The sequence below is a fragment of the Crotalus tigris genome, unplaced genomic scaffold (assembly GCF_016545835.1).
Source record: "Crotalus tigris isolate CLP2741 ecotype Arizona unplaced genomic scaffold, ASM1654583v1 scf7180000017567.3851432, whole genome shotgun sequence".
Classification (NCBI taxonomy): domain Eukaryota; kingdom Metazoa; phylum Chordata; class Lepidosauria; order Squamata; family Viperidae; genus Crotalus; species Crotalus tigris.
The window spans coordinates 1,411,283-1,555,461 of NW_024096477.1; the positions used below are offsets into that span (position 1 = coordinate 1,411,283).

A 144,179-nucleotide genomic window follows, 5' to 3' on the forward strand; every position below is an offset into this window, starting at 1 on the left:
AGATACATAAGACTATTTTCCTATGTTGAAGAAATGTACTGGGCATGAATGCCAGAGCTATAAAATTCAGTTTGATAGAGCAGTCAGTTATGCATCCGATATTAATTACTGTAAGGAGAGCTATCCTGCGAAAGCATTCAGACACACATTCTGGAAAGTGAAGCTTTTTTCCACTTTCCCAGAAATTAAGCATGATTTAAAATATGCAGTTATATGTTATATTGCTGATTTTTAAATATAAGTATTGGCTTATTGATTTTTAATTTTAATTTGTTGCCAATAGCTATTAAATGCTGTAAAATAGCCATATTTGAACAACTGAAATCTTTAGTTGTTCAAGTTCAGTACATTACAGTATATAGAGTACTACATGTGAAGTATGTACTTTGGATTGCCTTACAGATCTTTAAATCAATTGTTAATTGTAATTTAACAATAAGGCTTTATTGTGATTTACTTTTGCATATTTTGTGTCTAGATGGAAGATGAAGTAGATAAGGAAACTCTGAAGTTCTAATAAAGACTGTGTGCATTGGAAATCAAATATTTCACAAAATCTTTAGCTACAAAAATAGATCATGTCATTTTAATGATCCATAGAATAATCAATAGCTTGAATTTTCCCAGGTTATAATTCCTAGCAAGTGTTAATATTGCAACAGAAAATATGTCTGAATAATATGAACAAATACTCCTGATCAGACATTATACAGTGCAAAGTTAAATACAATACAAAGTTTATTAAAAATAGGTTGCAAGTGAAATACAGTAGAAATGGGAAACCACAGCAGTTCTTATGTTGTTTTCTCCATAATGCACCAACAGTTATGAAAAGCATTTTTATTCATATTCACATAGTTGCCCACCCCTGCCCAATAGTGTCCACATCCACTCCACAGTAAGTAATATTTCTTTCCTTAAATTCTAGCAGCAACAGTATTCCGGCCACAGAATATCTAGTGTTCTTAAGATAAATTGGGGGGGGGGACACCTCCTTTTTTCCCTGAATAACAGACATAACAAGCATGCAATCCTTCATTAACACTTTCAACCAATTTAATCTCCTACTTCATATTTAACAGGTGAAAATTAAAAGAACACTTTCAAATAAGAAACCTGAACTATGTAAAAAAAATATTTACACTCCAATTTTATCATTAACTTGCATTTATTTTTTTTATCATACAACTCTTATTAAAAGTGATTTCTAAGGCAGTAAAGTCTACCCTCTGCATTTGGAAATGTGCATAATTCCCTAAATATATATTTATAAGAGAACATATTATACAGAAAAATCATCTAAAACCCAATTAAGGACTTTATCAAATAGAAAATTTGCTTAGAATCACAATATAATATATTGTTTTAAACATCACACAATGCGATAACAAACTAAGATGAGGTCTTTATTCTTAACGTCAGCTATATACATATAGCTGAAACATCAGTGGGTGAAACAGATTTCAGCCATTTAAAAATTAAATAATCCTGCAACATAGTGTGTAAAATAGCTTGAACTGCCAACATCTTCTACAATACAAAGAAAAAGAACAATAGCAAACTAGAGGTACCTTGACCAGCACTTTTCTACACGAACGTCTGATGACATGCCATCAGAATATTGCCAAGTTCCCTCAAAGGAAATTCTTACTGAAAGGCAATTTTTTTTTTCCTTTTGCAGCCACAAGTAACCGTATTTTCCCTGCGAGTAGTGCTTAATTGCCTGCTACTGATAATTGACATCTTTAGTCCATTTGTGAATATTTAACTTTGGTTTTTATCTTGGCTACAAAGGAGTTACCAGATGAAGTTTATTCCATATTGCTAAAGTGTGAAATTTCAAAATAGCTTTAAAACAAGACATACACACGCACACGCGCACACACCACCATACCCAGTGTCCAATATGACTGATTTTTTAAATTCTTATCAATGTTTCAAAACTCAAGTTTTAGAAGTGATTAATACTTCAGTGTAAGAAGAGATAAGACAGTGGAAAAAATAGGATGCGTATCTTGTTACACTGCTGGGCCACCATCAAAACAAGTCAAGTATTTAATATCCAAAATCCAGATGTACATAGATTACTCCATGTGGCTTAGTATGGACATGATAATGGAGCCCTTTTACTTCTAATAATCAAGTGTGTTTATAGCAAAGGTTTATCTATAGAAATTGGACTCCTAATGTTCACTGTTATGCTAGTAATCTGAAAAACTATCTCCCAAGATCTCTTAAAAGTTTACATTACCTTACACTTGCATCAAATCTACAGTGCAACAAGCAGTGGTACTTAGGCAGTTCAAGCTACAGCCACTCTTTCTGCTTAACAGATGTTTACATGTTTTGTAAAGACTAGGAAGCAACAATTCCAGACATTCCAAAAGCAGCTAAAGGACAATGATGTGGAAAAGGACGTGACACTTGATTTATTTAATTAAAATATATTTTACAGTGCCTCAATTGTATAAACCACAAGCACTTGGCAAATAATTGATTTTCTTGCTATTGCAACATACAGTCTAGAAAGAAACAGTCCAGACAGAAAAAAAAACTCATTTGGTATGAGATTCTTCTTCTCCTTGAACTGCCCCAACTCTAGTTCCATAGAGATTTTCCGATTAATGGACAAGTTGACAGTTATCCTACTTTGTATTTAATTCATTTTCCAATTCGGTTAATTTCCTAGAAGCTTTTACTTTGTTAGACACATCTTGACCCTGGGAAAAAAGTCTTTGTCGTTCCCGGAAAGTCAAGTTCTCTGGTGCACCAGGTAAATCTGTATCTTGACTGCAACAAATATAAAAAATATTCAATGTTATAAAAATACATTATATTTTAAGTATAGCTACTCTGCTTTTCTCATTAAGCTTGGTCTACAACATTCACATCCTTTTTAAAAAATCAGCTAGATTAATTACTGAATAAACAGTAGTATCAGACAACCATTTTTCATCACTAAATTGTTTATGCTATTACACATTTGTTAAACACTGGTGTAGCTATTAGGAAATCTAAAATATTTTATATAGGGTGGGTTCACATTTGAGATGACTCCAATGCCGTTTCTGGATTTCTAAATATAAACTACATCATGTCAAGATTACATATACCATGTTCCCTGAAAGTAAGACCAGGTCTTATATATATTTTTGCCTCCAAAAGCGGCACCAGGTCTTATTTGGGGGGAATATCTTACCCGCTTATCTTAGGACTGCCTCAGCCAGACCTCCCACGCCCGGACACCTGCCTCGCCTCACCAGCCTACTTCTGCGGTCGCTCATCACCTTTGCACGAGTCGCCTTTGGCTTGTTTTGCTGGCAGAGGCCTTCAGCAAAGGCCTCTGCAGCTGAGAAATGAGTTCTGGATTGATGTATGCGGCGCCTCCCCCGGCCTCCATTTCGCTGGCAGAAGTGTTTCCGAAGCCTTTTTGTCAAGGTGGTGAAATGGAGGCCGGAGGAGGAGGGCGCAGTGCATGTCAATCTGGACCTTGTTTCTTGGCTGCAAAGGCCTTTCCTGAAGGCCTCTGACAGTGAAACGGAGGCCGGGGACTATGTGTGCAAGCGATGACGGGCGGCCGCAGAAGTGGGCCAGAGAGGCAGGTGTCGGGGCATGGGAGGCCTAGCTGTAACTGTCCTAAGCTAAGTGGGTGCAGGGCACAAGGGGCAGCTCCATCCCCCCATTCCCACCCTAGCTTGATTTTTACCCATGCACCTTGCCCCATCTCATGAACCAGGTGCAGTGGAATGGGCAGGATCTTAAGTAGGGCTTATTTTGGGGGTAGGGCCTATATTGGGCACACATGTAAAAATCAAATTAGGGTTTATTTTCGGGGAAACACAGTACTGACTTTAATATGACATTTAGCTTCTTCTTTGGTGTGCACTTACATGCAAGCACAGTACAAGACCTGTTTTTCCTCTCAAACTTCTCTTTTATGATTTAAGCTGCACTCAGAGAGAATGACTGACCCAAAGTTACCCAGAAAAACTTCTAAAGTTAAAGATGAATTAAAAGTTGGTATCCTGCTCCCAGTCCAACACTTTACCCAGTACACTGACACTTATAAGTGCTATCATTACTATAAAATCTTTCAGTCTTTTCTAAATGTTCTTACTGGATGCATTGCTATGTTTAAAAATATTTTAGATCTTTAAAAACCTTAAATTACCTAAATATCAACCAGGAGTATATGTAATAGCTTACACCAGTAAATCAGCATTTAAAAACAAATTTATTTTCATTTTACCTTTTCAATTTCTTTTCTCTTGGGTCTGAATAAGGTTCCTGTGAACCTGCAAGTGCTCCAGTAGATCCAGTGTAGTTTGAGCCTTTGTAAAAATAAAATAAAAATAACTATTTTTTTTTTCAAAAGGTGCAGTGCTTTAAATGGATCTTACTCTATACTTCAGGTCTAGTCTCCTAACACTACCAGCCTCCTTATGAGAAAGGAAAAAATGTTATTAAAAACTGAATACAATGGGAAATATTTCTATCATATGAAACTTTTCATCATGGACAATATAAATGAAATCAAATATATATGAAATAAATTTCCAAACTTGCCAAATCTTACATATACAGATTGCCAAAATTCTAGTGGTTTAAGTGAAGTTTAAGCAGTTTGCATGAAGAATTGTAAAATAAGTTTTAGCCTTCCTGTTTATAAGAAGACTAAATGAAAACATATCCAGTAACATCAGGAACTATTGCCTATATATCTACCAAAGACTAGATAAGGTATTAAGAATATACAGAATTTGAGAATATAGCCTTATGACAACTTTCCAATATATTCTTTTAACTGCAGATGTCCACAATGAATCAGTAACTTTACAATGCCTATTTAGAAATGATATTTTTTAAAATTTCTATTTTGTATATATATTTTGCAGCACTGCACCTTTACTTTGCTTTCATATGAACAAACACAACAGCAAAAATAGTAAACCCCTACAGATGAATCTTCCCTAAAGGCCACAAGATTAAACACATCATTTGTATTTGAAATATCAACTCATCCCCCACATTTCATAGATTCTCACTTCTGCTATTTGTACTGGTTAAATAAAACCATCTCCACCAAACATTTGAATTTTCAAGTAGTTTTTTTAGTTTTTAAATACTGCATGTGTTTTTCTTGTAAGCCTTGTTCAACACTCCTTCTATTAGTAGTTCTTATTTAGTTATTGAACTTAAATATTTTATACATTTCAGCAGTATAAAGCTGTGTTTAATATTAGACTGGTGCCCAACAATTAGTTAAAGAGAACTCAATGCATGGGAACTTCTATGAAATCCCAACTGATTTTAGTGAGATTATGAATTTAGTGAATTAAGTATGAAACTGATTTTAGTCAGGTAAACTTCTAAGGAAACTACTAATATTATGTTGGTTAGAAATTGATTTTGCTTCATGCCCAATTTTAAGTTTAATTGTCTTTTTTAAGTTGAAAAGTTTATCTAAATATAGAAGCTCATCCACATTAGTATTAGTTATAGTTGCTCAAATTTTATTCCCAGATTGAGAAGTACCAGTCTTCTAAAGTAATCCCAACAATCTAATGGAAGGAGCTGGGAAAGTTTAATTTTGCAGAAGCACAGTTTGCCATTCATTCATTTAAGGACAGCAATATGAGTGTAAATGAGATGAAGAGAGAAGCTGCATAGTGATTTTGCATGATGTGCAAAGAGCTTTTTACTTTAGGCAGATATTCTTCACAGAAGATTGAAAGTTCAAATGGAATATATAACTTGTTTTATACACTTAAAAATATTTAAATAGTTATAGGATGCATAATCCTACCGTATTTTCCAGCGTATAAGACGACCCGGCGTATAAGATGACCCCCGACTTTGGCGCGGATTTCCATTCCTAGAAAGTCGTCTTATCCGCCAGAAACTACCGTAATTTCCGGCGTATAAGACGACTCGGCATATAAGACAACCCCTGACTTCTGCGTCAATTTCCATGCCTAGAAAGTCGTCTTATCCGCCGGAAACTACTGTAATTTCTGGTGTATAAGACGACTCGGAGTATAAGATGACCCCCGACTTCAGTGATGATTTCCGCGCTTTAGAAAGTCATCTTATACGCCGGAAAATACGGTATATTGAAGTAAGATGAAACATCAAATTATATGGCATTTTTGAGTAACAACCCTTAGCTTGTTTATATATATATTAACAAGAATTATTAGATACAGAAGCACAGAATCATAGCTGGAAGGGACTTTGAGGATAATCTAGTAAAGCCCTCTGCCCAGTGCAAGATATGTCAGATAACCATTTAGTTTCTAGTTCAGTGGTTCTCAATCTGTGGGTCGGGACCCCATTTGGGGTCGAATGATCATTTCACGGGGGTCGCCAAACAAGGCTGTCTGCCATTTTTCCCCCTTTTCTTTGGCCATGCCCCTGGCACCCGGTGATGTATAAGTGGTTGGGGGTCACCACAACATGGGGAACTGTATTATGGGGTCACGGCATTAGAAAGGTTGAGAACCACTGTTCTAGTTGAAGACCTTTGGCAAAGGTCTTCAGATAAATAGCCTGTTCCACCAGCTAACAGCTTGTACAAATGTGCCTTGCATTTTTCCTACTGAAATGGGAATTTTTAAATTTCTGTTAAATTCCATCTATTCATTTCATCAAAATGCTCAATCTTTTAAAGACTTTTTTAATGTTCTCACTTATATCTAAAGTATTAGCTACTTCTCATTGCTTTGTGTCATCATCAAATTTTTCTTAAGACTACCCTCAGCAACTTCATCCAAGTCCCTATTGAAAATACTGACCATGATGGGGTCCAGGATAGAGTCTCCCATGCAAATATTTTCAAGCAGAAGTGGAGCAATTAATAAGCACTTCTGGGTGGGTTTATTTAACAGTGATGCTATCATATTACACTGTTTTATAAACGTATCTATTTTATAGCATTTCCAAAATATGAAATAAGGATTGGCAAAATTTATCTATTGCCAGGATTCTCTTGTGGTTGCCTGGGGAAGCATTACATTTAGGAAGTGAATGTTAATTCTGAAGTTTCTCATTTTAACTATAATAACAGCAGCATTATTTGCTTTCTTTTACTACAGAAAGAGCAATAGTCCACTTTAGATTTCCATGATTCCTTTATTATCTTTTTTTGCTTAAGTGTCTGCTTCTATACAGGAAAATATGTAAGCAGCTACAGCTGCAAAATAGCTTGCAAGCTTCCCAAACTCACTAATGCTCCACCTTCTTCCAATAATCTGACTTTTACTTGTGTCTTGTCAAAGCATAAACCAGTTACCACCTAAAGCTTTGTAATTCTTTGAAATTAGAATTCTAGTGAATCTACTTGTGGCCAATATTATTGAGTTACATATTTTGCAATGAAGGGGAAAGAGGAAATTGAGGGATGTAAATAGGATAAAGCAAAACAACATGAATAATGGAAAGTTATTTCAGTACTGAGCAATGTATAGTAGAAACCTCATAAAAATGTGCCTATCTACTTCGTTTGTTTTTTTCTAAAACAAACACCCAGGTAGTGTTTCACTTCAAATGTAATTGTTGGTTTATATACTTTCAAAGCCTTTTGCACACTGTTTACATGGCAAGTAATAAGCAGAAAGCCCACTGCTTCCCACAGTGAATAAAGTATCCTTATCGCAAGAAACATGTACCTCAGAAATGTGAAAGCACCATGGACCAATGAATAATAATAATAATAAAAATAAGTGGTAAATGAAAGAGGTGTAGACCAAAAGCCAAACCCAACAGTACTTTTAGTGGAATTTTGAAAATCATTTGCTTTCATTGTATGAAAGTAAGAATCTTAGAATTTGATAAAGAATGGAAAGGACACCGATTTAAAATTAAATTTATAGCAACAAATCAGATTGAGAGTTGGATCACCATGCCCAAGATTGCAATCAAGTAAGAAAGAATCATGAGAGTGATTTTGTTCAGAAGAGTACTTTAGTGGGAAATTTATAGAGAGTTTCAGAGAGATTGTAAATTAAAATATTCCGTCTACCTTTTGTGTTGCTGGGATTGACGAAACTTGGCTTTTGTGGTGGGGGAGGGGGTTGGCTCATTTTGTTAGCAGTACTGTTGGTATTGACAGCAGAGGGCTGGCATGAGTTGGACAGACAGAGGCCATCTGAGGCTGGGCGTGGCTGGCGGGAGGGCTGCTGTGGCTTAGGGGGAACAGGAGGAAGGTCACTGCAAGACTTTCTTGTACTGGTGTACTTATCCTGACCTGTTGCTAGACAGGAGTCCTCCTCCTCCTCATCATTGTATGCAACAAACTTGGCAGTATAAATCGTGTCAGGAGAGAGGACCTGAGTTTTGAGGTAAGAAGTGTTTCGTTGAGGTGGGGGAGGAGGAGCATTAGATGAAAGGGGTGGGGAGGGGAATTCATATTCCCGTGGAAGCGGAGGTCTGTACAGACCAGGCTCATCGGGTTCCAGCAATCGCCGTTCTGCTTCATCATGCTGGCGGCGCCTCTCTGCTTCCAAGCGATTATAATATCCTTCTTCCTGTCGCCTCTGTTGAGCCAAAGGGAATAAAAGGATATCAACAAATGACAAATACCAAACGCATGCATGGAAATTTTCACTAAAAAAAAATTGGATAACTTTTTCTTTTATCAAGGAAGAAAGTCACATTTCCTGCTCTAAAACACTGGTTTACTTCTGAACTTTCTCCAACTGCCTCTTAAGAGGCAGGAGAATCTATGAGGCAGATTTTGAGAGCAGCAGTGGGACAGAATAGAAGAAATCAAGCAGAATCCTTCCTGCTCTTGATGTCAGCAGAACCATTTTTAGAAGAGAATATTTCTAGCTCAGGTTGAACTGAGGGTTCAGGGTTGAAAGAGAACATCAAGAAAACCACAGAATCACCTTTGGATTCTATTTGGTGATAAGATACATATTTACACTGAGAAAAGTAAACTTGCCATAACTTATTAAAATTTCAAGGAATATCGAGAAAAAAGAGAGTGAAAAGAAAGAACGAAATGTGAAAGTCTACCTTGCAACTGAAATATGCTGCCATTAAAACAAGGGATATTCAATACCAACAACTTCATAAACCTTCTTGTACTGAGTGCCAGGATGCTTTAAACTCTCAATTACAGTTTAATGTCTGAAATTACATAAATGTACATCCATCTCCCTGCTCGGCATTATAAATACAAAGCAAAAAGGGTTGCACTGAGGAAGAATGTAATCAGCCTTAGGTCAGCTTTACATGTAACTTTACAACACATGCAGAGCAGAGATAATGAGGGTCTTTTTGTTGATGATGTTTTGCTTTCCTTAAACAGAATGTAGGAGTTTATGCACAAAGACAGACAGTGCTGAAGGAGCATTCCTGGTTCCTAAATCATAGCTTGATTTATATCCATTTTTTTCCTTAAAAGAGGGCTAGGCATTTTTAAGCCATAAAGCATTTTTGAGATAGTGACCATTCTGAAAAATGGAAGGTATGGTGCCCATGACTAGACATAGGATGTCTATTTACCAGAATGATGAAGTTGCTCTCCATCACTACCTCTAAGGGGGGAAAAAATTCCCAGCCTTGCTTACCTTTGCCTTTCTTCGTAGCCAGTGGTCTACTTCCATACAAAACACTGGGATTCAAGCACCTCCATTTTTATTTTCAAACAATGTCACTTCCTCACTTTTCTTTAAATTAACAGAATACTGGCAGAATATCTGGAGAATAGTGAAGTTCAGTATGTTGCCTAATCATAGTTTCATTCATTAATATTAAGCTTTCATTTTTTTCCAAATATTTATCATTTGGAAAAAATGGATAAGATTTCAATCATTAGAATTGAATCACACAGTATCAAATATGAGTGACATGGAAAATTAACAATGGTGGTGGTGGGAAGATGAAGGAGTACTGGTGACCTGTTTCCTAAACTATAATTAATATTATATGCTAATATTTTTCTTGGGAGTCCTCCATGTTTAAACTTTTTCCTACCAACAAAAATGTCTCATTATCATACCACTGTCTATCCATTCCCTTCTGTTTAACGAATCCCACTTATTTAAACACACTTAGTGCCATTGTCTAATAGTTGATTGTGGTTTCTTCTGAATTAAGTTCTTCACTGTTCTAAATCTGACAGCTTTTCTTTCTACCTTTTTTTAAAAATAGGATTTCACAACTTGTAACTTTATTCTTATTGCTTTAAAAAATAAGTTTATCCCTTCAGACTTACTTTCTGGAATTGATTTCATTTTGATTTTCTTTCATTATACTTAATATCTGAGGTCCTTAACACTTTTTCTTGTACTCTTCCACTTCATATAATCTTTCATTTTATTTGAATTTTATTTACTAGTTTCTATACCGCCTACTTCCCAAAGGCTCTTGAAGAATAATGAATTTTTTTTTTTGCTTTTTCTTAAATTGCAAATTTACAAATAGGGTCAGCTTGGCTTTGTATTTCGAACAGCGTACAGAATTCAACACAGTACATGTTAAGAGCCACAAAAGCTGCTGTTTACAATTCTGTCCCTAGCTTTGTTGAAGACTCAATAATACTGTAATATTACAGCGAACACCAGCGGGCCAAACCAATTGAAGTGAAGTATACAAAGTTACAGAAGACTTAAGTAAAACCTTTTGCTCAGCCTCTCGCTTTGTCCGCTCCTCCTCTTGGCGACGACGCTCTTCTTCTTGCCTGGCCCTGTCTTCCGCTTCCCGTTTGCGCATTTCCTCCAGCTGCTGCTGCCGTCTGCGCTCCTCATCCTGCAACTAAGGAAGATTTATATCTTGTGTTTTACCTCAGATCCTCTTGAAGACAGAAATAATACTTCATGAAGAAAAATCCCCATTGCTGTTGAAAAGGAACTTTTTTTTAAAAAAAATTATTATTATTATTTTCTCTTTGGAATTTTTTTTTTTTTTTTTTTTTTTTTTTTGCATTTTGGGGGGAAAAAATTATAAAGGAAATTCAAAAAGGAAATATATTTTGTCAGGAGTGTCCAACCTGTGGCACGGGCTGCATGTGGATTTGAACAACTAATAATGTGGCCCAACAAGATTGTAAATTTTAACCTTATGTGATTTATATACATTAACTATATTATATATATTATATGCAGCCAAGACAGTTCCTCTTCACTCAATATAGCCCAGGCAAGCCAGAAAGTTGGACACCCATGCTATAGATTTTGTAGGTATTTCTGTTCTGGGACATTGCTTTTATAATTCAAACTATATGTTTTACAATTGTTCTCCTGGGAAAACGTGCAAACTATAGTAGATGCTAAGCTTCTATTCTTTTCCCACTAAATAACATTCCTCTGATCTTGACAGTAAACCCAATATATCAGCTATTTAAGTGACTGTGGGGTTTTTCATATATTAATATTTTTTTACTGCAAAGGAGCATTTGGAATCTCTATAAAGTAGGAAAAGTAATGAAAATCCATGCTTCAAAGTGCAAATATTTAAGCATAGCTGTTCAAATAATCTTAGATTATCAAACATCTTTTGGAAATTAAACAGTTTCAGAAAAATGACTATCATCTCCTTTAAACACCTGTTAGAAGAAGTATTACAAAAGAATAAAGGAGAACTACTGGACTCTGTCCCACACTTTTTTAAACAGCTTAAATTATACTGTAATTCCAAGCATTGCACCAAGTGGTGTTATTTTAAAGGGGAAAAAACCTAAATTGCTATTTTTTATAAAAGGGAAGGAGGTAAAATCTTTAAATATCATTCCATTTGATAGGTTTCTTGTGTCATGATCCAACTGCACTTTTAAATATATTTAATTCAGTAAGGACGAACTAGATACTGAGAACTCTTTACTTCATTGAATTGTAATGTCTATGTTTGCAGTTTAATACTCAAAATTATTAGTTTTAAGGATGGGAAGCTGAATATTGCACTGAGTGATTTAACCAGATCTGATTCCTTTAATACCTTTGTCATAATAGATTAATAAAACTGATCAGTACAATACATCTTATTTTGTTTTCAGTTAATAAAATAATAGATAAAACATGTAATGAAATTATTATAAAACTATTCATATATATTTTGATGCTTTTAATGTAACATACAGTTCTACTGTTCTATCAATATAGTTAACAGCAATGACTGTGAAATATTTTTTTGAAAAAATATTTTAAATCCTCTAAGGTCAAAAGTTTAACCCTAAAGTTGTATTCCAAAACCCAAATCATTAAAACTAAATGCCAAATTATCAAAAGCTTGGACAAGAAGACAAATAATATATTGGAATGCTAAAATACATTAAAATATATGATTTAGGGAAGACTTTTTTTTAAAAAAAAGCATGGGGAAATGAACAATAGAAACTCACCTGTACAAAATGTTTTCAAACTAATGATATATGTTAAATTATTAAAATATGGTTCATTTAACTGTCGTAGTTCACAGCGATATACAATTAAAATATGCAAACAGAATACAACTTTAAAAGAAAAGTAGGAGAAAAAAATTAGGAGCATTCTTAAAGCATTAGGTAGGTGTCTTTTGCTTGCCACTAATTTAATGTAAATATTCCTTGCCCTGAAGCACTCTAAAGCTAAACAAATATGCAATGCATATTGGATTATCATTAATTAAAAAGAAAAAGAAAAAAGTATTAAGGAAAAGCATCGAAGAGAAAGAAATAAGAACATACCAAATCTAGAACAGAGATTGCTGGCAAAGCAGTCTGCTGCAGGTAATAAGAGAAGGAAAAAGAAAGATGCACAGTGAAAATAAGGGTAAATTTAGATTGCACTATGCCAAAAGCATTTTCTTTGATTTGTTACTACAACTGAATAAAAATAAAAGCCAATGTGACAGTGTAATATGTTAGCAAATCTCTCAAAATAAATCAGGAAAAGAATTTTTTTAAAAAAAATATTTTCTGTAAACTCTGTTAATTCATCTATTTGTGCTTAAAGATTTACACAATATCAGGAAAACAGAGTATTGTGGAAAAATGGCCAAGTGGCTATATTATTTTAAATTTACCATTAATAAGAAGCAAATCTAACAGGAGTTCTAAAACTATGCAAAACAAATACAAGATATATTTTGCAACTATTTAGAAAAAGATTTTACCAAAGTATATGGATGCAAGTTTGAAAATAGGTCAAACTGCTCAATAATGAGGAAAATGTTTTAAAAATTATACAGTCTATAGATTTTTATCCATGCAGTTAAAAAGCTAAATGACAACAAGCAGAACTAGCAACAACACCATGGATAGTTGTTACTTTCATTTTATCTACCTAATTTTCAGTATAAAAAAACTTAGTCAAACAAAAAATAAATAAAAACAAAGCTATGCACTTAGCAAGAAAATGCGTTAAAAGCAGCAATGGAAAGTAAAGCTTTTAAAAGCAGAAAAAGAAGCATAATGTAGAAAGCAATTGCTGTAAAAAAAAACCACTTGAAATCAAGTTGCTGCTATAATTTGATCATTCATCAGTGTTATTTATACAGCCCTCTAGCACAAATTCTATATTTTTTTTTTTAAAAAAGTATGGGATTGTTTTTGAAGCTGTATTCTTAGAAGTGAATTTATTCAAGAGCTATTTTTCCTGGTAAAGACAAAATCATTACTCTTTGGAATGAAAATTCCAAATCCTGTTTTGCTATGGACTATTAAAAGATGAAACATAAATTTAAAACAGCTTTCAATGGACAAAATTAAAGAAGCTACACTAATGTTCTGGAATATTACATATGCAGCATACAAATTAAATTTATAAAATATTAAGAATAGGGATTTTGTTTTTTTTAAAAAGGAACTTGAAAGAAGGTTACCTCCCCCTAACAATTTCTAGGTAATAGCTTGCAACACACCACTTAACTTACAAATCATAATAGTCAACTTCATTATATGCAATGAAAGACAGGGACATTATGCGAGTCCAGTCCTCCTTTATCCTGTAGTGATAACTAATTTTTATTTATGGTAGCAGTATGCAGGAATTTTAGCCCATGAAATGTGTTTTTTAAACGGATTCTCTCATTTTTACCCTTGCTCTTCTCTCAGCTTCTAGTCGTTGCATAATCAGCATGGTATCAATGTCGTCATCTTCTTCCTCATCTTCATCCTCATCTTTTTGCTTTGACTCTTGAAGTCGTTTCTGGAACTGCCACTCCAGCATGAGTTTGCGCAGGCGGTCATTTTCTTCACCAGTTCGATCTGGCTTATTTTGAAGGTCTTGAATCTCTTTGCTTAGCATATCCACAATATGCATCTGCTGCTGTTTCTCCAGTTTCTCCTTAGCATCTCTTTTCCAAGGATCAGGTGACAGACTATCACTAGAGGACAGCTCTTCTTTACTTATGGTGATATACTGGAGATCTCTCCGTTCAATGGTTCGGGGCTGTTGTTGGGGCTGCAATTCTCTAATGACAGTCTCATGAGATCTCTGCAGTGTGGAAGGTTTCTCTGGTTTCCCCTGCTGAAGAGGAGGAAGCAACGACTGAGCCGGCATTAGAGGCTGAGCACGTATTTGCCCCAGTTTTCTTTCCTGCTCTCGACGTTTCCTATCTCGTTCTTCCTCCAAGCGTGCTTTTTCCTTTTCATACCATCTCTGGTGTTCTTCTCTCTTTTTGCGCTCTGCAGCAGCAGCAGCAGCAGCAACCTGAGAGGACTGTGACCCCAACTGATTTGCAGGTAGAGGTGGTGGTGGGAGAGGTAAATCCATTTGCAGTCCATCAAAGTCGGCTGCATAGTGCATGGGTGGGGGAGGGGGAGGGGGAGGGAGGTCTGTCCTTGTGGACTGTGAAACTGCCAGCAACATTGATTGAGTAACTATAGGTGTTTTCCAGCGGCCAGGTCCACTTTTGGTTAAAGAAGATCCAGAGGGGATAGATTTAGAGGAATTGTTTAGATGCTCCTGGCTTGATGTGCTAGAATCCACAGAAGAATTCATCCATGGATCGCTATCTGATTTTCTCTCCATATATTCCATATCTTTTTGCATGGCAACTTCTAATTGATTCCTGTCTGCCTGATAAATGTTATCATCCCGTAGTTCCTCTTGAGAACGTGTTACGCGCTTAAAAAAAATAAAGAATATAACATTAGTTTCCACATATTAATATGCCATATAGCAAGAACTAAATGCCAGTTTATTACCTTTGCACAATGATTACTCACTTGTTCTTAAAAATCAGCATTTTAACAAGTGGTATACATTATAAGTTTGAAACCCTACATTCAGCTTTTCATTCCAATCAAGTTAAACAAACACTAAACAACCTGAGACAAGATTTTGAAACTATCTTGGCATATGTTCAACATCAACAGAATCCATGCTTTATACTTTTCCTCAGAATAATACCAAACTATTATCACTTTTATAATTTGTGCTCCCAGAAATATTTAGGTCTAAGGTTACTTATATGAATAAGTAACATCATTCCTCCCACTGCTTTGGCAACTTTTAATATAATTACACACACACATAGACATATATACCAATATTGCAAAGAAAAAGGAACTATTTGTTCATCCCACCTTATTATTCATCTCCTATTATTTTTTTTTACTTCCGCAATACTGAAATTTAAACAAACTATAAATTCCTTATTAAATGCTCAATTGTCAAAAGATACTGTGTTGCTGTAAATAACTGCAGTATTAAATATAAAATACAATTGCTGTACAGAAATGTAATAATAACATACCAAATACCTGAAAATTTCTAATCTGTTTATAAGCTTCACAAGCCTTCTTGTGTACTTCTACAATTTATTTTAAATACAGAACAGACCAGATAGAAGAGCTGGCAGCTATGAACAAAAGCAACATTTCTGTACTTCTCTTTCAAAGACCTTAATTATGACCTAAAAATGCTTTGTTTTCAATGAATGCATTTCTTATGCTCTGTTAGTCCAAAAGCACTGAATACAATACACATGATTAAAATGCATTGACAGATTAGTAATATCTTAAAAGAAAACAAAGATAAACCAGGCATTCTATAGTTTATAAAAATTAACATACTCTTATTCCTATATAGCAGTTCTTTCTCAAAATCTCTAAATATGATTAAAAAAATATTAGCAGACTTCTTCTGCATTTCAACCATCAAATCCAAATATAAATTAATAGCTTTTCAAACACAATACAAGCAAGCAGCAGATTTCAAACACAATATAAATGACTACAAGATTCTAGTTCAGAAGCTGGCAAAATACTGTATTTTAAGAATAGCAAAATATAATAAAATATGAAGGTATTTTTACAACAACTTAATACTAGACCAGTTCTAATCATCATAATTCTTGTTCTACCCACAATCCCCAAACTACTAATTTGATGAAGCAAATTATTTCTAACCTGATTTGCATTATTGATATAGTGATTACTTTCAGCAGGAATTTGGGGCTTTTCTTCATAACTTGCCCATTGATTTTGAACAGGACCCATTCGATCCTGAGACCTGGAGGCTGGAAATGTGAAATACTCTCTGGTATAAGTTTGTGTTGGAATTGGATATGCTTCAGGTCTAGCTGGTAGTATCTGTTCCTGCGTAAATATGGAAAGATCATTTACAGATGTCAAAAATAGTATCAAACATTTTATAAATATTCACAGGTAAAGATTTTTTCACTACTTCTAACCTCTGTGCAAAGATTTCCAGTAGACACTGAAGTTATCTTATTTGTAGTTCCTCCAGTATAAGCCTTTTTGGTCCCAGGACTTGGAGGCTGATCTATTGAAAGCAAGCAGATGTAAATGTTAACAAATGCAAAATAAACATTCAAAGAAGGCCCACGGGATTTATTAGCTTTTTCTTCAGCAATATTTTCCGTTGTGGTGCCAGCCCTTTGCAATAGTCTCCCCCATAAGATGTGACTGGCCCTGACCTTATCAGTCTTCAGAAGGACAGTAAAATTTGACTTTTTTCCTTGGGCTTTGAGTTCCTATGTGATACACTATACAGGGTCAGTGTTTGAGTGGTGCAGCCATATAGTTTATTTAAATAGTTAATAAGATTATTTAAATAATTAGTTAAAAAAATAAATTTCATTTTTACCAATTTAATTTATGTGATAGTTAGTTATATAAATTCCAATCCCTTTAGGCTTATTCCCCTGTGAATTAGGTTAATTCACAGAAACAGTTGTAAAAGCTGGTACTTGCTTACTTGCTACATTGGGACTAGATCGGTGATCAGCTCGATTCTTCAGCAGTCTATCATCTGCTGGTAACTTCTTTGGTTCATTATATTCTGTCCAAGGCAGCTGAGGGCTTTCAGGTGATCCATTCTGAGCAGTATTGTTATATAGCTCAAAACCTTCACTCTTTGGTCGGGGTTTACCTGAGCCACGGCGATCTGAAACTGAACAATGAGTGTATGTGTATGAGAGAGAGAGAGAGAGAAAAAAACATACTAATTCTTCTGGTCTGCAATGAAGGTAGAAGAGACCCCTAAATTCTCCCTATATGTGCAGTTTCAAAAACCAAAATTCATATAAACAGAATCAGGCAGACAACATAAATTAGTTGCAAATTTGCTTGCATTTCCTGGTCCTGTAGAACTCAGATGGAATGCTCTTGACTTTCTCCAGTCTATACTACCTACTTAATGTTCCAGGTTATATTCCTAGTTTCCCTATTAAAATTATAATTGTGTTTTATAGTTGGAAAAAAAGCAATGTTTGAGAGTTTGAAGAACAGCTAAAATTCACACCAACAGTAGCTGACTACACAGATTTGTCTTTAGACGAATTATACACATGCCAAAAAATATTAGAAAAAACAAGCATCTTTAAATAAAATCTCTTAACAAAAAAATGCTTTACAACACAACTCTCTGCTTTTTCATCAATTCATTATAATTCCCTTTTAAGAACCAACAAATTGAGAAAGGAGTGTTGCTAATATTTTGAGGATATAAATGTCACTCAGTTAAGAGGATAATCCTATATGGAATATGCTTAAGACTAATTGAATTCAGTAAGATTTTAAGAGTAACAATCCTTGCAAAGTAATACTTGTAAGTCCTGCCATGGATGCTCAGTAGCTGGTTAATCTTGAAAAAGTTTTCCAGGATTAAAACTTGTTTGTACCAAATGAAGACCAGTGGACAATTCTACAATAGTAGGCTAGTCTGGAACGTTGAAAAAACATTCTAGAAAAAGGAAGTGGCAAGCCAATTCCATGTTACTGCTTAGAGCAGAATTTGACTAGGTCTTTAATTTAGCTTTCTTGAGGGAGAAAGCAATGAGCATGTCAGAATACATACTAGGTACTTGAATATGCCTTATTTTTATACTAATTTTTAAAATTGAATTTCTATATATATTTCATATGTGGACAAATATATTTTAGTGTTTACCTCTTTGCATCATTGGAGATGGTTGATTTAATAGTGTTGCTAAACCATGGTAAATAGCTCCTTGTTTTGCCACTTCTAGCGTGACAACTGTTCCTGTTCTTGTCATCAGTTCTGCAGCTCTGAGTAAGTTTGGAAATATAATGGTGAGTTTGCAAGAATCAGTAGTAACAAACTAGGACAGGGCAAATTTGAAGCATTTAGTCAGTAGAAAAATGTACACAATGAATATAAGTAAGCTATGGGAATCCAATAGAACTGTTTACAAAATAGAAAAGAAACACAAAGAAACACATCAAATCCTTGTCATTCTAGCAAATAATTTCTATCTGGCTAAGTTCAGCAGAAATAAAAATCAGAATGTTCCTGTCGCTTTGGGTTTTGGCCAAAGCAAATTTTCAAGGGTCCTGGAGTAAGTAAGTAACTAAGTACAAAGCATATTTTCTCTCACTTCTGCTGCTTAGAATATTTTACTAGCCTGTACATCTCTTGATCTTCCTTCTCTTTCCTGTCTTCCTCTCTTTCCTGCCTGCCTTCAGCTATAGTTACTGATGCCTTTGACATTTTTCTGTTCTCTTCCCTTCTGCCCAAAAATTCTGCCTGAAACAACTGCAGTTTAGTCTATAATTGAAACAGAAAAGCCCTGTTTTGTTCCATATCTAGATAAAATATTCTAATATTGGATTTGGGTACAAACCACCTGAAATCAAATGTTCATTTTTTTGTCTATTTCCCATAATGATGTGCCCAAGCCTCATTTATAAGCAATGAATATTTGCATATTAGGAACAAAAACTAATTTTTCGGCACTACATTTGAGTTCTATCGTAGCCCTTTGGATTCTATAAGGAATATCATAGTAAAAACAAGTGGATTATGCCACATCTTTTTCATACCAGGAAAGAAGTTATTTATATACTACTAAATGTTTGCATCTGTTTTGTAACCTTGAATTGGGCTAAATGCTATTTCATAGGGAAAAGGGAAGGGAAAGGAAAGGAAGGGAAATTTCTGATGCTCACTGCCAGCTTCCCACAAGGAACATCAATGGGGAAGTCGACAGGAAGTCAGAAGTAACTCCCACTCCTACTGTATTTTTGCCCACCTGTGGTCATTCTGTTTCTCTGTTTAGGTAAGAAAATGAAACAATGATCCAATGAGTCACAAGTTGTCTAATTCTCCTTAAAATTCTAATAATGATACTACAGCCTGTAATACAATGCTCAGGTATATTACTCAATTATCTCCTGATCAACAGATTGACAGATATGAGAAGCAGTTATGCTTATGCTTCATACCTTTTATAACTTCCAGAAATACTGTAAGCTACAACTGTGCTTAAAAGTTTGTGAACCCTTTTTGTTTCAATATTTCTGCATAAATATGACCTATGACCTTGTGTTCTCACACAAGTCCTAGGAGTCACTATCAGGAGAATACTGAACAACAATACTGTGCATGGCAGCATTGCAAGAGTGCCACTATTCTCCAAAAAGAACACCGTTAACTACAGTTTGTGAAAGACCTTGTGGAAAAGCCAAGCTATTGGAAGCACACTCTATGGATGAATGAGACCAAAATAGAACTTTTTGGCTTAAATAAAAAGCATTATGTTTGGCGAAAGATAAAAATTGTATTCCAGCATAAGAATTTTTACTCCATGTGTAAAACATAGTGGCAATATCAAAGCAGTTTAGGCCTCTTTGCTCCCTCTGGACAGGGATGGCTTGCCATCATTGATGGAATATAAATTCTGAATTGTACCAGCAAATTCTACTGGAATTTTGGTATAATGGTTAAGGTACTGGCCTAGAAAACAGGGGATTAAGTAGATCTTGTCCCAACTTACTCATGGAAAACTGGTTGGGTAACTTTGGGCCTTCACTCTCTTTCTCAGCCCAACCTACAACCTAGAATTGTTAGAGGAAAAATAGAAGGAGGAAGGAGTATTAGTATGTTCACTGCCTTGAGTTGTATATGAAATAAAAGACGGGATAAAAATCTTTTTTAAAAAATGTCAGGGAATCTGTCTGTGACCCAAAGCTCAAAAGAAAGTCGGACATCCAGCAAGGCAATGATCCAAAACACAAAAGTCAAACAACCAAAAAATGGTTAAAGCAAAAAAAGTTAATGTTTGGGAATGGCAAAATCCAAGTAAGAAAGTAACCTCATCAGGAAGGACCTGAAGCAAGGAAGCCTACAACATCCCAGAGCTGAAGTGGTTCTGTGAGGAGAAATGGGTTAAAATTCCTCCAAACCAATGCAAAGAACTGATTAAAAGACATTGGAAACAATAAGTTGCTGCCCACATAGGTTTGTCAGGCAGAAATAGTGTAGCTTTGGACCATTTTCCACAATAAATAAATGAACAAGTATAATTTTAAAAAATCAGAAGGGTTTCCAAACTTTTAAGCACTACCATATATGGAATAGGACAATCTGCTGCAGCCATCTCGCCATGGTCAACTCGCTGTGGAACAACTTGCTGCAGCCAAGTCTCCGTGGAACAACTCACTGCAGGCAACTCCACATGGGGTGGAAACAAAGTCAAAGAAACAGCGGTGGATAACATTTATGGCACTGAGTTAGCCCACATGGAATTGTCCATGGTGAGTTGGCTGCAGTGAGATGGCCACAGCAAAATGGCTGCGACAAGTTGTCCTAAATAAGTTGTCCTTATATAGATAAGAACAAAAAATATGGAAAACAAACAAGTCACACCTGTTTTACATTATGCACCAATATCTGTTACTATGTTTACAATTTCAGAGTATAATATACCTTTCTTGAGAAAGTCCAACCAAACTACGCCCATCCACACTAAGCAGCTGATCCCCTGCAGCCAATCGACCATCCTGGTTACATATTTGACAAAACAGAATTATATTATTTAACATGGCATGAAAAGAGATTTCATGCAGTTTAGAAATATTTGAAATTAAAACACTAAGTGAACATTTTATTATAATAATTACAAGTATTACTAACCACATCTGCAGCGCCACCTTTTACCACAGATTTGACATAGATGCCAAGTTTATCTTGACCGGCACCCTAAAAAGATATAAAGCATTTTTTTAAAAAAATGATGTAAGGCTAGGATCATAAAGACATTTTATAAGAGAGTGATCTAACTGATTTAGATTCTTTTATTTCCAAATATCCATACAATGGATCACAATATAAGTTTTTAAAGAGTTTAGCAACCTTAAGAAATATATTTAACTATAAATATATTATAGAATATATACATAAGACAACACATTTTTAGCAACAAAATAAAATAAGTAGCATTGCTTAACAATGAGTGATGGTGGGAATTCAAACTAACAACCTCTGGAGAGATATATTCCTTCCAGCAATATTTTACACACTTCTATGGAATTTTCCATCATCTTATGCATCATCTAAGTATCAGTAATAAAGCCATCTCAACTATGTATAAAGCATTTTACAGACTTTTAAGAATTCTAACAAGGATAACTACTATTGCTGTTTTTGTATTTCAGACTGGAATGGAAAAAATTACATATTTGGAAGTCGGTCTATAAAGTTGGAGGTAAATATTCCTAAAAGTAAAGGTAAAGGTTTTCCCTATCTAGTCATGTCCAATTCTAGGGGGCAGTGCTCATCTCCATTTCTTAGCTGTGGGAGCCAGCATTGTCTGATGTTATTTCCGCAGTCATGTGGCTCTTAATTCAGACTTTTGGCAACTAACTCTATTTTATTTTTTATTCTTTTGGTTACGGACATCAAGTATGAGAAATTTCCTTTACAGAAGCTGGGGTGCAAGGAGTAGCATTTGCAATAGAGTTGCTCCTTGCTGCAGTAGAGGTCAATGCAAACACTTAATTCCTGGATAGTTTATGGAGCTCTCTGACAACCTGTGTACATGTTTCCAACAATGTTCCTAAGCAAAAAGTTCTGAATATATTTAGTCTAAAAATGATATGTGATGTCTGTGATGGTTATTTTTTTCCAAAGTATACAGCTTTGGGAAAGTCACATGTGCGATGGTGAAGAAGAAAGGCAGCAGGTAAATCACCTGAATCAACTCTGATGATGAGTAAGTTGACCAATTTCACAGAGAAATTACTCATAGCCACTAGGTTAATCTATTCGTTAAAGGTTTCCTAACAGCGGTTACCACTGGAATATATCAATTTCCATGATGATTATTAATAATAAAATAATATTCAATAAGACTATGATTCCACTTTCCTTGAACATTTTGGCGTTTCAGGTGAATACAATAAAAAGATGATAGTGCAGAATTACACAAAACTTAGTATTTAATAAACATATAAGGGGACAAGTGTCCCTGCAGCATCCTTTGAAAATCAATGAAGAATATCTCTGAAGTACTTTATTAGAAACAGGTAGCATTTTGGATTGAAGAGTGGTACATCACAACAATCCTGGTAAAAGCTCACAGTACTTTTAAGGAGTTGCTGATAAAGCAAGTACATGAGCATCTCTACATGCTCCAAAATAATTTTTGTTATCAAATCCAAAGTACAATATTGCACAAGCTTAGCATGTATCATCCCTTTCACTGAAAATACTGCAGAGTAAACTTTGATTTAACTCAATTGGAGTGAAGTGGGCAGAGTGGAACAAGGTTAATACTCATAAGTAGAAATCTGATGTGTAATATTGGAGATGAATTCCAAGTAGCTTGTAGGCTAATGGTCAGAAGAATGTTTTAATATTACAATGAAAAAAATATTTTCATGAACACTCAGCAATTCAAGTGACAAAGAAACTAGTTCAAAGGGTTCTTAAAAATTACTCCCTCCAGAATTAAACCAGAAAAAGATATAACTCCACTACTTTTATAAAGCCCTGATGTTTCCAAAAATATAATAAAATATAAAGATTCATAATAGCTTCTTATAAATAGTAAAGCTTCTATTAGAAGCCATGTTATTAATTTCCTATTTCTTCCTAATGATCTGTACAGTAGAAGTAGTTTTTAGATGATGCAAGGAAGTACAGAGGAAGCAATTCCAGTGAAAATGGCCTGCCTGCTTCCCTCCCTCAGGTGAGTGGTTTTGTTACAAATTTTGAGGAAAGCCTTATTTCCATCTAATGAATTTATCGTGTGTGTACAATGGTCACTTATTTCTGAGATTAAAAAAAACAAGTGATCAAATACTATTATTTCCAGCTTCTATATATTTTTCAAGAGAGGCTACTAAACAGAATGTAATTTAACTGAAAATTTTAAGTACGACAACTTGAAAGGAAAAATAAGACAAATTTCAGGATTAAAAAAAATCAAATGTGATCAAGCACTTTAAAAAGAGGAAAGTTTAGAAGTCAAATGCAATTGTATCTTTTTATGAATTGGAATAAAAATAGGGCTTCAGCTATTCAGTTATTGTGAGTGTACATACACATACCTACAAATAAGCATGCCTAACATTATGCTGTTTCCTCGTTATACTGTTCCATACATAAAAATACACATGGAGACAGACATCTGTGTACACACGCACACACGCACACACACACACCATAGATAACGTTAAGCCTTTTTGTTTTAAGCCTTTTAAGATTATTTAATATAACGTATTTTCAAGTTTCCCACTAAATTTTTTTCACTTTTCTTTACAATTTTAATCATTGTAAACTGATTTTTTTCTTTACTTTCTTTATAAAAGCAACTAAAAACAAAAAAAGCAAATGTGATCAGCTAAAATTGTTGTTGTCAATCTATTAAATAACCTGTTAATTTTAAAATATTTTTTGCTTTCTAACATCAGAATAAAATGATACCAACATTTATTTTACTTACATGAAAATTTATGAAATGGGAACATTTATAAAGCCTGTTAATTCTCTTATTTATTAATGTCAAATTATTCATTTTTTATGTCCAGGATTTAAATAGGACATCCATTTTATCAACCAAAACAAAGTGCTTAAATTAGAACCTGATTTTTCAACACTTAATATAACAATTGTTATTTACAAGTTACAGAAAACCTGCCACTGCACTTTTCATTTAATATCAGATAATAGGAACAAGCTTTATGTATAATTCATTTGTTTTTTTTAATGCCATAAATTCAAGTAGATAGGAATGTTATAAAAGCAGTGCTCCAAAAATTCATTTGCCAAACAATTTTAGATTAAATGAAAGATTAGGAAGAATATTAAAATTATAAGTTTATAGGGAAACTTTCGCTGTAGAGACTTACCAAGGATTCTGTTCTTCCAACAACTGAAAACCACATTGTAACTCCAGAAAATATAACTCCTCACTTGTTTCTTAGACTTTAAGCACAACTTTCAGTCTGCTAGATTTTCCAAAACACCCAGCAGGATAATTTGGCCAGGAACTGATGCTGCGTAACATCTATCAACACTAGCTACAATCGATATAATGGTCCAACTCATACACAGCTTTGCTACTCTGATTTTCATTTAAAAGCTTTATTAAAATGAAGATACTGCCTAGAAAAAAATCAATCACTCTATTGTACAAGATATAGAAAATCCAAATTAAACAGGAAGTAAAGTGCTGGCTCTCAGATTTGAAGAAATCAAATGCTGGCTCCTCCCCTCCCTCCCTCCTCCTCCAAGTGATATATTTCTAAAGTAAACTGCATGCACACACTGCTTCCAACTCATCTGGATTTCATAAAATGTAACCATAGTGTGGTTGGAAGTTAAGCAGCATTTAACATCAAAACCTATTTTAGACATAATACTACTAAATTTTGCCCTCGCTCTCAAGAGTATTATTATTCCTGAACCCCAAGTAATCCAATTTTTGCCACCCAAAGTGTACTTCTTGGTACTATTATGGGCAAGCAACTATTTAAATGTCAGCAACTGGAAATCATCACAGCAACAGAAGAAAATCCACTCAAAAGAGACTGGAATTATAACTATTGCCCTTCAGTTCAGAATGGCTATGCTCATATAGAATGCCAATGTTGTAAACAATATTGTCAGAATCCAATTATATTTCATCTTTAATTATCAAACATAGAAACTCCCAATTCTGCCTTCTCTGGATTCTGCCATAAGAGGGAGAAAAGGGGGAGAGCAAAGGGGCTTTATGGCCCTCACTTCCTTCAGCACACTTCAAAGGACTGAATGTGTGTTTATTGTGGCCTCTAAGCTTTAACATATCAAAGAAGAGTAATTGCCTTTCATGTAGTTATCTGAAGTCTCCATCCAGACGGAAGAAGAAAGGGGATGGAATTGTGATACTTGAAACTATCACTGGAAGGGGGGTTGATTGGGTGGGACTACTGGGGAACCCCTTAAAACCTTGAATGGGAGAGCTTGAACCCCAAGTCCTGTCTAGCATGCCTGCAACCATTTTCTCTTAATAAAGGATTCCTGTTGGAAGAGCTATTCCAAGAGTTCTGTCTTCTTAAGATGCAAAGTGGGGTGGGTCCTTACATTAGACAGGACTTGCAAAATTAATCCACCTGGAAGGTAGACCCTTGCCGGGGGATTTTGCAAAAATTTACCATGTCAGACAACGAAGCAAGAGAGGGAGAAAACTCCCTGGAAAGAGAGCCGCTGACCCAGTTGGAACCTTGCCAGATGTTGGGATCCGAGAGGCCAGATTTCTCAGAAGAAGAAGTGGTGGAGACACAGGACCACAAGCCTCGCTGGTCGATGGGCGTTGGAAAGAAAAGCGAGTGGGGAAAGGAATCAAGAAAAGTGACCCTGAGACGGGGAACCAAGCAACCAGAATGGAAGCAGGAGATGGAGAAATCCCTGCACGCAAGTGAAGAGGGAGGAAGCTGTATGCCGTACTCAGACTGGATCCTAGAGAGAGCTATTGACCTGATGAAGAGAACTCTCAGCTCCCTAGGAGAGGAGATTCCTGAGCCCTACGCCCGCCCCAGTTCCTGGAGCCACAAAGGGAGAGACACCGAGGGGGACGTGGAACCTGCAACCCCAGGGACATTTACTGATCCAGGAGCTCCCACCCCCTACCGGACCACAGATGGAAATCTGGACGGAAGACACTACCACCCACAATGGAGGCACCGATCCATTCCAAGACGTCCACCGTTGGAGGTGAAATTCAAAGGGGAGCCAACACGCTTGGGGTTTTTCCTAACCCAAGTCCTCAGCTACATGGAGGAATATGGGCAGGACATCCCCAGCGACAAAGCCCGCATCCGGATCGTGCAATCTGCCCTGGATGGACCAGCTGCAGATTGGGTGGTGAACCTGCATGACTCCAATGCCCCAGAACTCAGTAACTTCAACCGTTTCATGTCCTCGTTGAGAAGACGGTTTGAAGACCCCCTGGCTGATCGCAAAGCCCGTGAAAGAATAACAACGATGAGGCAGGGCAAACGCCCAGTGGCTGAGTATACACAAGAATTCCGAGCCATTGCCAGCAAACTGAATTGGCCAGAAGACATCCTCCTTGGCCGTTTCAAAGACGGACTAAACTATGATCTATATGATGCTTGCCTGCCCCGAGGAGACCCACATCGACTTGAGGAATGGTACGTCTTGGCAGAGGAAGCAGAGATCGACATATTGAAGAGGCATCGCCGAGGAAAACAATGGAGCCGCCCCCCGCCTGAGCTGACACACCAACCGGTGAAATCATCGGATACAGCCAAGAAGCAGATGGGGTGTTTCAAGTGCGGAAGAGAAGGGCATCGAGCTGTAGAATGCCGCTCAAAGGCCCCCCAGCACAACCCAGACAGATCCCCAATCAACAAACCCAGAGGGTATTCAGCTAAGCCAAAAGAAACAGCCATGAAAATGATGGAAATTGCAGAAAACCCCACCTCTGCTCACCAAGGGGAAAGAACTCCAGCCTACACCACAGGGACGGTGGATGCCTCAGATGACAGCTCGGAAGGCGAACCCCTGGTAAGTGGACGCATCACACCCATCTTCAAAACAGTGACTATATTAATCCCCCCCATGCCCGAAGCTGTGAAGGTGAAAGCCTTAATAGACTCTGGCTGCACCCGCTGCCTCATTAGCCCAACACTAGTGGGGAATCTGGGCATCCCATCCAGGAGACTGGAACAACCAATCTCATTTGGCCAGCTAGATGGATCCATAGCAGGGGGGGTGCCAGCTACCCTAGCCACTCTGCCAATACACCTCTCCCTGGGCAACCATGAAGAGGACATAACGTTTGTGGTGACCCCAGGTATGGAATGCCCAATGATTCTAGGGATGGAATGGTTGAAAAAATGGAACCCCTGGGTAAATTGGAGGACGACAGAAATCAAATTCCCGAAGGGGGACCCTATGGACTTAAAACCCCAAGGGAGGCTACCAGAATCAAGAATAGAAAAAGCATCCATAGGAGAGGAAAAAAGATTAACAGAAATACCAGAGGAATATAGGGACCTTGCTGAAGTCTTCAGTGAGGAGAGGGCGAATGAGCTTCCCCCCCACCGACCCACAGACTGTACCATTGAATTCAAGCCTGGGGCAAAACTCCCGAAGCCCAGATTATACTCCATGAGCCCAAAGGAGAAGGAGGAAATGGAAAGATTTATAAAAAAAAACCTGGAGAGAGGTTTCATTGAACCAGCTAAGCCTAAAGTGGCTGCCCCGGTCCTTTTTAGAGAGAAGAAGGATGGCTCTTTACGTTTATGCGTGGATTATAGGGCCCTGAACACAATCAGTGAAAGCAACCTATACCCGCTGCCCCTCATGAAAGACATGCTGTCACACCTATCGAAAGGGAAAATTTTTTCTAAACTAGACTTAAGGGAAGCTTACTATCGCGTGAGAATCAAGGAAGGGGACGAATGGAAGACTGCATTTAACTGCCCCATGGGGTGCTATCAATTCAAAGTCTTGCCATTTGGATTACAAGGGGGCCCTGCAGTCTTTATGCAATTAATCAATGACGTTCTAAGGGAGCACCTGTTTAAGGGGGTCCTTGTTTACTTGGACGACATTCTTATCTTTACCGAAACAAAAGAAGAACACGTCAAACTTGTCAGAGCGGTTTTAAAGAAGCTGCGAGCCGCTCACCTATATGCCAAACTCTCAAAATGCGAATTCCACCAGGAAAGGATAGACTACCTAGGCTATCGCATATCCCCACAGGGCATTGAAATGGACCCAGAGAAGGTCAGAGCAGTATTAGAATGGGCACCACCCCGCACAAGAAAGCAACTACAAAGTTTCCTGGGCTTTGCAAATTTTTACCGCCAATTCATCCCCTCATTTGCACAGATAGCCTTGCCCCTCACCAACTTACTAAAAACGAAGGGAACATCCTCAGTAAAACCTAGCCAGCCACTAACATGGACAATGGAGTGCCAAGCAGCGTTTGAGAGACTAAAGAGACTTTTTTCTGCCGAACCAGTACTAAGGCACCCAGATATGGACAAGCCCTTCATAATACAGGCAGATGCAAGTGATGTGGCAGTGGGGGCTGTGCTATTACAAGAAAATGATGATGCAGTATTGCAACCCTGTGCATATACATCTAAGAAACTCACGGAAACAGAACAGCGCTGGCCCGTATGGGAGAAGGAGGCTTATGGGATACGTTGGGCATTACTCACGTGGCGACAGTTCCTGGAAGGCAACAAAATCCCCTTCCAGGTGTGGACTGATCACAAAAATTTAGAAGCCCTGAAAACTTCCAGGAAACTCAATCCCAAACAAGCCCGCTGGTCCCAGCATTTTCACCAATTCCAATTTAAGCTCAAACATTTACCAGGAAGAAAGAACTTCCTGGCAGATGCACTATCTCGCATGCCCCAATATAACAGCGCACGAACCACAGACTCTAGACCAATAATGGCAGAATCACAACTGGCAGCGCCAGTAACCACAAGAACCCAAGCCAAAATAAAACCACAACTGGACAGCCAAACTGGGATTGAATTCAGAAAAAGTTTGGAAACAGATGATTGGTTCCAGAAAAACAAACATGTGTGCACAATGAGAGACGGATTGCCTTGGGTAGGGGAAAAGTTATATATACCAACAACTCAAAGACTAACTTTCATGCAACTTTGCCATGACACAAAATCAGCAGGGCATTTTGGATTTGTAAAAACTTTACACTTAATTAAACGGCAATTTTGGTGGCCATCAATAAAAAAGGACATAGAAAGTTATGTTGCCAGCTGCCCAACCTGTGCATCAGCAAAGAGGTTGCAAGGGAAATCGCCAGGGCTGTTACAACCAGTGGCAAGTCCCTCAGCCCCCTGGAGGGAAATAGCCATGGATTTTATAGTGGAATTGCCTGAAAGCAATGGGAATACTGTTATCTGGACAGTCACGGACCTATTTTCCAAACAGGTGCACTTTATCCCTTGCCAAAAAATTCCCACTGCAAAGGCCTTAGCAAAACTTTTTATCCAGCACATTTACAGATTGCACGGGGCACCCCAACGCATCATCTCTGATAGGGGAGTGCAATTTACGTCTACATTTTGGAAGGAATTTTTATCCCTCTTAGGGACCACTCAGGGACTGACATCTAGCCATCACCCTCAGACAGATGGACAAGCGGAACGCTGCCAGTCGGTACTTGAGCAATATTTGAGATGTTTTTTAAATTTCCAACAGAGTGATTGGACGGACTTACTTCCTTTTGCAGAAGTTGCCTACAATAATGCAGTCCACTCCAGCACAGGCTACACTCCTTTTCAAATAGCCAACGGCCAAAGTTTCAACCCTATGCCAGAGTTAACCCCAAAAGAACCAACGATCCCTTCACTGAAAGAATGGATGGAAAGCCTACAAAACACCTGGCCAATAGTCAGAAAATCACTAGATGAAGCTAGGCGGGCATACAAAGCACAAGCCGATAAAAAAAGGGTTGAGCCTACACCATTCATTATAGGAGAAATGGTGTACTTATCTACAAAATACCTAAAGTCCCTACAGCCCTGTAAAAAACTTGGACCAAAATATATAGGACCTTTTCCAATTAAAAGGATCATAAATCCAGTAACAGTAGAATTAGAATTACCCAAAAACCTCAGGCAAATACACCCAATTTTTCATTGCAGCTTGCTGAAAAGAGAGCATCAGTCACCTCTACGGCCAAAAATCCCCCCCCCACCACCTCCAATCATGGTGGAGGGGGAACAACACTTCGAAATAAAAGAGATCCTTGACTCTAGGAGATATCGTGGAACAACTCAGTACCTAGTTGCCTGGAAACACCTCCCTGCCTCACAAAATGAGTGGGTCCATAAACGTCACGTCAGAGCCCCGAAGCTATTGAAGAAGTTTCACACAGAGTATCCTAACAAGCCTAACTAAATTTTTTACTTGTGTTTTCTTTCAGGTGGATCTCTCTTATTGTTAAGAGGGGCCGGATGTCAGAATCCAATTATATTTCATCTTTAATTATCAAACATAGAAACTCCCAATTCTGCCTTCTCTGGATTCTGCCATAAGAGGGAGAAAAGGGGGAGAGCAAAGGGGCTTTATGGCCCTCACTTCCTTCAGCACACTTCAAAGGACTGAATGTGTGTTTATTGTGGCCTCTAAGCTTTAACATATCAAAGAAGAGTAATTGCCTTTCATGTAGTTATCTGAAGTCTCCATCCAGACGGAAGAAGAAAGGGGATGGAATTGTGATACTTGAAACTATCACTGGAAGGGGGGTTGATTGGGTGGGACTACTGGGGAACCCCTTAAAACCTTGAATGGGAGAGCTTGAACCCCAAGTCCTGTCTAGCATGCCTGCAACCATTTTCTCTTAATAAAGGATTCCTGTTGGAAGAGCTATTCCAAGAGTTCTGTCTTCTTAAGATGCAAAGTGGGGTGGGTCCTTACAAATATGCTAACAGAAACATATCTGGCTTTTTAGACGTTTGATCCAATACCACATCCCTGCCATTCACTGTTAATAACAGATTTAGTTAATCCCTTATTAACTAAAAAGTGGTTGGGTATTGTAGTTATTATTTCAGGAATATTATGAATTAGAAGTATGGGGATCAGCTGGGCTGGCAGAGGGGCTGGCAGGGGCCGCGCGGCACCAGCCCCCACTGCGGCTCCATCGGATGCGCGGAGGGCGAGGCCAGGCAGCATGGAGTCCCAGGTAGGGCAACTGCTTCCTCGCTCTCCTCCTCTCCTTCCTCCTGCTGCCCCCCAGGCAGCTCAGGTGGGCGCTGCTTCCACTGCGGATCCATTGATGGGCAGAGGATGAGGCCGGGCAGCGCGGAGTCCCAGTAGGGACGGCAGCTGGGCCAGGGGCGGCAGGGACCCCGACAATGCTGCCGTGCTGCTGCCACCAGAGCCGCTGCCTCCTGTCCTGCTCCCCCTCCCTGCCCGTTCAGCTGAGGACGTGGCGGGACGGCGGCTGGGCCAGGCGGCGAGGAACCCTGACGATGCTGCTGTTCTACCACTGCTGCCTCCCGTCCTGCTCCCCCTCTCTGCCCATTCAACTGAGGATGCGGCGGGGCAGCATCCAGGCCGGGGGTGGCGTCGAGGAACCCTGACGATGCTGCCGTGCTACCGACGCCACCTCCCATCCTGCTCCCCCTCCCCACCCATTCAACTGAGGACGTGGCGGGGCAGCAGCAAGGTCTGGGGTGGTGGCAAAGAAGCCTGATGATGCTGCCGTGCTACCGTCACCACTGCTGCCTCCCATCTTGCTCCCCCTCTCCGCCCGTTCGGCTGAGGACGTGCAGAGGCCGGGGGTGGTGGGGACCCGACGATACTGCCGTAAGAGAGAGAAAGAGAGAGAGGAAAGAGAGAGAAACAGAGGAAAAGAAAGAGGAAAGAGAAAGAGAAAGAGAGAGGAAAGAGAGAGAAAGAGAAAAAGGGAGGAAACAAAGAGAGGAAAGAGAAAGAGAGCAAAGAGAGAGGAAACAGAGAAAGAGAAAGAGAGGAAAGAGAAAGAGAGAAAAAGAAAAAGAGAAAGGGGGAGAGGAAAGAGAAAAAAAGTGGAAAGAAGGAAAGAGGAAAGAGGGAGAGAGAGAAGAGAGAGAATGAAAAGAGAGAGGAGAGAGAAAGAGAGAGGAAAGAGAGAAAGAGGAAAGAGAAAGAGAGAGGAAAGAGAGAGAGAGGGAGAGGAATGGCGCTTTTCCAACCAGGCTAGATATATCAAGTTTATACATTATTCCATTGTCTCATTCAACAAGCTAATTTTTCTCTTGCTTCAAAATTGCTAGTGAAATTGTTCACTTGTTAATAAAATTACACTAAGAACTTTTCAAAACCAAACACTCATAGAAGAAATCAGATATGATCTTACAACATGTTCTGTTTGCATCTTAATGCAAAATATTCAGTGAATCAATAGCTTTTGAGACAAAAAAACAGCATATTAATTTAAGTGGTGCACAAAAGCAATATCACTGCCAAAATAACATTTAGAAATTATTTACATACTGTTTAAGAGAAATAAATGTCAAACCAACATCCATGTGAACTCTTCCTTAAAAATCAATAACAAGAAATTTCATTTGTGGAATTTGGTAACTATTTGCTATTTATTTCACTCCTCATATCCCATCTTTTCTCTGGGAGCTAAACACTATATACTTTCTTCTCCAATTCGCTCCCTCCACAAAACAAACCCGTGAGGTAACTGCCAGAGAGAGAGAGAAACTGCTTCCTAAATGTCTACTAAGCTTTAATCACTGAGGGCATATCTGAATCTGGATTTCCCAGGTTCTAGTCCAACATCTTAATAACTGGGCCATACTAATCCATCACTTACCTATAGAAAAGTCACAGAATTATGACCTTTCCTTCAAAGATGTCAGTATTCTTATACAGCCTTCTTAAATAACTGAGAATTAGAGCTGCTTATCTGCAGCAAAAGAATATACATGTAGTCTTCAAGTTAACACTGTAATGGAGCCTGCCCATTGTGGTTATAAGTCCATAACTTCTTAGATGTTAGAAATTTGGATTGCACAGGTGTATTACAGCTAATATGAAGGCACCTACATAGTTTGTAAAATTATCTATGCCCAAATAAACAGAGGTAGAGAGCTTTTTTTAATAACACCAAAGCTGTATTCCTAACATGGTCCCATAAATAAAAATATATTTACAGAATAATCCGAAAAAATGATGTTTCAAACAGTACATCGCATTGGAGATACTTTATTTTTTAGTTACATGAATTTAATATTTTTCAATACTGGAGAACTGCACCATCTGGTGGGTGAAAACTGGTGAGTCAAGAATTTACTTTAGATTATGCGCAGGTTGCTACAAAATCAACAAGCAAGCCTTTCTTGCTTATACAATATAGATGTATAGCTAATGAAATAAATTAAAAGTAAAGGCTCTAGTAAGATGAATACAACTTGATAATTTCATGGACACATCCATGTAGTTTTATTGACAAAAATATGGGGGAGGGAGTTTCTAATCTATAACCATCTATTCATGTTTTAGCTAAATTGATCAGGTTTCAACTTCCAACTCTGACATCAACAAAAACTGTCTCTAATTCAAAAGCAAGGGGCAGTGGAAACAAGAAAGACAAAACAGATATTTGCTTGTAAGAAAGAAGTGTTCATCTTAACCCAATATCCAAAAAAATCCTGTTGTGTTGAGCTTAGACGCATAGAATCTTTAGGAAGAAATATGTGCCCATTCATCTGAGCAGCCATTTTGCATCTTTAACTGATTTTCAGCTTTTGGTGTTGTACCTTTAGTCATCTATGAGGTAAAGAACAAGCTGATCTGCAAGTGTCTCAGGATTAACAAAGGCTATTCTCACGTGGAAAAAAATATATGGCATACAATATATGGCATTTGTTATTATTTCCATATGAGAAATGCCATTTCTCCCATACTAACAGATTTCAGTTACTTCTAACAGAAAAATCTAGTGAGACTGCATTGCCTTTTATCCTTCAGGAGCAAGAAATATTATGATGGGCATCACCATCTGCTCCCATACCAGCCAACCTCCTTATTAAAATAAAGTGAAGATACCCTCTTCTGTCTGTGGTGAAAGTGCAGCTGCCTGAAAAATGAAACAGTTGCTATAACATCATTAGTGAAAACTTTTTAAAGAAAATTCACCAAGTAATTTTTTCAACTTTATCTTACTCTATGACTGCCTCCAATATTTATTCATATTAAGCTTTACACATGATCTATTGTTATCACTTTGAGTAATAAGTTTCATATCAATAAATCATTTAGTACCTTAGCAGCAACAATGCTTAATCCCATTCCATTTTGTTTCTTTAATGTTACAGTGATTATTTCAGGTTCTTTCCTCAATGGCTGAGCCTGATGAAACAAAATAAAGAGAAAATATTGAGAACTGGGTAGAGAATAATTTTTTTTTTACATTGAAATTATCCTGCTGTCTTATTGTTCCAATACTAAAGAATAAGAAAAAAGCAACAATGCCTTATTAAGAGAATGCTTTTTTTCCATTGTAAAACAAAGTTGGGGAGTCCTACATTCTAATTTTTAAATTCTTTACCATGATGCACATTACTACAAATGTCATATTTCATTGCATAGTTTAAAGTATCTATTTTTGTTGTCTCTCCTGCAATATGAATACTTGCCAAATCTGCATTGTCTTGTAACAGATGGCTTTCATAATCTGCACCTTCAAAATATATTGTCCAAGTTCCTGGTGATCGTGGATGAGGTGTTAACCTGCAAAACCCTAAATGAAAATGTTAATGGATAACAGGACTTATATTCTATATGCTAAAATAAGTTAATTAGAACACTACAGAGACCTCCAAAAACTCACTCCACAAAGACTCATTATTAAAAAAAATATTGGGCATCAACTTGATAAATGCATTTACTTACAGTTATTGTAACCTACACCAATCCATAGATTTTGGGTGGCGTACAAAATAGTAATAAGAATATTGGACCAAACAGAAACTAAAATATAAATAAATTACTTTATTGTGGTTATTAATCAGCTAAGAAGCTAAAACTGTATAATAAATAAAGATGTGCCTCAAGAGGTATGACATAAAACAACCACTGCATTAAAATAGGTTGGGTAATGGAATGTGTAGATGACTGATGGGGACAAAATAAAAAGATACTGCCTAGAGCAGGGGTAGGCAACCTTGGCTCTTTTATGACTTGTGGACTTCAACTCCCAGAATTCCTGAGCCAGCTTCAATTCTGGGAGTTGAAGTCCATGAGTCATAAAAGAGCCAAGGTTGCCTACCCCTGACCTAGAGGAAGTAGCCTGCAATTGCCTAATGGTCAAGGAAAGAAACTTAAGAAGGATCTGCCCTAATTGGTCAGACAGTTAAAAGCGGTAGTGGGAACTTTGTACCTTCAGACTTGCAAGATTCTGTTAGTATAGCCTTTAAATAAAGTAGATTTAGCTTATCAGGTTATGTTTCCTGTCTGGTTTACCTGGGAGGGATGACATATAATCTCTACATAAATGTGAACTTTAAAAAAAAGCTAACCTCTTTGGCAGAGTGGATCTAAAAATTCCTGTAATCCATTTGGAATGTTTCGGACAACGTCACATGAGTAACCATCTTCTGGGAGAAGAAAAGGAAGCTGAAGATCAGGGTCCTCTTCTAACTGTACTTCTCTACCATCACTACGAGCTAATTCATCAGCGGTATTTTCTGCAACAGCTACAACATTTTCTATTAATTCCTGGTGGAAAGAGGAAAAATATACATTATACATGGAAATGTAGGCAAGGGAATTCTACATTTTTGCTGTCTGGAGTTAGTCATGATTCAGATGCAGATATTCATTGTTCAGTTAAGAAGACTAATTCATTTGATAAAGAGATATTTCAGGAGTATTAAACGACAGGAAGAAAATATTTAGGCTATTAACACTGTTCTAGTGACTTTTCTAGGAAACAGATACACTAAATACAGATAGGTTTTGCTTAACAATCTTTGGGATCAGAATTTCCATTACTATTGAAGTGTAATGGCACTATATAACTTAATGATGGTAATTTCAGTAGTCCTAGCTGCAGCTGTTAGGCCACGACTGAACTGTTGTCCAGTAAGGACCCTACGTATCTCCTGGCAGTCCCTACATTTTAATCATGTGACCACCGGGGCACGTCAATGGCTGTAACTTTGAGAACTATCATTTGTTCGATGACATTGCAACTTCAAACAATAGCTGAATAAATGGTTAAGTGAGCAATATCAATGTATTATTATAATGTATCAATGACAAAAAATACCCCCCCCCAATTAAAAGATAAGATTAACTTACTGGTGGGATAAATGGCTCATCTGGGGCACAATGATAATTTTGTAGCAATGCATGCAGTTGTAGGGAATTGAGTTTAAAACAGGTGCTATTAATATTAGGAATGTCTTCAGGAGAATACTTATCCATGGTAAGTAATGTAGTTGCCTGGAAAAAAAAGATGATTATAAGTAAATCCACTTTGATATTGACACATATAGCAGTGGACACTATAATATAGATAAAATGCTTCTGATTTAGTACTACTTAGGTTCATCAATAAAATATTGAAACAGTGCATTTTTCATCTTGAATTATGTTTTGTCTCATTTTTTTTCTTCAATCAGTCAGCCTACCATAGCCACTGGACAGACTTAAAATATGGCTTGATTTTATTTGTCATGGATTGGTTTAACGTTAGACATCACAACCTAATCACCAAAAATGCTTGAGTTTTGTTTGTTTCCCACCATTTGGGTTTGTTTAGGAATGAACTGCAAGATGTACAATATAAATTTATTCCAAGCTAAATTAAAATAGTGTATTACCACATTTCTATGGAAGGTTGCCAGACAAATTTATACTGAAACAGTTTTAAGGAAATTCTTAAGTAACTCCTACTTTGCACATAGTTCACATTTATGATTTTTTTGAAAAAATCTCTTTTCATCCAAAGGGTAGTTGAAATGGTTCACAAAATATGAATGTAATAAACAACATACACTATTTAAATAGTCATACAATGACTATTTAAATAAAATAGTTAATAAAACACCCACAAGAGATAGATCTCATAATTTATGAGGTCCATGAGGTCAAGAGACATTTTTAAATCTAGGTATCATGTTTCCCCGAACATAAGACCCAGTCTTTTTTTTTTTTTGCCTCCAAAAGAGGCACCAGGTCTTATTTTGGGGGGATGTCTTTTCCGCTCACCTTGTGGCGGCAGTACCGACAGCCCCGCCCAGCCAGCCCACTTCTTCTGCAGTTGAGAATGGAGCTCTGGCGGGCATTTTGCAGTCAGAGGACTTTCCAGAAAGCCTCGGCAGCCGAGAAACGGGCTATGAATCCATAGCTCAGTTCTTGGCTGCAGAGGCCTTCCGGAAAGGCCTCTGACTGCGAAATGCATGCCAGAGCTCCATTCTCAGTTGCAGAATGAAGCTGCTCCTTCGGCTGCATAAAAAATGTGCCAGCGAGGCAAGTGTTGAATCATGGGAGGCCTGGCTGCAACAGTTATTTTTGGGTAGGGCTTATATTAGGCCCAACCCCAGAAATCAAGCTAAGGCTTATTTTTGGGATAGGTCTTACTTTTGGGGAAACACAGTATATTTGAGGCTGGCACTTGGCCATACAACATCCTGCCTTATCATTTATCCAACATATTTGGAACAAAAATTAATACTTGAGATTGCCATGACATGCCTTTCTGGTTGCCAGAAGATGGACCCAACAGGAAAGAGTTCTCAAAGTGACTGTGCACTAATATTGTATTCACATACATTTACACTGAAAATTGTGCTTCATGATTTCCCTTTGCTAACTCAGGGCTTTTCAACCTTTTCACCCATTGTACCACTTTTAGGATATAGCAACATCCGAGTACCACCAGTCGCCTAGCAAGGTGTCAAAAACTTAATGACCAAAAAAAAAAAAGGAAAAAAGTGATAAAGTACAGGTAGTCCTCGACTTACAACAGTTCACTTAGTGACTGTTTGAACTTACAATGGCACTGAAAAAGTGCCCCTCAAACCACAGCTGAGCAAGACACCTGCCTGCCCACCCGGCAGCGCTCTTCCTCCTGTCCGAGGTTTCCATTGTTGTGAGCATTTCTGTTGAGGATTGGCAGCGGGGGTGGGGTGGGGGTGTTTTGTTTTTATTCCCCCCATCTGCTGGGTGATTGCAGCAGGTTTTGGTCGCTTCACATGACCCTGGGACACTGTGACCATCATAAATATGGATCAGGTGCCAAGCATCTGAATGTAAATCACAAGACCCTGGAGATGCTGCAACATTCCAGCTGATCGGCGCTTCTTCTGGGCTTGGCGGAAGCGCCAGGATCAGCGCCGAGCTCCAGCTGAGCCCGGTGCTGATGCTGGTGCTTCCACTGAGCCCTGAGAGCCCTGCAGCTCCAGCCATCTCTCGCTCAGGCTTGTGCGGTGCTGCCATTGGTTCAGCTCATTCCCCTCCCCACTACCACTTTTCTAGGATGCTCGCATACCACCTGCCAGGTGTCAATGTACCACAGGTGGTACCCGTACCACTGGTTGAAAAGCCCTGTGCTAACTAACTTTTTATTTTCCCTTATCAAAAGTTCCCACGTTCTTCACAGAAATATGAAGTGAGATTGAAAACATTCAGTTTAACAAGGACTAAGAATGTGTCTTTGCCTGAGTTCTGACTGTCAAGAAACAGATGGAGAAAATTTTCCTGCCTAGGTTATAATGGCTTCTACCTCTGGGTCAGTAAGATATCAGATAGCTGCCATCGTATGACGCTGTGATACAAGAAAGGAAACTGTTTTATCTCTGCCCTATGTATGTATAAGAAGCCAGTAGGATTTGGTTATATTGTTCAAAAACACTAGCAATACAGAAACGTTCTGATGCAAATTTATCCAGTAACAGAAAAATATCAAGAAAGCTCCATTTGGAAGGAAAAAGAACAAAAACAATGCCCCCAGAAACTTCCATCCATAACTTAAAAGTGATAGATGCAGAATGAAAGAAGGGGCTTTGTCAGAAATTGTTTCATGCTGTTTGTATACAGAGCCACCAAACTATAAAATAGAAAAATAGAATCATAGAATCACAGAACTGGAAGGGACCTTGGAGGTTTTTCTAGTCCAACTCCCTACTCGAGGCATGAGTCCTTATACAACGTAATATGAAATGATAAACATTACAAAATAATTTGAAATATTACAAAATAATATGTTGATATCACCAAATATGCTATGTAGACTTATCCAACCAATTCCCAAAGGCATACACCAATTTAGAATCTGCCTAGCTTCTGCATAATAAAATGCAAATATAGTATAGAACAGAGTATGAAGTACAATCCCAAGGCCTAACTGTCTGGTCTAGAAGAACAGAAAACTAGTAACATTAGGAAATTTACTAGATTTATCAACTTTTCAGAGCAGCCTATTAAAACTGCACAGATAAACCAGCCATACTTAGACAAACTGTCCCAATATACAAAGGCAAGCATCAGGCACAAATGAAACACTATGGAATCCCATATACTGTACAGACTGAATATTAAATAACTCATTTGAAATCTACACATATGAATTAGATCCACAATTAAATAGTGCTTAAGCATTCCCATCCTATTAAGAACTTTCAACAAAGGCACCACAGATTATGTATGATACAGAAACTGGGTCAATAATATGGCAGAACTGAATAAAAAATATGGGGATTTTCTAATTTCCTAAAGCTGTTTATTAAATTGACTTTAGGTGTCTTATACAACTCAATTTATGTGCCTCAAAAAGACTGAATTTATTTTTTTATTTTTTTCAAATACCTACCTGTACTATCCGACTGAGATGACAATCAGCAGCCAGCTCCAAACCCTGTTTTTCTGCCCAGGCTTCTATGTGACCCAACTGTTGGCGAATAATAGCTCCCCAATAATGTGAACACAGTCCTGAATCTGGATCAGTAACCAATCTGTTAAAAAGCCACATGTTGATAAAATGAAATAGCTGGGAGAACAGCTGTATTGTCAGTGCTGCATTCACTCTACATCGTCGCAACAGGGACATGGCTCCAGTTAATGTATGCAAGACATCATCTACAAGAAAAAAGTTACACATGACATTTTAGTTAGCAATAAATTCTAAATAGAACTATGTATCTATGTTAATATAAAAAACTAAGGTCTGCATGGAAATCTTTATTGCAGAAAGATAATATTGAACATCTTACATTACTTTATACTACATCACTACGGTATATTATATGTATTATACTACATCGTTATATTATAAACTTTTAATATTAATGTGATATATAATTAATACAAATAAATTGATATGGACAAAAATTAAGTTTTTATAATTTTAATCCTTTCCCTTCCTCTCTGACTCTCAGAAACAAAAACAAGCAATTGGCTATTAGTATTATATTATTGGTAACTCGCCAAATCTGTTACCTTAATTGTAACGTAAACAGTATGTAAACATGGGAGCAGTAGACTTTTGCTTATTTGCAGATACAATCTATACTAAATTAAAGTCCACATGTTTCCTATTTGAGTCACAAACAAGATAATTAAGGAATCCACTGGTGAGATATAGTTATTACTTCACAATAAGTTTTATTTTTGGATATTCCAAACCTGTACTCATGGGCATTCCATCCCATCAAACTTTAGCTGACTATCTTCTAAACTTTACACATTTTTTATAGTAATGCTACCATCTAAATCCTATTTTACAGTATTTTAGGATTCCACTATTTACAGTTTCAGCAAAATAATATAAACCATTGAAGTTTATGTAAAGTATCTTTTCTCCACAATGAAGTTACATATGACTTTACTGTAAGACCCTATTAGATCATTATTATATTTATTTATACCTCTATAGTTAAGTGTATGCACTTACATTAATAACTGCATTCTAATATCACACAAACAATAAAGTAATGGACGACCTGGTTTTTAGTAAGCAACCAACTTCTCTAGGTAAATAAAACATTTCTTATTGCTCATGAACATACTAAGCAGGGTTTCCTAACATATCCGTATTATGCTATCACAGTCTTGTTAAGGTAACTTACATTATAATTAATATAAGATAAAATACTCTAACCTATTTTAGGTCTTTGAGAATTATTCTCTTCTGGATCATCAAGGAATGCAGGCATATAGTTATTAAGCTCTGACTGAAGACAGTGGACTAAGTATCTGAAAAAGTAAATTGTGTGAAACTGATGAATAATAGGCAAATAAGTTCAAGCTTGTAGTGCTATGAAAAATAATTTCATTACAAATAGAAAATCTAGTTCTCATAGATGTTCCCTATACATACCAACTCAAAATAAGTCCCGTTGTTCAATGGTGTTTCTTTTCAAACAAGTATACTAGTAGCCTACACACACATACATACACACACATATTGAATGTGTGTATGTATAGATACACACACACACACACACACACACACACACACACACACACAAGTTATGAAGTATCTACGGTACTATATTATTTCCAAGATACAGAAATATTCCAGCACTAAAATTGAGTAAAATATTAAAATTTGGCCATCAGAAACTGATAAAAAATTAACTAGTATCTCAAATTAATTATTTAATGGCACTGATATTAACTATTTTGGTGGGGGGAATCAATGATTGATTTCCCTACTTAACAAGTTAGGAAAGGTGGACAGGAATTTCATATATTTAACATTTTTTTCTGATTTTTCTTTTTGGGGATAGGAAGGTACCTTAAATTTCAGGTTGTCTGGGGGGGAGCTAATTTAATTTTAAAATACAATGGCTAATCCAATATTCCTGAATACTCCTTACAGCTCCAAACTGAATGTTTGTTTTGTAACCATACCATTTATAGCTTTTCAGAATAAATATAGTAACTATGCCAGTATATATAACAATATTATTTTAAAAAATAGAAAGAATACACATCAGAACGTTTACACTTTCAGAAACATACATTATTTTCTTTCCATACAGATTTAGAATTCAATCAGAATAAACAACTCCTCATTAAGAAAAAGTAAAACTGATCCCCAAACATAAATTAGTTTTCCTTACTTAAATGCCATCTGAACTAGGTGTGCCAAAACATCTTGAGCATCTAATGTGATTCGGCTTAAGTCACGATCCTGCTTAATAAAGTTTAGCAACTCAGATGCATTAGCCATCCAAAAAGCAAGTGCCCCAGCAATATTCTTCTGTTTCTGCAAATATTGAAAAAGGGGTGTAAACATCAACATAAATCCATCTGTATTTCAGCTTTCATTCTGTTAAAGGCTCTGTAGATAGACCAGTACCAGCTAATAACCAAACATGTCTCAGATACCAGATACTTGCGAAGCATTTAAATGAAACTGTAAATAATATATAGTGCGTGTTACAACTGCTTTAAATTGCAAGTTGAATGATAAAGTATTAAATTTTCCAAATGCTATTAATGAAATGGACTTAGCATGTTGTCATGAAATGTTAAAAGCTTAAATGTATGCATTATCTGGTAATCTGTATCTGTGTGAGCACATATTCATTAATACACACTGTCACCCAGATACTGCCTAGTCACTGGCTTTGACACCAGCAGTATCAAGTACTGATCTATCTCACACTTTCCCGACCACAAATGCTAGGCCAGGCAACCTCAGATGAAATCCAAAGAACAGAACCACAGACAAAATAAACAAAAAAAAGGAAGGAAAAGAACTTCTGTCATTACATCTCTGTACTGAAGTGCATAAGCAGAAATTATGAAATGCTGATAGGCTGCGCAGTCAAAAAAGGATTTTAGTACTGCATGTTCCAGTTGCTGAATGAGTGTTATGTTCAATCCAGCTGTAGAAATATTGTATTTTACATGGAAGCAGCATGAGAAACTGAGCTAAGCCAACATAGCTAGGATCAGTTCCCAGCAATATATCCTACCTGATCAACCTGGTCTACCTCCTGGAGAAAAACGAAGGAAATCAAACAGAAGAAAGAAACTTGTGAACAATCATGACAATTTTACAAATGAAACACTAAAATATGAAAGCACAAGACTTATGCTCAGTCACATTAAAACATTTCACTGGGGGAACATGATATAACTAAAAAATTAAAAGAGAGATATATACGAGAAACATTTTAGAGGAAGCCCAAGTTTTTCCTCCAGCCAATCTATATATATGCCTTAATACCAATGGTATAATCCTGCATGGAATAATATCTAAATCTGTCCATGGAAGCCAGTAAAGTCTTTTACCTTAGCAATTTTTCACCACACTAGCCATAACAGCTAATAAGAGTATTATTAAGAGAAATGAAAAGAAAACTACTGCAAAACAAAACAATGAATTTGTTCAAAACTTCATACTTTTTTTTTTCACTAGCCTTTGAATCCAGGAGTTCATAAGTCACTCTTGTATTATTTTTCTATCATCTCACTTATTTTTTCTCACTGAAAGTCATTTTCTATGCCTCCAAATAGTACTTCCAAACCACTGAAACAATACTTCACAGCAAGATCAGAGACTTAAGAACCACACAAATATTCAGTGTAAGCCATGGGAAGTGCTCAGGAAGAAAAGGACCAGTGGCTTAGCAGCTCACCTTGACCATAGCTGACAGGCTTCCTGGCCAAGTACGCTCTCTGCTCAACCAAGGCTACACACACATTGTTGCTGTTTGAAAGAATCTCCTATCAAGCAAAACAAATCATTGGGGGAAGAAAAGAATGAAACTGAAATTGTGCATGAAAGGGGAAGAGGTGACTGGGGCGGGAGGGGGGGGCAGGTAGGTCCACCCTACAAGAGTGTCTCCTGGGTAAGAACTTAGACAATAAACATTTGACTCCTACACAAAAGAAGTCTCAACCAGGCAAGGAAAGAGAAGAGAATGGAAAGCAAAAAAGGAACAATATTTTTGTTCAGTAACAAATGAGAGGAAAGGGACAGGATTGTTGTATTCACAGTGGAATGGGTCTCCACAATGCATCATTGTAGATACAATTTTAAAAAACAAAATTACATACCAAGCCAATAACAAAATAAAATATTAGTCTTCTGGTTAATGAAAAATGCTGCCAATTAATTGTCAAAATAAATAGGCTCCATTTGCAGCTTTTTTTTACAAGTAATTCTGCTTCGCAGTAAAGTTCTTTCATTTAATAATTTTTTGTTTAATATTTGTGATATTCATGATTTTCTTCATTTTTTCTTCATTTTCATTATAGGCTTTTTATAAAAGGGTTTTAGTGCAGTAGTCCCTGAGCTAACAAACTAGTTATCCTGTGGTATTCATGTAATCTGGATTTTGAGGAGAAAATAGAGATGTACTTGGTTATCAAAATAATACTTATAGATTATTATTATGCAAAAATGTTACCTATATTTTAAATCTATGTATAAAAGACTAGCAGGAACTAGTTCGGACAATTGCCAGAAGTCGAAAACTGACTCAAAGCCCCTCCACACACACATACACAAAATGCCTTTAAACAAGTGCCTGCCTCAAAGTGTAAGAGGCAGTGCGGCTAAGCCTGCTAAATAAGTTGATAGCCTGCTGTGAGAAGTGTTCTACTGGCTTCTATTGAACAGTTGTGCACATTAGTCCTTGCAGAATCATACTTCAAATTTACAGCATCATTAAAGTAACAGGAGACATGTGAAGACAGAAACAGGACAATTTAAAAGAAAATGAAAATTGAAACACTAATAAATTGGCTGCATAACTAGGAAATATGTTGTTCATATAAATGGAATTATTTGGACACAGAATATAAAAAAATGAGTGGTGCTCAAGTTATGGCACCACTTATTTATATTTAAAAGCTTGCCATATTTAATTATTATCATTGTCAATAATAATTTATTGTCCTTGCATATATGGACAATAGTTTGGATCTAGAGTTTTCATTCCATAAACAGAAGAAATCTTCCTATGACTGACATCTTGCTGAAGAAAAGGACACAGTTCACAAATCACTTCCTCCCCACCGCAGCAACCCACATCTTTTCAGCAACTTTCTACAGCAGTTTTTCTGGAGGGATGACCCACCAGCCCACATTTTTTGGGAATTGCCCACCCACAGCTGTCAGCAGAAACATCTGTGAACAGAGTTTTATTCACAGCAACTTCCATTAAAAAGAGAGTACAAAATATGATAGGATTGTAACATGATTATCATCATATTCCATAATACTGAACCAATATTGATAATTCAAACAAAATTTGAAGATAGTTTGAAATAGATTTTAGAGATTTACCAATAAAACTTATGAATATTAACTATAATAGATCACTGTATCTCCTGTTCACCATTCCATATCAAGAAGTATCATTGTTCTTAAAAACATTTTCAATATTTTTTGTAGATTAATTACAAATGTCTGACTACAGTTTGGTCACAACTAAAGAGTTATTTCATTCACAATTACAAATGGCATTAGGATATCCAAAACAAACTGTGCTTATGATCTCTAATATAAACGCAACTTGGTAAAAACAATCCTGCAAAAGTGAGGTCTTTTTTGTGGATGTAAAAGAATTAGTAGGTTCTTAGACTAAAACTCACTTGTATAACTCCTTCCATCATTTTCACCATCTTGTTGACTATTGCAATGACTTTGTGAGTTCGTTCAGCAGGACTGATGTCAGGTCTGTACTGGCTTGATAATACATACCGACATGTCATGTACAGAACATAAGTAGGCGATAGCTTAAAATGAACTGTTGAGCTATTGGTGTAATTGATGATGGCAGACAAAAAAGCATCCTCAGCTGAAGAACAAAAACAAAAAAGGGATAAGCTAACTCTTAACTGAAATATTGAAGAAACAATAGTAAGACACCACTTCAGGAAAAAAAACCAAATTAAATTATTGGGATCACTTTCATATTTCAAACATTAATACCAAAATATTTTTACAGGAGTAAATTACTGAAAATTAAATAGTAATGGGCAATAACAGGCAAGTAAAGCAAAATGCAAAAAGGAGTTTAATAAATCTGTATTAGAGAACTCTAAATCAGGGCTTTTCAACCAGTGGTACGGGTACCACCTGTGGTACATTGGCACCTTGCAGGTGGTACGTGACCATCCTAGGAAAGTGGTAGCGGGCAAGGGGAATGGGCTGAACCGGTGGCAGCAACGCACAAGCCTGAGTGAGAGATGGCTGGAGCTGTAGGGCTGTCAGGGCTCAGCGGAAGCGCTAGGATCAGTGCCACTTTCCAGCTGATCGGCGCTTCTTCGGGGCTTCGGGGCTGGAGCTTAGCGCTGATCCTGGTGCTTCTGCTGAGCCCTGAAGAAGCACCAATCAGCTGGAAAGCAACACTGATCCTGGTGCTTCTGCTGAGCCCAGAAGAAGCGCCGATCAGCTGGAATGTTGCAGCATCTCCTGGGTCTTGTGATTTACATTCAGATGCTTGGCAACTGATTCATATTTATTGTCCCAGGGTCATGTGAAGTGACCAAAACCTGCAGCAACCGCCCAGCAGATGGGGGAGGAATAAAAACCAAACCCACCCCACCCCCACTGCCAATCCTCAACAGAAATGCTCACAACAATGAAAACCTCAGACAGGAGGAAGAGCGTTGCTGGGTGGGCAGGCAGGTGTCTTGCTCGGCTGTGACTTGGGGGGTACTTTTTTCAGTGCCATTGTAACGTCAAACAGTCACTAAGCAAACTGTTGTAAGTCGAGGACTACCTGTATTTTTATCACTTTTTTCCTTTTTTTGTCATCAAGTTTTTGGCACCTTGCTAGGCGACTGCTGATACTTGGATATTGCCATATCCTAAAAGTGGTACAATGGGTGAAAAGGTTGAAAAGCCCTGCTCTAAATAATGTCCACCACAATAATTTAAATGAATTTTCCTCACTGTTAACCTAAAACATGGCAAGTAATTTAGTAACATGTCTGATTAAATTTATACATGGATTTGGAATTATTCTTGTTTTAATGAGATAGTCAAAACCATGCATTTTGCTTTATGTATTTGATGCCCATGATCACTGCTAGCAAGGTTGACAAAATGACTGCAGATTAATCCATTTCATCTTTCTTGGGCTGCTACTTTCTAAAATACTTAACATAGTAGATCTATCTTAAACTAGAAAGTTCATTCTTGTAAACTAAAGCAGATCTGAATAACCGGGCTCTGACAAAATTCACGACAAAACTAGTACTTTTAAACTAGATTTTATACCCCAGATCATATGAAACCAGAAATTTACTCACAGACATGAATTTCAACACTGATTATTTTTATATCATTACTACTGTATAGATAGTCAACTTTCAGTATATCATATTATCAAAATAAAACAGTTTGCAATAAAAGTCTGTTAGTCTTATTTTTTAAAAAATAAAAATACATACTTACAGTTTTCTCTGAACTCAATGCTTGCAGGTAGTATCAATTCTGGACCATGTGCATCCTGAAGTCTAGAGGCAGAAAGCAGATCTTCAGAAATCCAGTTCAAAGACAACAAATTAATTTCATTTTCAAGAGATACAGATTTTTCCAAAGGTTTTTGTTTTATGTCTGTATACATTTTTTGTATACAATATGAAACACAAAAACACTGGAGCACGGGAAATATATCTTGTTACTTTCCTGCTCTTATTATTAGATTCACTGAGGTTACATTTGCTGAAAAGACAGCAAACCTACTTGAATTGAAAGTCTGCATTATTAATGTATTTGCAGCACACAATGTACCATTCAAGGCAGTCAGTCATCTACTGCAATTAGATCATGTTGCTTAAACTCATAACCAGGGTAAAACAAAAATGAAAGAGCGGTTAATTTATAAACTGTATTATAAAAGTGTTACATAAAGGAGAGTTGTTGATCAGATAGCTCATCCAGTAGTATCATCTGACAGATTTCAGTATGCCACAGTACTCAGAAGTAAAGGTTCAGGTAGTACAGGTAGAAAACAAGATAAAGAATCTCAAAATATGAAGGTTTGGGTGTTAGGTCAGCAGTTTAAAAACAAAGGTATCTGGTGCAAAAGACAGATGCAGTGTAACTCTGAGTAATAAATTTGTAGGAAACCATGATCACATTAGTTAAGATGAGATTCAGACCATGTACATTCTGCAAATTCCTAATAAATAACTTGCTGTACATACGTTTTTAAATTTCTCAGTATTTTGATCACAGTCAGAATCACTTTCAGCTCAGTCTACTGAAGAATATTATTGTGAGGCTAAAATTATGGGAGAAATCCATCTAAGATTCTTTCTATTTCTGGAGAAAAGATAACATAGAGCTAACAAATTTAAAAATAGACATCATAATCATATAATACCAATATTTACTATAAATAAATGGTTTCCTACAAATTTATTACTCTGAGAGTTACACTGCATCTGTCTTTTGCACCAGATAACTTTGCTTTTTAAATATGTTATTGCTTTGACTGATTTCAGAAATATAATCTACAGGTGAATAGATTACAGTACTTACAGAAATATTAAATGCTAAATAGTATTTGCCAGCTTTAATTTATTTCTCACATAATACTAGATTTAGCATGGCTTAAAACAACCCTTGGTCTATGGACCGGCACCGGGCCGTAGCATGCCAGCAACAGGCCACACAAACAAATGAAGCTCCATCTGCGGGATACATGCAGGCAGTATGCACAACCACATCTCTCTGGTCCATGGAAAAACCTTTCTCCATGGCACCAGTCCCTGGTGCCCAAAAAGTTGAGGACCTCTGGCTTAAAAGGAGGCTGCCCCAAAAAAAAGGGTTGCTTCAAACATGTAACAAAACAAATGAACTTGGAATGTTTCAAATTAGTTATCTAATTTTTAGTCATGTAGATCATGGTTGTCCCAAAAGTGCTTTTCAAAAGATAACTAGATTTTATTGGGTTTTTTCCTGAAAACATTTCACTTCTCATCCAAGTTTCTTCAGTTCAGAAAGCCATAGCAACTGAAGAAGCTTCTTGGATGAGAAGTGAAACGTTTTCAAGGAAAAAAAAACAAGAAAGTCCAGTTGCCTTTTGAAAAGCACCTTTGGTATTTCAAATTAGTTGTGATCCAAAGAAGTGTCTATGGAGATTCTCAGTCATCCAGGTCATAGTTATCCCAAAGTTGCTTTTTCACGAGGCAACTGGACTTTCTTGTTTTTCTTTGAAGATGTTTCGCTTCTCATCTAAGAAGCTTCTTCAGCTCTGACTGGATGGTGGGGAATGGAAGGATTTATACTCCTTGCAGACAGCTAGTCATTTGCATTCTTTTGGAGAAGCCACCTGGAGGTTTATCTGTGTCATCAGGATCACCTGAGTAGTGCAAATGGGTGTGGAGCCTTCTTGGAACTGCTGAAAGGATCGTGTTGTAGACTAGAGATAGGTGATGTCATATCCTTCCCCCTCTGTTGAGGGAAGGCTCTTCAGTTTTGACATAGATGGCCTCTTTGACCCCTCTTTCAAACCAGTAGTCCTCTCTGTCTAGAATGTGGATTTTGCTGTCTTCGAAAGAGTGGCTTTTGTCTTTTAAATGCAAATGGACTGCTGAATCTAGAAGAATGCAAATGACCAGCTGTTTGCCATTTCTCATCATCCAGTCAGGGCTGAAGAAGCTTCCTGGATGAGAAGCAAAATGTCTTCAAAGAAAAACAAGAAAGTCCAGTTGTCTCATGAAAAAGCACCTTTCGGATCCAAAGAAGTAAAACCTTGACCACCCCAAGATATTGGTTCCACCACTGAGAACTAAACACAAGCCGTTTACTCCCTTTCACCATATGGCCTTAAATGCAAGAAGAATTAGGAATTGTTCAGAAAGAAAGTGTATAGGCAGGATGCTAGATAAGTATGAACCAATTTTAATAAGTACAAAAAAATGTACTCTACAGAACCTGTGGCACACCATGCCTTGCAATGGCGGTAAGATTTTAAAATAAATACTAGTATGAGCTCTTAATAAAAGATTATACAACCTATTATTTGAAAGACTTTTCAAAGTATTAGTTTTCTCCATAAAAATAAGTACATTCAACTTCCTTCTCAAACTTGCCTGTTTTTTTTAATTGAAAAATAACACTATGTAAATTTTAGTCACAAAATTTAAAAAAGTATTTTTGGTACCTGCCATCCTCTTTGTGATAATCCTGCTGTTCTATTCTGATCATTGGTTTCACCATGCTTCGTTCAGCTGTACTAGAAGTTGATATTCTGTCACAGTCCAATCTATTGATGCTCTGCTCCAAACAAAACATACCAAAAAGTTGTTTTAGTGGACTTAAGTTTACTTTCATATAAAATACGTGAATCCTCACAAGTTTCTTAAAGATTTATCTTATTAAATCTAAATAATGAACATGCTTTCATTAAATAATGAACATACTTTCTGAAAATGTATCACTGTATTTCTAAAACCAAATAAGTAAAAGTTCCCATTGAAGGTGGCCTGTCCATTCCCATATGGTACAGCTACTACAAACCTCCTTCCAATATTTCGCATAAATTCCATGAAAATTTTAAGACAAATCAATGTGAAAATAAATCATCAAATCATTCAAAGCACTAAACAGAAAAGTGAATGGTTATACTGAGATGTTCCTGTGCTCTTAAATATATTTAAAGTATCAAATTTAAGTCTCATAGTACTCATGGTATTCAGACTAATAAACTGTTACCTTGCTTGAAGATAATCCTGTTACACTTTGGATGTCTCCTTCCAAATCAAAAGTAGTTTCTTGTACACCTCTGAGAAGGCAATATACATTCAAGAACTAGATGATTAGGAATATTCAGTAAACGTAAGCATATATAATACAAACAATGCTTACACAATTGTTCAGTATTTATCATTGTTAGCAAATTCACTGTGTATTTGATTCACATAAAATATAAAGTATCTGAAAGTGTTAAGAAAGGGTGTGCACATTTTGATTCAAACTATTTTCAGCAGGTAATTTCACATTTCAAGTTTGTGAAATATCGTGGGCATTTTGAAAGTATCTTTGGATCAAACAGAGCTGACCCTAGCTCAAAACAGATTCACACTTGAAGTGGAAACCTCTACATGCTCAATATGATTCAAAATGAAATGTGTTAAGTCCTATCTACCTACTTTCCTACCTACCTAAATATAGGCAACCTTTTATTTTTTCCCAGCCTGAACATTTTGTTTATCAGTTATTCTGTCAATCTTGGATATAGTGCAGAATGCTATACAAAGTGTTTTAAATAGAGTATCGTGGCATCATTCATTCTGAAATACTGTTAAATACTATTCCTCCGCATTTCAGATTTTTTTTTTCAGATGGATTGAAGAGAAACTGATACATACTTCCAGTGATTATTATTATTTATTTATTTCAAGACAGAAATGCTATGTTATATTTAGAGAACTATCTAAATACTTAATTAGCAATTGTCAATAGGTGATTCTTTTCTTCCATTGATATAAACGGAACTTTAACACTGTATGGCATTACATGTTTTTATAATGTAATAAGATCCTGCAAGAATTCCAGTTAATGTATTTGTATTTATTTCATCATATTATAGGGTACTTTTTGTTTGTTAGTATTTCTTTTAAAAATAAATTAGCAGACCCAATAGGCTTTGGCTTTAGGTACAGGTACAGGACTGAACACTGGAATCTAAACAGAAGAAGTACAATTCTAATTGAATAACTGAACTTTTCAACAAAAAAGTATCCTTCTTAGACAAGGATGAATTGCAGAGATGCTAAACATTGGCAAAGTGCCAGTCTTAAAAGATGATAAATAGTGTAGGTCTTTTGTTTTTGAAAACAGCCTTTTTGGGGAGTATGTTTGTATTGTACAATTCCTTACCTTGTAAGATAGGTGACTTCCTACCACTCAATGACTTTTTTGCCGTCAGTTATTTAAGACCCTCTTTATGATATTAATTCCACTATCAAATAAATTCCATTTTAATTACTACAACTGCCCTCTTCTATAACTCTACTTTGTAACTTTTAATGGCATCACCTTATATTGTTTTTAGTTGTCATTAGGTGTCTGAATAGTCCATAAGGGTAAAATATAAATGTACATATTGATTTCGCTAATGTACAGTATTATCAAAATCCTAACATTTATTCTAATTATGAAGAAGTGTAAACTGTATCAGAGTTCACACAATGGAGAACAATTACTGGAGAGCAGATTATCATTATTAGTTGGCAGATTACATTAAACATTAATAAACCTTCACCATCTTAAATAATTTTCTAAATTTGGGATTACTTCTTAAAAACTGTGGATTTACCCAGATTTGAGACGTGAACTTTTGACCATGTGACCTGCATCTAGACGTCCTTTAGGAATGTGATCTTGAATGGGGTCCACAAATTTAAATACATGGGAGGTCCCAAACTGAACTTTCATACCACTTTGCAGCATAGTGGTTTCAGAGATCCGCTGACCTTCTACGTAAGTTTCAGCATCAATGCTTCTGGGAGTAACTGTAACAACTCCATCCATGTTAGTAAGGTCACAGTGATGTGACTGAATTCCTGGACCAAATAACTGAAGATACAAATAATCAAATCAAAAGCAAACAAATCAGGATTTCTTTTTTTAAAAAACTAATAAATATGCAATCATCTACATAACTCATTCAAAGAGACATCCATTTTCTCTTATTAAAGAAATTGTTGCAAATTGATGGCACATAACCAATCATCAATCAAATATTATGCAAGCAGAACAGTTATTAGAGTGTAATCAGATCAATTAGAATGCTCTTACTGCAGAAAGTTACATTTTATTAATATGTAGCCTATTTCAATATACCATAATTTATACCTTTTAACTACTAAAATGTAGCAATAAAATTCACTTTTTAAAAAAATCAGTTATTTTTAATGTTTTATCGTTGAAGCAAAATGAGAACCACATTTGTTACTAAGAAGTGATAATTGAAAAGTTGAAATGAGATCTGTTCCATAGTATGTTTCCAACCAATTTTTATACTTTTATTTATTTATGTTAAGATGTGTTGAACTGACAATTTTCTCACTCAGTAATTCCTGCCTAAATGTATCCTTCATTATTTCTGTGATTGTGAATTATTTTCAGAATTATAGCAAAATGTTTTAATGAAGACAGAACACATAACTGACAAAATCTATGAACACTGAACAAAAATGATACAAAAGTATTTTAGAAAGTCATTCATGAAACAGAAACAAAATAATATTTTACATTTATTCACATTTAATCTAAGCCATGATAATACAAGACAGTTCTTTAGGCTTTTGAGGACCTTTATCCTCTTAGTATTCATTTGCCACATTAGGAATCCAATATTTCTGAATACAATTTAAAATACATCACAAGTGTCATCAGATCAGAATACAAGCCTGGATCAAGAGACATAAATGCTAATTTGCAAATCCACATTTTTTGCAGACTATTATTTGGTGGGCTTTTTACAAATAGTGATCAAAACTTGTCATACAAGAAAAGTTAAAATATAAAGCCAAGATCCTTATGACTAATTTCAAAATGACAGAACAAACACCTGTATTAGCCTTGAACAGTCTCCAAGATTGTCTCATTTCCCACTAACTGAACACAAGTTGTTTATAACTATTAATATTGGTCTTTTCCTCAGGTACCTATTGTTACTAAAACCATATACTCAAATCAGTATAGTGTATGGCTATGAGAAGGATTTGACGATGGCTTCAAAGAACCATTTTAAAATACTGCTCAAGTTTGTGTTATTAATTTAAGAATTTAGCATGCAATTGCCTTTCTCCAGCATCACTCAAAATACTACATCTTCTTCAAATGTTCCAATAGACCTTTGTGCATTGCAATGTTACAGAAGAGTTCACATTGTAGGCCCTGCCTCACTTAGAAATTTTGCATTACACATGTCACAAAAATATTTTAGTCTCCCAACTATATTTTGCAACCAATTACATTTTTGTCCAAATATGCTAAATGTGGCTTATAGACATAATTTCTTAATACTCTGAAACTTGAACACAACTTTTATGGAATTATTTGTCTCAAAATAGTATTGCTCACCTGAATGGAGTTGTCATCAAATTTTTCTGTACCAACTTCTGTCACACTTAGTTGCAAACGATAGAGCTTTGGTTTATCTCTGGAGTCAGAACCATCTGTAACAACAGATAATTTTATCATGAAACTAAACAAAGCATACTGATTTTTTAAGACATAATCATATACAGTAGCTCTTGACTTAATGACCAGTAGCTTAGTGACAGTTACCATGGACTTTTTCAGGACTACTCATGACCCGGCTTCAAAGCTCTGATGCTGCCCATCCCCCCGAATGACATGACTGCATTTTGGGCACTCAGCAATTACAGTCATTTGCAATGCCCCATGGTTACATGATCACAATTTAAGACATTTGTTGCTGGAAATCTGGTGTCTACTTCTGGTTTCTGCAAAAAATGCCCATGGATTCACCTCAAACAATTGCCTCGAAAAAGGTTATAAAATCATAGACATTGTAAAATCAGGTGCAGTCACATGGTGATCTACTTAATGACCAGCACAACATATGACCTTAATTCTGGGCATAAGTTAAGACTCTCCGTATTATGTCAATGCCCCTTCAAAACTAATTTTAACTATGTTTAAAAATTAATTATTCTCTGTGCTACCAAAAAGGCTGCTCTTGAGAATCATCTCTTTCTTCTGCTAGCTCTCATTTTCTTCCTTTGCAGAAGGAAAAGTGCTTTTAATGTTAATTCTTTCCATTCTACATATTTTCATTTGTGTACTATTAAAAGATTAAATAAAGCACTTCTTAAATTATATAAGAACGTCTCTTTCCCCAAATGTGGGAGAACAAGCTGTGCAGCTTTCTGCCCATTTATTAGGTTTTTATCTCACCTTTATTTTACAAATAACTTAAAGCAGTGAACATAAGTAATGCTCCTTCCAATTTTCTCCACAATAACAACACTGTTAGCCCACTATTGTTGGACTGAGAGAGAATGAGTGGCTCAAGGTCACCAAGTCAGTTTTCATGCTAAGGTACTGATTGTACATATTACAAAATATAATTATCCTAAAAGATCAGAAGCATTATGTGATTTTGGTATGTGATCCCTAATATACAAAATATCTCTTTAAATGCCAAATATTTATTCTGGATGCCCAATCACTGTATTTCAAAAATTATTTTTATTTGAACATTTGCAGTGCATAGATATGGCAATATCCATGTCAATAATTTTGATAAAATAATGTCTAGAAAACAATACTGTAATATATACTCTATTGTTGTAACTTCTATTCAATGTTAAATTATTATCTCAATCTAACAACAAGTCAAAGTAATAACCCTAAGCAAAATTCTCATTTGCATTGAAGTAACCCAACCAACCAACCAGTTAGGTCCAATTTTGTTAAAAGTAAGGAAATACTAAGAAGAAGTGCCTCTAACCAAGTTTATGCCTCTCTATGCCTGTTTGTCTGTAGGTGAATATCATGGATTCCATTGACTTGCAGGAGGAGCTATTAATAAACTGTTCAGGAGGGGTGTTCAAACCACTTTATACAAAAATTGTTTTATGCAGAGAATAATTCATGATCCAACTGAAATGTTGGTCTGAATATAGACTGAAACAGGGCTATTTTGTTCTGGATTATGATTGGAACACAGATGTGGAAAGCAAAAGTGTTGGTGAGGGAGAAAAAGGCAGGAAAAAGCCAAAACCACCAAAGAAGGAGGGAGGAAAGAAGAGAAACCACTGGAAAGATCAGGGAAAATGCAAGTATGGGGTGGAGGGGGAGCTTTATATGTTTTATGTTTCTGGTAATTACTAACATAACAAATACAGTTAAATTGGGCCACAGAAATATATTTAATGTCAGAAAAATCTAAAACCAAGGGATGGATGGATGATAGACATATAGACAGAGACAGAATTGTTATTGAAATCTGTTTTTAAATGGTTACAGGTTTTCTAATATAAATTATCTCCCGAGCAGTGATTTATATTTAAGATTAGCTAAATAATTAGATATATCTAACGTTCATTGATCCAGTAAAGAAACTCCAGAATATTGTATTTTCCCCCAAAACTATGCTGAACGTCCTTCCAGACAATGTTGCTCACTTTCTCCAGCTTGCCTTTTTAATACTGACCTTAAGACAGCAAGAGTTAATGTAGCACCCTACCCAAGAGATGGAATTTATAATTAATAAACCTTTTAAACCTTTATTTGAAATCCCATTTTTAGAATAAACTGAAATGGGGAGTTTAGTGAAGCAGTCTATATTTCTTTTAACCTCCAGGTTCCTCTGGCTATATACGGAATAATGCTGATGTGCAAGTGGATCCTTGTGAAATGCTCCAAATACAAAATAAAATTAAGCATTATTTTATTTAGTTTAACTGTCTCCATCAGGAATTAACAGAATCTCCAATCTGAGATACCCAAAGAATTTATGAGGAAAAAAGATTATTGTACAATGTGTCATGAAATTATGGTTATAAAACTGAAGTTTTCATTTACTTTCTCTCAACATTGTTTGTAACTAAACAATTATTGAATATATTGCATCTATAGTCCTACAAGAGTATTATACAAAACCTATGGCTATACTGTAATCTGCTGCTTTAACTAATTTGTTGAGCTTTTTCCCTACAATGAGAACATCAGGAGAGAATCTTAGAAGATGTTGAGTTTTGTTAAATTGCTTAGTCAACTTCCAGTCCTGCAGAATCCAAAATATTTTTAGGAGGATAGTTCTGATAAATTAAATTTGGGAGTTCTTATCAAATTCAAAATTGCAATAACCTACCCCAACTATCTGTAGCAACAGTAAGGATGAGGCTGGGCTATAAATAAGATACCCACTGATACATTCCCCCAAGCAGAATCATCACAGTGAAAATTTGAAACAACAAGAGAGATGTGCATCTTTTCACCAAGCCTATAGAGGTTATTTTTAATCCTAAAGGAACGGAAACAGATGGTGGAATTAGGAGTAAAACATATCCCTTATTTTTAGACCCTCCATTCACTCCCCATGATCATGTGTCTATCATTACTTTCTACTGTCACCTCCAATAATCTCCAATAGTTGAAAGCAATCCCCTTTGTCAATGAATTAGGGGATACATCCTTGCTTGTCACACTGGTTCTTTCTGAATTGCTTGTTGTATTAAATATTAAACAGAAGTAAAGTCAAATGCCTTAGCAAAGCTAAGATGGCAATTCAAATTGACCCTGTATTTGTTCCTTCTCTAAAGTACCATTAAAGGTAGAGAGTTGAAAGAATTCTGAGAGTCAACAGATCAGATGGTTGCTTTACTAATCCAGTCTCTCCTCTGAATGCTGACAGAAAAAAAAGAACGTGATACAAAAAGGCAGGCCTTCCTCTTTAATAATAAGAAGAGCAAAGGTCTTAGGATAGATAGAAACCGAAATTAAGAAGAAAAAAATATTAGCATAATTTATCTGACAATATTTATTTATACAGGCATTCCCTCAACCTGCAACTCAAGGCTGTCTATGACATTAAAAAAGAAAACAAACTAGCAAAAATAGCTGCAAAAGGATAATACAATAAAATAAAAACACATTGTTTTAAACAATCAAAGATAATCTCTAAGATGGGCTCACAAGACCTGCCCGGGAAAACAGTTCTATTGTCTTTGGAAAAGCAAGCAGGATTGAGACCATCCAAATCCCAGAGAAAATGTTTCAAAGAGCAGGCATGGAAACAAAGAAGGCATGGTTTCTGGATCCCATAAGCAATGGGATATACCCACAGTATATCAATTGAATCAATCTTTCTGGGTTGACAGCGAGAATTAGAGATAAGCAAGGCTGCAAATAATCAGGCCCAAATGCACCAAAGGCTTTAAAGGTGATAATTAAGCACCCTGAATCACTCTCAGAAACTCACTGAGGACCAGTGCAGTCACAACAGTGTTACATGGGCAAACGGATTTTGCACTCTGCTTGTGGCTTCCAAATGATTTTCAAAGTTAGTACCATGTAGAGCAAATTGCAGTAATCCAGATGGGAACTGACCAAAGCATGGGTGACTGAGTACGGCCTCTTGAACTAGGAATAGACATAATTTATGCATAAATTCCTGCAAAAGCCTCCTGGAGCACCAGGGAAGTACCTGAGGATTGGAAAAGGGCTGATGTGGTTCCCATCTTCAAGAAAGGGGGAAAAAGCAGACCCAGGAAACTACAGACCAATCAGTTTAACATCAATAACTGGGAAGATCCTAGAAAAGATAATCAAAAACAGATCTGCGAACAACTAGAAGCAAACAAAATTATAACTAGTAGCCAGCACGGATTTGTTAAAAACAAATCATGCCAAACCAATCTTATTTCATTCTTCGATAAACTGACTAAACTAATAGACCAGAGAAATACTGTGGACATAGTATTCTTAGACTTCAGTAAGGCATTTGATAAAGTAGACCACAACCTATTCCTTGGTAAGCTAGAAAAAGGTGGAAGGGGCGTTGTCTTACCTGAACGCTTTTTCTCAGCATGGAGATGGAGAATCCATGAATGGGTTAGCTCTGTCTTCCTGCCCATTAGGCTAAGTCAGTCAAACTTGCCACGCCTGTCCTAGACCAGGACATACCCAGTCTTGACGAGGGGGAAAGCCACTAACGAGAGTCCCGACGTGTTGGCTCCCAGACCCTAAGATTGGACCTGACAGACCCTAAGGGGTGGGAGTGGATTCTCCATCTCCATGCTGAGAAAAGGCATTCAGGTAAGACAACACCCCTTCTCCAGCATAGGAGATGGAGAATCCACAAATGGGACATACCAAAGCCTCACTGTCTCTATGGGAGGGAAGGAGTCAGGGCTGGTGTCTCGTCCCTAGGCACCGCTTGTTGGAGGACCCTCCGTCCAAAGGAGGCATCCACAGAGGCAAACTTGTCCAGTTTATAGTGCCTCACAAATGGGGAAGGCGAAGACCACGTCGCTGCCCTACAAATGTCCTCGATGGATGCCTGTGTGACCCATGCCGCGGAGGTCGCAGCACTACGAGTTGAATGCGCCATGACATGACTTGGAACTGACAGGGAATGTGACTGGTACGTCCCCGCGATGCAAGCCCTGATCCACCTGCCTATAGTTAAGGCAGACACCCTCTGTTCCATAGAGGAATGGTGAAAGGAAATGAAGAGGGCTTCAGACTTGTAGAAGGCCGCCATTCACTTGATATAGTAGCGTAACGCCTTGCAGACGTCCAGTGTATGCCATTGCCTTTCCAAGTCATGAGACAGATTAGGGCAAAAATCTGGCAGCACAATTTCCTGAGCCCTATGAAAAAAGGTATTGACCTTGGGAATGAAAGTAGGGTCCAAGCGAAGGACCACCCGGTTCTGGTGAAAGGTACATAGGTCATCCCTGACCGACAATGCTGCAAACTCAGAGATTTGCCTGGCTGATGTGATAGCTATCAGAAAAGCGACCTTGAGAGATAAGGACCGCAGAGCACAAGTTATGATAGGCTCAAACGGTGGCTTGGTGAGGGCCTGTAGGACCTGCGGCAACTCCCAAGAGTTGCCTATGAACCACGGGCGGCTTGTTTTGGTGGCACCCTTGAGAAAGGAGTGTATCATGGGATGTTGGGCTAAAGACACTGAGTTGGCACAGATAAGTAGAGTGAATTGAGCTGCAACCTGCCTGCGGATGGTATTAGATGCCAAGCCCTTATTGAGGCCTTCGAGTAAGTAGTCCAAAATTTTTGGGATAGTTAGACGAAATATCCAGTTGCTACCTTTCGCACCAATTGGAGAAATTCTTCCATGTGGAGTTATAAATGTGATTTGTTGCCAGCCGTCGGGAGGCCTGAATCATGGAAATTACGCCTGACGAATAGGATTCCCGAGTCAAGATCTGGCGTTCAATTGCCAGGCGGCTAACTGCAGCCACTAGGGTTCTGGGTGTTGTAAAACTCCCTGGCTGAGAGTTATGCGACCTGGGGGAATCCTCCGTGGGGGAGATCTGGAGAGATTCATGAGGTCGGCGAACCACGGCCTCCGTGGCCAATACGGGGCCATGAATATCACCTCCGCCCGCTCCTGCATTTTGCAGATAGCTGCCGGGATCAGAGGGAGAGGGGGAAATGCGTAAAGCAGGCCCCCTGGCCATGGACCTCGAAGAGCATCTGCTCTCTCCACCCTTGGGGATGGGAATCGGGAGAAGAATCTCGGGAGTTGGGAGTTCGCCCGAGAAGCGAACAAGTCTATGACCAGTTGGCCGAACCTCTCCGATATCTCTCTGAAGAGGTCCGGGTATAGGCGCCATTCGGAATGGTCCACTGTCGACCTGCTCAAGAAGTCTGCCTGTCGGTTTGCTTCCCCCGAAATGTGGTCGGCCCTGATGGGGGAAAGTTTGGCCTCTGCCCAGAAGCCCAACAGCTGGGCCTTGGCCATGAGAGTCCTGGAATGGGTACCCCCCTTGCTGGTTCACATGGGCCTTTGCCGCCACGTTGTCCATAAGAACCAGCACAGGGACAATCATGGTACTCAGGTGCTCCCAACTGGAGAAGATATGATGGAGGCATGGATGCAATCGACTCGGGTCTGGACATATGGTAAGACCTGGTGGCAAAAGCCTGGTCGACTACCTGAGAGATTAAAGCCTGAAGGTGTTCAGTGGAAAGGGCTCCTTGAGGCTCAGCTATCCTGAGCCCGGCAGCTGTGGGAGTGAAAGTGGCCTCTGAGCCTGACTGTGGGACCCGCAGCGCCGATGATGGCTGGTGGATGATTGAATTATGATCCTCCCCAGAAGAAGGGACATGTGTGGGAATCCCCTCTGGGGACAAGACCCCTTCAGCAGAGGTGGAGGGCCCAGCAGGAGGTCAAAGACTGCCTCTGCCTGCTTCGTCTCTGCCCTGGCCTGCCTCTGCGCTTTGGAAAATTCCTTCTCCAGAGCCTGGTGCCTCCTGCTAGCCTGTTTTTCCATCAGTTTGTAAGGTCTCCTTCCCAAAATGGTTTTTGCCCTGGCCTTGATCTTGCCGGCCGCCTCATGTTTGGAAGACTTATGCCTCTTTTGGCTAATGGATGAAGAGGTGATGTCTTGAGTTTGGGACACCGTGGAGTCATCCATCATAAGGTGAGATATCTCATGTTGTGCCGAGAGGGAACTCGGGCTGATGGAGCCAAGTGCAAGATGTGACCATGGATTACCTGGCTGATTAGACTAGTACGGTTGGAGCAGGTGGATGCTTACGTAATTTAGGGCTTGGTCCACCCTGCTCCCCTGGCTACCTGACCGGTAGTTGCCCATTAGTGGTCCGGTTGTGTCTACAGCCACGGCAAAATCACATATGTGATGATAGCCAGCTTGCTCATAGAGCGCTTGGTAGTGACAAGGCCAAAGGTAGTGAGTGTCAGCACATTCACACAGCGGGTTGAATCTACGGAGGCAGCAAAATCACATTCGTGATGACAGCCAGCACCCATGTAGCCCGCTGAATGGTGGCAGTAAGCTAAACTCCAGCCATCTCTCGCTAAGATGAGGCCCCAGTCGAGGCCTGTGTTTTGGAATGTGTAGGCCTAGTTTAAAATGCTTGTGTGTAACACCTAGCGTCCTATCCTGTGGACTGAAATTTTACTTCTGAGTATGACTACCCCACCCCCGTGTTCCCTCAGGGAGCGATTGGCTCCCAGTTAATCAAGTCGTCCAAAATGGCGGCTGCGGTTGCCACAGCCCCCGCTAGGCCGGGACTGGAAAACGGGACGGAAATGACCTAGATGTGATCAGGATGGTTGTCCGTCGATTGCCAGCTAAGAGGGGGCAGTAGTGAGCCCTCAGAGTGAACATGATCAGCAACGGTGGCAGTCCATGCGGTGGCCAAAATGGCGGCCGCGCCGATCGGGCCATGAAAAGGCACAGGCAAAGGAATCCAGGTGAACATCTGCACGATTGGAAAACGCAGGGAAAATGGCGGCCGCAACACTCACTGAAGTTGCAAGCCCTCGGATAAGGCTGATCAGCAGCAGCGGCTCACCCCGCGGCTACCAAGATGGCGGCCACAATGATCCGGCCACAAGGGAACCAATGGAGGCCTCTGTGACAAGGCAGGGGAGTTGGGGGAGTCCTGGGCTGTAGCACTGCTCCAGCACTACGCGTATGGTGAGAGGAGCAAATGGCTCGGGTGTGGAAGAGCGAAAGCCTCCGCTATTGCCAAAAAGTTCTGGGGAAAAAACCTTAGCCTCCAGCAGTCGATCTGGAGCAGCGCTGATCCCAGTGCTGCTGAGATGACCGTGGAGATCAAAGGAGAATCCACTAATGGAATAGTTCTATACAACCTGCTGTTAAGCTGGGAGCCAAGACTGTCACGTCCGTCTGGGCTGCAGACTAAGTCAAGAATGGGTGTGTCCTGGTCCAGGACAGGCGTGGCAAGTTTGACTGACTTAGTCTAATGGGCAGGAAGACAGAGCTAACCCATTCGTGGATTCTCCATCTCCTATGCTGGAGAATAGACAACATCACCACCAGATGGATCTGTACCTGGCTGGCAAACCGTACTCAACAAGTAGTCCTCAATGGCACTACATCCACATGGAGAGAAGTAAGCAGTAGGATAACACAAGGTTCCATCTTAGGCCCAGTAATCGTCAATATCTTCATCAATGACTTAGATGAGGGAACTGAAGGGGAATTCATTAAATTATATTTAGGCAGGAAAAATCAAAGGTATAAGTGCAGATTGGGCAACACCTGACTTTAAAACAGCAGCTATGAGAGGGACCTTGGAGTCCTAGTGGACAAACACTTAACCATGAGCCCGCAGTGTGCAGCAGCCGCCAAAAAAGCTAATACAATCCTGGGTTGTATAAACATAGGCATAGAATCAAGATCACATGAGGTATTAGTACCACTTTATAAAAGCGTAGTAAGACCACACTTGGAATACTGCAGCCAATTTTGGTCACCATATCACAAAAAAGATGTTGAGAGTTTGGAAAAAAAAATCAGAGAAGAGCAACTAAGACCGTGATGGCAAACCTTTTAGAGCAGGGCTTTTCAACCTTTTCACCCATTGTACCACTTTTAGAATATGGCAATATCCGAGTACCACCAGTCGCCTAGCAAGGTGTCAAAAGCGTGATGCCCCCCCAAAATGGAAAAAGTGATGAAGTATGGTAGTCCTCAACTTACAACCGTTCGCTTAGTGACTGTTCGAAGTTACAATGGCACTGAAAAAAGTGCCCCCCAAGCCACAGCCAAGCAAGACACCTGCCTGCCCACCCGGCAACGCTCTGCCTCCTGTCCGAGGTTTTCATTGTTGTGAGCATTTCTGTTGAGGATTGGCAGCGGGGGTGGGGTGTTTGGTTTTTATTCACCCCCCCCCCCAGTCTGCTGGGTGGTTGTAGCAGGTTTTGGTCACTTCACATGACCCTGAGACACTGTGACCGTCATAAATATGAATCAGTTGCCAAGCTTCTGAATGTAAATTACAAGACCCTGGAGATGCTGCAACATTCCAGCTGATCGGCGCTTCTTCTGGGCTCAGCAGAAGCATCAGGATCAGCATCGAGCTCCAGCTGGATCCTGGCGCTGATCCTGGTTCTTGCATTGAGCCCTGACAGCCCTGCAGCTCCAGCCATCTCTCGCTCAGGCTTGTGCAGTACTGCCACTGGTTCAGCTCATTCCCCTCCCCCGCTACCAGTTTTCTAGGATGGTCGCGTACCACCTGCCAGGTGCCAATGTACCACAGGTGGTACCTGTACCACTGGTTGAAAAGCCTTGTTTTAGAGAGCAAGTGCCCAAAATGCAACCCAAAACCCACTTATTTATTGCAGTGTGCCAGGTGGGCGTGGCCTACTGGGTGGGCGTGGCTATGGTGGTCATGACCAACTGGGTGCATGTGGCCAATGTGGGCATGGTCATCTCAATATTGATCGCGGGGAGGGATCCCTGTGGGGGTGGGCAGGGTTGGGGGAGATCCAGAGGGTCACTGACAGGTGGGGCGGTAGGCAGGAGGCTCGTCCTATGGGGTGAGGTGAGGCAGAGTGGGGGTGCCATTGCCATGGGGCAAGGCAAGGGCCAGGGTGGTTGATGCCTGACACCATCGGCCCCCACACACAGAGGTCAGTGAGCGCATGAGGGCTGACAGTGTCTGTCAGCGCCACAGCCTGCCGGCCCCTCGACCGGCACACTCTGGGGCTCCACAGCCCGCCACTAGCAGTTCAAAGAAGCCACTTCTGAGCTGGATGGCCGGCCGACGGCTGAGGAGGTGATGCAGTGGGTTGTGCCCGGGAAAAGGAGAGCATGCAAGACCAGGAAGGATGGGACAGGAGGGAAACCAGCAGTGCCAGGATGCATCAGGCCACATGGGAACTCGGCGAGTTAGCAGGAGGCTGTTTGAAGAGAGACAGCTGCCATCTCCCAGGCATGGCACGTGTGCCCACAGAAAGGCAACCTGGAATTAAGGAAAAATTTCCTGACAATGAGGACAATTAACCAGTGGAATAGCTTGCCTCCAGAAATCGTGGGCACTCCATCACTGGAGATTTTTAAAAAGAGGCTATACAGTCACTTGTCTGAGATGGTAAAGGTTCATCCTGCTTGAGCAGGGGGCTGGACTAGAAGGCCTTCAAGGTCCCTTCCAGCTCTTCTCTTCTCTTCTATTTCCTATTCCTATTCTAAACACTGGCCAGTGATAAGGCCAAACTATCTTCTGTAGATCCAATATAAGCTGGTCCTTCTCAGTTTATCACCATGATAGCAAATTTTCCCAGAAGCTGGTATATAATCCCAAAGCCAAACTTAGTACTTTTATGACTGGTTCTCTCAACAATGTTATGCTATAAAAGTCAAAGGCTAAATCCTACAGTAGTACTAAATATCATTATGTGAGCTCCAAGTAAACAAGCAGATTGACAAAACAATTAGATCCATAGTATAATAAGGGTATTGTATGTCAAGGTAGCATGCAGACAAAGCTTACCTGGGATGCATATTGCAGATCAGTCAAATCCTATGTTAAGAATACTAATGCAAATGAAACAGAGTGCAAGCCTAGGAACACACAAATATTCCAATTTCCTTCCAGGGTATGGTAATCTTACTTCTGGGAAACTGCTATTCTTCAGTTGCCGTGGTGGCACAGTGGTTAGAATGAAGTACTGCAGGCTACTTCTGCTGACTGCCGGCAATTCAATTATCACCGGCTCAGCCTTCCATTCTTCTGAGATCAGTAAAATGAGAACCCAGATTGTTGGGGGCCATATGCTCTGTAAACCGCTTAGAGAGGGCTGTAAAGCACTGTAAAGCGGTATATAAGTCTAAGTGCTATTGCTATTTATGGAATGTTCTATTTTTGAAATGCAAGTTATACACATATAAAGCTAATCAGTTCAGCAGTTTGTTACGAGTCTGAGAACAGACTTACTATTTGGGATTACGAACCCAAAAAATAAAAATCTGTTTTGCACTAGTCAGCTCTCATTACTTAAGACATATTTTTGGTTTGAGTTCAGATAAAAACTGCTCCCACAGTAGCAACTCCTGCTTCAGACCCGATCAGTTCTCATGTTTATTTTAGTTATAGTAATAAAAATAAGAAAATATAAGGGTGTGTGTATCTGCATGCGTGTGTGAATACACATAACAAAGACATACATATACATACACAAACAGAAAACTTTTCCCAAAAATGTGTGCCTTCCCCCCCTATATTTGTAAGGAATTTATTATTGGTGAAATTTATGATACAAAAGACTTGAGATCACTGATTGTGGACACACTGTTTTTTTTTAAAAAGGTAACAACCCAAGTCCCCAATACATTGAAATTATCAATGACAAATAGTAAAACCACATTAATCTTTCAAAAGTCATATTTCCTAACCATGTTTGGGTGTCTATGAGAGGAAGAACAGTTTTATTTTACTATTTAGCAATAAAAGAAAGAAAATGAAAGGTCTGTTATCAAAATGGAGATCTTTTTTTGCTAATAAAATTTTAGTGATTAGTGAGAAACAGCAGTATTAAATAATAGAATTACCTTCATAATTGGGATAGTTGTAGTAGGCAAAGTGATTCCTTCTCCCTGGGATTAGAAAGACATGCACAGGGCCCAGGTGAAGGCAGCATCAGCAGGACAGATACCATGCAGAACATGCGGAGGAGGGCAGCGAAAAGAAAAGATAGGAAAGAGTGAAACTGTAAGCCACCAACACTTATTCAATTTAAAAGGATGCAGTGCTTTTAATACTTTCAACTTTGAAAACTGCACAATATATAGACATTGGTGTTGTGGATGGATTAATATGATTAAGTAGCTGGCACAAGCTGCTAGAAGAAAGCACAGAAAAATCATCAAACAAAGTGAAAAGGTGGTAATTGATTGTATACAGGTAAGAAATAATTTATGTTACAGTTCTGTTTTATTATACTCACTGTTCTGTCTTTCATTTGTTTCTTTTTTACAACTACACTAGGGTAATATAATATACATTTAAGCACAGAGTCCTGTAACAGAGTCCAGATATAGATATAACAAAATATCAGAATGTTGTCATATATGAAGTATATTATATTGAAAGTTGTATCTTATGCAGAGAAAACCTGCATATGTCCTATCACATTTGAAAGAAATATACATTTATTTTGCTTTCAGTAGTATACTGACAAAGATATGAACTGTGGAGCTCACTGAGCAATTCTGGCCTAGTCAATTTCTCATGGCAGCCTAAATCATTTATTTCTGTGAGAATGAAATGAGGAAATATTTGCACCTATCATACTTTAAGCTGCCAGGAAAAAGACAATGTATAAATGCAATAAATAAATAGGACATGGAATATGGCAACTAACTGCTCAGCAAGCATACTAATTGCAACATGAAAGTCATATCCCATTTCCTTTATTCCAGTTCACAAATAATTCCATGCATTACAAATACTGAAGATTTAAAATAGCTTTGCTGACATAATGTCCTTAATTCCCTAGACCTCAATTATACAGAGGGAAAACTCAAACTGAGAACAACTTAATAAAACAGTTTTATTAATTAATTCTATTAAAATAATAAATGAAATCAATAATGCTCGATAGGAGATTAAAAATGCCAAATCTGAACATCGCGCTGACTGTGTAATGAAACATTAAAAATGAATTAGACAAATATTTTAAACAAATAGTTATTTTTAATATTACTTTTTCTATAAAAAGATACATCTGCCTGGATAAAATTCCTTTTCAATAAATTAACTGCCGTACATAACTCTTAAGGGAGAGAAAAATTGCAGTAGAATTAAAACTGGTATCTTTAACACTACATTTTTCTATTCTAAAAATCTTAGAACTAGTATACTGTTTGACCAAATTTCTATTAAAAACTACTATTAATTTAGTCACACAACATAATCTATGTAAAAGAAAACTGACTAAAACATTTTTAATCTATAGTATAATTCAATCCATAATGAAAACTATCAAATTAAATACATAATTGCTCCTACTAAAAGACTGAAAACTATTTTTCTTTCTCTTTTCAATTAAAAAAATCAGAACTTACAAATATAATAGTAATAAAATAAGAAGACAGTGACTGTAATAAATAATGCCAAAGCAAAAATAAAAATAGGGCTAAAGGAAACTTAAAACCTTCATCCAGTGATTAGAACAAATCTTAATGAATATAAGACAACTAACTACATGTGAGGAAAATATTCTAACTTTCAGGATGGTATCATCAAAACAGTTTATGTCTTTGTCACTCTCAAATTCATATTGCAATGACATTGTGAGAGACCTCCAAAAGTGATCTCAGCATACGGAGAGGTTTGATGTTGGGAAAAGAAATCTCTTCAAGTATTTGTTCCCCCATGTAAGTCCCCCTGGACTTAAAGGGACAGACAAACAGTTTGGATAATATTTGGAAACAGACCAGAAACCAATACAGTTGTAAACTCAGATGGGGGAAAAAGAAAGTTCCAATTATGTGGTCTCAGCAACTTAGCAGATACAGTACATACTGTATTCAGTTAACTGCAGTTTTAAGGAAAACTTCAAGCAAACCTAAAAATTCAAATGATTAATTTTCTTTTTGTCATTTTTCTACATTTCCTAATCAGAAACATTAAAAAGTCACATTTCTTTAAACAAAGAAGACACTACACATTTAATACATGAAGGATATTTTAAGTATGTTGTAGGAAAAGAATTCCATTAAAATCCTTAGTAAAATGTGGAGATCAAGAAAATTTGGATGAAGATATACATCATACTGTGTATATAATACATGCACATGTTAATGTATGCATACATATTTCTATGTATATAAAAATGGATATGAAAAGAATCCAGATTCTTTTACTCCTGAACTTTCAACATTTCAAAAACACCTGGATACTTAACATTGTGCAGTGCTGTTTTTTTTTTTTTTTTCCCAATAGGTTTTTCTTCACTTACATACATTTTTGGTCTCAATTCTTCTCCCAAAACCCATAATTTTAATCAGATAAAGCGAAAAATACAGTATGGGTCAGCCTTCTCCCTAGGTACTGTAGACACCTTCCCTGACATACACAGACAAGATATATTTTATTTGATTCTTTAATATTATTTTAATTTAAAAAGCAGTATACTCCAGAAATAAAATACTAAAGCCACATGTATAATCTTTAATTCAAATAAAGTTTTTCATCTAATATACACCCACATTCTTTGGGAGTACAATAAGCCTGGAGAGAGAAAAAAGAAGGTAAAACTAGAGAGTATGATGGAAAAGTAGAAGTAGTGATCAGGAGCAGCAGCATCACATTGTCTTCTGGTAAAAGGGTAGTTTATAACTGACCATGATCATCATTGCCAGCTGTTTAGTGGCAGCTCTATAACACTACTGAGCATTCCAAATGTCACCCAGTGCGAAAAGATTGGGATCTCTTGGCCTAGGCTGAGAATTTGTGGCTGGTCAAATTTGTGGTTAGCCCAAGGTGAGTTTACTGATGAAAAACATCCAAGTCCATTACCATTCATGATGTCACAAAGTTTCTTAAGTAGTACTGATCATTCCTACATGCTATAGTACAAAGTTCCCCAATCTTTCTTGCTCCATGGACTGGCAGCGGCGGCTGGGAGATGGGATGGTTTCATGCACGCAACCTAGCTCCAACGCGAGTGCAAATGAAGCTTCGTGCAATCGCCTGCCACTTGCGCAGCCCGGTACCCAACAGGCTGTGGACCAGTATCAGTCTGTGATCAGGGGTTGGGGACCCCTGCTATAGCGCCAATAATCCTTAAAACCATGCACCATTATATATTTAATGCTTTATAAAAGAACCGTCCTGTACTTTTGTTATTAAAATTTAGGGTTCCAAAGACCACATTGTTCATACAGAATATCTCATGTACTTTCCTTTTTCAATCCCCTGTCCTTATCTCCTTAAAATCTCTTTACTGCTGTAAACATATCAAATATACCTGATGGACACTCAGAGAAGAATCATTCTTCAGAATCATCTTTGAACAAACCAAGTATTTCAACAAATCAAGACACTGTACTTTCTCCATTTTAAGTAGAAGTTATGTTCTTATTGGTGATCATGCAAAAATAAGTGAGTACAATCCATTATCAATTAACACACTATAAAAGCAGGAATTTAGAAGTACAGAAATGGTACGTGGCTCTAACGTTATAAGGAAATAATTTAATATTTCAAGGAGCACCTTATGAAACAATGGCTAAAATATAAAGATGGTTGACTGCATCTGAAAGCAATATTTTATTCTACAATGGCCCATGTTAAACTTCAACATAAAATAATGGGCGGTGTGAAGCTGGTTACTTTTACATAAGAGGAAGTACTTTCACTGCATATATTTCACTACTTATTCCCACCATATGAATTCTTGTACAATCACTTATAGTATCTAAGAAATAGCTATTTTTCTTCTGATGATAATTTTTGAAAATAGCCCAGTATTTAGATTAGGCATAAATATTTGACTAGATAGCCAGAAGGTAAAACTGTAAAATAAATGTGTGCTTTCTGTCCTCCAAATGATTTTTGGCCCATTTTGTAGGCACTAAAGATGCTGCCCAGCAAGGCATGGGCACACTGGATCATGCAAAGCCCTCCAGGAAGAACAGTGGCCTGGCCGCACTGTACTTCATCCAACCCAGTGGATCTCCCAGCAATAGCAAGGTTTGGTTGTCTGGATCAAGTAATTAGCACCTTGAGGCCACTTGCACCCTGCCCTCCAGACCACCCTCCCCCAATCTCACGCTCTGTGGCAGGCATTCCTTCTGAGGAGACAAATCCTTGAGAAAGAAGCAGCAGGAAAATAAGGCTTAGCCAGAGAAGACCTACTGGAAGCAAAGGCTATCTGAGAGAAAGGGAAAGAGGCAGTAGATGAAGAGATCACATTCGCTCTTCCACTTCAATGGTCTCTTTTCCAGGCAAGACATGGAAAAGATGGTGAGCAAATAAGAAAAATCTCTTTGATAGGGGAAGAGACGGAGGGAGGGAGGACTCACTCTGGAAGGCAAGGAGGCAGAAGGCAAAGCAAAGCAATATTTGGGCAGCGCTAATGGAATGGATTTCCTAGATTATACCATCCCAGATATGTTCTTCTCTGCCAGCTATAGTCAAAGTAAAGTAGTTCTCTTTCAAAGCAGTTTTTTTATTTAATACATCTATCTTTAATGGCATATTGTAATGCTCTACATTTTCAACTAATCCAGGACATTTCTATTAATGTATTAAAAGACGTTATGGCCCTTAAGCCAATGGCCTTTTCCTTGTGCAACACTCCTTTGATTATTTTAATCAAGACCCCTGATTTAAGCTAACACAGTTAGACTTTAAGGAAAGTATTTTACTATTGCTACACTTCAGAAACACAAAGATTATAGACTGAATATGTGTAACAGCTCTTCTTCTGGTTCTGTGAAGATGTTGTTTATCTAAAATATTTAACATTATGCAAAAAGGCTCCAATGGCTTTCTATGGCTAACCCAGAAAAACACAAAGAACATCCTCTATCTCTCTTCTTTTCTATCAAGGTGTCCAAATCACGTATATACACCACAGACTGGAACTCTCAGAAATTGTCAAGAGTAATTCTGAAAGTCAATCATTCCAAACACAAATAATATTTTAATAACATAATTGTTACCTGGACTTAGTTCAACTAGATAAGGTAGTTTCTCAGGTGGAAGAGAAGAGCCATAACCAGACCTATCAATTCTTTCCTTTCCTTTTAATAGTTTTACATCAACTTGCTTCTTCAGTTTCTTTGGGACATAATCAGGTGGTCGCCTTTTTAACTGAAAGACTAATATTCCTAAAATACAGAATCACAAACAGATCATTTGAATGTGACGTAAGAAACAGAACCATAAATGGCTAGTGGTTGTCATATTGTCTCATTACAAAGTTACAAAATTAAAATTAATTCTCTATCATATGCAGCTTCATTATAAAATCCAATTGCATTCAGATTACTACCAATTTTTATTTAGTCCTATATAATGCACCAACACAAACTTCACTATACAATCCTTCTCTCTTTTAGGCCATCCAAACACTTTTAGACTTCTGAGTTTGACTGTTCAGTCACTGAGGAACTTACAAATATCTCAGTCCATATTCAGGTACTTCAAAAAAAGTTTTTTTATTTATTCAAAAGTCTAGGCACAAATCTCAAGCCCTTTAGATTTGTTTGCAACTCAGTAATAGTACTTTGTCAAAATAGTCACTCAGTTGCCTTACATACTTTAAAAAACTAAAGTTACCTTTGTCACTTGGCCATTCCCTGAATATTTGAAGCGGACACTCATCATCATCAAGGATAGATTCTTTAGCACCGCTATCATCAGAATGTTGAGCACCAGGAGGAAGCATAACCTATGAAAAGGCAGGATATAAGTAAGATAGAAAATTTCCATATTATTTGTAATAAGAACATGCTTCAATCTACACTCTGCTTATACTTCAGTTTAATTTGTTAATCAAGGACGTTTTAAGCATAGCTCATACTTCTGAATTTCAGTATTACAAAATAGAACAGGGAGAATAGATATAACATGGCTGAAGTGTGAACACTGTGTCTTTGGTTCTTTTAGCTTTGCCTCTCCAATCAGCAGACAATTGAGAATTAGCTCATTTTAATAATCTCAAGTCAGGGCACTATGCATCTTTTTACTAAGTAAAACAGAATAGTAAGGTCCTCTTTCCTACCTATATATCTCATGCTTAAAACAAAATTCATAGATTTTGGATCATCTGAGGAAGATATAAGATTGTGAAAGGGTGAAAGAGGCACGAAGATGGAGAAAGCAAAGGAATTACTTTTTTGTTGAGTATAAATGCGTTTGTGCAACTCCTTAATGTCTATAGGGCTACCTCCTCAATAATGCAAATTGAACATTGATCCAACAAAAACTTTAAAGGTTATTTCAAAAGAATTATCTTGAAAATAGCTTATTTATTTTTATATGTTTATTATGTCATATTGCTTTATTAAAGCTGCTCCGGGAGTTATAGAGAAATTAAAGCAAGGAAAAACAAATCATTTAACTAATTTAACCAGTCCAGAATAACTCTTATTTTAAATTACTACTTGGCTACTAATAACCAAATCAAATCAAAGAGACAAAACATTTACTGTGTATTGGCTAAGAAATAAAAGTGCTCTCTTGTCAGTAATAATGTTAAATAGCAGATATAAAACTCAAATGAGATAGCATTGAAAGACTGCAAATGTTCAGAGAAAGTTAATTAGTTTGACACTATTTTCTTTCATTAATTTACTCACACGAGCAATACAATAATCCTTGGGATTTTCCTTTTCTAGGCTGTACTTCTCCAGAGCCTCAATAACTGCAAAATCTGCAGTATCTGTAGTAGATAGTAGGATTGTCTTGTATGGTATATTTGGTTTCAAACTATCTGCATAAATTCTTAGTGTTCCACCTAAAAATAAATTAATTCAAGTTATATATATTAATATGATTTGATTTCTTTCATAAATTTCATGGAATTCCCAATAATAATTTCAAAATAAAAGATCTTTCTCAAAACACAATGACTTTCTGCAAAACAATGCTTTCATTAATAATTATAATGAACATAATTATAAACTAACTAATTTTCCAAGGGCAAACTTAGTATTTTCAAAGGATAGGTTTTTATAAATATTACACACTGTTCTCTGATTGAAGAAAGCTTCACTTACCAAGGAAAATGCCTATTTTTGTACACTCTTGCTAGACAACCAACCTTAACATATCAAATAAATTCCTTAGCTTTAATCTAAACTTTCACCTGAATCTGGCCTGCCATCAGAACTCCGAAATTCTTGCATTCTTTTTTCTAGCTTCTGTTGTCTTCGCCGTTTCATTACCACTTCTGGGTTGGATATTGTTCGAGTGAAACTGGTTTCAGGCATATCTTTGTAGACTTCTGCTGCAAGACGAGAATTTTCACTGCCAAAAGAAATTTCAAGAATTCTTCAAAATACGCAAGTACATATTACTTTTCTTTTTAAAAAGTTGTGTGTGTGTGTGTGTTTATTTGTTTTCTGAGGTTTTTGCGGGTGTTTGTATGTAGATCTTTGGTTATTCGGGTTTTCTCCCACGTCAAGTTGGAAGTGTCTTGGCGACATTTCGACGAAGTCTCATTCGTCATCTTCAGGCTGGTGTTTTCGGCTTCGTGCTTCTAGGAGAAATGTGTGATCGTAGCTGTTTTCTACTTTTAACTGCCAGTGGGGGTATGAACTGATTAGATGAGAGCTTGGCTGTTTTCTTATTGGGTGGAGGTGTGTTCTGATTGGTTAGGAGCTTGGCTGTGCTCTGATTGGATGGGGGATTGGCTGTGCTCTGATTGGTTGGGGGAGTGTTCTGTTTGGGTGGGGGCTTTGTTGTGCTCAGGTTAGTCTGAGTTGCAGGGGGATGTGAGATGGTGAGCTGCATTGCTATTGTTTGGCTTCGCGGTCGTGGTCATGCCTCATCTTCATGGTGGGTGTCAGTTTGCTTCATGTATGGATTGGAGGGGTTTAAAGTGGCTAATGATGCAGCTGTGGTCTGGCTTCTGGTCGTGCCTCATCACTGGTGTTGGTTTGGGTTTGCTTTTTGGGTGGATTTCGGCTCCGTGCTTCTAGGAGCAATGTGTGATCGTAGCTGTTTCTTCCTTTTAACTGCCAGTGGGGGTATGAACTGATTGAATGAGAGCTTGGCTGTGTTCTGATTGGGTGGAGGTGTGTTATGATTGGTTAGGAGCTTGGCTGTGCTCTGATTGGATGGGGGGTTGGCTGTGCTCTGATTGAGAACAGCCAACCCCCCATCCAATCAGAGCACAGCCAACCCCCCATCCAATCAGAGCACAGCCAAGCTCCTAACCAATCAGAACACCTCCACCCAATCAGAACACAGCCAAGCTCTCATCCAATCAGTTCATATCCCCACTGGCAATTAAAAGGAAGAAATAGCTACAATCACACATTGCTCCTAGAAGAACGAAGCCAAAAACACCAGCCTGAAGATGACAAATGAGACTTCGTCGAAACATTGGCAAGACACTTCCAATTTGACGCGGGAGAAAACCCGAATAACCAAAGATAGATAGATAGATAGATAGATAGATAGATAGATAGATAGATAGATAGATAGATAGATCTCTATCTATCTATCTATCTATCTATCTATCTATCTATCTATCTATCTATCTTTGGTCGGAAGCCCAACCATCGACAACGGAGAAATTCCCCGATGAATAGAATGAATGGACGTGTTGTAACAACCAGACCACACCAGGAAAGAGAGAACAAAACCCCCCCAAGAGAACGAAGGATCGTGAGATGGATCGTTACTAATGCATCCACAAGGAGTTTTACTCAGAAACACAGGGGGAGAAGTGATGGACCTGACAGCACACAAACGGAGATAACAACCATAGAAAGGGAGGGGGGAATGGAGAACGTGGTACGGGATAGAACGCCTAAGCTGTGATCTAAACAACGACAGACCGGCACATGTATACTTCAAAATGGTTGCTCCCAGGAACATAGTGGGGGGGGAATGGCGATGGATGTAAGGAAGTACAAATTGAGACAACAGACGGGAGGGAGAATAGCATAAAATGGGATGGAACATGTGAATCACGATCACAGAAGACGGGGGGATCGGACCGTAACTCGATTAAGACAATTGGAGGAACTAGGAGGAAACAGGAGACAACATACATACCCCCTAGCAAACAGAACCATGAGCAAGAGGCTGGTGGGAAGGAAATAACCTCCATCCGTAAGGGAAGTGAAAGTATTCCAGCCAACCTTAAGATTAGCGAAGGAGATATGCGTGATGGAACACAGAGAAGGAGTAAGAAAGAACTACACCCTGATGCAAGACACACACTCAGATTACAGCACGTTCAGCTGGGACCCATGACACGGTCCAGGAGCCGAGTGCAAATGATTAGCAGTTGCATATAAGCTTACCCAATGACTACCGTTTACACCCTGATGATGTCAAGAGCTCTTGACGAAAGCTAGGTTCAGTAAATAAAATCTTTTATATTTTTATATTTTTATTCTCTTGGTGATCGACTATTTATTGATTTTAATGTGTGTGTGTGTGTGTGTGTGTGTGTGTGTGTGTGTGTGTGTGTGTGTTTTCTCTGAGGTTTTCATGGTGTTTGTACGTAGGTCTTTGGTTATTCGGGTTTTCCCTCGCGTAAAATTGGAAGGGAGAAAACCCGAATAACCAAAGACATAGACATATACATATATATATATATATACATACATACATACAGAGAGAGAGAGAGAGAGAGAGAGAGAGAGAGAGAGAGAGAGAGAGAGCGAGAGAGAGAGAGAGCGCATTAATGTGAAGCCGACAGCCCAAGGGCTGCATATGTACCTCTGTTACTTAAAGGTATTTTATCCACTTATCAGATAAGTAGTGATTTACTGTAATAATTAAGAGACAAAACCAGCTATCTGCACTCCAAACTAGCTTATCATCTCATCAACCAGTTTCTAGAACATATCATAATTTTAAACTGTGACAAATAGTTCTAGGATCCAGCAATATAAAATGAGTCACTAAGAGAAAAGAAGAAACCTGCTTTCAATTTCCCCTCAAAATTCTGCTTAAAGGGTATTTATAAATGGAAGTGCTGTTCTGCACATAAAAAACTTTTTACCAATAAGTTATGTGGTAAGAAACAATCAATAAAGTAATTTTAAAAGACATATTTTAACAATTCCTGTATTTTTTTAATTTAAGACTCACATATCATCTCCATGAAATGGCCCATGATTGTCTAAAGCTTGTTGCTGTGCTTCTTTTTCTCGCCTCTTTTTTTCTTTTTTTTCCTTCTTTGATAAGGTCCGCTTAAAGTTTTGGATCACTCCTTCTTTTTCTTGTTTTTCAGGGCCATTGCTCTGAGCCTTCTGAAACATGTCAATTTTATTAGTATTATGTGATTCATTTAGTTGTATTAGTTTCCAAAGCAACATTATTCAATTGTAAATATCAATGTGATAAGAATTGTAATTTATGCATTTGACAAAGGATTAGCAAGAATTATCTCAACATTTGACCAACATGATTAACACAGAATGGTTACAATTCATTCACAAGGCTGAACCAAAGTTTATTCCTATGTGGATACAATTCCATGATTCTCCAAAATGACAACTTTTACACTGTCTAGAGAGTGATTATTTTTACTTTGACAGAATTCAGCTTCAGTGTCATCTTCCAATCAAAGATTCTTGTTTAAAAGAAGTTCTGATTATTTTAACAAACCAATTTCATTATTCTTGACCTACACCTCAGAATTTATTTCAAACCAGAATTCTTGATCTGAGTCGAGTTTCTGCAGACATTAAATTATCAAAGGGGTGTAAGGTAAAGGTTTCCCTTGTCTTGTCATATCCAATTCTAGGGGGCAATGCTCATCCCTGTTTTTTAGCTGAGGAAGCCAGCCCAAGGTACACAGAACACTGCTACCTTCCCACTAAAGTGGCACCTATTTATCTACTTGCATTTGCATACTTTCGAACTGCTAAGTGGGCAGGAGCTGGGGCAAGAACAGGCATGCTCACCAGTCACACGGCGCTCAGGTCTCGAACCTGGGCTGTCAGTTTTCCAGCTGACAAGTTCAGCATCTTTAACCACTGAGCCATCGTGCCCCTCAAAGAGTGTACATAAGTTTAATACAGATAGTCCTCCACTTACAACCACAACTGTTGCTAAGCAAGAAATTTATTAATTTTCCCCATTTTATGACATTTCTTGCCACAACTGTTAAGTGAATCACTGCAGTTAAGTTAGTAACACGGTCGTTCAGTGAATCTAGCTTCTCCATTGACTTTGCTTGTCAGAAGGTCACAAAAGGGGTCACATGATCCCAGGACACTGCGGCCGTCATTAATATGAACCAGTTGCCAAGCATCTGAATTTTGTTCACTGACTTTGCGGAAGCTGCACTGGTCGCAAGTGTGAAAACGGTCATAACTCATTTTTTTTCAGTGCCGTTTTAACTTTGAATGGTCACTAAACAAACTGTTGTAAGTCAAGGACTATCTTTATGTTGATTCAGTTTATTTGGATTTGCCAGTCTATTGTTCAGTATTATATGCAAATGTGCATGACCTTTAATCGACATTCACAGATACAAATTGAATATGTTCTAGCCAAAAGAGTTGTTTCCGGGCAACTAGCAAAGAATACTTGTAGTGGAAAAACCTGATTTTTTTTCTTTATTTTTATTATAAAACATCAATACGTAAGATATAATTCAGGAATATATTGTTTATCAGCCTAATTATCAGAATATAAGAATTAGTCAGTTTACTAACCATTAAAAATGTTATATCCTATATTCAAAGAAACACAAAAATAACTGTTCCTATAGTAATCTGAATGTGCCAAATTGGTAAACATTAGACTACTACAGTTATATAAAAACTAAGACACATAATAGAAATAATTACTCCATGATAATCATAATCTAGCTAAACATACCTCAAAATTTAAGTTTACTAATAAACAAATTCATTTGGTTTATAATGTATTAAAACCGCTTTTAACTTTTACTTTTTCTTATATGAATCCATTACCTGTGTTTGGTTATAATTTATTTCTTATTGGAAATAATACAATGTAGTATACATAAATCTTCTACTTATGTAATGGACAGAAGATATAAGCTTGAGGAATAGAAGGAAGAAACACAACTACAACAATGTCAGATAAAAGAATTCTAAATCCAGGCAAAAATGTAATCTGGGAAAACAGCTCAGACAGGATCCTCTATAGTTTTCATGAAGATAAAGGGAGGGATCAAGGATGTATATCCACGCTCTCAATATGTTACTGTAGCTTTATAATAAGAACAGTACTAGCATTTATAATGTGGCTTCCTATTATGGTCAACCTTGAATGGCTAGCAACTTGCAACAATGAACAAAAATTTCCTTAACTGAATGTTAAGTATTACATAAAATTCCTTTTTTGAGCTGAAGTATAATGAAGATCCTCAGAAGCACTGAAAACATTTCCATTCCAACAAAAATTTATTACTGGCTAAAAGCAGTATTTGAATCAGCATTAACTGGCTAATTTGAGAAGCTATTCTAATAGAAACAAAATGGAATGGAAATCACACGCTCTGCCTAATACAACTGTACCAATATGCATAAGACTGTAAAGGCACATTCATGGACTACAAATGGGGACATACAAAAAAAAATACAATATGCAGACACTCAATTTTTACAAACATAGAAAACTCAAATATACAATGTTTATTTTTATAAACACAGAAAAGCACAAATATATACATTTAAGAACAATTCTGCTTTTTACCTTTGGAGGGAGTGCATCGTTTTCATTCTTAAGCACAAATCTTCCTTCACGATCATCTTTGTTCCAATTTAATTGTACAACTAGAGGCTTCTCATCTATGTCCAGTCTTCTTTCTTCTTCAAAATAAGAGAAAAAGGGACAAGATCAATCACTGCAGAATATTGACAATTAACATAGAAGCCAAGAAATGATACAGCAAACACATTCAGCTAATAGACTGTTCTTGTACCATAATGGAAGACTGTCAAGTCTTTCAGTTATCAAAATGAATAAATTGCTAGTAATTGAAATTTGAACCAACCATTTGTAATTTGACATTAGGTGTATTAGGACCACAATTTTCAAAATTTCCAGGAAGCACAATTTTTTTGGATTAGAATTCTGGGAGTATTACTCTTAGAATAATATAAAAAGCACCTTATTTTAAAACAAGCTTGCTTTGAACATTAATAATAATAATAATAATAATAATAATAACAACAATAACAACAACAATAACAACAACAATAGTAAAGTTGGAAGGGACCTTGGAGGTCATTTAGTCCAACCCCCTGCTTAGGCAGGAAACCCTATACCATTTCAGACAAATGGCTGTCCAGTCTCTTGAAAACTTCCAGTGTTGGAGCATTCACTACTTCTGGAGGCAGGTTGTTCCACTGGTTAATTATTCTAATTGTCAGGAAGTTTCTCCTTAGTTCTAGGTTGCTTCTCTCCTTGCTTAGTTTCCACCCATTGCTTCTTGTCCTGCCTTCAGGCGTCTTGGAAAATAAGTTGAGTCCCTCTTCTTTGTGGCAACCCCTGAGATATTGGAACACTGCTATCATGTCCCCCACTCGTCCTTCTCTTCACTAAACTAGACATACCCAATTCCAGCAGCTGTTCCTTATATGCTTTAGCCTCCAGTCCCCTAATCATCTTTATTGCTCTTCTCTGTACTCTATCTAGAGTCTCAGCATCTTTTTTGCATTGCGGTGACCAAAACTGGATGCAGTATTCCAAGTGTGGCCTTACCAACGCATTGTCTTTAAAGTCTTTAAAGCTTCAAAGTTGTCCCAAAATTAAACATGCAATGAAATGTTTTAAATATATCAGCATGTACCTGTACAATTTAAAGTTTCTTCAGTAAGTGGTGGGGGAAAAATTACTCCTTTTTAATTTACTAGCCTTTTTTTTTCACCATAACCTTAAGAAACATCTCCTTCTATGACAACATAAGTTAATACTGTCAAGGAGATCATTTTGTTTTTAGTCATTCATCTATTAAAAAATAAACAACCAAATAATATATAATTATTAACAGATCAGATTTAATAAGCACAAAATTTAAAATTAAGAATAAGACTTTAAAAAATTCTTAAGCTAATGGGATATAAAACTTGCTTGCTGTAAACCTAGCTGATATAACTATCTAAACTTCAATTTACTAATTATTATTCAAGTAACTACTGCAGTAAAACATCTATTAATATTCAAAAGACATGTTCCTAAACTAATCTAAACAGCTTCATTATCAATATTTAATGGTGTCAAAAATCACAGAACATCTCACTGTCCTCATGAGAAACATATATACAATCTGGAAGCTACAGTATGGACAGAATATGGTTGGGAAAGTAGAGAAACAAGACTTATATCTCCCCTTATTTATTCAACCTATATAATGAATATGATAGCAGTGTGGCGAACCTATGGCATACCTGTCAGAGGTGGCACTAAGAGCCCTCTCTGTGGGCATGTGTGCCATCGCCCCAGCCCCGACTCCCCCCGCAGCCCCCCCACCAGCAGCCTCCCCAGAGGAGTCATCCCCGAGCGTGGTCCGTGCGGGGCAGCGCAGCCAAGGATATGGCAGCTGGGCAGCAGGGACAAGATTCTGCCCTTAAGCCCCACTGCGCACAGATGATGCTGTGGGGCGCAGGTGGAGGGCATGGGCGCCATGGTGCTGCTGGGCTGCCTAGGCGATCAGTGGGCTATGGAGGCAGTGGATGGCCCCATGGGCGGGCAGGGGCGGAACAGAGGTGTGTTGGGGGCGGGGTGGTTTTGGGGCACTCAGTCTCTAAAAGGTTCGCCATCACTGAAATATAGGAACAACCTGCCTCCAACAGTTGTGAATACTCCAACACTGGAAGTTTTTAAGAGGAGACCGGACAACCATTTGTCTGAAATGGTATAGATTTCCTGCCTGAGCAGGGGTTGGACTACAAGACCTCCAAGGTCCCTTCCAACATCATCATCATCATCATCATCATCTTCATTATTATTATTATTAAGTTTGATTGGAGGAAGAAACATGTTTCATCTTTTTCTGTATTTGGAGGAAAAAAATATCAATAACCTGTGTTATGCTTATGACACTACAAATACTTGGCTTACAACTAAGTAATCAATCAATCAATTCATTCAATGTTTGGTTTATGATCAGCTAAAATCAAAAGAAAACAAGCAAAAATGGCCTAGTAACTGTTCAAAGTTGCAACTGATCTGATAAATCAGACTTACAGTCTGGATCCAATGTTCTATCAGTTGCCCCACCCACTGGTCACATGACAGAACTATGAATGCTTGGCGACAAGCCACATTTATGGCCATTTGCAGCATCCCAAGAGCATATGACTGTATTTCACAATAGTTTTGGCAAAAAAATGGGCTAAAATCAAGTATAAGACAACCAAATGAATCATCACATCAGGTACAACAATCAGTCTTAGAAATGCTAATGAAGATATTGAAATGATAGATAGTTTCGGCCTTTTAGGATCATGTGTAAAAAAAACCATGAAGTCAAGAAATACACCACAGACAGGCACTTAGTAAAACAGCCATGAAAAGATACTCATGCCATGATGTGTCTAGTGCAAGCACTTTCCCTGTGATACTTTATGGCAGTGAAAGTTGGATTTTGAAGAAACGGGGCGTTGTCTTACCTGAACGCCTTTTCTCAGCAGGATGATGTAGAGTCCAATGGTTGGGTTCTATGACAGCCTTCCTGCCCGGCAGACTGGGTAAAAACTTTGGCCACACCCTTCCCTTGGGCGTGACCCCAGTTTTGACTTAGGCGAGAACTATTTGTTGGATTCGATACGGTAGCTCCTTGTCCAATACCTGCCTAGACCTAATACCTGGGGGGGGCTTGGACTCTACATCATCCTGCTGAGAAAAGGCATTCAGGTAAGACAACGCCCCTTCTCCAGCAGGATGGCTGTAGAGTCCAATGGTTGGGACATACCAAAGCCCTCATGTCCCCCTGGGAGGGAGTGTCTAGGCCACTGAATCCTGAGCAGATACAACTTGCTGTAGCACTCTTCTACCAAAGGCAGCATCCGCTGCGGCAAAGGAGTCTAAACGGTAATGCCTAATGAATACGGAGGGAGACCAAGTTGCGGCCTTGCAAATCTCTTCCACCGATGCTTGTGTGGACCACGCAGCTGATGTGGCTGCGCTGCGTGTTGAATGGGCAGTCACGTGTGGGGGCACCGGTAATGCCTGCGAGACGTAGGCTTGGGCTATACAGGCTCTGATCCACCTACCTATGGTAGAAGATGACACCTTCTTTCCCATAGTTGATGGTTGGAAGGAAAGAAATAATGCTTCCGTCTTACGGAAAGACAAAGTGCGCTTTACGTAGAAACACAACACTCTACGTACATCCAGCTTGTGCCATCTATGTTCTAGTCTATGTCTGGGTTTTGGGCAGAAATCAGGAAGAATCCGTTCCTGAGATCTGTGGAAGATGCTGTTTACCTTTGGAACGAATGCAGGGTCTGGTCTAAGAACGACCTTGTCCTTGAAGAAGGTACAGAGATCCTTCCTCACTGACAGTGCTGCTAGTTCCGAAATTCTTCTTGCTGAAGTAATAGCCACTAGAAAGGCTACCTTTAACGATAGGTGATAAAGAGAACATGAGTCAAGAGGCTCAAAGGGTACTGATGTCAAGGCTTGAAGAACTTTGGGCAAGTTCCAAGACGGGTACCTGTGTATAACAGGAGGTTCAGTATTGGCCGCACCTTTCAAAAAGGCGCTAATCGTTGGATGTTGCGCTAGAGAGGTTAAGTTGTCACAGGAAAGTACAGTTGAGAGGGCCGATACCTGTCTACGAATAGTGTTGATTGATAGGCCCTTATTAAGTCCTTCCAATAGGTAATCTAGAATATTGGGAATAGATACTGAGGTTGGATCTAGGTGAAGTAGGACGCACCACCTGCAAAAACCTTTCCATGTAGCATCGTAGATCCTGTTTGTCGAAGGTCGTCTTGATGCTTGTATGATCGATATCACCCCTGAGGAATAGGATTGTTTGGCTAAACTTTGCCGCTCAAATGCCAAGCGGCTAGTTGTAACCACTGAGGATCTGGATGTAAAAGTTTGCCCTGACTGAGTATTACTCGGTCCGGGGGAATCCTCCATGAGGGTGATATTGAAAGATCCACGAGGTCGGCAAACCACCGGCGCCTTGACCAATGTGGAGCAATCAAGATTACTTCTGCATCTTCCAGGATCAACTTGCGTATGGTTGCCGGTATTAATGGCAGTGGTGGAAAGGCGTACAGGAGTTGCGCCGGCCACCGACACCTGACACCTGAGAGCGTCCGTTCCCTCCGATCCCGGAGTCGGGAATCTGGAGAAGAAGCTGGGGAGTTGAGTGTTCTTTGGAGTGGCAAATAGGTCCAGATGTGGTTGTCCTAACCTCCGGGAGATCTCCTCGAACAGAGCCGGATCCAGACGCCATTCCGACTGATCCACCTTGGCTCTGCTCAGGGAGTCTGCCTGGATATTTGTCTCCCCTGAGATGTGTTCCGCTCTGATGGAACTCACATTTGCTTCTGCCCACCGAGCCAGAGCTGATGCCTCCTGCATTAGTTCCGAGGATCGTGTTCCTCCCTCCTTGCTGACATGGGCCTTGGCCGCTACGTTGTCTGTTAGAATGAGAATGTGTCTCCTCGTTACTATGTGGGAGAATTGACGTAGAGCCAGGTGAATGGCCCGAAGCTCCAGCTAATTGATGTTGTGAGAGAGGTCCTCCTGATTCCACTGCTCCTGCGCTATCTGAGTTCCGAGATGGGCTCCCCATCCGAATAGGCTCGCATCTGTCGTGAGCGTGATCCAGTTCGGCTCCCTGAATATACTCCCCTTGAGCATCATGGGGGATATCCACCAATTCAGTGATTTCAGCACATATCTTGGTACCAAGACCCTCCTGCTAGAGGTACTGAGGCTCCTCCTCTGATAGGGGAGGAGGAACCACTGCAACTCCCTTGAGTGGAGTCTTGCCCATGGGACTATGCCCATGCAAGATATCATCTTTCCCAGGAGCTTCGAGAGCTGTATCAAAGGTACTCTCTTGTCTTTCCGAATTTGATGAGCCAGCTTGGAGATGCTGCTTCGACGCTCCTGGGAAAGATATACCCTGCACTGGGACGAGTCTATCACTGCTCCCAGGTGCTATAGCTTCCTTGAGGGAGTGAGATGGCTCTTTTCTACATTGACTGAGAATCTGTGTTCTTGTAGAACGCGGATTGTGGTCTGGAGGTCTAATTTTGCTTGCTCGTGCGAGCTGGACTGAATCAAGATGTCGTCTAGATAAAACTGTACACGCAACGGCATCAACCTGAGATGGGCTGCTATTACTGCTAGAATTTTGGTAAATACCCTTGGGGCTGAGGATAGACCGAAGGGCAGAGCCCTGTATTGGTAATGCCAGTGTGCGTAGGTAAATCTGAGGAATTTGCGGTATTTGGGGTGGATGGGGATATGCAGGTACGCCTCCGTGAGATCTATTGAGGACAGGAGGTCGCCCTTCCTGACACTGGCTAGGATGGATTTCAGGGACTGCATTTTGAACCTCCTGTAAGTTACGTAATAATTCAGGCCTTTAGGTCCAATATTGCTCTCCACCCTCCTGATGTCTTTGGGATTACAAAGAGGATGGAATAAAATCCTCTTCCTTCCTCTCCTTTTGGTATCTCCTCTATGGCCTGAATTGACAGGAGGTGTGCTATGGCCGAGGTTACCAACCTTGCCTTGTGTGCCTTTCTGGAGATGGGACATCTGATGAATCGGTTTGGTGGGGGAGAACAAAAGTCTAAGGTCAGGCCATGCCTGATTGTCTCCAAGACCCAGGCGTCGGTAGTGGTCTGTTCCCAGACTTCGATGAAATTCCCTAACCGACCTCCTATGGGAGTGTCCTGTCTGGCGTCACTTGGCGCGTTTAAAGGGTCGGCCTCCCGATCCTCTAAAGGGACGCCTGGACTGAAACTGGCCTCTGGCTCCCCTGTTTGGGCGATCCTGGGAACGATCCTGTCTTGAATAGCCGGATCGTGAGCCTCTAGACCAATCCCAGGATTGCCCTGATCGAAAGGGCTGTGCCCAGTCCCAGGAGTTGCCTGGGCGGAAACTTTGCCTCCGGAATTCCTGACTGCCTCTCCTGTCTAATTTCTTTGATGGATGGACTAGAATTTTCCTTTTGTCCCTACTCTCGCTTACATGTGGATCCAGAATGGATCCAAACAAATGTGACCCACTGTACTTGGACGTCGAAAGGCCACTTGGCCTTCAGATCTGTCTTCCAATTTTTGAGCCACAGTAATCTGCGAGAGGCTACTGTGGCCGCAATCGATCTTGCCGCATACTTGGTTGCGTGAAGTGAGGCATCTGCCATGAATTGTGATGCCGCCAGTATCTTGGCCAAAGTTTGGTGAGCTCTGACCTGATCTGGAGGTACAGTGGTTTGTAGCTCGCACAGCCACATGATACATGCTCTGGCAAAGAATGATGAAGTTGCCGCCTTGGCCGCCCAGGCTGCGGCCATGTGGGAACGACGGAGGGAGTGCTCAAATTTCTTTTCCTCTGGTTTCAAGGCCTCCGCCATTTCCCCTGGAATCGCAGAAGTAGAGAATAATGAGATCAAGGGACTATCTATTGCAGGGACATCTAACATGCCCGAAAAGGAAGGAGAAACATTGAATAGTTTCCTTTCCACGCTGTTAGGTGCTGGTGGTGTTGCTAGGGAAACCCATTGCTCCTCTACCGTGGTGCGGAAAACCTCAGGACAAGGAATGTACTTGTCCTGTGGCACCTTCTTGGCAAAGAGAGGGTTTGCCTCTTTGCTAGTAGAAGGATTTTCCTCCTGAACTGAGGTCAAATTGACTGTAGAGACTGACTTTATCAGAAGTGATTTTAGAAGAGCTGGATCAAAGAGGCCAGAGCTTGTTGCCTGCTCAGGAACGGTCCCCTCATCCTCCGAGAGGGGCATATCAGACATGTCTAGGTCTAGTAATTCTCCCTCTCCTATTTGAGAGGAAGTTTCAGAAATGTTTGTAGCCGGAGCTTTGCTTCGTCCCTTAAGGGATGGTTGAAAGGCTACTTGGCCCTTAGAAGCCATAAACTGGGAAAAGGCATCCTGCATGAATGCCTGAAATTGGGCAGACCATATGTCCTCCTGAGGTCTGTCCGTGGACGCAGCCACGGTGGGAGTATGGTCTGGTGAAGATGCAGGTGAAGGGGATCGGGAGGAGTCCAACTGTTCAGTTTCCCCCGGAGGAGACCAAGTCCTGAGAACTTCCTGGGAAGTAGGTTCTGTATTAGGGGCCACCAATGGGACAGGGGAAACCACGCTTGTCCCATTGGCATTGGTTTTCTGGGCCCTGGCAAATTGTCTTTCTAGAGCCAAATGTCTCCTCGATGCCTCTCGCTCAGCTGTTTTGGATGGACCCCTTTGGATCAGGTGCTTTGTTTTAGCCTTCTTCTTCCCCCCTACCTCAGGTTCTGAGGATCTGCGTTTTTGTTGTTGTTGTGGGGGGGGGCAATTGGGGGCCCTGCATAGCTGAATGCGAGACATTGTCTGCCATTGTGACCAGGTATCCCGAGTAGGCAATACCTGGGGTGGGGAATAAATTGTACGCAGATCGGTTGCAGATGATACTCTCACCACCTCTGAGACGACGCTTCCACCGAACGGCGATCCGTCAGCTGCTCGGAGCCCCGAGCCAAGGCTGAAGGAAGAAGGGAAACCTGCCTCCCTGTAAGCTTGCTAATCAAATTGTTGATTTGTAAAGAGAGAGAGAGGGCTTTAGGTAATAGAAATGCTTTTGTCAGGAGCTGAATTTTTAGCTGCTAACGGGCTTCGAGACTGAGTCAAAACTGGGGTCACGCCCAAGGGAAGGGTATGGCCTAAGTTTTTACCCAGTCTGCCGGGCAGGAAGGCTGTCATAGAACCCAACCATTGGACTCTACAGCCATCCTGCTGGAGAAAAAACTGTTTTGAATTTTTGTGTTGGAGAAGACTCCTAAAAATGTCATGAATGACCAAACAAATGGATGTTCAAACTAATCAATCCAGAGTTGTTTTTTACTTAAGTCACAAATGACCAGACCCAAATTATCCAAAGACACAGCTCTCTACCAAAGGCTCTAATGCTGGGAAAGAGAAGAAGAACAAAAAACAAGGTGGATAGACTCAGGTACAGTAATAATGGGTGTACTACTGGAAGATCAGGTTAGGGACAATCATGGAGAAAATCTATATGGTAAGTAAAAGCTGACAATGACCAATGACATAAAATCAATCAATCAGTGTCAAATATAGAGTAGCACATCATTATAAATCACTATAATCTCTTTCAAGCATAAAAAAAATCAGTCAGTTAAATAATAGACCAGTAAAACAGGTATTTCCTCTTGGTTGTTGGTACCTGGATGCATACTAACCTGAACTTTTACTATTAAGCCAAGAGACAAAAAATAGCGAAACTTAGTTTCTTGTCTTTGTAGCAATATCATATTCTACTTCAGAAACACTGCCAACTTTATGCCAATAAGAGATTAAATTAGAAACTCATTTTATAGATCATAGAAAAAAATCCTTTGGAATTGTCTTGTATCAGTTTATTATGCTACAAAAATATGTATGTAAATTAAACAGTAGTAAGAAAACTACAGAAACAATATAAGATTGATGAAAAGCTTCTCTGTATCAAGAACAAACCTTCTATTAAAGCAGGTGTATCTCTGTAATAAAATAAGAAAAAGCAACACGGTAAAAGGAGTGAAATTTGGCCGTTTTATTATAGAAGATATATACATTTTACAATATTTGTCTTCCAACTGTTGGAGGCGAGGTTACTAACTTCTGGTCTTCTTTAAAAGTCTAGCAAGAGATGTGGCCTATTCTCCAAATATTAATCTTCCAGAGAGTAGGCAGCAGACCAGCAAGAGAAAACTCTCATATGTACATGCAAATCTGCTCACTTAATATTGCATTTACTCCATCATTAGGTATTTGAATCTTTGACATATTAACTTGTTTTGGAAACTAGTTGTATTCTCTGCATTATTTGATGACATGGAAAAGTTACACCTGCATTCCTAATTATAGGTGTAGCCTGAGTTTCTGTGCTGACTAAAGCAGGTGAAATCGAAAATGTCTGTGCACACTGGAACTGCTCCTAGAGAGGATTCCCTAGACCAGCAGCCCCCAACTTTTTGGGCACCAGGACTGGTTCTGTGGAGAGAGGTTTTTCTGCGGACTGGAGGGGGCATGGTTTGGTGTGCTGCCTGCATCCCATGAATGGGGTTTCACTTGTCTGCGTAGCCCAGTTATTGGCATGTCACAGACCGGTGCAGGTCCCCGGACCAGAAATTGGGGAACCCTGCCCTAGACTGTTCCATTAGTTGCGCTTATCATAGCTTCATGAAAATCAAACCTAAATTTCTTCTAGTGACTGGGAGAAGGAAGAAAACACTGGCTTTTTACTTACGAATTAGCTAATCAGTCTCCACAATATAATGAAGAAAGAAAAGTGCTTTGCTACAATTCTTATTGTATTTGTCACTGTTTATCTTCATAAATTGTTTGTCATGTAGTTCTAACATTAGGAGGTAGAAATGAAAACAAAAAGGCACAACAATAAAATAAGTTTAAAAATGAATAAATATGGTGAGACAAAGCAAAAAGGTGTGGAAACAATAAGGAAAACATGACTAAATGAATCTGAAAGACTAAATTGGTTAAAGTGCTATTTTTTTAAACCAGAAAAATATAATCTATCCTGAAGAAGCCCATAATCCATTTCATTGAAATGTCCAGAAAAAAAATCAAAACACAACATCTTTGCCTTCCCTCCAAATGTTGACTATACTGATGACCTTGGCATATAGGTTCAGTATCAAATGTGGCACAGTGTTCATTATGTGCCTTAATCTGCTTTTTTGAAATGACATCATCTTGCTACTTCAATTAGACAATGTAATTTGCTTCAGTTGAGTTACTTTGATTATATATATATATATTAGATACAACACACTGCTGGGAATAATGAATATCCCCATTAATCTGTTAAAAAGAGATTTTAGGTAAAATAAATGTAAATATTCCGAAAGAGAAAACATCATGAATTAAACATTTTAGAAATTACAGTCTGCATGCTATAAATGTATTAATGATCTACATTACACCTGAAGAAAAAGGAGAAGAGAAAGACATTTTAAAAAGAAACACAGAGTCTGGCTTAAGGTCTAACTACTTTCAGTACCAAGATATTAATGCATATTTTGAAGAATCTGTAGAAGGTTTCTGTTTTTGTATGATAATATTGAGGCCTATGTACAATTCTTATGCTCAAATATGCCTTTCCTTTGTGCTGACCACAAAGTTGATTATTCTATTTTAATGTTTTATTTCTTCCTGCTCACAAATTGATAAACAGTATTTATATAAGAATGTAGTAGCAGTGAGTTTTAGCATTTCATCTATTTATCAGCAAAATATTATATAAGATCCACCAGCTTTATTTTATCGCACACATACTGAATGAAGGTATTTTTTTTTAATTCTCAGAGTCGTTTTGCATGAGCAAAGAGGCAACTATTCCCTCTCTCTCTAAAGAACCAAAAATATTTTCTCCTATACAGAAAAGTGGAGCCAGAACAGGGAGCCATTGCTCTTCCATTTCTACCTACCGATACAAGTCAAAGGGGAATCTATTACAGGTGTGGATAAGACAGTCCATATACTTATAGGAATTAAATCATTACACTTATTTAAATATTAATTAAACTTGTATAGCTGCCCATCCCACTGAGCGGCAAATAACAATCAAATAAAAACAATAAATAAAAACAAAATATACAATATAAACATCCTTAATAATAAATATCATAAAAGTGAAAGATACAAACACGAGAGGGAAGATAAAAATGGCCATCTCAACAATGGAGCCATCCAAACAAGTCTTTGGTTGCCTGGGAGTCCCAGGTCTGACAATGTAGTCAAGACTTGAGGATTTTTCAGAATATCAAAAGCAACGGTGCTAATATAGTTTAGGGGGAGGAAAATGCTCCATAAGGTGTATGCCATGATAGAGAAGGCATGTCTCCCGGGACCCACCAAATGAAGCCCCCCCCAGCTGTTGATACACACAACATGCCTATCTGCCAGATCTAGTGGGCTGGGCTGATATAATTGGGGAAGATAGTCCCTCAAATAACCTGCCCCATGCCATATAGGCTTTTAAAAATTAAAAACAGCATGTTGAATTAGACCCAAGGGCAAGTAGGCAAGCAGTGCAGCTTAGAGTAGTGGTGTAACATGCACTGCTCTGGGAATACACATAACTGCCCACATTCTGTACCGGCTGAAACTTCCCGATACTGTTCAAGAGCAGCACCATATAAAGCACATTGCAGTAGACAATCTGGAGGTGACCAAGGCAATCCAGGAATAGACACTACTGGCATACAAGGCAAAGCTGTGCAAAAACCTTCCTACCCACGATTGCCTACTCCTTAAGCAGGAGTCATGCATTTAGGAGGATCTTCAGAGTGCCCACTGGATATCTCTGCATATTGAAATCCCACTCAGCACCAAAAATGGCAAAATCCTAGAACCACAGGCCAAAGCCATTTGGTCTTACCAGAGTTTAGCTGAAGTCTCTTATTCTCCATCTAGATTCTCACAGCCTCCAGTCACCAGGATGAGACATTCACAGCATTGCTTAAACACCCAGGGTGAAAATATATGGTTTTGAAACCTGAGAGGTTATGAAGGGCAAAGATGGAATGCACTACCCTCAGGCCCACCCACGCCAAAGTACATCCCAAAGTGCAACCAATGCTGTTTCTGTCCCATGCCTGGGTCTGAATCCTAACTAAAAATGATCCAGACAATCTGTTTCCTCCAAGGCCCTCTGAAACTGTGGTATAACAAACTTCTCTACCACCTTCCCAAGCAAGGGAGTGAGATATTGGATGAAAATTATCCAATAAAGTGGGTTACAGCACTTTATTGATCTTGAGCAGGGGGCAGACCACAGTCTGTTTATAAGATAAAGGAACAACCCATCTCTTTCTCAAAAAAATAAAATAAAATAAAAAAAAATCAGAATCCATTCCAGGGAAGGCAAATCCTACAAAACCATAACTTTGAGGAACTCCAGAAATTGAGCCAAGGAGTTTGGGTAGGGAGATTCCTAAGAAGCAGAGAGGTTGGTAAAATAGCAACAGTCCCAACTGATCCCTAGAGCCTAACTTAATAAGCACGGTCGCACAACTGGGGACATATGGGGCAGGGCCATTTCATAAATATCTGTGTATATTCTTTTGCCAAAACATCTATCTCACCAGATACATAGAAAACCATTTCTTCTCTTAACTGAATAATTATTCTTTCTTTTTCTTTTTGAAACTAAAGAAAAAATAAAACCTTATATAAAATTCTATATCATGCAACTCTCCACCACCAGCTTTAACTTAATGCCCATAAATTGCAATCTACTGTTTCCAACTGGAATCTTGAAAGTATTCATTTAATCATTGTCCTCCTCAACATTAGATAATGAAAGTCATATATATCACAAGTTATCAGTTATCAGTTATCTCAAGTTATCTCTTATTTTAAGCTATTTAACTGCACCAATATTCTTGATCTCAGAGAAATAAAAATAACACTTTAAAAAAAAATCCCCAATGCAGATAGTATCAAAGGTGAAAGACACAAATTAAGCAACTTGCAGAATAGAAGAACAAAGATTTTTTTCCCCACAATAAGCATCACGACAAAGTGGTAAAACAATGAGGATTAAACATTTTGTTTTTAGCTCATGAATTTTAATGTCATACCGATATGATTTTTTATCTTTTTGAAACATATTGTCATTGGGAATCCAAAATAATAATAAGAAAATTATATCACCCACCATATCTTTCAATTATGATCTTCCTACAATGATTAAGAAAGCAATCTGAACATCTACTTTTATTTTTTATAATCAAATTTCACTTACTTAAGGAAAAGTCCCTTTAAGAAACCCCATTTCAAAAGGTATTAAATAAAATGGCCCATTCTGGAGCACTATCTCTAACTCTGCTAACCTTGGATTAGACAGTATCTTATAAAAATATTGGTATCCTGAATGGTTTCTCAAAATAAACTGAAGCTGAAAGAAAATTTACTGCACATGAGCCTTTCTATTCCTGTTAGGAGGAAGATGATCATATTCTGTGCCAGCTAAAAATTCCAGCCCAATTTCAAGGACCATTTCTTTAGCACAGGCATGTCAAACTCGCGACATCACATGACACCACGTGACGTATCGGAGTTTTTTCGCCATTGCCGGCAATGGGGTGGGCGCAGCTCCAGTATGATGAAACCGACCCATGGGCCAGCAGTTTGACATCCCTGCTTTAGCATAAATGACTTCAGATGGTGATAATGATTAGATTTTACCCCATCTTTTTATATGTAATTAAAGGAGGCAAATTTGTATATTATTCTTTCCTCTTATTTTCCCTACAACAGCAAAACTGTGAGGTTGAGAGTGAGCAGGTGGCCTAAAGACATCTAGCAGGCTTTCAAACCTAAAAGAAGACTAAAGCTCAGTCTCCTAGTTTCTAGGCCAGCGCCTTACTAAAATGATTCTCAATACATAATGATGCATAATCATTCAGATTATCATTATGCTATTACTGTACACTCAGGAACTATAATGGCTCCTTTAGGAAAAAAATGTTCATAGCCACAATCCCAATATTCCAGGCATGTTTCCTAAAGTGACCAGTCTCTGAATAAGCTTTCAATCCTTCAAAACTTACTGTAAGATTTACATCAATGAAATATGCTGAGAATTTTTTTGAGCCCATAAACTTACTAAGGTATCAGAGTGCTCTGATTGCATACATTTTTACTGGTACATATTTTGACATTCTTAAGTTTTAGTATATCACTGCCAGTTAGCAATTTCTTTTTCTCAAATGTTAGCTGCTGAAACTGAGTGAAACAAGATACTTTATGAAGCCTATTTTTTCCATTGCTGTCATTTCTTTTTTAAGAGCCCAAATAGAATACACTAACCTCCACTGACGTGCACCTCATAAAGTGAATATTTTGGAGATGATAACATTCGCATATCTGGCCGGAATTTTTCTGCAAGTGTTTCTATCACATCCTGAGTTGTGGCAGTGCTAGACACACGGATACACTTTGTTGCAAAATTTCCCGCTGCTTTGTCTTGAAAATAAAATCTCATAACTCCATGGAATTCCAGATCCTGCAATGAAATAAACAAAGTTCATTTGATTCATTTTGATTAAAATAAGCTTAAATGTGATTGTTTAGATAGATTAACTGCATTACACTAAGTAGAAAAAGTATATTAATACAGGGAATATTCTACTTGTACTATATGTATAAGAATATTAAATTGGAAAACTTTGACATGAAATGGGTAAGTTTCAGATCATAACAGGCGGAGGATAAACTAAAACTTCTCAGAGACTATCATGTTTTAAATTTCAGTGTTTTTCATGGAAAGTTTAGATCTTTGAAGAACCAGTGGACATATAAATTATATAATATTAAATTGGCAAAGATTACTACTTCGACAGACTGTATTTTGAGAACATCTCCAGACACACACATTTTGCCATGTTTCCTAATGCTTTCCAATTGTAGTGGTACTATAAAAAAAATCGTTGCTCAAAACAGAAGTTGAAAAGTAAATTTGAGAACTGTATCTTAACATCAAAAAACTAGGAATCATAAGCTATTATTGTTTTTAGCCTTGTATATTTTTTCAAGAAATTTCTTTGTATTTATTTCCAGTGAGATCAATGTTTTAATTAGTGCTGATCAAAGTTGGTGCATTTGGTCAAGTTAACTAATCATCCTAAAAGATGCATGACTCCCATAAGACACAAGTAAACAACCACTTGACAAAATGGGTGTTGGTGGAAACCTGGTGAACTTATTTGGATATGGAAAAGTGTGGAACAGGACCTGGTAGTCTTGTCTGCTTCCCAAATGCCTTGTTCCTAACTCTCATGAAAAAAAAATGCACTGTGAATGACACCGTTGTTCCTGTTGAGGTTATGGAAAATCGGAAAAGTTGAAGCTTTGCTCAAGGCTCAATGGGCCAGACCTTTTATTCTCTGTGTTACTTTGTAAAATTGAACATATATAATTCAGATTTCTCAAAATGAATACTTAGAATGTATTAATTTTAGCAAAATCACAGCAATACTATTTTAACAGCCTTACAAAATTGTTTCAGTTTTTATAATTGCTTAATTTAAGCAGTCAAATTGCTTGACAATTTAAATTCTGACAGAACATAATTCATATATGTGGACCAAATAGACTTTTTGTTGTGATAACATGTTATAACTAAGAGACTCTGATAATTTAATTCTGCCTAAGCAGTTAAGTAGCATAACAACAACCATGAACAAATCTCAAGACTTTACTAGATGGGGTACATAACTACTATCTATTTACTAGATAGGGTACATAACTACCTACTCTATTTCAAAGCTACTGTATTAGAAAAACATAACATGATGAATAAACTATTTTAATCAATAATCTTAACCAAATATTCAAGTATGTAAACTGTGTTCATCAAATAATTCTTTGGCTTTTCCATGTTAATGTAACCAAAGTGGTTTTTACTATGAGTGGCAGTCAGTTTTTAAAGCAATTATGTGGAACCTCAAGATTGAAACCAGGAGCACTGTAATAGCCCTAAGGTAATTTCATGATATATTTCAAAAGATACCCAATCAATTATATCAGAGTATTTTAACTCAATGCAATATTTAGGCTGACAATGTAAAATAACGTATCTATTGACTGCAATTCGATGTGCACATAAATAATTTCATTCTCTACTTCTCCCAGCAGATGCTAAGTTTGGCAAGTATTAACTACAGCAACAAATGCAACATAAAAAGGCTTCAACAAATGTAACATAAACTGCAGTTGCATCACATTCAATATTTTAAGAACATTATGAATAGCTTTACTAAACAATGCAACAACAAATAGAAGTTTTAAAACATTTTCTTCACCAAATAAAATGTTACTAGAGCTTTGAAGGCATTCTACATGAAAAAACAGAAGTGTTAGCAATCCTTTTATAATAAAAACATCATAACAATTAGACAGACAAAAAGTGGAAAGGTTACTGGTTAATACAAACAAGCCTTCAACAATCTTCCCTGCCATTAATAGCATTGTGACTGCTGTAGCTCCAAACAGAGAACTTAGAAAAAATGCAGAAGCAACTTGATACTTTCCAGTAGCACTTATCAAATTGAGATGCTCATGAAGGTACATTACATTGGTACTTTATTTTCTTATCCTAACATTTGGGGTTAATAATCAGCTCAAAAGTAAGATGGATCTGTTGTCAAGTACAATCCAATTTATTAAAGAGCCTGTGCCCAGAAAGGGAAAAAAAAAAAACCCTCAACAATAGATTTTTGAATTAAACAATCTCTGAACAAAGCTAGAAAACAAGTATGTTAAAAAAAAATATGTTAACTGCTCATCCCAATTCATTCTTCAATGTTCTATCACTAACAAAATGAAATTCAATGGTGAAAAAAGTAAGGTTCTACATTTAGGCAAGAAAAACCAAATGTACAGGTATAGTATAGGACAGCGGTTCTCAACCTGTGGGTCGTGACCCCATTTGGGGTCGAATGACCATTTCACAGGGGTTGCCAAACAACACAGTCCGCCATTTCCCCCCCTTTTCCTTAGCTGTGCTACTCCCTTTTATTCTATTGGCTTTTGAAAGACAACAGAATAGACTCTCTTGAATAGAGTCTAATTCTATTGGCTTTCAAAAGCCAATAGGAATTGTCCAGGCTGTCTCTGCCCTGCTGAGCCCGCCAAAAGTCCCATTCTGCAAACGGTGCTGCAAGTTGTCTACAGAGAAGGCGAGCTATCTGGAAGTTTCCACCCCTCCCTGCTGAGCAACTACTAAAAATGTAAGTAAAAGAGGGCCAGGGGTGGGAGGTGGGAGGCCGGCGGGTGCAGGGAGGGTTGCTGGCGCGCGTGGGCCCAGCGGGTGCCTTACCTCCCTTGGGCTGGGCCAGCTGGTGGCCCAGCCGGTGGTCGGCCTGCTCCGTCTCTGCCGCTTGCCAGCTACACCTCGGCCAGCGCAGGGGGCAGCACCACGCATGCGCGGTGCTCCCGGGCAGGGAAAGTCCTCGACTTACGACCGGTTGAGTAGTCCTCGACTTACGACCGGTTGGGTAGTCCTCGACTTATGACCGGTTGGGGTCACGGCATTAAAAAGGTTGAGAACCATTGGTATAGGGGGGACCCTGCTCAATAGTAGTAACTGTGAGAGGGATCTCGGAGTCCTAGTGGACAATCACTTAAATATGAGCCAACAGTGTGCTGCAGCTGCCAAAAAAGCCAACACAGTGCTAGGCTGCACTAACAGAAGGATAGAATCAAGATCATGTGAAGTATTAATATCACTTTACAATGCCTTGGTAAGGCCACACTTGGAACACTGCATCCAGTTTTGGTCACCACGATGTAAAAAAGATATTGAGACTGTAGAAAGAGTACAGAGAAGAGCAACAAAGACTGCTCTTAGGGGACTGGAGGCTAAAACATATAAGGAACAGTTGCTGGAATTGGATATGTCTAGTTTAACGAAGAGAAGAACGAGGAGGGACATGATAGCAGTGTTCCAATATCTCAGGGGCTGCCACAAAGAAGAGGGAGTCAAGCTATTTTCCAAAGTGCCTGAAGGCAGGACAAGAAGCAATGGATGGAAACTAACCAAGGAGAGAAGCAACCTAGAACTAAGGAGAAACTTCCTGACAGTTAGAACAATTAACCAGTGGAACAACCTGCCTCCAGAAGCGGTGAATGCTCCAACACTGGAAGTTTTTAAGAAGAAACTGGACAGCCATTTGTCCGAAATGGTATAGGGTTTCCTGCCTGAGTAGAGGGCTGCACTAGATGACCTCCAAAGTCCCTTCCAACATTATTATTATTATTATTATTATTATTATTATTATTATTATTATTACATTCAATTTGCATTCTCCTCTCACCTTGCTCACCCAGAATTGCTCCCAAATCAGGCAAGATTTCCACTCACATCCCCCAGCCAGCAAAAAGACACTCACGTGGCCCATCTCTATGTACTTTGTGTATGCAACTATTTATCAAAAATCACTCCAAAGATATATCAAGTACACAGAAACATATTTCCCATTTCTTTTCTAGCAGAAGCAGCAAAAAGCTAAAAGAGGTGAAGCAAATTGAAGGGTTAGCTATGCTGGAAAGGGAAGATAAACAGAAACAATAAAAGAAAAGTGATAGAAGTTCTATTTAGGTATTAGGAGATCCTTAAAATTCACAAGCCATCAACTCCCCTCAACTGACAGTTAATTTTCAATGGTCTGCAGACATTTTCATTTCCTTCTTATTATGTGTTTTTAATAGCAGCATCTCCTCAGCCAATATAAGACAACCCCCCCTTCCCTTAATTCACAGGTAATTATGAGGATGGAGGACAGCGAGCTTGTTTCCTTTAGCTAGGATTAGTATCTGGGTGAATGTATTTAGCATAGGTTCCTTAGCAGTCAAAGCTCCATGAAGAATAAACATGCTGAAATGCAGCAAAAGTAAAACTAGATTTTCAGACACATTTACAAATTAAAAAAATAAATTCAAATACAACATGAAATTAAGTATGATAATAATTCCATGTCACTCTTAGCAGCGAAATGGCACCAATAAAACTATTGTATGAACTACTATTTTAGGGAAATACAAAGTTTTCCCTATTATTTTGTTTTGCTAAATCATAAAATTTCAAGTTTGGAATATTTACCTTCAAAAGTAATTTTATAGAGTTTTCGGAATAACAGTTACAGTTTAATAAAACTGTAACTTTATTGTATTAATATAGAAATAGCTTTCCTGCTTAAAAAAAAAGCTGTTGTTTTAATTCTGCAGTTTTTACATAGGCACTTCTCCAGTGATTCTAGCAGATAAGCTGTAAGCACATTTAAAAGAAGTTAATGCATAGATTCTTCATTGAACTAATTTCTTTCATATTATAATTTTTTAAAATACATTGACAATAATCTGCAAATATTTTTTTAAAAAGAGTTAAGATTAGATCTTCCACATCCAAAATAATTTGGAATCAAATAATTAAAGTAGGAATACACATCTATATCTTATTATTTATTTCTTTACATTTTCTTCATTTTTCTATGAGCACACTGAAAAAAATGAATGCTATATTTCTTTATGATTTTGAAGTTGGGAACACATGAAAATGGTAAATAACCCTTAAAGAAGTTTAACAAAACCATAATTTCCAAAGAGCCACCTCCTAAATTGAAAATTATGCTGTTGCCCACATATATGATACCTTTCCAGTAATTTTAGTCAAAACCCTCCTCACCCCTCGAACAAATATTAAATGCTACCTGCGTTTAAATACTAAAATATTCTCAGCCTCTAATTTAAAGCATTCATTTTTAACAGATAATCACACATATTTCTGTCATCTTAAAAAGTATCTCTTTAAGCATTCTAGATTATCCAGTATAGCATCACATTAATAGAGAGGCACACCTCTTTGCAGTAAATAAGAAATATTTAATGGCAGCCCTAAATCTTGAACAGATCAATATTAATATCTGCTCGCATATTTATGTTCCCTTGCATATTCTATTGTTCTTCAGAACCATCTGTAAGTGAGGCATATGGAGAGTCCTTGGTAAAGGGGCAACTGATCCCAAATAAAATTTATGTAACCTGTCAGCAGTACTAAAATTAAGGAGTTACTTATTTCTGCCTCCCCCAACAGGATTATAGCATAAAGTCCTACTTATTTTCAAAGGAAAAGATCAATTGTTTATGCACTTAGCTTTAATGTCAACTAGACAACCCATGACCCTTTGGGTCATTTTTTCAGAAATATTGCCTTACCAGACTCCTTGCTATCTTCAACAATGACAGAACTTCTAATGTATTGCTTTCAGTGAAAAAGCCTGTTCAGAAGTATCTGGCTTGAAAATATCCCATACTAAACTAGCACAAACATAAGCACAGAAATATTTTATGACATTTTATGTTATGTCATAAACTGTTTTATGGCAATTTTATGTCATAAAATGTTTAATTAAAATTTGCAAAATTTCAATTCTAGCTAATCATGTGTCCCAGATTTTGGACACATTCTGTAGATTAGGCCATTTGAGGTCCCTTGGTTCAAAAGGTTCTGACCAAGTTGTACTGTTTTACCCAATTAAACATTACAAGAAAGAAGAGTTTTAATAAATACAGTGGATAGATATACATAACGAATAACTGTGTTAATGAAGTATCTCTTTTCAGTAATATCTCTGTATCATCCTAAATCATCAGGATCAGCCTAGGGAAATGAAGGTAAGCTAAAGGAAGAACAATGACTAAGCTGAAACCCAGTAAATTAGAGACACTGTGAATGGCTGAGTCTTTCATTCAATAATTAGGAAAGTAATTAGGGAAGGAAGGCCGTACAGTGCTTTGCATTGAAAGAGGATGGAGATCTCTGAAGCTCATGTTTAGTTCCTTAAATATCAGATGGATCTTTTTTTCCAGTGCCAGAAGTTGCAGTATAATCCTGGGAAAAATCTCACTTGGCTTAAAGAACTGCTGATAATAAATCTTTTGCCTTCAAATTTGAAGCTCTACACAAGTACAGAGGGAATATACTTTTGATATACTTACCTGATAAAACCAGGTCAAATCTGTTAGTATTTATAGACTAGGTGTAGGAAATCTACAATGCTTAGGTCCTGTTTAGAACCCTACCACCCTATTTTTCATGTACTCCCACCAAATTTCTGTACAGTGATATGAGGGAGACCATTCTTGGTACACATGACCAGGTAAGAGAATGCTCTCTCTGTTGGGTTACTGCTGATTTTCATTTGATACTACTTAGTGTTCCACATCACATAATTTCAAAATGTGTATGTCTTTAGAAATTTTAACCCTTATTGTAATTAAGTGGAAATTGGGGTTTAAAATGGATGTAAACCCAATGTAAGGGTTTTTTTTTTTTCAAAAAGAAAGATCAGGATATAAATGCTATAATTAGAACTGGAAAAGTTAATCCCATGGTCTTCTACTGGTTTCATTTGAATACAATTGTAAAAAACCCATACGCTATTTATCAATTCCATTGATGGAAGCAAATCAGATGCAGAAATATTAGAAGAGATTATTTGTTAAATGATTATTTTATCAATAACTCTAGTAGTAATACCTTTATAATTCTAATGGCATACTGAAGAACTACCAATGAAGTGGCAATCCTGAAGAACAATTTGATAGGACATTTATAACAGGAAAAAAAAACTTCTGCTGCCAAATAAATATGTATTTATTCCAAAGGTTTTCTATGATGCCTCTTTTCCAAATAATTTTATTAAGAATAATTCATGTAAATAATATAAATCAATACAAACTATAAAAAATGCAAATAAAAAATACAAAAGGGGGAGGTGAAAGAGGAAAAGAAAGAAAAAAGGAAAAGAAAAAGGAAACAGAAGTAATTTCTTTCTTCATCCCAGCAGGTAAAAACAATTTTAATAGTTTATCACAATCTCTAAATAAAACATATTCCCTCTTCTTCCCATAGCTCATCTCTTAGGTACGGAAAACAAAATCAAAATGCCGCATCAGTCAATCTTTATCAGCAAAATCCAGTGAAGATAGGTTTTCTGTGTGCTTAATAGCTTTAAATAATATGGATTCTAGCCCATAATACAATTAACATTCACTATTTAATATCAAATGTATGCCAACTGATTTCAATGGAATTAAATGAGAAATAAACAATTTTGTGTCCATGGGCTTGAAATACAAATACTATTCCTGGCACCTAACCAATTCCAATGTAGTGCACCTACTGGACTAGGGGAAAAGAAAAACGAAGAAATGTAGCAAGCACTCTGTATGCTCTGGTAAAAAAGTGTTTTGAAGCTGGACTTGTCCATCACAAAAGTCCTACATGTCCATCAAATATTAGGCATTTTGTGAGGATACTCACAAGATGCCCTCAAAATTCCAGTAGTACAACTAACTGGGATTCTTTCTTGTAGATCTAACCTCACAATTATTTATCATTTGAGGAACTATGTCACAAAATGTTCAGATACAGTAATTAGATGTTATGATAGCAATAATGTTTACTCACATAATATTCAATAGACAAAGCATATTAATTATGATGATGTCACATTCTGAGTTGGAGGGCAATAGAGACTATTTTTTTAAATGATGCCTACCTGTATAAAGATATATGAATCCCATCCAATTTCACATGTGATCCCCACACATTTTGACCTCTAATCCTATCCACTGCTGAAATATTTTTCCATAATACATTGCACATTTTGGCAAGAAAACTTTTTTTGTTTGATAATGTAAGATGGATTAATGGTAAAGTATCCAAAGTTCAGAAATTATGTTTATACTAGACTGTATTTTGAAAAATTAATTATCATTCATATCATGAATAGCTCTAGTGGAAAATAATATTCAACATTTATAAAACAATGTTTATATATTTTAATTCAAAAATATTTATTTTGCTTATTCATTTAATATATATAGTCAATTCATTTAATATATATAGTCAATTTCCTTATGCAGTTAACTGTATTTGTCTTTTTGTAAATTGCAGTTTCAACTAAAACTTCAGATGGAAAAGAATATTACTATGTTCGATTAAATAAAAATTCACAATATTTCAAAAGCCCTGTCAATATATTTATGATATACAGAATTTGCTTATTTTATTCTTTTTGCAAACCCCCATAAAATAACTTAATGAGATTTCTTGGCAAATGATTTGGCACAGTTCAAAGTTTTCACACTGAAAGTTCAGAACAAAACAACCCATATATCTGTTCTTTCTGCCCCCCTTCCCTGGCTATTTTACATATAACTTCTTTCAATCAACTTTTGCATATAATGTGAGAGTCATAAACTACCAAGATTGTCAGTCTGCATCAGTCCACAATTACATTTCAAATATGTTCTTTTAAATAGATTGCGAGTAATATCAGTAATAATGTGGCGGCATCATTAGTGCCCCCACAATTATTAAAAATGCTGCCAATATGTTCTTGATTGATAACTTATTAATACAAGAGAATTTACAACTTATTTCTGTACATATTAACAACTGCAGTTTTTAATTAATCATACAGTTTGAAATAGTAGACACAAGTATCAAAAAGGTATGAGACAATGGATATTTTGGTCTGTTGAGAGTCTTTAAGGAATCTTTATCCGTATAGCTATGTGCATCAGTCCTAAGTCATTAAGCCCTAGAGTCCTTAACCTCAGCCCTAACACAACGTCAACCAAATATATTTCTCACCAAAAGCTTCACTTGGATATAGTTTGAGTTTGCCAGGAGACGAGGAAGAAACAGTTTAAAATACAAAGAGCTTCACTAAATAACAGTGGAGATAAGAAACACAATTATAGTTCCTCCTATTTTCTGTCACTCATGTTGCCCTTTCTTACTTTTTCTAACGGTCAGCTTTGTTGTTGCCTAATGAAAACTGAAAAGGACGTAGGCTTTCTATCCAACCCACAATAGCAAGCTGAAAGTATTTTTTTCCAATATATATCTAGCTGCCAACATATCTCTTGTGCTACTGCTGAGTGTCTGTTACAGTAGTAATACTACAGTGTTTCCCCAAAAATAAGACCGGGTCTTTTTTTTTTTTGCCTCCCAAAAAGGCACCAGGTCTTACTTTTGGGGGATATCTTACTGCCCTCCGGCACTGACAAATCCACCCAGCCGGCCTACTTCTTCTTGGGATGAAGGAGCAGCTTCATGCTGTAGCTGCATTCCAGCCTGCATTTTACAATCAAGCCTTTCTGGAAGGCCTCTGCAGACAAGTACCGAGCTATGGATTCAATTCATAGCTCAGTCCTCAGCTGCAGATCTCTTGAAGAACCAGCTATGGATTGAATCCATAGCTCGATTCTCAGCTGCAGTGGCCTTCTTCGAAAGGCCTCTGTCTGCAAAATGCAGGCCTGGCTGCAGAAGACGCTGCAGAAGAATTGGGCCAAAGAGGAGAGGCCTGGCTGCAAGGTAAGTGGGTGCGGGGCGCATGGGGCAGATCCACACACTCCAGCCTAGCTTGATTTTTAGGTGTGCCTCGCTCCAAAAGTAGGGCTTATTTTTGGGGTAGGGCTTATATTAGGCCCACCCCCAAAAAATCAAGCTAGGGCTTATTTTCGAGGTAGGCCATACTTTTGGGGTACAGGGTATTTAGCAATAGCAATAGCACTTAAACTTATATACCGCTCCATAGTGCTTTACAGCACTCTCTGAGCAATTTACAACATTAGCATATTGCCCCCCAAAATCTGGTTCCTCATTTTACTGACCTCAGAATGAGGGAAGGCTGAGTCAACGTTGAGCCAGTCAGGATCGAACTCCTGGCAGTGAGCAGAGTTTGCCTGCAATATTGCATTCTAATCACTGTGTCACCACACAGTGGTTAGAATGCAATATATAAATGGATATTGAATTCCTGTCCTTGACTACCTAAATCACAGAAAATGTTAGTCAGCTATGAATGAGGGTTATCTAATGCTAAAATGCTGCTTAATTTGATTAGCTAACAAGGTTGCAGTTAGAAAGCAAGTCCTCTCTTGCTGAAAACTTTCTGAAAGAGAACTCCATTTTATCTTGATCTCCTACCCTTGGCCTGTTTGGGGAAGTGAACAGGTCCAGACTGGCCATGAAAGCCAACCAGGTGACCTTGGGTTAGTCAGTTTGGTCTAATGGTTAAGGCACTAGGATAGAAAGCGAAAGACTGTGAGTTCAAGTTCCACCTTAGTCATGAAAACAAGCTTGATGACCTTGAGTCAGTCACTCTCACTCAGCCCAACTTACCTCACAGGGTTGTTGTGGAGAAAACTGCCTTGAATTATTTGTAAAAATACTTTTAAAAAGGCAGGATACAAGTAAATAAATATTTAAAAAATAAATACGACTGAAAATGAAGTATGTGTAAAATTCTGCTGATGGCAGAAAAAAATCCCAAATTAGCATAGCTATGCATGAGGGAGTACAAGCAATTCCAACTCCTTATCAAAGAGTAGATAGTAAAGGTCTGCCATATGATTCTCTGCAGCCTCTCAACATTTGTAGATCAGTCTCACTTTCTTTCAAACATCAACAATTAGCTAGGGAAAGGGGCACTGATATGTCAGTGCTCTACTTTGCTGTGTGCAACAGCAGTAGCTGGTTCATGAGAAGAAAACAGTATTTGAAAAAAACCAGTTCCCCAAAGTATACAATTGATAGGACAAACAGTAAAAGGGAATAAATTTCAACTATAGTTACTGACTGTGAGCCTCTATATTAAGTGGAACTAGAATCTGATATATGCAACACGAATAGAATAGAATAGAATAGAATAGAATAGAATAGGAATAGAATAGAATAGAATAGAATAGAATAGAATAGAATAGAATAGAATAGAGCTGGAAGGGACCTTGGAGGTCTTCTAGTCCAGCCTGCTGCTCAAGCAAGAGAACCTATACCATTTCAGACAAGTGACTGTCCAGTCTCTTCTTAAAAACTTTCAGTGATGGAGCGCCCACAATTTCTGAAGGCAAGCTATTCCACTGGTTAATTGTCCTCACTGTTAGAAAATTTCTCTTTAATTCCAGGTTGCTTCTCTCTTTCATCAGTTTCCAACTATTGTTTCTTGTACTGCCCTCTGGTGCTTTGGAGAATAGTTTGACACTCTCTTCTTTGTGGCAGCCCCTCAAATACTGGAATAGTGCTATCATGTCGACCCTGTCCTTGGCTGCGCTGCTCCAGGCGGGCCGTGCCTGGGATGACTCTCCTGGGGGGGGGCTGGTGTAGAGGGGGCCGTGGGGGGAGCGGGGCTGGGCAATGGCACGTGTGCCCACAGAGAGGGCTCCAAGTGCCACCTCTGGCACTTGTGCCATAAGTTCGCCACCACTGGTATAGGTGGTACCTCGCTCAATAGCAGTAACCATAAGAGGGATCTTGGAGTCCTAGTGAACAATCACTTAAATATGAGCCAGCAGTGTGCTGCAGTTGCCAAAAAAGCCAACACAGTTCTAGGCTGCATTAACAGAGGGATAGAATCAAGATCATGTGAGGTGTTAATACCAGTGCCTTGGTAAGGCCACACTTGGAATTCTGCATCCAGTTTTGGTCACACAATGTAAAAAAGATGTTGAGACTCTAGAAAGAGTGCAGAGAAGAGCAACAAAGCTGATCAGGAGACTGGAAACTAAAACATATAAAGAATGGTTGCTGGAATTGTGTATGTCCAGTTTAATGAAAAGGAGTAGGAGTGACATGATAGTATATTCCAGTATCTCGGGGGTTGCCACAAAGAAGAGGGAGCCAAGCTATTCTCCAAAACACCTGAGGGCAGGACAAGAAGTAATGGATGGAAACTAATCAAGGAGAGAAGCAATCTAGAACTAAGAAGAAATTTCCTGACGGTTAGAACAATTAATCAGTGGAACAACTTGCCTCCAGAAGTTTGACTGATCCACTAGAGGTTTTAAGAAGAGACTGGATAACCAGTTGTCTGAAATGGTATAGGGTTTTCTGTCTGAGCAGGGGGGTCGGACTAGAAGACCTCTAAGGTCCCTTCCAACTCTGTTATTCTATTATTCTAAAGAACAAAATCTGGAATACTTGAAAATATCTATGTGAAATATAAAAGCTTGACTTTTGATTTTTTGTAAAATGAGTAATTCAGCATCATTCAGTACTGTATTTAATTGTGAAGCCCTTTTGAAAAGAGCTTGCAAATTTTGTTCCTTAAGGAAGCACTGTGCTACGTCACTAATAGTACAACACTGGGAGTAGGTAACAGTCAATAGCAACCCACATATTGTTGACCTACAATGGTGACCAATCCAACAAATATAACTAAAATGCTGGTAGTAGCAGTTCAGCAACATTCAGAATGCCACACATTATCTATACTGTACTGTGCTTTTCACAACATACATTCATTGTAATAAATAAAAATGCTGGAGGATGAAGGTCAAAGGAATAAGACTGAACTGCTGGGGGAGGAGAAAGATTAGGTAAAGGCAAAATATGCTACAGAGAGCCTAGAGTCCTCATTAGGTGTGACATATCGCAAGGAATTCAGAAGCATACATTCTTTGCCAGGGTTTCTCTCCTGTGGGATTACAAGTAGTCTTCGAATTACAACCATTCATTTAGTGACCATTCAAAGTTACAACAGCAATGAAAAAAGTGATTATTGACCATTTTTCACACTTATAATCGTTGCAGCATCCTAATAGTCAGGTGATCAATATTCGGATGCTTGACAACTGGCTCATATTTATGATGGTTGCAGCAAAGTCAATGGGGGAGCCAGATTTACTTAACAATCATGTTACAAACTTAACTAAAGCGATTCACTTAACAACTGTGGCAAGAAAGGTCATAAAATGGTGTAAAATTTACTTAACATCTGTCTCACTTAGTAAGAGAATTTTTGGCTCAATTGTAGTTGTAAGTCAAGGACTACCTGTAGTTACCTGGGAAATAAAATCCCCATTCTTACTGTTAATATTCAGAAAAGTTACTAAAACTACAGTACTTGGGATATATGAGGGCTGCTTCTTTTATTTTGTTAACTGTTACTATTGTTATCAATTATCTATGGGTGTGGGGTGTGTGTATTGTTCAAGAGTATTGTTGTCAATAAGGGCATATTGCTTACATGCACTTTAATTGGTATGAAAGCACTTATAATAAATAAATAACAGTGTAAGATCCAGGAACATAATTTATGCATGGATGAATTAAATGATGAGGTACAAACAGAAATGAAGTCATGAAGTCTGTGCAAGACAGAGAACAGGAAATAACTTAGTTACCATGACAATACAGGTGTTTCTCTACTTTCATATTAAAGAAAGCAAGTTCAGCACTGCTTAAGTTTAAGGAAATTCCATTAGATAAAATGTTGAAATGTTTCTATGTTGCTAAGTGAATTCTTTTAAAAATACAAGCATCCAAAGAATGGTGGCCAGTGTATAGACGTAATCACACATCATATTAATCTAAAATATCCGCTGCATTAGGTAAGCATTTCGCAATACAAATGTACAAGGTGACTTGTACAGAAGAATTAAAAGCATTGTTCTATTCTACAAAAGCAAACCAAAATCAAATTGCACAAATATTGGAGTTTCAGGGAAAGGCAGCCAAGAAACCTAAAGAACTATCCTGTTTACTAAAATCCATTGTTAAATATTACTTGTAATAAGAACGTAAGTTCTCCAAAGATTGCACCCTTGCCTATAATATTTCCTCAGATAATGACAATTTATGTACCTGTGCCAAATTTAACTTGAAAAATGCATTTTGAGCAGGCATTATCACAATAAAATTTTAACTGCTAATCTAAAACAGTTTTCAGTTTGTAACCTGTGATATGAGGAAAAAATACAAACATAATCAACCTGTATTTAAAATAAACTAACAAGTGTTTTACTCCAAAATAACCAGATTCAGCTGTCTATATGCTTACTTAAAAGTCTTTATAGAGAGATAAATTTAAATACTAAACAGACTGCATAGATGGATACACAAAAATATTTTCTTTCTTGAAGCTGACCTATTTATTAAAAAATAATTCTAACATATTAGATATTATCAGAAGGCTTCCATTAACAACTGAAGATCAACTACAGTCAAATGCAAATTTCATCTGTTATCTTGGAAACAGGTATGTGATAAATCTCTACTCAATAACAGGCATCATAGTTCTGTTTTGTCCAGGGAAAAAACAGCTTTTAAAATTCTTGACTCATCATCTCTCATATCAGACTTGCACACACTCACAACTAGTTAAAAATATAACAGCACCAGCAGTTAGGTGTGGCTTTAAGATTATTTTTAAAGTTTTTCTTTTTAAACAGAGTTTTAATAAACATTTATCCATTGAGCTTTCCAATAAAATATTTTTTCAATACTTTGAAAGAACCTCTTAAAATTAACTTTAAAAATGCAGTATATTTAAACAAAGTCTATATTTTGTTGAAGTATATACATTAAGGATAGTATTTTGAACAGATTGTTTTCAATGTTTATCTCCACACAGAAGTAATCAGTGTAGAAATCAATTGGGTTGTCAAAATTTATTTTAAAAATAAATGTACTCATTAAACTCTTCAGCAGGAGCTGACCTTGGATACTTTCACAAAACCAGTTCTTATTTCACATACTGAATTATTTCCTTGAGAATATTTTTAAGTGTCTAAAAGATCCTGATATACTTCCTACTGATCCTAATCTGAGATTTCTAAAAAGGAATAAAAACCCTGTTGTGTGCACTTTCTTAAATCATGCTTCTATGGAAATTAGAGTACAGTACATAGAAAGGGGTGGTAATATTGGGGATCAGCCAGGTAATATAGTCCTCAGCTTACAGTAGTTTGTTTAGTGACTACTCAGTTACGATGCACTGAAAAAAGTGACTTATGACGGTTTTTCTCGCTTACAACCATTGCAGCATCCCCATAGTCACATGATTAAAATTCAGACATTTGGCAACTGACTCATATTTAGGATGGTTGCAATGTCCTGGGGTCAAATGATCCTCTTCTGCAACCTTCTGACAAGCAAAATACATGGGGAATCCAGATTCACTTAACAACTGTGTCACTAACTTAATAACTGCAGTGATTCACTTAACAACTGTGGCAAGGAATGTTGTAAAATGAGGCAAAAGTCACTTAACAAATGTCTCACTTAGCCACAGAAATTTTGGGCTTAATTGTGTTGTAGGTCGAGGACTACCTGTATTGGAAAAAGTGCAGGGGAGGGAGTCAGGAAGTGCTAGTTGGGGAATCACTGAAAGGAAACACAAGGTTGATCCGGGGATTGCAGTGGCTGGACAAGGCCTGTAACAAGAACGGCAATGCCTCCAAAGCGAAGGAAGGAAAAACCGGGGGAATTGGGGGCGGGGTGCGTGGAGAATCACGACCACGGGCCAGTGAAGGAAGTGATAAAGCCAGGGCACCGAGCCCTTCTCTTACAACACGAAATCCTTTCTTCACCGGGTGGAAATGACTACGACTGGCAATTTTGCAGGCATTAAGGACGTGGAGTCAGGTAGAAGTCGATTAATTGCCTCCCGAGAACGACCGAGACCCCCACAGAGGCAGGTCACTTTTTAATCAAAAAGGTAATTCTAGCTAAATCCAGACCTCTCCTCCACCCCAACGCGCCGGCACACTGTAGGCGAAGGAAAGGGGGACCTCTTTCCTGGGAAGCCGCCGGGTCTCTCACCTCGGGAAGGGGCGGAGTTTCCCCTCGGCGAGGATGGAGGCGTCCGCAGGACTTAAGATGGGGGGGGGGGGTTGGGGCATGTATGCATGTTGAAGTGGGGGGGCGGCGGCTGGGGAAGGGGCCAGCAACAACATAACCTCTCCGCCTCCCGGAGCGGAAAAAAGCGGGGAGGGGGGGTAGGTCAGAGAAAACAATCTTTCTCGTATTTCTCACCTCAGTGGGGGGACTGATCTCAAACAGGTCCAGCCGGTTCGCGTTCCAGTGGTTAATGATATCGGCTAGTTTGCGCCGTTCCTCCTCGCGGCTACCTCCTCCACCACCACCACCGCCCGACATCCTTCTCGGCCGTCCTCCGGGTTTCTCGCAGCCACCAACACGACGGGAGGGCCCGTGACGGCCCGGGCACGGAGTTCCCGGTGAATATGTGTTTTTTTCCTGCCCCCCAAAAAAGCCGGATGGCGGGGTACGTGTGTGTGGAGGAGGGCAGGCAGTCCTCTGGTGCCGCTCCTCGCCGAGCAAATCCTCCTTGTTCTCGAAGCCCAGACTTTGCCCCTTCGCTTCAGCGCAGGCACCGAGCGGCTCTAGGTTTGGTGGCAGCGCTTCCTGTTCGGCAGCGTCTCTCCTTTGCCTCACGGAATAACGCCGCCGCCTCTCTCCCCGCCCCGGTTGTCTCCTTTCCTTCCTCCCCGCCTTTTCTCAGAGAGAGAGAGAGACAGAGAGAGACACCGTTTCGTGCGCGCGGCCGCTCCGCCGTTCTATCACGAACGCGTCACAAACGCCGCTCACCTCCTCTCCCCCTCCCCCCGCTCGGTCCTTTGCGCGCGCACTTCCAGGAAAGCATCCGCGCGCCGATGTCAGGTCAAGAGCGGGCGAGGGCGCGCTGGGAAAGCAGCTGAACGCGAAGCGGTCCCACCTCCTTCCCTCCCAAAGCGTCTGGCTGTGTGTCTATGTAAGAGGAGAAATTAGCACTTGAGGGCGTTGAGTTTGAATCCGCGTGGACAGGGAGAGTCGCGCGGAAGCCAGGCAAAGCTGCAGGAACAATGAAGGGAGGCGACTGAAAGGGGCTGGGTCTGCATGGAGGACGAGGTTGCGGATAAGAAGCGCTGGGAGTTAACGTTCGGGTTTATTTTGTTTTCAGTTGCTCAGTTTTAAAAACCCGAAAGGGCGGCTACAAACAACCTGCGATGAGTCGCCGAAGAGTAAAACACCCACAATGCTGAGAACAGGACGTGCTAGACCCGTCTTTATAAGTAGTCTTTTCACTGTGCTGGAACCTTGTTCGGAACTGGGCAAGTCTCCATATCCTATTTCCATTTTTCTACAAGAAAAGTCTGGTTTGGAATAGACCATGGAATGAATTTTCTTGGCAACAATCCTCACTACACCTGTCCGATTAATCTGGTTGAATTTAGTGAGGTCTTTGCTGAATGCATGCTTTTAATATCACAGGATTAAATTCCATTGAACTCGAATAGATCGGGGAACTTTTGACCGTCATTGATGTTACTTTTTCTCTTGAGCAAGCCTATCCTTCCTAAAACAGCAGAAAGAATTTCAGAGAAAATATAAAAATTATCCTACGGTACATGAAAAAAATATGCAATTTTGGATTATTATAATGTGTAGTTCCCATTTCTGTAAAATGGGGGTAATACAACTTTACTTTATTATGTGAGTAAATGAGCTCAGTCTACAAAGTGGAAAATACTCCAGATTTCCTAATATACATGGAATAAACTGATAGGGTATTTCAAGTTGATTAATTTCAAAAAGCTTACCGTGGAAAACAAAGTTAAGCAGCAGGTGCCTTGGGCCAAAAAAAAAAAACCTGAATAAAGTTTTATGTTCACAGATGCACAAGCAATATAATATAAAAAGCAGCTGAGGAACTGACTTGTTTGAAGTAACATGCTTATCCATTAGGGAACTAAAAGATGAGGATGTATGTAAGCAAGATGATGTACATGCCCACCCTCTAGGCAGGTTTGTAGAATGACTTGTCTCCTTGAATAGTAAAAGAGTAGAGAAATCTATAGTCACTTGTACACAACTTAATTATTTACATTTGTTTAAAGAGGGTGGATTGAAAGTCCAAATGATTAAATTGCTTACTAGAGTAATCAGTTGGACCATCACTGCACAGATGGTATGTTTAAGTTAACTATGATCCTTTCTAAGAAGTATGACTTGGAATTCTGAGTTCCAGTCACTTCTGTCATTATTCTGAGCCTATATCTTTAAATATTCAGTAATTAAAGTCTGTTGATATAAAGGCAGGTTAAACAAATGCCAACTCATTCATTAATTTGATTATTTGATTGTTATCAAATTAATAAAATGGTTATACAAATATAGAAAAGTTAATGGATTTTTCTAAGCAAAAACAAAAAACAAAACTGGCCAAATGCCAGTAATGCTTGTATTTCCAAAGAGTTCCATCTGTGCACCAATTGTTCATCAATTAATAATGAATTTAATTCTATTTTATTGAAACTTGGAGAAATGTATATGTTTTTTCCAGTGTTCTACATTTTTTCCTGTAAATTTATGTTGCAATTATAAACTTTAAAATTACGTGTTCCGGGTGTGGAGATCTATAATGCATTGATATTGGAAAGCTTAAAAATAATTTTTGAAAGGTAAAACTGTCAAAAGTTAACATTTTTTACTTTTTATCCTGAAAGCTTTTTACACACTCGGTGAAGTGCAAGGAATTCATTTATGGATGCACAGAATTTATTTCCATTTTCTTGATAATTGTTCTTTTGTCTTCTGTTAAGGTTGTGCTTCTGATAGTGACCCATTTCTTTTCCATAAAATAAATGCTAGGTCATCATCTTAAAAAGACTTTTCATAGATCCCCTCCTATACTGGAGTGTAAAACTAGACAGATTTCTTTTAAAAAAAATTGGGCAAAGTAGCTACAAAGATCTGATACCAAGATGAACATCCAACAATTGAAAGAAGATGTGTTTGACAGGGTAGCATAGAAACCACTTACCTATAACATCGCTAAGAGTCATAAATGGTTAAAAAAAAAATAACAGTGGCAAAGGTACCTCACCAGTGAATCTTCTACCTTCTTTCTCATCCAAATGTATTTGAAGATGTTAGGGTTTTATTTAGTGGTATCAAAACAGGTAATATTCAGTATTGTTTTGACTGCATTGTTGCTTGATATGATTAAGTGTTTTCACTGTATTTTTAATCATATGTAAGATACATCAAACTCTCTCTGACTCAAAGCTGAATAAATTGGTTCCACTGCAACCCTCCACATGAGTCAGGGCAGGGGAGAGTTTTGCCTGAGGGCTGTGCATAAGAACTTGGCATGTGCCTTTGAAGAGGCCACAACAAGGTATTTACCATGTATTTTCACATACGCAGCCAGAATGAGAGTTCAAATGAATCACATTCATATAATAGCTAGATACCTACGCTGTTATCAGCATACGCTACTACTAGTTCCAGCTAAATGCTAGTGGTGTGCACCTTATCTTTGTATTTACCCTTGTTATGACTATATTTTCTCTCAGATTCCTGGAAAGTAAGGAAAATCTAAGCTTAGAAATGACAACTTTGCACATGATGGCAATCAGAACAAGGAGGAAAAGGCAAGGCCTTACTACTTTAAATGCAACAGAGAAAAGATTCTTATATTCACTATTGCTTGATAGTCTGTATTGATTTGCTCAAATCCCATAAGAGTTCCTTGTGATCTAATTAATTTCCTCTTTTCAATTGTACAGGAAAATTAAATGTTTGCTGAAACTACTAAGTAGTTAAAATTGTATTTGATCTGGGATGAGATTAGTCAGAAATCCTTTACCAATGAATGTATTCTAATTATATTTTAAACCTTTAGTAACAGTTCTGCAAATAAAGTCACTCTTAGATACTGAGATGTTTTTCACTTTGTCTCTTTTATTTTTCTTAAAATGAATGTTCAAATAATTAATAGGACATTATCAAAGGAAGAGCATAGTTGTGCTTTATCTTTTAACCCTAGTTATCTACTTATACATTGACAGGAATTGAATGGTAATAGGAAATTATATTGATAGACATTAGTAGCATCTACAGTAATAGACTCTTGCAGCAATTTTGCCTATAATAAAATAATCTATTAGAGCTATGCTATCTTAAAAACACCTGTATTTGTTTCAGTGCTGAGGAAAGGGTTCTACAATAAAGGTAGAATTTCATAAAATGTATCTAGATACCTCCCCCCAAAATGATGAAGTAACAATATTTATTGTTAAAACGAGCATGCTCCAACATACTGAAAAGCTCTAAGTTGATCAATTGTAATCAATCACAACCACTTAAAACCACCATTCCCTTCAGGTTTTTTGGTGAGCAGTGGCTGGGGCGGGGGAGGGAGGGAGCTACATAGCTTTTTGGAACAAAATGGTATATGGCAGGGGTGTCAAATGCCGGCCCGCGGGCCGGTTTCATCACACCGGAGCCACGCCCACCCCATTGCCGGCAATGGCAAAAAAGATCCGATACGTTGCGTGACGTCACATGACGTCGCGAGTTTGACATGTCTGGTATATGATATGGAGGATTCTAACAGATAAAATTACGGGGGGGGGGAACCCTGATTTATTCACAGAGATGGTTGAATTTTCTTTGAACAATTGTGGTTTCTACAATAAAAACTCAGAGGAAGTATTAATAACTGTGTTAGAAAGTTCAATTCAAATAATAGATGTATCTGAAATTATTAAAACCAATACAAACACAAGCCAAGGAGCTGTCATTATTATTTACACATGTATTTATTTAATCAATTATTCCAGTATGTTTTTAATAAACACTATTTTTTATAGGCCAGGTAGAATCATATTTAAAATACTGTTATCTTTAGCCAGAGGTATTGGATTTGTAGAATACAGTATGTATTGTTTTTTTCTCCTTGTTGAGAAAAATGTGATGGATTGATTGTGGGTAAAATGACCTACTTTCTGGACCACTAACTGGTCCAAAATGCAGATTTTAAAAAACTCTAGCACTCAGGAACATACTTTCTTTGCCATTTAAGTCATGATGCAAATTTTTTTCTCAGTCTAAATCAGACTAAATGTTGTAAGAGAGGAATGCTGATATGTAGAATTTTAGCTGACATCAAAATTTAGGTGTCTGGATCACTGAATTATAGGCCTTTAATACTATATTCTAAATCTACCTTTGCAAAACAAAACAGAAAAGAGCAGAAAAAACCATACCAGTTGTGAAACAGGTTTTTCTGGAATAAATTTAGCAGTATGCCTAAAATAGCTTACAAATTCTTAATTGCTTTGTTCAGTGCCAGTATACTTAGGTCTGTGGTTCTTTCACATCGTATATAATATAGGTAGTGATAGGATATCAGTTTGTTGATATTGGTGGCTTTACTGAATGCCAGCTATTCTTTTTTTCTTCTTTTCTTTCAGTAAATATAAATGTTACCATCAAATTCTCCTTTTTCACCAGATTCTGAACTTTTTCTGATATATAGTAGTTTCTAGAGCATTTTCTTATCCATATTTGGCAATACAATTTCCTCTCCTTTCATCTTTACCTTTTCCTATCATATGAGACAAAAATAGATCTCTGGGAGAGTCTCTGAATGATTGGCACTGCTTTGGGAAATTATTTCTATATTACAAAGTAAACCTAGCCCAGCAATAGAAATTAATTTTATATAGTCTTTAAAAAAATAAGTTTTTATTTTAAGTAGGACTCCAAATTTAGATTATGTTGATTCAGAAATGTTATTGGGGCAGAATAATTGAATATAATTAAATTATCCTTTCTTTGAACTGTTCCTACATAATTACCAAAAGCTTATGCTTATTTATTGTAAAATAAGCCTAATTGAAAACAGTGAGATTTACTTCTGAGTAGGCATAAGATTTTATTATTTTCCCCTATTAAAAGAAAGAAAAATCTGCACGTTCATTTGCGGAATGATTCCAGAGTTTGTAAATCAATGCCATCCAAATGTGCAACGAGGCTCACATTTATTGAGCAAAATAACTTTGTTGTATACTCAAGCTGTAGCATTAATATCATTGCTCTAAACAACTTGTGGTGAGAAGTTAAATATATATATTCATGCTTTTCAAATTGCACACTAATAGATACCAGATAAATCAGTAAACTCTAAAAATAAGCCATGAATAGCAGATTGAGTATTAACTAAAAAAAAAAAAAAAACCACCCTCATAAATATGTAAGCACTATTCCTACAGATACCAAACCGATTGTCTAAAAGCCCATTCCTATCTGATATACATCGGAGGCAAATATTTTTTGCACCACAATCAAGAAAGTGAGAATTTAAAAATCATTTACTCTCTCATTTAAAGAAATCTAAACAAGTTATAAAAGATAAATTATTTTGAGATTGAAACAAAGAAATCCCTCAGCCATCTCTCCTTACTCAAAAGTAAACATTCTCTAGTCTTTTTTTCAGATTATATAAGTCTTTCATTTTACCTCAAGATCATAAATATTCCACAAAATCACTAACATTAGTTACTAGTTTTCCATAATTCAAAAAAAAATTTTTTTGCTGCCTAAAGATGGTGGCTCATCCTGTAATGGACTAATGAACAGTTATAGCATTCATCACTTGGAATCAATAGTGAGTTATTGGAGATTATAGGAATTCTAATGCCACATCTAGAAGTACCAAATTGTGGAATTTTTCCTAACATCCACTTAGTAGAAGCACAATTTTTGTACACCATAAAATCTGCCTTCTTACTGTTAACAACCGAGTATAGGGATGTATTAAAATATTTGATCAAATATATTTGTGCTCTTTACAAATATCTGGGGACAGAGGCCAAGGCATCTCTTTGTTCTTGGAGGCAAGGATTCCCAGGGTTCCTTTCTTTGTTTAAAAAAAGCCTACACTTACTTGAAAAATATATTGTTACTAAGGGGTGTGGTAATTTTGGAAGATTAGATGCAGTAGTCTTCTAAAATAAATGACCTAGTAATCCAAGTCTGTCTTAACAAAAATAAGACATTATTTCATTCCACATGGTAATTTACATTACCATATCTTTCCTTCCTTCCTAAGATTTATAACTCTGCCCATCTTATGCAATATAATCATGAGCAGCTCATAATAAATATGGGGGGAAAAGAAAAATCAACATAGAAACTTCCGGTGCTCCCAAACACAACACATCCCCATGTATCCTCCAACAACTTTACTTGTCTTCAGTCTCATGCAACCCCAAAACATGGAAAAAGCCAGATCATCAAGGATTTTCAGAAGGCTAGGAAGGTAGGAGATCTTGGGAAAATGCAGAGACCACTATTGGAAAGCTGTGGTGCCTAGTTCTCACTAAATGATAGTTTTTAAGAAAAGGAAACTAGAGAGGACCTACCCTATCAGACCTAGTGGAACAAGCAGATATGCCCAGGGAGAGACAGTCCTGCAAATAATTTGCCCTGTGCTATTCAGTCTTTAAAAATGATAACTAGAATCTTGAATAGTATCTGGAAAGAAACTGAAAGTCAATGCAGCTCACAAAGCAGTGGTGTAACATGAGTGAAGCCTGAGGCATCCAAACCTGAATGCCACCACATTTCTGGATTGTCTTCAAAGCCAACTCCATGCAGAGGTGCCAACTTTTCCCCCCAACACATTCTGTCCTCTCAAGGAGATATGCAGGAATGGTGTTCTCACAATCTGTGCATTTCTTGAAAGGATGAGTGTGACTATACTAAGAAAATAATTTGGGGCTTAATTAAATTGAACCATGTCTCCGCAGACTTCAGACTTCTCCCTGAATTTCATGCCAGTGCCAGGTTTTACATATATAGTATGTGAAGCAACAAGAAGACAATACTTTTCGCTTGTTTTTGTGTAATCATGGCCAAACAATTCCTAGAAATCTTGGATTAAGGGGATGGATTAAAGCTCAAAAACAAGGGCTGGAAAATATTCTCAGTTAAGAATTGTATCAGTCTTAAAAACTAGGTTTTCAGATATTCACTGAGGAGTCATTGAAAGCAATATAACCACTTGAAGTAGTTCTGTTCTCTTGAGGCACCATAGTAATTACCTATGAATTTTTGAGCAATAAGTGTCAGTTTGAAGAATTGGATTTTAAATATATTGGATGGTTATTATTATTCATGGAGCAACTCAGTGGTTAAGACACGGGGTTTGTTAGCTTGAAAGCTGCCAACGCAGTTCAAGAACTGAGCTCCATACGACAGGATGAGCTTCTGTATTTGCTCCAGCTCCTGCCAACCCAGCAGTTTGAAAGCATACAAATGCAAGTAGATAAATAGATACCACTTTGGTGGGAAGGTAATGGTACTCTGTGATGTCTTACTGGCCACATGATCACGGAAATGTCTTTGGACAGCGCTGGTGCAATCGTCTTGAAAGGGAGATGAGCACCGCCCCCTATTGTTCGCCCAAGTAGTGGAGTAAAATCCGCAGAGATTCCTTTGCCTTTATCTCTTTTATTATTATTTATAGGATGCAGATTTGACTCTAGAATCTGGTATTTTAGGAGAAAAGAGTACTAAAGAAGGAATCACAAAATTAATAGAGTTAGAAGGGCTCTATGAATCCAACTCCTTGCTCAAGGGAATTCCAATGTAAAGCCATCCCAACAGAAAGTTGTTTGTCTTCTGCTAGGAAACACTTAGTGAAATTTACTGTCTCCTATGATAATTGGCTTCACTATCAAACTATGAGGTTTTAACACTGAGCGGGAATCTGCCTTCTTGTAATTTAAAGCCACAATTCTATATTTTCACTCTGGCATGCTTCAATATGTCATCCCTTCAACTATTTGAATAGTGCTAGTGTCCTTCTTAGTCATTTTCTTTTCCTGAATATTAATTGCACCCAGTTCCTTCACTCTCTCCTGATAAAGCTTGGTTTCTGGGATTCTTGCTTTGCTAAGATCAAGGGATATTAAGTCCACTTCAATCCCGGGGATAAAAAAAAACAAACTATCCAGACAAGACCACAGTTGTTAACAAAGTTCTGCAGCACTGTTCTCCTACTGCATACAGATCAAACCACTTTATGATCTACTTTAGACTCTTCCCAGATATTGACATTAGATTTACAATATTGATATGTGGTTTCTCCTCCCCCCCTTTTTTGAAGATAGGGGCAACAGTTGCTTTTCCTCCGGTCGTCTGGTACCGTACTTCATGGATCTCCTGAATTTCTTAAAGATAACAAATGAGAGTCTATCAAATCATCCTCTTCATATAAAGTTCAATGTGTCATACAAATGCAGAAATAATGGGAATGAATAAATCAGGCTAGGTTAAGGAAATAATAGATTTAATGCACCATATAACTTTTATTGTGCAAACAGAGTCAATATAGTTAGTTTATAGTGTACTATAGACATTTTTGTGTATCTGTGTACTTTTTGATAAACGGCTGGTGAACTTGCCAACATCTTGTCCTCCACTAAGTTTATTAGAAGGAATGGGTGTTTTCAGTGTGTGCAGATGCATTTGGATGATTTATATGTATTAAACAGGATGCCAAATGTTCAGTTCCAACCTTCAGGTCAATTGGTAGTATTTGTGGAGAAAGTTAAATATTCCCTCTGACAATAAGCTACAATCAAAGGAATCGAAAACATTTTCCTATTTTTTGCTCACTGCCATTTGCTTTATTGACATGCAAACTGAAACCACAAACAAGGTAGTCTTCAATTTCTCCAAATACTGTGAAAGATCAGAAATTCCCAGCCTATATAGAAAATAACACATTTTATATTTAAGCTAGTATTGTAGGTTAAGACCTTTAAAAAGGAAATCATTTGATTGATATAACAGCTGACCTATTAATGAATATAAGCAAAATTAACATAATTCTGTAGTACAGGTAGTCCTTGTTTAACACAACTGAGATCGGCAACTTGGTCACTAAGTGAAACTGTCACTAAGTGAAACTGCTACTGTGTTTATGACCTTACTTCAGCTTTCCATCACTTTACAGACCTGCAAAGGTCATAAAGGTGAGGACTGGTCACAAGATTATTTTTTCCATCACCATCTTAATAGCAAATGGTTGTTAAACAAGTCAATTGCTAAACAAGGACTTCCTGTACTGTCCATGATAACTTCATGGTAGGTGATGCTAGGAAGACATTAGGAAGTCTTAGTGGGGATCTGCCCCAAGTCTAGTTAACACTGCCCTGTTTCTGGAGCAACCAGTAGCTTGCAGAGATATGAGCTTTGCTTATACAACATGCTTACTCATGATTCACTGAATTACCTAATTTTTATGACTTCACACAACATGCATATTAGGCCAGAAGGTCACTTGTTAAGCTGTAATTTAGTAGTATACAAGTACAACCTTATCTTTGTTGAAAGCCAAGCCAAAAATAAAACACAAAGTCTCAGCAAAAGGTAAGAAACACCATTCAAGTCAGTCTTAGAGATAGGAGCAGTTTTCCAAAATTCCAAGGTTGGAAGCATTAGAGATTCATGGACAAATATTTGAGTTCATTTTGATGATATGAATGCACCCTCCTCTACAAATACTTTAAAAATAAACTAAAACAACACAATTCAGGCAATAGTTTGGCACTTCACTTAAGTCAAATGAATGATGTTTTTAATGTACCAGGTTTTACTGCTGATTTCTATTACTTCTACATGTTTTGAATGCTTTTGTTTTACTTCATTGGGCCTTGCCTAGAATCCATTGGGATTGGGGCTGGTTATAAATATTATAAAAATAAATAAGTTAAACAGCTGTTGGAAAAATAGGCATTAAAACTAATACAAATATTCCCTCAGAAGTCTGAATGGCCCTGATACTGCATCGAAAAGCTATTTTTTTGTGTTTTCTTTTGTTTTTTGCCCCAAGCTCTAGGATAGATCAGGGTGTGAAATATATGCCCATTTTGAGTAGTGTGTATGTTTCTTTCCCCTACTATTTCTTTAATGTATTTGTTTTTATTTGTTTGTTGCCCAGAAATAGTGTTGAACTGGATGGCCTTATATATCTAAAATATGAATATAGAAAATTGTATTAATTATTACCATAAGCAATAATTACATTTTTTTTCATGATCAGATCAGACCAGATCATTGGAATCATACAGTCTGTGATTACATCTTAAAATGTTAAAATACGTATTTTATCACAGATTAAGGAAAGAGTATATTTGAATTAATTGTGTCTCCCCCACCCCCTCACCCAAGCTGATATTTGACCAAAGCGTTCATAACTGCTATAATGGATGCAACTTGTAATTAACCCTGCATTAACCTATAATACATTAGATTGAATATTGTGGCCTGTGAATTGCTTAACAACTTCCTTGATACTTTTCAATTTGAGGCGCTGAATGAAAACAAAAAGCGTTCTGGGATTCTTTGGGGATGTTCATGGATAAATTTGTTTGATGAATTATATTTTTCTCACTGCTGAATGCCTAAGAGCCCCATTCGTTTTCTATTATGTAGCTCATTTCTTTCAATATTTTTCCACTGTTTATCAATGCCCCCAATCTTCTCTGAAATCACGTACCTACTGTATATGCTCATCAAACACTGGCATTAGTATTACTTACAGTAGAGCAGATGAGTGAAACAAAACCTGAAGTTTGGTTATAAGGAAAAGTAGTATATTTAAATAGACTTTAGATGGGCAAGCAATGGTGACAGGACATGATAAATAGCTGTGCCCTCTGCTTTGTTTTCCATTGCCTGATTTGCATGGTCTAGCTGGGTTCGCATAACCAACCATTATCTTGCACGCTTTCTGTAATACCCAAGGTTTGGCTCTAAGCAGCTGTTTATACATCCACTGAAACCTGCCTATTGTTTTGATTATATGCACTCTTTAGAAGGCACCAAATGTAAAACTCTGTTATTAGTGTAGGCACAAGTCAGAGGAATGGTTTAAACGTTTCAGCCTTAAAATGGTAGTGTAATTTGTGGAGAGAGTTTATTATGACCTTCTGTGAATCCAAATGGCATTGCCTCCCTTATGTAAAAGCTATGCAGGAGAGGCCTTTACAAGAGGCTTACCTTGCATTCTCCATTCTGTTTGGCTCCAGACAAACTATTTGTTTATTAAGTCCTTTCCTCTTTGGCTTCACCATCTACCCCGCCCCTTCAAAAGATTACACACTTCCAGCAGTGTTCATGGAATAATGATTTTATATTTGATTGAGTCATTTAGAAACTTTGCTCATTTGTGGTTGCATGGGAAGTACAGCTTAATAATGTTATTGAGAGTAGGCTCTTGTTTTCCTCATGTTACTTCTACATCAAAACAGGCAGTCCTTGACTTACAATGTAGCTCCCCAGATATACTTACAAGCCCGTTTTGAAGTTCTGATGGCTTCCCCACCCCCACCCCAGTCGTGTGATGCCATTTTGGGAGCCTGGCAACTTTCCCAGATTTATGGCTGTTTGCCGTGTCCTGTGGTCACATGACTGTGATTTACAATGTTTTTACTTCTAGCTTCCATCAAAAAATGCCCATTGTGAGTTTGCCTAATGACTGCATTTGCTTAACGACCGCTGCAAAAAAGATTGCAAAACTGAATGCAGTCATGTAGTGAGCCACTTAATGACTGACATTTTTATTACCATAATTCTGAGCTCAGTTATGGCCCTAAGTCAGGTGTAGGGAACCTTGGCTCTTTTATGACTTGTGGACTTCAACTCCCAGAATTCCTGAGTCAGCATGGCTGGCTCAGGAATTCTGGCTATTGAAGTCCACAAGTCACAAAAGAGCCAAGGTTGCCTACTCCTGCCCTAGGTCAAGGACTACCTGTATATGATGAAGAAACTGTTCCATTGACATACTTAATACATTTCCCATGACATTCTAGGACAACTCGCTATGGTCAACTGATCATGGCCAACTCGCTGTGGCCAGCTCACCTTGGAACAATTCGCCACAGCCAACATTCCCCAGGACAAAAATTAGTTAATATCAAAGAAATGGTGAAATAGAATCATTAAAGAAAGGATGCAAAAGGAAGGACAAAATGAAATGTGAATGACAAAAATGTAAATATTTTTAAAATTATTTTAAATAATGAAATAAAATTGTTGAATTGGCCCGTGATGATTTTCCCATGGTGAACTGGCCACGGCGAATTGTCCCATAGTGAGTTGGCCATGGTGAGCTGGCCAAGATGAACTGATCATGGCAAACTGGCAGCAATGAGTTTGCCCATTCGAACAGCAGTATGCTAAAGAACGTTTTAAGAAATTTGAATTGGTGATACCTGTATGACAAAGGATCACTGTGCTGTTTTTCTAACAATACCGCTATCTTTTCAATGGAAAACAGACTAACAAAACAAATACCAAATATTGGAAAATATTAGAGTCCTTATGAGCTCAGGGTTGTACTCTATCTGTATGAGGAAAATTAACGGGATCATTTTTGTTCATTACTGGAACAGAGCAGCTTATGACAATAAAGGATAGCCACTTTGTTTTGTCAAGATTTGAAAAGGACTGCACTTCATTTGATACAATGCAATAAATAAACATTTGTGTTTAAATTAATGTGATAAACTCTAATGCAGGGGTTCCCAACCCCTGGCTGTGTACTGGCACCAGTCCGCAACCCTCCAGGAATTGGGCCATGAAAGCTAGTGAAGCCCCATCCATGCACACATGGGATCCAAGCAGCGTGCGAAACCCATGCCCCCCCTCCCAGTCTACTGAAAAACCGCCTTTCATGGAACCGCTCCTGGCATCCAAAAGGTTGGGGGCTGCTGCTCTAAGGTACAAGAAGACCTCCTGTTTTTTGTTCTAACAGAGGATCGCAACTGCTGCTCTGGAATTTCACTGAATTGTTTCACTGAAGGTGAGAGCTATTATGTGATTTTGGACATGGATGTACTGTATTATGCTGTGCAGAATTTAGCGATGACTTTTCCCTTGTCTTGAGGCCATAGCTATCCTCATAGGTCCTCAGCTTGGTTGTTGTTGTTTGGCTTCATGCACTACTTTATTTTATCTCATAACAATCCAGATGCCATGTATTCCTTTTCCATTTGATAAGTTCCACTTTTGTTCTTTTTACCATTGTTGCCCTCTCAGCTATAGCTCCCAGTTTTAAAAAAAATCAGAATGGTCCTAGTGAGAGAAAAAAACGTCATAGACAGCCTTTCCCCTTTGGTCCCGTAACTGAAGTAAGGTGGTTCCTACTCATCCTTGAGGAAAAGAAAATAATTCCAGCATGAGTTGCAGACTCCGCCTCCCCCCTTTGCTCTCCATTCACCCATCTTTTTCATTATTCTATTGATGTATTATTCTCCTTGTGTTCCTTTGTCATTGTTTATATTATTTTACTCCTTTTACACTCCTTTCATTTTTCTTCCTTTTTCTTACTGTTAAGCCACCTAGCCCCATAGTGAGATCAGTGGCAAATACATTTAACAAATAATAAAATAAATAAAAAATGAAATTTGTTGTTCCTGTTGCTGATCCTATCCTGCCTCTAATGTAGGTAATGTGCTAAACCAGGGGTCTTCAAATTTGGCCTTTTATGACTTGTGGATTTCAACTTCAGCATGCCTGGCTGAGGAATTCTGGAAGTCCACAAGTCATAGAAGGGCCAAGTTTGAAGATCCCTGTGCTAAACAGAGAGAACAGCAAAGCCAATAAACACAGCTATTTGGTTTACCCATGAAATATCAATACAATTTTGCAAACAGTTTTGAAAATTAGAATTTGCTGAGTATAGCTGTCTCAAGTGATAACATTGTCAATATCAGTTTTTTAATTTTCATTTTCCCAGGGATGAACTAAAATGCATTGATATCAGCTTTGATTCTATTTTTGTACACGTTTTATTTTCAATTAAGAAACATACAATCAAGAATTTTGAGTATTATTATTAATATTCATAAATGGCCATATTATTCAAAGATAAGAAAGGAATGTTTTTAAATACTCATTGATGAAATTTTCCACATGAATGAAACACCTAGATTAGACATTATCAGTACAATTTCTTCAAAATGTATGACTGAAGGAGAGATCTTCACTTGATGCCTATATATTTAATCTTTTCTGCTTGAACAAGTTTTGTAGGATTCTGTATTGGTTAAAAGGAAGCTGTTTAACCTGTGTGGCCACTCCTGACATTAAGGCAACAAAATTACGGGTTCTGTGTGTATATAGGTGTATATATCCACACTCTTGCACAGGCACAGTCCTCATGAAGAAAAAATGTCTTAAGCAAACAAACTGAGAAGTAAGCTGATTTCAGTAAATATTTGTCCCAAATGGTCCTTACATTCATAGACTGAAATGAATATATATGAGAGTATTTCTACTTTGAACTGGGTTGTTTTAAAGTGTCAGGTAAACACAGTCACTAAAACCACAACATAATTTCAGGGTATTGTTCAGTAACATACAATATAATCTAAACAGCCCCCTCTTCCCTTAATCTAGAGGAGATATCCCTATGACTTATAAGATCATTAGTACAGAATCAAACACTTCCAAACTCCATTTTTCTTGGTGCCATTTTATTTCTTCTTCTTTGGATTATGATACATGTATTTTTCCAAATTCATACTAATATGTTGCTATAAAAGAATGTCCTCTTTGGGCACTATTACATTGATTTTTGTATTGGCTGTCTGCAGCCTTTAAGGTAAAACATCTTCATTTGGTGTAAAATTGCCTTATGGGGCTTTAAATGCCTTTTTAAATTAAAATGTTTCTGGAATACACTGATAATGACACTTTAAAAACGATATAGTTTAAAATAAGGTGTATTTCCAGATGTGATCCATATGACTTAAATTATTTTTCAGCAGTATTCCAATAAAAGCTTTTGAGATAACAAAAAAAAAAGATCTTTATTTTAAATGAAGGGGTGAATTGAATGGCCATTGAGCAGAGATTCCATAGAAGAGGACTACTCTATTGCTGAAAAACTCCTGTTCTTTGCGCCATCTAGCCTGACAATCTGATTTCCCTTGAGATATTACCTTGATATATAACCTCCTGTTTGGTGAAGTGGTTAAGGCACCAAGCTAGAAGTCAGCAAAACAAGACGTTTTAGGCATGAAGCCATCTGGGTGACCTTGGATCTGACACTCTGTCTCAGCCCTAGGGAGGAGGCAGTGGCAAACCACTTCTGAAAATCTTGCCAAGAAAACTCCAGGAACCTGTCCAGGCAATTACCAGGAGCCAAGGCTGACTTGGAGGCAACCCCCTCCCAAAGAAAATGAGCCCCCTGATATTGGTATCTGGTTTTTATTTCTGCACCAGCTCACTTGGCCCAAATTAGCTTTATTCATAAAACTGTTGCAACATCTTGGCACAGAGGAATGAGACCAAGTTTATCAGTTTCCTATAATTAACCCAAGAGCACATTCCCATTAGAACAGCAAAAGGTTTAACTTGCAAATCAACTTGTCATCTCATTGTTTCTATTTTCTCGGCTGTAATGATGTGACTGGAATGGTATGAAGCCATTCACTTATCACCGACGGGACAAGAGATAAAGTATTCATGAAATACTCCAAAATCTAACCCTTACTCTCGCCAACTCTTCTGCTTTTAAACCATCCCAGTGCAAACATTGATTTTAATGTCTACTTTTTATCTACACTCTGTTTACTGTTTCTGGAAGAAAGCCTTCCCTGTTACTTCTTAATTGTTGCTTTTGTTTTATTGAACATCATTAAACATAAGCACAATCTTTCTTTTCAACAATGAGTTATGGATTTACTTACTGAAAAATTATTTCATCAAGTTTATTTGAGAAATTCATAGCCCAAGAAAGAATCTCTCAGCTGTGTGGAAAAGTTCCATTTTGCTGTAGATGAGAAATACCACAACGTGAAGTATTCATCAGAACTCACAGAATCAAATGGATTTGCCTTGCTTTTTTGTTTCTTATATGACCAGTTGTCCCTGTGCTCTTTTCAAATGGAAACACCCTGCTCTTCCATATTCCTCTGATACTAATTTTATACAGTACATAGCAGTGGCAAGTATACCTATAAAACCATTACACTAGTGTTTGCTGCAGCATTGTCTCCTTAAATGTTGATGTACCTTTGTAAGAAAGCTACAGCTTAATAAATACTCGAAGGTGTGGTTTGAAGTAAATATTGATTATTCATGGATGTATCAGGTGCTACACAGAGCAATGATGATGTTCTAGTGCTGAGATTGTTACATGTCCATATGGAGCTACTCTGAATAAAAAATTCCTCTTACTTACCTCCCAGTACCTATGATGTTGTGGCCCAGATTTTGATGCTATGACTACTATACCTACATCTATTACACCTACATTTTAAAAACAAGCACATTATGTGGTAACTTATGAAATTAAAACTATTCTCATATATACCTTTAAATTCATGGTTTTACATCCCACATACATCCTATCATTAATCCATAGCTGCTTGTGTTCATTACAGCCACATAAAGTTTGGTAGAATTCTTCTAGATTCTTTAATAGGCCAAAGATGAATGCAGACTGTACTATAGACTTTAAAGCAGTGTTTCTCAACCTTACAACTTTAAGAAGTGTGGAGTGGGGAATTCTGGGAGTTGAAGTCCACTCATCTTAATGTTGTCAAGGTTGAGAATGACAGCTTTAGTGTTTGGGTAGTGTTACTATCAGGCTGTGCTGGGTGCTATGTATATCTCAGTTTACATTCTCTAGACCTGTTAGGACAAAGGAAAAAAAAAAACAGCTGATTCTATATTGATCCCCCATCTTCTTGTATTACAAAAAGTTAATGTTTTGTTCAACCATTATGTAAACAGAAACTTGCTATGGCAGGAAGGTTATATAACCATAAAACTAACATTTGTATTTGGATATATTTAGGATTCATGCCAGCAAATTCTTAGTGCTATTTAAAACCAATTGAGCTAATCAGGTCTTAAAGCAGTTGTGGTTTCCTCTCATTCCACTGTTTCCAAGATATTGGTTACTTTGGGAACGGGGAAACTCATTGTCTCCTAGCCAGGTTTGAGCTTCTACTTCCAGAAGCCACAGCCACCCAGCCAAAGCTGAGGAATAATGGGAGTCAGGAATACTATCTGGAAATATATAGATGCCCTCTGCCTGGGTTACACTGGGTTACACTGGGTTACACTTGTCTACACTATGGAGATTCTCAGTCATGGTTGTCTCAAAGGTGCTTTTTCACGAGGCAACTGGACTTTCTTTTTTCTCTTTGAAGACATTTCACTTCTCATCCAAGAAACTTCTTCAGCTTTGACTGGATGGTGGGGAATGGAAATATGGGTGGCACTAATTGCCTGTAAACTTCAATGCTGATATTCCAACCTTAAATTGCTTGGAACCCAATTACTTAAAACACTGCATCCCTCATAATGATATTGAGGATGCCCTCATAATGGTCTGAACAATAGGTTGAGTCAAAGAAGTGCTATTGAATGTGGTACTTCATTTATGGAATTCATTTTTAGGCAAGGATAGACTACCCCTTCTATATACACATATACACATATCTAGTTTCAGACAAAAAATGACATTGTTTATCTATGCATTCACTCAGCAACAATTTTCTTATGATCAAACTTCAAATTAGTTTCCAGGTTAATTAATGCATTTTAGTTCTGCTAAATGGTTTCATTTATTTTAATGAGTTCCTTCTGGGCAAAGATCTGGGTCATCTTAGAATGAAGAGTGAAATGCAAACATTAGCATTAATCACCACTATTATATGTGTAGAAATAGGCAAGAAATATGTTGGTGGACTGCATCTGTCAACCATCATCAATCAGGTGGTGTAGATTTATTGCGAATTTCAGTATAATTTTAATTCCACATACTGCTCACCCATCTTATACAATATACAGAGCAGTGAACTGATACTCTTTATCATAGAAAATATCAAACATTCCTCTAGTTCAATTGTTATTAATTCTACATTTGTACTTAGTTCATGTCTTTTAAAAACAATCTGCAAACAGGTTTCTTTCTTAACCCACTGAAGTAAACAGTAGCAAATAATAATAAAATTGCTAGAACAGACCATAGCAAGAAGAAAAAATGTTTGGCATCCTTGTTTGGGTGGAGATGGAGCAGCTCATTATTCTTTTATCAAGCTTTCTCATCATGTAATAATCTAGAACTACGTAGCTAGCATCTTGCACCAAACATAAAAAATTGAGAAGCTAGCTCAGCATCTCTTTCAAACCTTGAAATGATTTCTAATTATTCTGAATGAGAAGGTGTGCTGTTGGCTAAATATCACCCTTTTATTTATGTGGATGTCTCTGGATAATGTTTGTGGAGATCATAAAAGTATTCAGCATCAGTTAAGCCTGTTGGTCATTAGGAAAAAGCAGGGCTGAGCAACCACTTTTAGTGAGAATTCATTCGGTCAGTCCTGCATTATCTATAATGGTTCCAGTCCTGGAAACGAAAATGGCACCATTAATTTTCACATAGAAACTTATTTCTTAAATGTATAAACTGCACCAACAAAATGACTGTCAAAGCAACAGGAGAAATATACGAAGAAATGAAAAACATAAGAAAAAAGTCTGCATCCACAGCAAACTTAGCTGCCAAGTCAATTTATATCAATTTATTTACTATTTTTTTCTTCTTTTGTCAGAACTGTGTTAAGCAGAGAGCAAGCCTGGCTCTTTTTTAGTCTGTCAGTGTCTCATTTTTATCTAAGTATGACTAGAGCTTTCAGACTCCATGACTGTGAAAGATACATTACAGAAAAGCCATGTGTAACATTTTCATCAAGGGCTTTTTATCATCTTTCTCTCTTGACTAAGTCCAAAGGTCTGTCAGAACTCTGTGTGAAGTTCAACTGAACAAATATTCTGTATACTTATTTATTTATTAAAATCAATGTCTATGAAATAAAATGCAATATGTTGCTGTGGGAAAGCTGGCATGTGCTGAATTCTGTTCAGAGGGCAGCAGAGTGTAATGATTAAGGTGCTGGATAAGGCCGGGGAGATCTACAGTAGATTCAAACTGACCCTCAGTTGTGGGGTGAGTTTGAGCCAATCTTTCCCAATATAACCTACTTCACAGAGATGTTATGGAGAAAATGTGAAGAAGGAACTATCCCATGAATGTATGCCATATGAGCTCCTAAGTCGGGGGTGTCAAACTCAATTTCATTGAGGGCTGTATCAGCATTGCAGTTGCCTTCGGGGGGGGGCAGATGGGTGTGGCCAGGGTGGGTGTGGCCTCCTGGGTGGGTGTGGATGGAGTGGGTGTGGCCTCCTGGGTGGGCGTGGCCAGCTCTACATCGTTCGTGTCAAGGGCAGGAGTGGGACAGATCTGAGGGTCTCTGGCAGAAGGGGGTGGGACCAGGGCAAGTGCCAAGACATGGTCCACTGGAGGAGCCTCTCAGGCCATGCAGGGGGGAGGGGGCTGGATGGTGGTGCAGGCTGCTGGGAGCCCTGGACAGCAGAGGTTAAATGCCCAGCCTGGCTCTCGAGCACCCCCAGCACCAAGCCCAGCCCCACTTCCCCAAGGGGGCACCAAGCTGCACTTACCTGCCAAAACCCCTCCCCCAGAGCCCATCAAGCCAGATATGTGAAGTAGGCGAGGACCATTTGCTGGCCTCTTCCAGGCGATGGTGCATTTCTTCATTCCTCACAAAGGATGACACCTCCCCAGCATGCACCCAGGGGTGGGACCGATGTGGCAGGGGCTGGTTCCTCGCTGTTTCCAGACGGCCTTATGGAGCTAAGACTGAATGCGTTTCAGCATAGATAGCCACCACAAAATTGTACATTGGCTCTCTCCCGGCTGGCCTGGGCCAGGGCCAAGGCGGCGGGGGCCATTCCCTCACTGTTTCCAGGATGGCTTCACAGGCCACATGAAACCACTTTGCGGGCCACATCTGGCCCTCGGGCCTTGTGTTTGACATGTCTGTCCTAAGTGGAATAAAAAAACCCTTAGAAATTATGGAAGCGCTGAGGATCTGTATTTCCAAGGTTGCCTTCTTCAACCTGGTATTCTTCAGATCTCTTAAGATTGCAACTCCTGGAATTTCCTATCCAAAAGTCTGATTCTGGCTTTGTCTGTACTTTCAAGAGGTGATGTGGAGGTTGCTATGTTGTTTTTAATGTTCCCTGCTAAGCCATACAAGAAAGCACAAGCAGAGAGAAGGATGACATGATTTTGCTAGCTCAGATGGATCACCTGCTGGATGAAATGCTCTCTCTTATCTGAAGCAGTCCAGGGAAACTCTTAGAAATCAGTTCAAAACATTTGGCAACCTTCTGGGGGCAGAAAACTGCAAAAGCTGACATCGTCTCCTGTGTAGCTCATGTAAAATTGTTCAGGCCATAAAGAGAGAGAAGTGGACACACCTATGAAACTTTTCAGGCAGTGCTTACAAACAGCTCCTGTGATTTCCTGTGCCAAAGAAAAGGGAAGCTTTGAAAGTGGAAAGGCAGTGTTCCCTAGACGCAGGCTCATTTTATTTTTTGACCCTGCTTATGAAATCAAGTTTAAAGTTTAATGAGTGTGTGTGTGTGTGTGTGTGTGTGTGTGTGTGTGTGTGTGTGTGTTGAAAAAGCATTTTATCCCTAAAGTTCAGAGTACAGTGACTGTGTCACCTTATCTTATTTATCTTCACAATAGTTATTTAAAACAAGTCAATGAGTCATTGGTAAACTCATTGTCTAAATGAGACTGAGCTTTTGGGGGAGGAACAAGGGATTGCTTTATAATTTATAGGCTTGGAGTGTATACTTTTTTTAAAAAAAAAGATGTTGAACTTAAAAAAACAAGTTTTGAAAGTGTGGTATATTCTGCTGAAGTACTTTCTAAAGTCTGGATAGAATATGTGTAAAAAATAACGAATGATTTGCCTAGGTCACTGGGTTAATTTATAGTGGAACTAGAAAAATCTGAATCTGAGGTCTTCATTGGACTATCTAGAACAGGAATATAACTTGCACCTGTGAACACCTTTTATGGCACCTGCAAAATGCCGCACTGTTGTTTGTGATTTATTCTATTTGGAATTTCCCATGGATAAGTCAGGAATATTTCCTGTTGTCTTTATGCCACCTAATAGAAAGGAATTAGGGAGGGACGAGGAAATCTGCAAGACAATTAAAGGAGGGCAGAAACAGCCACAGCCATAACCACGAAGGTGCCAAACGATGGAATGTCTGCTTTCATATCCATCACACAAACTCTGCAATGACATATTGCGTCAGAACATCTGATGAAAATTCATGCATTGCAGTACAGTATTGGTGTGATTACATAACCAGGTATGTGCTTTCATTTGACCCTATTTGCATCACCCATGGGCAGGAAGGAAGTTGGGGACTTTACTTATGTATATTTTAGGATGTAGATTGCATGCTTTCAGTATATGAACAAGAGGAGGAGGGCATGTAAGAAAGTGAAATAAAAGTCACCAAGGGCTTAGCAATGTAACAGGTTGCATTTAGCTTCCCCATACCTTTGAATAAATTGTCCATCAGGGTAACAAAGACTATCTTTGTCCAAAGGACAAATCAGAAATAGACTCAACTTATTTTTACAGTAAAAAGTCACCAAGAGTTGAGATCTCATTACTTATTCAAGGAAGCAGTTAAAGAATGATATATTAGATATTGAATGATCAAATATATTTTTGTTTGTTTATATGAAGGTTTAATCAGGATCCTCTTACATATAGTGGGAAAGACACCCTCTATCTGACAAGCATTAACAAGTTGTTAGCTCCTGGTGGTAAGCCTGATTCCTGGATATGTTCATCTCTAGGAAGGACATACAGTAACTTCAAATAAAAGGTGTTTATTTTCACTGTCCTGGTTATCAAGCTGGCCAAACAACTTTTCTCTAAAATAATATGACTTAGACGCATCCCTTTCTGTCAAAACAATAGACTTCAGAGTGAAAAAAAAAAAAAGATTTCCCCTGCAAACTGTCATGTACTTTGTTAACTGTGATCCCTCTGTCTGATTTTTCTGAGTCTTGCAGATTTACATCTACTTTTTTTTAAAATGGTGCTGTCAACATTGTTGACCTTATAATACTGGAAAAGATATCCCTATGTTGGAAGGAATTGAGAAATTTTACAATCCAGATCTTGTTCTCTGTCACTAAACCTCTAAGATAGGGGCATCGAACCAAGGCAATTTTAAGACCTGTGGACTTCAACTCCCAGAATTCCCCAGCCAGCCATGCTGGGAGTTGAACTGAATTGAATTCTGGGAGTTTGAAATCTACAGGTCTTAAAGTTGCCAAGGTTAGACACCCTTGCTCTCAGATGTACTATTCTTCTTTTCTCTTCTACATGAGTTGCATGTGTACCAGCCAATATACAGTTTTGAATATCTGACAGCTACAACACTGATCCCCAAACACTGTGTATTTTTCATGTGATTGTGACTCTTCATAGTAGGGGATTGGAATGCAGTGACTCCTGCTTACACCACAGTTTGTTTCTATTACAAATCCCGGAAACTTTCAACAATAGCATAGCTGTCAGCATGACAGCACTTTAAGCATAATTTGCAAGGTGTATTTCATCAAGAATATTTACTGCCACTTGTTCATGGATCCCTTAAGTAACAGAAAGAATACCTGAGCTAAATTCAAACATGAGAATCCAGCAATAAATAGGTTGCAGGAAGTAGAGCCTCCTCTCCCCAGATTTGCATCTGAAAGAGAAGTGTAGATAAAGGAGGACTTTTAGTCATTGTTATTCATTTTGATGAATGCTTTCTAGAACATATTTCAGTCACGATAAAGTTATGTTTTAGAAAACTGAAAATTGTCCATTTTGGTTAATCACAGGTAATCACAGGTAGTCTTCAATTTGCAATCATTTGTTTAGTGACCAAAGTTACAACAGCACTGAAAAAAGTGATTTATGACCTGTTTTCCCATTAACCACCATTGCAGCATCCCTATGGTCACAGGATGGAAATTCTGCCAGGACAACTGGCCTGTATTTATGACGGTTGCAGTGTCCCGGAGTCATGTGATCACCATTTGTAACCTTCCCATTTGGCTTTTGACGAGCAAAGTCAATGGGAGAAGCCAGGTTCACTTAACAACTGCATGATATCCTTAACAACTGCAGTGATTTGCTTCACAACTGTGGCAAAAGGTTGTAAAATGGGAGCACAACTCCCTTTACAACTATCTTGCTTAACAATGGAAATTTAGGCCTTCGTTGAGATCGTATGTTAAGGACCACCTGTATGATGAAAGAACATTTTTTAAGAAAGTATCTTGAATTAACACTACTGTATTACAGTGTTAAAATATAGTACTATAACTATGACCTCAGTGATTTGAGATTTGTCAGTCATGGCTAACTCTTCCTATTTTCTCTACAAGAAGAAACCTGCGAGGCAAATTGGGCTGAAAGAGAGTGACTGCTCCAGCATCACCCATCCAGATTTCACGCCTAAGGTAGGACTAGAATTCAGTCTCTACTCTAGCCTACTCTCTCCTTGGTCTTTTAGGATTCAAGAGCCCTATGGGAAGCATGTGTTACTCATTGAAAAAAGGCCTCTAGCAGCAAAATCTGTGCTTGCATAAGTATATTCCTCTTTAAGCACTAAGACTGGAATTCAGATATGGTTTATTATAGCCAAGAGTTGTACTCAACATTTTCATGGGACACTGAGTGGTTGGGACCATATCTTACATGGGTGGGGATTGGGAGAGGAGGTTCAAGGCTTTGGGGATCCTTTCCCTTCTTCTCCCTCCCTCTCTTCTGGTGTTATATTTATAGTAAGATTTACATTACTGTTTTTATACATTCCCACCTCAAAATGGCAGAAAATCATACCATCAGTGGATATTTCGAGGGCCAAAAAGTGGGGTTCAAGACATGCATGTATCCTTGTGGCCACAGATTACCCAAACTGGCTATAATTTAATAAAGAATAGATGTGTTTAAACTCAGTGCAATACATACACTTCATTAAGTTTAACCATGTTGAAATGAAAATGATTTACTCTAGGAAACAGTAACAATAATTTTAAGATATATTTAAAATTTCACTTAAATAAAGCTGAGATTTTAAGCAATGTTAGTGCTTCAGCAGAAAAAAAGAAGCCAGTGGTAAATTTATTGTGATGTAAAATTTTAGAGGAAAAACCCAGTATGACATATAAGGCCAAAGAAGCACAATTCAAGGGATTTCTGGATGCTTTGTGATTTATTTATTCATTTAAACAGTGGGTTTACATGCTCCACATCCCGATTGCAGCTTAGTTCTTCATTCTTAATTTATTGAACATTAGCATTTAATGTTCACTAGTTTGCAAGGTTGCCTGATTGCCCAAGTGTTTTCCTCTGTAGTGTCTTTCTGAAAGAAAAACAAGTTCATAATGAACATGCAGCTACAGTATGTCATGTCCTTTCCATGGCTTCTAGAAAATTAGTCTCTGAATGGAAGGTAATTGAATTTAATTCTAATACATAAATTACCATAGCAGTTCTTTCCCAACTACTCTTCCATAGCTGCTTATGAGAATAGCAATAGCTACTGAATTTGAGTTATAGCTAGTTTTTAATAAGTAAGTCTAATTCATTGTGAATATACTGTTGTACATTTAAAAATATTGGTTATAGCTCATATACCAATAAATTCAGCAAAATATGAAATAAACTATGTTAATGGAGATAAATAAGTATATGAACAACCACAGAAGCATATTCAGATAGTGATCTAAAGAATAATATTACAATGGTTACAAATACGCATAAATGTCTGAAATCTTGAAGTTGATTATTTTGACTTGTAGTTAATCAAAAAACAATGATAAATTGTTTCCAAACAGTACAAGCAATTCCAAAGGTCCAGTTACATTTGGTGGATGGGTGTTGTATATATATTCACATACACAGAGAGTCATTTGAGTACCTTTTCTAAGCATCCATCCTTTTTTCTCTCCTGTTCTGAGCATCGAACATTTAGCAGCTTCCATAATATTGTGAAACCTTGGAAATTTTGTTTTCTTAAATTTTGTAATTCCTTAGTTTGATGTCAGACATCTTAGAAACAGGATATATCATGCTTCTCTTAATAAGGACAGTATTGAGCACTCCTATGACAAAAATATATACCCTATTCTGCTGTCTCCAGATATTGCAATGTCTACAATCCAGACTTTTTTTTTTGTTTTTCTAATAACAATTGTTAGTGGTTCGTTGCACAGTCAGCTAGATGTTCAGACTGGATTTGACATTCACACAATCAGCCAGATATTTAGACTGGATTTGGAATTTTTGTCCACTACTGAATCCTTCCCAAGGATCTGGGATAGGAAGATAATAATAGCAATAGCACTTAGACTTATATACTATTTCATAGTGATTTATAATTTACAGAGTCAGCATATTGCCCCAACAATCTGGATCCTGCTTTTACCAGCCTTGGAAGGATAGAAAGCTGAGTCAATCTTGAGCCAGTGATGATCAAATGCCTGGCAGTGATCTCAGTTAGCCTGCAATATTGCATTCTAACCACTGCACCACCATGGCTCTTGTTGTTTTATGATGTTAAATGTAACGGTTGCTAGAATTGGGTATGTCTAGTTTAATGAAGAGAAGGACAAGGGGGGACATGATAGCAGTATTCCAATATCTCAGGGGCTGCCATAAAGAAGAGGGAATCAAGCTATTTTCCAAAGCACCTGAAGGCAGGACAAGAAGCAACGGGTGGAAACTAATCAAGGAGAGAAGCAACCTCGAACTAAGGAGAAACTTCCTGACAGTGAGAACAATTAATCAGTGGAACAGCCTGCCTCCAGAAGCAGTAAATGCTCCAACACTGGAAGTTTTTAAGAAGAGACTGGACAGCCATTTGTCTGAAATGGTATCGGGTTTCCTGCCTGAGCAGGGGGTTGGACTAGATGACCTCCAAGGTCCCTTCCAACTTTACTACTATTACTATTACTATCATTGTTATGTCCCGAGCCTTGCAAACGGGCTCGGGGCGTTTGCAGGCAATCCCAGGCAGGTGCAAGCTGCCCGGGACCAGACAGGCTGTCGCCAGCGCCTGTGCACATGCGCGGGTGCTGGCGCGGGAAAAGTAACACATTGACCCGGGAATTGCCTATATAAGAGGCTGGGAGGTTTTGGGCGTTGCTGAAACCTTCACCTGTAAGCTGAACACAGAATAAAAGAAAACCTGAGAACTACAACTGCTTCTCGTGTCTGCTTTTCGCCAAGGACTCAACACTGGCGACGAAGGTGGGATGCCTTACATCGCCTGGAAAGGAAGAGGTGTAAGCTTACCCAAGTGAGTCCTGAGCGGCGGAACGGCGTTGACTCGGCAGCTACCCGCCAATCCAGTGCGCATTCGGGGGTAGGCTGGCTGATAGACCCGTCTCCTGAAAATGGCATCGCTTGTGATGCTTCCCCTTACGGGATAGGAGCTGTCCTGAGCCACCTCAGGTCTGATGGAACTCAGGTTCCTGTTGCATATTACTCCAGAACGCTGTCTTCTGCTGAGCGCAACTACGCTCAGATAGACAGGGAGGCTCTGGCTGTTGTTGCTGGAATTAAAAAATTCCATGATTTTTTGTATGGCAGGCATTTCACGGTCTTCACTGACCATAAGCCTCTGCTGGGACTGTTTACCACACGTAAACAAACTCCCCAAATCATTTCCCCTAGAATGCTTAGGTGGTCTATTTTTCTGTTTGCATATGATTTTTCCTTACTTCACAAGCCTGGGAAAGAAATGGGCCATGCTGATGGCCTCAGTAGATTGCCCCTGCCAGTAGTAGAAGCTGACCCTGCGCCAGCTGTCAACATTCTATCCATCCAAGCCTTGCCCGAGTCCCCTCTGAATGCCAGGGATGTCGCCGCTGAAACAGGCACAGATCACACACTTTCACATGTCCTTTCTTGGGTTTTGTCTGGACGGCCTGAGCACTGCCCTAGTCCTGAGTTTTAGAGTTTCTGGTCCAAAAGGAACGAGCTGTCCCTTTCTCAGGGTTGTCTGCTTTGGGGAAACAGAGTTGTCATTCCCACCTCAATGAGGACTAGGATCTTAGAGTCCCTCCACGAGGGTCATCCTGGCATTGTTCGCATGAAGGCCCTTGCGCGCAGCCACTTGTGGTGGCCTGGTTTAGATAAGGACATTGAGGCTAAGGTGCATGCATGCCACCTGTGCCAGCGCTCTCGCCCAGAGATGCCCCAAGCTCCTGTGCATAGATGGGAGGATACACAGTCCCCATGGTCTAGGGTGCACATTGACTACGCTGGGCCCTTTCAGGGCCAGTTCTTCTTGGTCCTCGTTGACAGTCATTCAAAATGGCTTGAGGTTGTACCTGTCTCATCCACCACCACTGCAAAGACTATTCAGGTACTGAGGGGGATTTTTGCTGCACACGGGCTTCCAGATGTCATTGTGTCTGACAACGGCCCTCAATTTACTTCCTCCGAATTCCAAGCTTTCTTACAGGCTAACATGATTCGTCATGCCACGTCTGCACCCTTCCACCCGTCCACCAACGGTATGGCTGAACGCATGGTCCGCATCACAAAGGACGCCTTGAAAAGACTCATCTATGGGGACTGGCATCACAGGTTGGCTGACTTTCTCCTTTCTTACTGCACCACACCATCCACTTCTACAGGGAGAAGCCCAGCTGAACTTCGCTGGGGGCGTAAACTTACTACAAAACTTGACCGGTTGCATCCGGACAGACTGCCTTCATCTACCTCACATCCTCGGGCACCTAGACAATTACTTGTGGGTGCCCCGGTTTGGACTCGCAATTATGGGCCTGGTCATACATGGGTCCCTGCTTCTATTTTCAGGGTCACAGGTCCTCTATCCTACAAGGTAGCCCTGGACAACGGTCGTGTCCTGCGTCAGCACATCGACCAACTCCGCCCTAGGCGGGATCTTCCAGATGAGACCCCTGGGTCTTTTCCAGGGGGGAGGGGGACCCTTTAGAGCAAAGGGAGGGGCACGAGCTTCTGCCCACCTCCAATGATGGAGCCACAAACGGCCCATTCCAAGATTCTGCGAGTGCCCCAAACAGGAATTCTAAGGGCCTATCCAATTACCAGGCATTCACGCCTACTCCAGCCAGGGAGTCACCCCGGGGGTACAATCACTATTCACCTGCACAGCACAGTACTCCAGTCAGGGAGGATACCCGGGAGCATCCCAATAAATCATACCCCGCAAGAGAGCTGGCACATAATCCCCAGAGTTGGCCTGACCTTACCCCAAGTCCTACAGGGGGTCAAACATACAGGGAGGTGGTCGAGGAACCAAGTCCCGACCGCAACACCTCTAGCCCAAATCAGGGAGTAACTGAGTTTTGGGAAGGTACAGAAACCCACACGATCCCGGACACAGAACGGGGTTTGGGGAATGGACAGCCTCCTGACAGGTCTTGGACGGACCTAGGAGGTTCTACAGAGATGCCCAGCAGTGGCTATCACTTCAAGGGGCCCGAGGGCCTACAGCTAGGCAGGTCAACCAGGTCACAAAGTGACAGAAGCCCTGGCCTGACGAGCCCGGTGGGCGAGCGAGCAGGCCAGGCATTGGGGCACAGTCCTTGGAAGGCACCAAGGCATGATAAGGAGAACAGGCTCACGTCTCCCCTCAGTCAGGGAACACCTGTCAGAAACCCAGAGCTGAGAAGGTCACAGAGAGCAAGGAAATCTCCTAAATACTTAGAGGATTACATAACATTGCTGGCCAAACAAAAGCCAGTAAACAGTAGAAGCACTGGGGAGTAGAACATTGCATCAAGAAATAATTGTATGTTGGTAGTAGTCTTAGCCCGGGGGAAAGGGGTGTTATGTCCCGAGCCTTGCAAACGGGCTCGGGGCGTTTGCAGGCAGTCCCGGACAGGTGCAAGCTGCCCGGGACCAGACAGGCTGTCGCCAGCTCCTGTGCGCATGCGCGGGTGCTGGCGCGGGAAAAGTAACACATTGACCCGGGAATTGCCTATATAAGAGGCTGGGAGGTTTTGGGCATTGCTGAAGCCTTCACCTGTAAGCTGAACACAGAATAAAAGAAAACCTGAGAACTACAACTGCTTCTCGTGTCTGCTTTTCACCAAGGACTCAACAATCATCACAGGCTGAAAGCTATTCCAAGCAAAGGTACCTTTTTCAATTGACTGATAATGATTTTTTCAGTGCTGATGGTGCTCAACTGATTATTATTATTTCATCCTGCCATTTTATATATCTAAATAACTCAAGATGGCAAGCATATGTAACGCTTCTACCTCCTATTGTCAAAGTTTTTTCAAGTAACTTGAGGAGACCATGGCCTAAGACACTTTTTTTAAGGAAGGGTGACAATAACGTAGTATCATTTTCTTTCCTCTAGAATGGAGAAGAGTTTAATTAATAGTTCTCAGGATCAGTATTTTCCAACAGTTTTCTGAAGTGAGAATTCTTTCATTTCAGCAATGTCAGATGGAGTCACACATGTGATCTGAAAGAAGTTTGCACTGTGTATAAAACTCTAAATAAAAATAATTATAAGCCAAGATTTTTAAAAATGAGCACAAGAAAACAAAAAGTATCTATAGCTCTGTGCCACTTTCATTTATTCATTATAAAACTTCCCTAGCAAAGCTTCCCACAAGTAAATGTGACTGATAGTGCTTTCATCAAAGACAGCTGCTGTAGTAACTTTGCTTTCCTGATTATGAATGGAACTTAATGAAAATAGGTTCAAGATTGATTAATATTACCATCAAATTAAGAATGTAATTTTCTGCTTTAGCTGAGGTCTGTTTACCTGGTCCTCTGAACAAGTGCTGCACTTATTCCTCTCCTGGATCTTATTCAAGTTCATCCCTTCACTAGGAAGTGATTCACTAGAAATTACTAGAAAACCCATTGCAAATGGAACAGAAGTACCATTTGCAATTATGAATGCCCTGTTTTTTAACAATACATAGAAACATGTCTAATGTTTGTCTTCTCAATTCTTTCCATAGAGAGTTATTCATATTGTACAGTAGATCAAAGAAAGATACCAGGATGGTGCTTGGACTGTTCAACCTACTTTATGGCCAGGTCTTTAATTCTAGTCCTACCTTATGTTCAGGGATATAGCATAAATGGTTAATGGCATCCATAACTAGATTCTAAAGTTGTTCAACCAGTGATGTCTTGGAGCAAAGTTTGTGTTTCTTGTTCGAAGCAGGTGTTGGTAATGAGCCAAGAATTATAACCTTAAAAGAAAAGTATGAATGTGTATGCAGATGCCCCATCTTGAATGAAATTTATCTTCATAGGGAAATCTGAGAATATTTTGGAATAAGACAAATGTTTCTATAATGGCCTTGCAGTACACATAAAGACACTGCACCAGGCAGAACACATGGTTGTCGTTGTTTGTAACATGCATCTTTGACTCTGCTTAAGAGCTGAATGAATTTATTTCTGAGCCAACTGCACTATATTTGAAACTGTTGTAAAGCCATTCCCACTTTTTTCTTTAATGCAGCTTTGTGGAAGTTCTGGATGGGCCATTTCTCTATTTTGTCTCCAAGTTTCTGGGCTTCAGATTTTTCTAGGGTCAGTGGCTTTTTCAGGTCCTCTTCATAAGAATGAGTAGGACTTCTTGCATATAACCAGACAAATGCAAATAACATGAAGGAAGAATAGGAGGGGAGGAAAACAACTTCTTTTATTTGTCTTCTAAATGGAATAGGCATAAGGGATTTTTGTGGGTCCTGCAGTTTGAGGGTTCTGCACTTTTGAAGACGATCTATAACTGTCTTCATGATGCTTTTGAGGGACTATGGGGTGGATGGGATCAATCAATCAGAATAGAGCTGAAAGGATGGAGGTCTTCTAGTCCAACTCCCTGCTCAAGTTGGAGACCCTATACAATTTGAGACAAGTGTCTATCCAGTCTCTTCTTTAAAACCTCCAGCGATGAAGCACCCACAACTTCTGAAGGCAAGCTGTTCCACTGATTAATTGTTCTCACTGTTAGGAAGTTTCTCCTTAATTCAAGGTTGCTTTACTCCTTGATTAGTTTCCATCCCTTCTCTTGCCTTCCGGTGCTTTGGAAAATAAGTTGACTCCCTCTTCTTTGTGGCAACCCCTCAGACTGCTATCATGTCACCTCTACTCCTCCTTTTCTCTAGGCTAGCCATATCCAGTTCCTGCAACTGTTCTTCATATGTTTTAGTCGCCAGGCCCTTAATCATCTTAGTTGCTCTTTTTTGCACTTTTTCTAAAGTCTCAACATCTTTTTTTAAAGTGGTGACCAAAACTGGATGCACTATTCCAGAAGGGGTCTTACTAAGATTTTATAAAGTGGTACTAATATTTAACATGATTTTGATTCTATGCCTTTGTGTATATCACCAAGGACTATATTGCTTTTTTTGACTGCTGCTGCATACTGCTGGCTCATATTTAAATAATTATCCACTAGGACTTCAAGGTCCTTCTCTCAGTTACTGTTTTTGAACCAGGTTTCACCTAGTTTATACTTGTACCTTTGTTTTTTCCTGCCTAAGTGTAAACCTTGTTTTTCTTCATATTAAATTTCATTTTGTTGGATAGGGCCCATCGTTCAAGTCTGTCAATAGCTTTTTGTATCCTGAGAGTTGGATCGTGGTGTGCTACTGACCTTAGTTGTAATCTGATAAAACATCCAATTCAGCAACATTATAGATGTTACCTAGTTGGGTAACAAAACGTCTGCAAGCAAATGTCCAAACTCAGAGAGCACCAAGGTCTCCATGCTTCAATTTCCTGTATATCTTATGTCCATAAAACAGAAAATATTCAAATTACTTCCATGACTGCTGTTTTAAGCACTTTCAATAGTGATCCACATGTACCAAAATCTGACAAATTAGGGAGTGTGGAGAAGTGCTAGGGATACATGCTGTAGCATGAAAGTGAATCTGCAATCAAAATTCTTTCAAGGTGTGAAACTAACTAAATAGCTGTGGGAAAAGATCCTGTACTACTAATACATTTATTCAAATGCACATTCTATTTCTAGAGGGAAATGTCAAACTGTGTTTTAGAGTGAGAGCTGTACAAAAATCAAGCTGAACCTGTTCTCCTTTCATATATCTCTGTATACAGAACTACTAATCAGAATTCAGGAATTGCCTGCCAAATGTGAATAGTTTTTTGACAACAGGTTGTGATTCATGATGGTAAGCTAACTATCTCACAATGCCCAGGCACATCTCTCACTGACACAATAGAAGACCTGTCTCAGAATAATGACAGCAAATCCAGGCATTGGTAATGGGCAATGCAGAATGGGGCTTCAGGTTTCCAAATGCAGAAAAAAGGAGTAGTGTTCTAATTCTATTTTGATGCTCATAAAGAAATCTAACAAGCAGTATCAAGCTCTAGAACTGAATGCCCTGATTTTTTAAAATCATTTCTAAAGAAAAAAATGTGTATAACACCTGTGCTTGGCAGACTGAGAATAAGTATTACCCTAGCAAACAGAATTTTATATTTCGTACGTATATTCTTATTCTAGTTCAGAGGTCAGCAACCTTTTCAGACCTGAGTCTCAATAATAATGTTTGTGTATGTGTGTGTTATGTGTATGTGTGCTACATAAACACAGAGAGAAATAGTCTTTCAGGATTTAGCAGTCATATCCCAGGAGATCAGATCATTTCACATAAAATGCCTTAATTTCACTTGCTTGTCTGAAATCTTTAGTTTTCTCTCTGAGATTTTCTGCAGATTTAGTGACTTCACAACATTTTCATTACATTACCTAGCAGGATTGTGGAAACTTTTGTACCAATACATGTCTCATTGCTAACCCTGTTCTAGTCTGACTCTTTTCAAGTTACTGAAAATTGAGTGAAGCATTTCAGTACAATGCCAGTACAGGTGTTTTTCTGGAATTTCTTGATAATTTTCTAAGGATATTTTAGCAGTTGTTATGTAAACACAAGGAGTCTTGATATTTGGAATTCGTGCTTTATTTGTTCAGTGCATATTTCTCCTTATGCCAATACCTTGAGGCATGTTACAAACCACAACACTCCCAAATATTTTTGTTAAAGGCTATTCCACCCTTTTTTTTTTACCCACAGGGAAGCTATCTGTGGGTTATTTGTTGTTTTAATCTTACATTATTTCAGAAATCAATAAATCTTGAATATTCTCTTCCAGATTACTGCATTTCCTGGGGATCAAAGCCTATATTAATTATTTGCTCTTCTTTCCAATTGTTAATGGGGAAAAGAACATTTTGAGATATTTTTAGTTTTACTTTTCAAATGAATTAGCTGTCACAGGTATTTATGTGGTTTTCAGTCTTCTGTATGTGTCTGCATATATTGTTAGAAATGTTGGGTAAGGTGTTTGAATTTTAGCTGAAATTTACTTTAGGGATTTTTTTTTTCTTTAAGTAAATTCCTTGCCCATATTCCTTGAGAAATATTTCTAATAATACCTTAGGACTGTGATCCTCATGGAAAATGATATACAGGTAGTCCTTGACTTAGGACCACAATTGATCCCAAGCTGTTCTTCAGGCCAGAAGCATTTAGAATTTTCATTTTTTTTTCATGTAAAAACTACC

At 38.3% G+C, this 144,179-nt stretch overlaps 1 protein-coding gene and 1 long non-coding RNA gene across 20 annotated transcripts; one reads left to right on the forward strand and one right to left on the reverse strand.

Annotated features, from left to right (window-relative positions):
• Nucleotides 1-708: 708 nt before the first annotated feature.
• On the reverse strand, nt 709-110,779 carry AFDN (afadin, adherens junction formation factor). Of its 19 annotated transcripts, none has more exons than XM_039350002.1 (35): nt 109,854-110,779; nt 93,335-93,530; nt 78,997-79,109; nt 76,414-76,571; nt 73,448-73,608; nt 72,939-73,096; nt 71,917-72,028; nt 71,298-71,465; nt 66,177-66,221; nt 54,211-54,305; nt 52,439-52,698; nt 50,833-50,902; nt 50,282-50,394; nt 47,563-47,624; nt 45,753-45,958; nt 43,124-43,144; nt 42,263-42,408; nt 41,296-41,390; nt 40,009-40,274; nt 36,495-36,638; nt 35,711-35,909; nt 34,829-34,932; nt 34,455-34,541; nt 21,327-21,392; nt 21,120-21,193; nt 18,342-18,460; nt 17,148-17,342; nt 16,621-16,712; nt 16,337-16,525; nt 14,019-15,050; nt 12,668-12,703; nt 10,627-10,761; nt 8,021-8,534; nt 4,250-4,331; nt 709-2,790 (listed from the first exon to the last, which is right to left on the reverse strand). In XM_039350002.1, the coding sequence occupies exons 1-35, from the start codon at nt 109,974-109,976 to the stop codon at nt 2,646-2,648; spliced, it is 5,781 nt and encodes a 1,926-aa protein (XP_039205936.1). In that variant the 5' UTR covers nt 109,977-110,779; the 3' UTR covers nt 709-2,645. The 19 variants fall into 19 exon arrangements, with proteins under 19 accessions (XP_039205936.1, XP_039205919.1, XP_039205928.1 ...); XM_039349985.1 differs by having other exon boundaries at nt 76,414-76,574; XM_039349994.1 differs by having other exon boundaries at nt 78,997-79,112.
• On the forward strand, nt 109,086-113,542 carry LOC120311032. Its single transcript, XR_005557508.1, has 2 exons — nt 109,086-109,536; nt 110,779-113,542. It is a non-coding gene; the product is annotated as an uncharacterized LOC120311032 (long non-coding RNA).
• The last annotated feature ends 30,637 nt before the right edge of the window (nt 113,543-144,179 follow it).

Coding starts and splice junctions, on each gene's coding strand:
- AFDN (XM_039349975.1), bottom strand. CDS start 109,976: ATGTCGGGCGGTGGTGGTGGTGGAGGAGGTAGCCGCGAGGAGGAACGG. Junction 4,332..8,020: donor CAATCCCAGCAACACAAAAG/GTAGACGGAATA, acceptor ATTTTTACAAAG/GCTCAAACTACACTGGATCT. Junction 2,791..4,249: donor AGAGAAAAGAAATTGAAAAG/GTAAAATGAAAA, acceptor TATTTGTTGCAG/TCAAGATACAGATTTACCTG.